Source organism: Microcaecilia unicolor, chromosome 1 (genome assembly GCF_901765095.1).
Source record: "Microcaecilia unicolor chromosome 1, aMicUni1.1, whole genome shotgun sequence".
NCBI lineage: Eukaryota > Metazoa > Chordata > Amphibia > Gymnophiona > Siphonopidae > Microcaecilia > Microcaecilia unicolor.
The window spans coordinates 746,365,302-746,509,480 of NC_044031.1; positions in this window are offsets into that span (position 1 = coordinate 746,365,302).

Here is a 144,179-nt window from a genome sequence, read left to right on the forward strand (position 1 = left end):
CTTAAAATGCATAAGTAGCAGCAAACTGACTCAGTTCTGTTCCAAAGCGGTGCAGGTAAGTGGAATAGGGGAAATCCTATAAAGGGCAGGCCTGAGATAAGTGCCCTTTATATTTCGCATCTTTTTTTATTTACATGAATCACACCAAACTATAGATAACAGATACAATGTTTCCATCGGAACCAGAATATTCTTACAAAGATCCCAATCATACATCATGGTTTTGTTTCATACACAATAATGGTATATCCCTCCCCACCCACCCCTTGGCCACCAACCCCTCCCCCCATATGGGAATTAGATCACATCAAATCTACGGGAAATTCAAGAGCCTGATTCTTGTTGTGGGGGCTAGTGTGTCCCAAAAGCCATTGATGCTCTTCTTAGAACAGCTTTTTCGGAAATTTTGGATAGCTTTGTTCTAATCTCAAGAAAAGAGGGAAAGAATTCCAAAGAGAAACGCTACTAATTAAAAATAAGGTCTTAGCCACAATGAGAAAACGTACATTTTAAAACTCTGTCTAAGAGATTGTTGCAAGAGCATATTTACTGCATATTTCTGCTTTAGGGAAAGCCCAGCTAGTACAAAAATATATTTGGCTACCTCTTATCACGGGAAAAACACAACATGGCAAAGTGAGATCAGAACATTTCTACTTTCCTTTAAAAGCCTGGATTCCTGTTGTAAAAAGGATTTTTTTTACATGTTTTTATGTTTCTGATTGACTCTAGAAACTACTACCTCCAGGGCCGGTCTTAGGTAGGGGCGAGAGGAGCGGTTGCACAGGGTCCCGTGTCTCCAGGGGCCCTGTGGCGCTCCCTCCTGCTCCCCACCACTGCCGCGATCTGACTCCTTGCCTCCCCTCCCCTGAGCCGCAGGGTGCTCTCCCGGCACATACCCGAAGCCGCCCTGGTGGTGTAGTGGAGTCTTTAGGGCAGGAAAGATCCCCAGTCTTTCCTGCCCGCTGCCGCCACTGATGCCTTGTTGCCGCATCGCTCTTTAAAAATGGCTGCCGAGACTGTTGGCTCAGGCAGCCATGTGAATATTCAATTAGTGTCTCATTACTGCTACCAAATATTACATATTAAGCGGATTTGTTTTAATTAATTTATCTAGTCCTTACATGCATTTGCTTTTTAAACCCAAAGGTTTCCTATGATAGCATTGTGCATATTTGAATTAGTTTTTCTGTACAAGTTTTGCTTGATTTGTCTTTATTTGAAATTTAAAAAAATGTTTAAAATGTAACTTGTCAACAAGGGGTTGGGGCAGGGGCGGGGGTCCCACCTAACTGGTCTGCACAGGGCCCTGCAATTGCTAAGACCGGCCCTGACTACCTCTGTGCAAAAAGTATAATTTCTATGGTATGGTCTTGTTATTCGGCACATCTTTGTGGAACATTCATTTGGGTCTCTGTCTTAGATCAACTGCTGCTACTTCTGTAGAGATTCTGTTATAACTTTGCTGAAACATCTTTTGTACTGATGCTTGTGCTGAGACCTGTGCAAGGTCTTGTGATTTTGGAGCAGGTGTCTGCGATCTGTCTTGCTCCACTGTCCCCCGGGAGCTAGACTGAGCTGAAGATTTGCTGTGCCTGTTTCCTCTGACCCCAGCTAAACTCTGATTCTTTGCTTCCTTATCTCCTAATTGCTTATCTGATTGTTTGCTGATGAATAATTGGCTGCATCTGCGTGATATCACTGACTGCTAACAAAAACCTAAGCATAATTATATAATTTTGGGGTGCCTGAGTGGATTTGTTTGCCCCTTGCAAAGAGTCATACAAAAAAAACTGTGAGCTGTGGCCCTGTCTAGATCATCTGTGGCTCCTGAGACATCCAGCAGTGGCCAGATGCCATTATAGAATAGGATGTCACCACATTGCATTGGGGCACCTAAAAGGAGTCCACCACTTAGGGGGCCCTTTTACTAAGCCACATAGACATCTACGCATGCCCAGTGTGCACCAATTTGGTTGTAAAAAGGATTTTTTTAACATGTTTTTATGTTTCTGATTGACTCTAGGAACTACTACCTCCAGGGCCGGTCTTAGGTAGGGGCGAGAGGAGCGGTTGCACAGGGCCCCGCGAATGCCCTCCCCAGACCAATCTGATCACTCAGTGACCATCTGCCCTTTTGGAAATCACTAAAAACCCATCTGTTCAGGCAAGCCTACCCAAACGATGCAGATTAATTCCCACAAACCCATCTATTCATCACATATCCAGGAGACAATGACAACGACCTAGACTACATCTCCCGCCACATTTTCCCCTGCTGATCCCTTGTTCTATCCCCTTTCGCCTCATCGACCCCTCCCCCAATGCTCACCTACCCTTACACCTCTCCTACTCCCTTCACTCTTGCCCATCCCCCTCCGCCTCATCTACCCCTCCCCCAATGCTCACCTACCCTTACACCTCTCCTACTCCCTTCACTCTTGCCCATCCCCCTCCGCCTCATCTACCCCTCCCCCAATGCTCACCTACCCTTACACCTCTCCTACTCCCTTCACTCTTGCTCATCCCCCTCCGCCTCATCTACCCCTCCCCCAATGCTCACCTACCCTTACACCTCTCCTACTCCCTTCACTCTTGCCCATCCCCCTCCGCCTCATCTACCCCTCCCCCAATGCTCACCTACCCTTACACCTCTCCTACTCCCTTCACTCTTGCTCATCCCCCTCCGCCTCATCTGCCCCTCCAGTTGCTCACTTAACCCTTGCTCATACTTCTCCTACTCCCCTCATCCCTGCATTTCTACATTCCTATTTCTTTTATTACTTCGATAATACTCAACTTATTTCTCTCCACCAATACTTTGTAATCCCAATTACTATGTAAGCCGCATTGAACCTGCTTTGAGTGGGAAAGCGCGGGGTACAAATGTAATAAATAAATAAATAAACTATCACCCGACTACAGCGTGGCCCGGGTAGTAATTTTATTTTGTACACGAATCCAGTAGGCGCACTGGAAAATTTACAGCACACAGCACTAACCGGGCAGTAATCGGCATGGTACGCGCACTGATGATTACCACTCGGTTAACACGTGAGACCTTACCACTACGTCAATGGGTAGCGGTAAGGTCTCAGGCCCAAAATGGATGTGCATCAATTTTCATTTTGCCGCACGTCCATTTTCAGACAAAAAAAAAGTGTGCTGAAAAATAAACCTGCACGAGTCCCAATACACATGTCTACACCAGTGCAGGCCACTTTTCAGCGCACCTTAGTAAAAGGACCCTTAATAGAATTAAGCCTTCACCCCTATTACATTATCAAGGAGGCCAACTTAGAAGCCTAATTCTCAAAGATAGGAGCATAAATCCTTTGAATAGTGCCCTCATAAACACTATGCTGCCAAAATGATCAAAATGTGCCCGGACTTGCTACCAATCCTCTAAATATGTGGGTCCAGCCCCAGCATCACAGCAGTGATCCCCAATTGGTCCTGCCTCAGCAGTACCATATTTATTTATTTTATTTATTTATTGCATTTGTATCCCACATTTTCCCACCTTTTTGCGGGTTCAGTGTGGCTTACAATATGAGTTAAATGTTGGAAATACAATTTGTTACAGATTGGTTATGGATTACATTTTGCAGAATTATGCGAAACAATTGAAGTGTCGTTAAGGAATGTAACACTGGAGCATAAACATTGAGACATTGGAAGGAAACAATGGGAGCTTAGAGGGCGATAAAAGGCATAAAGACATATGATATATATCTTTCTGTGATTGAAGGTATGAATGATGTGATGTTACAGGAATGAGAGTTCCGAGGTGAATGTGTGATGCATTCGTGAACAGTAGGTGTGGACTTTATGTGTTTTGGTTCTTTCCGTAAATCTTTTTGAAAAGATGGGTCTTCAGTGATCTGCGGAAGGAAGCTTGCTCGTTGATTGTTCTTAAGTTGCGCGGCAGTGTATTCCAATACTGCGTGCTCATTTGAGAAAAGGTAGATGCATGTAGCGCTTTGTATTTCACGCCTTTGCAGTTGGGGAAGTGGAGGTTTAGGAAGGTTTGGATGATCTTTTGGCGTTTCTGGGTGGTAGGTCTATTAACTCAGATGACCCTAGGCTGGCACCATTTTCAAAGCGATCAGGGCAGGTTTTATAACTAGCATCACTCAGGGAACTGGTGGAACAGGAGTGACTGGGGGCCATTCTTGGCCCCCATTGCAGGTATCAGATGGGGGTAAGAGGCTGGAGGGGTTAGGGGAAGGGGTTGTATTATTTTGCTTTTTTAGTGAGAACTGGGGCTGAACCTTTAAAATGAAATGATAAGAAATCTGAATTTCTTTATTATTTCGTTTAAAATGTGAAAGGAAATAAGGTGGAATTTTATTTCCAGCAAAAGCACATCCCTGAAAGTGATGGATAAAGTTCAGTTTATAATAATACACAAGCAAAGGGCTTTGTTTTCATCAATACCTACACTATTCAAAAAGCAGAAAGAGACGCCTTTGTGTTCTGGTTATACACCGGCTTGGATATTAATTTAAACAACTCATGATTCTTTATTGTGTTTAATGTTCATTTACAGCAGATGTTCCTCTAAATTCAATCCACTTCTGCCTCTTTAGGCAGTGGGAGTTCAATGGGCCTGAATACTCCAAATAGCCTTGCCACCTGTTCTGTATTTAATCAGGGCCTGGGATTTGTACATTGCTAATTATCTGATTGAACTGATATTCAGATCTATAGAGCAATATTCATGTTTGTCCAAAGAGGGGGCCCTTTTACTAAGCCATGTAGGTACCTACCCACGCACGCGTCAATTTGGAGTTACTGCAAGGCTACTGCGTGGCCCTTGCGGTAATTTCATTTTTGACATGCATCCGCTATGCATGCCGGAAAATAATTTTTATTTTCTGGCACGTGGCAGAAACCGGGCGCTAATCATCATTCTATGCACATAGATGATTTCTGCATGGTTAACGTGTGAGACCTTACCACTAAGTCAATGCTTATGGTAAGGTGTCAGACCCAAAATGGACGCACGCTAATTTTTGTTTTGCTGCACATCCATTTTTGGCAAAAATTTTTAAAAGGCCTTTTTTACAGGTGCACTGAAAAATGGATCTGCGCATGCCCAAAAAGACGCACCTACACTAGTGAAGCCCATTTTTCGGCTCACCTTAGTAAAAGGACCCTGTTCTTTCTGTGGAAAGGCAGGGAGTTGTGTTCCATTGGTCTGGCTGGGGGTTATATAGAATTATTGTACAGCTGTAGGATAGAGGGGGTTCTATAGAATAATGAAAACAGAGAGCATTCAAAGCATAAGAAGACAAATTAACCAAAAAAAGCACCAAGGGGCAATGGAGGGTTAAGTGAGTTACCCAGGGTCACAGGGAGCTGCAGTGGGAAATGAACCCAGTGCCCCAGGTTTTCAACCTACTGCACAAACCATTAGGCTGCAATTGGATTTGAACCCAGTTCCCCAAGTACGCAGCCCACTGCACTAACCATTAAGCTACTCCTCCATTCCTCCACATTTTTATGCTTGGGGAGTCTTTTGTCATATTTTATTACGCTTTTTAATAACTTTTATTCTTTACATCTACCGTACAATGAGAATTGTTCTTCTGAAACCTATTGAAAGTTTGAAAGGTTGATTTCAGAAACACCAAATGTTCTGTTTTCATGGAAAATGCAAGCTCTCCTTTTAGGAAAAGTGGCCCAGTGGTACCGAGCAGTCTTTCACTTGGCACACTAGTGGAAAGAATGGCCAAAAAGGATTTGGCACATATACTCAGATTTGTTTGTTGATTCAGCTTCATTTGCACATTTCATATTGGGTTACTGTGAGATTTTTGGACTTTGAACTATCCGATATTTGGCAACTAAGATTAATCCCAAAAAACGTGGGGTCATGCATTTGGGTCACAAGAATCCGAGGGAATGGTACAGTAAAGGGGGTGAAGTGCTTCATTGTACGAAGGAAGAGCGGGACTTGGGGGTGATTGTGTCTGATAACCTTAAAGCTTCCAAACAGGTAGAAAAAGTGACGGTCAAAGCCAGAAGGATGCTTGGGTGCATAAAAAGAGGGATGACCTGGAACAAGGAGGTGGTAGTGCTGTTGTATAAGTCTCTGGTGATGCCCCATTTAGAGTACTGTGTGCAGTTCTGGAGACCGCACCTACGGAAAGATATAAACAGGATGGAGTTGATCCAGAGGGCGGCTACGAAATTAGTAAGCGGTCTTGAACGCAAAAATTATAGGGACAGGTTTATGAACCTCAACATGTTTACGCTAGAAGACAGGAGGGAGAGGAGACATGTTAGAGACGTTTAAATATCTCAAGGGCATTTATGTACAAGAAGTGAGCCTTTTTCAACTGAAGGAGAGCTCTGGGACGAGGGGGCATATGACAAAGTTAAGAGGGAATAGGCTTAGGAGAAATCTAAGAAAGTATTATTTCACGGAAAGGGTGGTGGAGGCATGGAATGGCCTCCCGGTGAAGGTTGTGGAGTCGAGAACTATGTCAGAATTTAAGAAGGCATGTGATAAGCATGTGGGATCACTTAGGAAAAGGAAGAGTTAGAGGTTACAGAGGATGGGCAGACTAGATGGGCCATATGGTCTTTATCTGTTGTCATGTTTCTACGTTTCTATCCCGCGGTTGAAGACACCATTGGATACATACAGCTGCTAAGATAAGTGATGGCTATTTTATGTATATTGTGCATTTGACCAATACTCTGGCATGTTTGGTCCAATATAATTTGGGACACGGAAGAGATATGGTAGAGCGACAGTGTTATTTATTGGTATATAGACTCTGTATGCCACAACCATGACTGCTGTTAACTATCCCCCCTGTTTACTAAACCATGCTAGCAGCTGCAGTGCGCTAATGCCAACACAGCCCATTCATTTTCCTTTACAGTGAATTTGAGGGTAAGAAGAATCCCATGCAGCCCAAAAATTAAATGCATGTGAAGAACTTTCCTGATGTACATTCTTTTTTTTGGGGGGGGGGGGGGGGGGCTGTAGTTTTATCTTCTCAGTTAATTTCAGATTATCTGAAGGCTGGGATGAATCAAATGAATATTGAACACTTCTGTGTTCAGTCAAGGATAATTTCATTTTTCCCTCAGTCCATTTTACTTCATCTGTTATCGTTTGTAATTTAAACCTTGGGTTGATGCAAGTATTGTAGCAGCCATAAGAAATGCATCTTTGAATAGATGTGAAAATTGCTCTGTAACAGATTTTATTGTCTCTGAGAATGCTTTCATTATTCCATCATCAGACGTGTTATTGAGGTTGAGAAGTAAAGACATCACTGCAGGCAAAACAATGGAAAGAACTGACGAGGAATTACTTATTTCAGCAGTTAACTGTTCAAAAGGCTTTAACAGAGATGGTTTATTATTCTTAATATACCGCCTTTCACAATGAGTGGCAAGGCGGTGTGTGATAAAAATGATATAAGAAGTTGAAAGGAACTATATTAACAAATAGGACAGAGACAAGCAAGTCACATGGGGGGGGGGGGGGGGGCTCTTGGATACCCCTACTTTTTTTTGTTACATTTGTACCCCATGCTTTCTCACTCATGGCAGGCTCAATGCAGCTTACATATTGTATACAGGTACTTATTTGTATCTGGGGCAATGGAGGGTTAAGTGACTTGCCCAGAGTCACAAGGAGCTGCCTGTGCCTGAAGTGGGAATTGAACTCAGTTCCTCAGTTCCCCAGGACCAAAGTCCACCACCCTAACCACCAAAGTCCACCACCACCCTTGCAGATCACCAATGTGGCCGCGCAGGCTTCTGCTTCTGTGAGTCTGACGTCCTGCACGTACGTGCAGGACATCAGACTCACAGAAACTGAAGCCTGCGCAGCTTTCTACATGGAATGTTGCTAGTGGAATAGCAACATTCCACGTAGAATCTCCAATAGTAGCAACATTCCATGTAGAATCTCCAATAGTATCTATTTTATTTTTGTTACATTTGTACCCTGCGCTTTCCCACTCATGGCAGGCTCAATGCGGCTTACATGGGGCAATGGAGGGTTAAGTGACTTGCCCAGAGTCACAAGGAGCTGCCTGTGCCTGAAGTGGGAATCGAACTCAGTTCCTCAGTTCTCCAGGACCAAAGTCCACCACCCTAACCACTAGGCCACTCCTCCACTAGCAACATTCCATGTAGAAGTTGGCCCTTGCAGATCACCAATGTGGCCGCGCAGGCTTCTGCTTCTGTGAGTCTGACGTCCTGCACGTACGTGCAGGACGTCAGATTCACTGAAACAGAAGCCTGCGCAGCTTTCTACATGGAATGTTGCTAGTGGAATAGCAACATTCCACGTAGAATCTCCAATAGTAGCAACATTCCATATAGAATCTCCAATAGTATCTATTTTATTTTTGTTACATTTGTACCCTGCGCTTTCCCACTCATGGCAGGCTCAATGCGGCTTACATGAGGCAATGGAGGGTTAAGTGACTTGCCCAGAGTCACAAGGAGCTGTCTGTGCCTGAAGTGGGAATCCAACTCAGTTCCCCAGAACCAAGGTCCACCACCCTAACCACTAGGCCACTCCTCCACTCACACTTACACTACTTACACTAAATGTCAGAGCTCACAAACCACCTTTTTCCATGCTATGCGGAGCTGTCCCTAAATCAGGTCTTTTTGGCAGCGACTATTTAGCGTCCTCTCACGTATTCTGGGGCGAGCTTTACCTTGTACTCCTGTGGGGATCCTTCTGGATCAGAGTTGGGAATTTGGCTTATGTAATGCATGCAGTCTAATCTTGGTCCATAAGGTTTGCACTGTGGGGGGAAAATGTATTCTGCGAATATGGGTGGGATCTGAGCCACCTTCGTTCTGGTCTTGGAGGACTCATTTGCATACTTTGATGCTGCTGGAACGCCGAAGTGCTAATTTCTCTTTTAAGAGAAGGAAATCTTTTTTTGTCTGTCTGTCTGGCTGGACTATATTAACCTATTACTGCCTATAAGTTATGTTCAGTTTTGTGTTACACTGCTTACATCTTTAAGGGCTATTAGACTTTCCTTTGGTTTTCATAGGTTGTCGGGAGAAATAAGAATCCAATTCTCCTTACGGCACTTTGCAATATATCGGGGATGAGAGATGGGAGGGTCCTTTTTTTGTTGTTGTTCTCTAATCTTACATTTGCATACTTCTGGCATTTTGTTCTTCAGATACTTCTATCAGAATTTTAGTTATTTTTTTTTAATCTGTTCTTATATGTAAATGGAAATAGAGATGGGTTTTAGGTAGGAATTGGGGGGGGTTAACATTGTTAAACATTTGGGGCCTTTTTTTACAAAACTGTGCTTTCAATTCTCAAGGGTCATTTTACAAAGGTCCGCCAAAAAGTGGCCTGCGCTGGTGTAGACGCATGTATCTGGCCGAAATGACCAGATGACTACCGGAGAGAATTGGGGATGACCTCCCCTTACTCCCACAGCGGTCACTAACCCCCTCCCACCCTCAAAAAATATCTGTAAAAATATTTTGTGCCAGCCTCAGATGTCATACTCAGGTCCATCACAGCAGTATACAGGTACCTGGAGCAGTTTTAGTGGGTGCACTGCACTTCAGGCAGGCGGACCCAGGCCCTTCCCCCTCCCTACCTGTTACGTTTGTGGAGGAAACAGCGAGCCCTCCAAAACCCACCAGAAACTCACTGTACCCACATCTAGGTGCCCCCCTTCACCCATAAGGGCTATGGTAGTGGTGTACAGTTGAGGGTAGTGGGTTTTTGGGGGGGGGGGGGTTGGGGGCTCAGCAGACAAGGTAAGGGAGCTATGTTCCTGGGAGCATTTTATGAAGTCCACTGCAGTGCCCCCTAGGGTGCCCAATTGGTGTCCTGGCATGTCAGGGGGACCAGGGCACTACAAATGCTGGCTACTCCCATGACCAAAGGGCTTGCATTTGGTCGTTTCTGAGATGGACGTCCTTGGTTTCCATTATCGCTGAAAATCAGAAACAACCAAGTCTAGGGATGATCATCTCTAAGGACGACCTAAATTTGGTCAACCTTTTCCTACATGAGTACGCAGTTCTGGAATTCACTGCCGCGCAACCTGAAAACGATCTACGAGCAAGCCACCTTCCACAAACTATTGAAGACCCATCTTTTTGAGAAAATTTACGGAAAGAACCAAAACACATAAAGCCCACACTCACAGTTCAGTAATGCATCAATACAGCCACTCTGAATTCTCATCCCTCGTAATCTCACCACACTCATACCTCTACTCACAGAAAATGTATACCAAATGCTTTCCTGCTATTATATACTGCCCCTTTTAGTTTCCCGTTGTTTCTCCCAATGTTTCACTGCTCTTTTCCATTGTTATATTCCTTAATGATACTTTGACTTTGTCTCGCATAACTCCTCACAATGTAATCCATAACCGAGTTGTAACAAATTGTATTTCTATCACTCATAACTTATTGTAAGCCACACTGAGCCCGCAAAAAGGTGGGAAAATGTGGGATACAAATGCAAAAAATAATAAATAATAATATTATTGAAACGAAAGATGGATGTCCATCTTGTTTCGATAATACGGGTTTCCTCGCCCCTGGATCGGGACGTTTTGCGAGGACGTCCTCAACAAAACTTGGGCATCCCTTTCAATTATGCCCCTCAAAGTATCTCATAAAAGACTCCTGAGGAAATTAGAAAGTCATAGGATTGGAAGTAATGGCCTATTGTGAATTATAACTGGTCAAAAGATAGAAAACAGAGAGTAGGGTTAAATGGTTAGTAATCTCATTGGAGAACAGTAGATAGTGGGGTTCCTCAGGGGTCTATGCTGGGACCGCTGCATTTTAACATATTTATAAATAATCTAGAGATGGGAATAATGAGTGCGGTAATTAAATTTGCTGATGACATAAACTTTATTCAAAGTTGTTAAATCACAAGAAGATTGTGAAAAATTGCAAGAGGACCTTACGAAATGGCAGATGATGTTTAATGTGAGCAAGTGGGAATGAGGATGCCAAACTATAGCTATGTGATCCAAGGTTCCACATTAGGAATCAATGCCCAGGAAAAGGATCTAGATGTCATCACTGATGATATGTTGTAACCCTCTGCTTAGTGAATGACGGCAGCAAAGAGTGCAAATATAATGTTAGGATTTATTAGGAAAGGAACAGAAAACGAAAATGTTATAATGCCTTTGTGTTGTTCTATGGTGTTCTGTTCCCCGGCAACCTTACAGTACTTTTATAGTGCGGTCCTAAAATGTGTTTAATGCCTTTACTGTTGTTCTTCCTTCTAAGGATTTTTTACTGTTTCAGTCACTCACTGCAAAGATATATGAGCAACGCATTACGTGTAATGTAGTCTCACAAGTAATACTGTCGCCCCCTGTTTGTTTGTATAAAGTTTGTTACTAGTGGTCTATTCTCCTGCTACACTTCTTCCTCTTCTCAGCCAAGCTTGGCTCCTTTGTTTACTTACTGTTATTTCTTGGTAATTCCTACTATCTCTGTCCTGAGAGGTCAGCTAGGGCATGCCCTTTCCCTCCAATCGAGAACTGCATTCTAGGACCACCCCTGCTACCTGATGGCAGGTTCTGTCCGTACTGATCCCTTTACCTCCCCCTCCCTGGGCTTGTGTGGGCCCTTCTCCATTAGACATTCTCCATCTTGCTTCAGACAGCACATGTCCTGCTACCCCCCCCCCCCCCCCCCCCCCCCCCGCAGCAAGTGTATTTTTTTACCTCGTTCATTCTTTCTCATAAGATATTGCACAAATCTGCCACCCCATCTCTGAACTGCTTTCATCTATTTAATCACCTTCCCACCTCTGCAACAAGCTTCCTTCCTTTCTTCACTACTACTACTACTCATCATTTCTATAGCGCTACTAGACATGCACAGTGCTGTACATCTGAACACGAAGAGACAGTCCCTGCTCGACAGAGTTTACAATCTAATTAGGACAGACAAACAGGACAAACAAGAGATAAGGGAATATTAAAGTGAGGATGATGAAATAAGGGTTCTGAACAAGTGAGTAAGGGTTAGGAGTTAAAAGCAGCATCAAAAAGGTGGGCTTTTAGCTTAGATTTGAAGACGGCCAGAGATGGAGCTTGACGTACCGGCTCAGGAAGTCTATTCCAGGCATATGGTGCAGCAAGATAAAAGGAACGGAGTCTGGAGTTAGTGGTGGAGGAGAAGGGTGCAGATAAGAGAAATTTACCCAGTGAATGGAGATCCCAGGGATGAATGTAGGGAGAGATGAGAGTGGAGAGGTACTGAGGAGCTGCAGAGTGAGTGCACTTATAAGTCAATAAGAGGAGTTTGAACTGTATGCGGAAATGGACAGGAAGCCAGTGAAGTGACTTGAGGAGAGGGCTAATATGAGCATAACGACACTGGCGGAATATTAGTCATGCAGCAGAATTTTGAACAGATTGAAGAGGAGAGAGATGGCTAAGTGGAAGACCTGTGAGAAGCAAGTTGCAATAGTCTAAGCGAGAGGTGATAAGAGTGTGGATGAAGGTTCTGGTAGTGTGCTTAGAAAGGAAAGGGCGAATTTTGGTAATATTATAGAGAAAGAAACGACAGGTTTTAGCAGTCTGCTGAATATGTGCAGAGAAGGAGAGAGAGGAGTTGAAGATGACCCCAAGGTTACGAGCTGATGAGACAGGAAGGATGAGAGTGTTATCCACAGAAATAGAGAATGGGAGAGGAGGAGAGGTTGGTTTAGGGGGAAGATAACAAGCTCAGTCTTGGTCATGTTTAGTTTCAGATGGCGCTGAGACATCCAAGCAGCAATGTCAGACAGGCAGGCTGATACTTTGGCCTGGATTTCGGCTGAGATTTCTGGTGTGGAGAGGTAGATCTGGGAGTTGTCAGCGTAAAGATGATACTGAAAACCGTGGGATGAGATCAGAGTACCAAGGGAAGAAGTATAGATGGAGAAAAGAAGAGGTCCCAGGACAGATCCCTGAGGGTACACCAACTGACAGTGGGATAGAAGTAGAGGAGGATCCACTAGAGTATACACTAAAGGTAAGCTGGGAGAGATAAGAAGAAAACCAGGAAAGAACAGAGCCCTGAAATCCAAGTGAGGACAGCGTATCAAGGAGTAGGCTGTGATCAACAGTGTCAACAGCAGCAGATAGATCGAGAAGGATGAGGATAAAATAGAGCCCTTTGGATCTGGCCAGGAACAGGTCATTGGAGACTTTAGCAAGTGCTGTTTCAGTTGAATGAAGGGGGCAAAAGCCAGATTGAAGTGGATCAAGAATAGCTTGAAATGAAAGAAAGTCAAGGCAACGACGGTGAACAGCACGTTCAAGTATCTTGGATAGGAAAGAGAGGAGGGAGATGGGGAGATAGTTGGAAGGGCAGGTAGGGTCCAATGAAGGTTTTTTTAAGGAGTGGTGCGACTACGGCTTGTTTGAAGGCATCAGGAACAGTCGCAGTGGAAAGTGAAAGATTGAGGATATGACAGATAAAAGGGATGACAGTAGGAGAGATAGCGTTAAGTAGATGGGTGGGAATAGGATCAGAGGAACAGGTAGTTAGTTTTGAGGAGGAAAGAAGATATGTAGTTTCCTCTTCAGTGATTTCAGAAAAGGAAGAAAAGGAGGCAGGGGTTGGAGGGTTGAGAGAATGGACTAAGGGAAGGAGAGGTGGGGGTGATCTGGTTGAGAATTCAAGTTTAATCTTGTGAACCTTATCATGAAAGTACTCAGCCAGAGTCTGGGGGGAAAGTGAAGGGGGAGTTGGAGGTGAAGGCACTTTGAGGAGAGAGTTCAGTTCTATCTTCAACCACTGATACAGCTCTCAGAACTATGAAGTGTCTTGCCTCGGGGCAATATTTCTGAAGATTTGCTGTGAGTAAATTGCTACATTTATTCAACAAAGTAAATTTCAGAAGATAAAGAGGCTTCAGCCAAGGTTTTACTTCTTGGATATTACAGCTTTACATATATTATGCTTTACAAGGCCTTGACACATGGTGTGACTGCACTTCGAATACTGTGTGCAATTCTGGTCACTGCATGTCAACAAAGATATAGCGGAATTAGAAAAGGTACAGAGAAGGGTGATGAAAATGATGGCTTCCCTATGAGGAAAGGTTCAAGTGGCTAGGGCTCTTCAGCTTGAAAAAGAGACACCTGAGGGGAGATATGACAGAGGTCTATAAAATACTGAGTGGAGCAGAATTGGTAGATGTAACTCGCTTGTTTACCCTTTCCAAAAATACTAGTACTAGGGGCATGCAATGAAGCTACTATGTAGTAAATTTAAAACAAACCGAAGAACATATTTCTTCACTCAACATGTTAAGTAGAGGAGTGTGGTAGCCGTGTTAGTCCACTCTTAAGGTTATCAATAGAAATCAAACAAAATAAAACATGAAAATAAGATGATACCTTTTTTATTGGACATAACTTAATACGTTTCTTGATTAGCTTTCGAAGGTTGCCCTTCTTCGTCAGATCGGAAATAAGCAAATGTGCTAGCTGACAGTGTATATAAGTGAAAACATTCAAGCATTACTATGACAGTCTGACAGGGTGGGAGGATGGGGGTGGGTAGGAGGTATGCATGGGGACATCAAAGCATATCATTGATATTCTAACAGGATGGGTGTGGATAGGTGAGGGGAGGGTGATCAACAGAGACATACAGCTTTATGGTTTATAATGGGCTAGGAACCCCAGATCCTTGTTAAGTCCTTTCTGTTGGGTGTTAAAATATTCAATCATTCTGACTTCAAAGGTCTTACGTTCTTGTATGGTTTTAAAGTTACCTTTCAGGATTGTCACTGTGAAGTCACTGGTACAGTGTCCTGGTCCTGTAAAATGCTGACCAACAGGCGTGGGAGCCCTACTGGCACCAGTATTGTTCATGTGATGTCTATGTAAATTGAATCTTGTCTTAAGCATCTGGCCTGTTTCTCCAATATAGCATCCTTCGTTACATTTTTTACACTGAATGATATATACCACATTGGAAGATGAGCAAGTGAAAGATCCCTTTATGTTGAATATCTTTCCTTTGTGGATGACTTCTTATTCACTCAACATGTAATTAAACTCTGGAATTTGTTGCCAAAGAATGTGGTATAAAAGTATTTAGCTTAGGAGGGTTTAAAAAAGGTTTGGATAATTTCCGGAAACAAAAGCCCATGAAACAAGTTACTAGTCCACATTGAAAAAGATACAGTACATATCCCAGGAAGGCATCGAGACTGTGCTTCTGCTGGAGTGCTGAGAGTCAGTGTAGGAACATTTTAATATTTGATGTGTACTCCCCTGCTAGTATAACACATTCATATTCACTTATGGTACTTCTGTCACGAAATAACATTCTCAAGAGTGTCTCCTGCCTATGCAAGTAGCACTTCTCATCTAGTGGTTTAGGTGAAATTGAAAGCATATATTTTATTCTGACTGTTTTGTGCTCTTGGAAAGAGAATTATAGTTTGGAATAATGCAAGTCTTTGATGGAGTCATATTGAGATCAGCAAGTGGAAGAGTGGCTTCTAGTCCGAATGTCTTTACGGTAGTATAACTGAATAAACCGATAATTTCTTCTTAGTAGAAAAGTATGAAGAAAACCAGCTACTCCAAATGTACTCTCTCTCATTCTGTTTGTTATGAATGAAAGTGGGTGTCCCAGTGAGGAGAGAGGAATAAATTCCCTGTTTTCATATACTGTGTGACATTATTAACATAACATCAAGGCTCCTGGTTTGCCACAGAATCTACATGATGCTTGCTACAGAACTGTGCTAGACTGACAATCCTTTGTGGCTGGCCCAGGGGCGTAGCCAGACACCCAGTTTTGGGTGGGCCTGGGCCCAAGATAGGTGGGCAGAACTCCGTCTTGTCCTACAATTTGGTCTCTCCCTCTCTCACCTGCTACCATATGGTCTCTCAAACACCCCCCCCCCCCCCCCCACACACATACACACATACCTTTTAAATAGCAGATTTTCAACCACAGCAAGCAGCAACCAATACACACTGCTCATGTTGGCCCACAGTATGTATTTGCTGTTCGCTGCAGGCAAAGATCTTCTATTTACAAAGTATGGAGGAGGGACAGTTGTTGGGAGTTTTCGGCTGGTGGGGCTTGGGATTCCCTGCCAGCCACATCATAGGTGTGCTGCTACTGGGTGGGCCTGGGCCCACTCAGGCCCACCCTTGGCTACGCTACTGGGCTGGCCCCAGTTCTCTGCCTGTTACCTTGCTGTGCTTTCTGCTGCCCTCTGGCATTGCTTCCTCGCAGCTTAAGTGCTCCTACAACCTACATCACCAGCACAGCTCCTTCCTTCTTCCTGCCTGCCGCTGCTTGCATGAACCGTGCTGTTCATTAATTCTGAGAATCAAAAACAGAGGAATTGACAGGAAACATCGTAAACACAGTATCATCTACCGCATCAGCTACTTAAGGAAAGGAATATAGCCACAATCGATTTTGACGGGGAGGGGGCAAATTGGATAATTATGTAGGGCCAGGGTTTCAGCACCCCAGGTGCCTCCATTGTTTGAGTTGATGTTATAGAGGCAGAGTTTCAGGGTGCCTGACACTGACTCGATCCAGTCCTAATTTCTACCCTGGCTCCCAGGACAACACAGATGAGGAAAGGCCCAGGAACTGGAGGGAAGGAAGGAAAAGGGAAGAGGGAGGAAGGAGAGGACCCATGAAGGGATGTGGCTAAAAGACAAGAAGAAAGGAGATGAAATACATGAGGAGAGATGTTACTATTTATTTTTCTTACATTTGTACCCTGTGCTTTCCCACTCATAGCAGGTTCAATGTGGCTTACATATTATATACAGGTACTTATTTGTACTTGGGGCAATGGAGGGTTAAGTGACTTGCCAAGAGTCACAAGGAGCTGCCTGTGCCTGCAGTGGGAATTGAACCAAGTTCCTCAGGACCAAAGTCCACCACTCTAACCACTAGGCCACTCTTCCACTCCACTATAAGGGAGAAGATAATGAAACAGAAGGAGTGGACACATGGGGCGAGGGAAAGGGAGAAGAGAGAGAGCAAATACTTGAAAAGAGTACACCGGCGCATGGAGGAAAAGAGAGAAATGAAGTAGAAAGGCTCCTGAAAGAAAGGATAAGAACATAAGAATAGCCATACTGGATCAGACCAATGGACCATCTAACCCAGTCCCCTGCTTCCAACAGTGGCCAGAGTAGATCACAAGTACCTGGCAGAATCCCAAAGAGTAGCAAGATTCCGTACAGAATCCCAAAGAATAGTAACATTCTGGAATCCCAGAGTAGCATGATTCCATGCTAGTGATCCCAGGGCATGCAGTGGCTTCCCCCATGTCTATCTCAATAGCAGGCTATGGACTTTTTCTCCAGGAACTTGTCCAAACCTTTTTAAAACCCAGATATGCTAACTGCTGTAACCACATCCTCCGGCAACGAGTTCCAGAGCTTAACTATTCGTTGTGTGAAAAAATATTTCCTCCTATTTGTTTTAAAAGTAATGTCATGTAACTTCATCGAGTGTCCCCTAGTCTTTGTACTTTTGGAACGAGTAAAAATCGGTTCACTTCTACTTGTTCTATATCACTCAGGATTTTGTGGACCTCAGTCATATCTCCCCTCTTAGCCATCTCTTTTCCAAGCTGAAGAGCCCTAACCTCTTTACTCATATGAAAGGCCTACAAGAGATATAGGAAAGAAAAACAATTGAAATTTAATATTAAAAGGAACCAGAACAGAATTATAAAGAGCTACAGTGGGGAAAAGAAAGAAAGACTGAAAGTTGTGATAGGGCTAACATGCGTGTAGCACGCACCAAATCGACACTACCTGGTGATAATTTCAAAGTTTGTGCACACTGTTTCCCATGGTAGAAAATATTTTCTACCTCAGGCGGCGATCCCGGCGGTAATCAGCAGGTCGGTCACATTGGCGCATGCTGCCTGATTACCGTACGATTAGCATGTGAGCCCGCCAAGTAAATAGATGACATTATGGGCTCAGGCAGTAAATATCCATGAGCTACTATAGCGCACGGCCACAGTAAAAAAAGACCACATTACTACCACATTAAAAAAAGACCGCGGTAAAGAATGGCCCGGCGCGGGCCAATTTCATGCATCCAAACTAGCGCAGGCCACTTTTACTACAGCTTAGTAAAAAGACCCTTAAGGCGATTAATAAAACTTATGGTGGATTTCCTATGACTTCATTTGAATCCAGTCAAATTTCTGTGGATCTGCTCTTACAGTGCCCTCGATGGGCATTTTCTTTGCAAAAAAAGAAAAAAGTCATTGATTTGACAATCCGTCACAATTTTCCTAGCCTCGTCAACTTGTTTTCTGCAATCCTTCCAAGAAGCTGATAAATCATTGCCTGTCAATACCTAAGGTCCCAACCCCCTTTTATAGGATCCTAAGCTACTGAATCACCCCAGGTGCACCTTATTTCTTGGTAGGAATCTGTTTTGAATTATTTTTCAGCGCCAAATCTTAAAATACTTCTGTGTTTAGCAACCTAGCAGCTTGGATTTCACTGCACAGGCTATAATTAGCCTGGGTCCTCTTTCTGGAATTTGGTGGCCACATTCAGCTGCTCCTCAAGCTTGAGGTCTTAGCAGCTGGCATGGTACATAGGTCCCTCATGATCAGCAGTCTGGAAATTAAAGATCACTGGAAAAATACAGGCCACAGTAGATAATGGCTTTTTGTATTCTGCCAATTATTTAGTCATATACAACATATGATATTTCTGAGCAAATCAATGCACGATTACATTTCTAGGGCACAAAGTGGGATGAGAAGTATGGTGGTTTGTAAACAAATCACAAATCACCTTAGTTACAATGAAAATGTTTTGCCTTAATGTTATAATATGAATTCAATTCATAAATTTGTTTGCAAAAACAAAAGCCATGGATTCTACCAAAATAAATGTAAGGCACGACACTGGTTGCGCATATTATACACAATCCACTGTACGTACTCCTCTTATAATTCTTTCAAAAACTTTATTATGAATAACAATTTTGTCAATAAATATACATCCAACTCTCTATGCAGACACCCAAACTCACTCATCCTATATAATAAGACACACCTCCAACGTTCTGAAGCCGAGAAAGTGAAGCCTTCAAGCCTTGAAGCATTCCTGCAACGTTCCGGATCTACGACTTCAGAACTCCGTGCTTTTCTGTATCACATGGGGGGAATTTAATATATGCTGATTAAAGTGGCTGGAGGGGAGAAGGGGAGAGAGGAGAATTGCTGGATGGCTGGAGGGGGTGCAGGGGAGAGAGGAGAATCGCTGGGTGGCTGGAGGGGGGCAAGGGAAAAAGTAGAATCGTTGGGTGGCTGGAGGGGGAGCAGGGGAGAGAGGAGAATCGCTGGGTGGCTGGAGGGGGGGACAGAGAAGACACACTCGCACCCAACAGTCTCACTCTCTCTCTGTCACACACACACACACACTCGCACATTCACTCTTTCTGTCTCACGCAGTCAGTCTCACATACACTCAAACATACACACTCCGAGAAAAACCTTGCTAGCGCCCGTTTCATTTGTGTCAGAAACGGGCCTGTATTACATATTATAACCAGAAATGTTTATCCTACCCTGGCGAAGATCATATTAAAGCACCTTTCAGAGCTCATGTGCAACTTTCTTAAATTAGTCCCTTTGTCTTTCTCCTGTAACTCTACCTTATCTATCCATATTTTCCATATTTGCTTATACCCTAGGCTGCCTATTAAAATGTTTATTACACGTGGAGGGACATTTTCGATATGATGTCTAAGTCCAACTTTGGACGTTTTGCTAAAAATGTCCAAAATTCAAGTGGGGAATATAGCCATTTTCAAAACAGAAAAACATCTATCTTTTATTTATTTATTTTTAATTGCTATATGCTAGATGTTTTTATGTTCTGTGCGTTTATATTTTTGGTGCATTTTCGAAAAAAAATCCAAGTGAAAAACACACAAAATCAAGCCATTGGAATGTAGGAGGAGCCAGCATTCTTAGTAGATTGGCCACACAGACATCCCAGGAGAGCAATGGGGTCCCCTTGGAGGCACTGCAGTGGACTTCAAATAAATGCTTCCAGGTACACATCTCACTGTTGCTCCCTTGTCTGCTGAGCCTCTCAAAACCCACTACTCTCAACTGTACAGCAGTACAATAACTCTTATTTATTTTTATTTTAGTTACATTTGTACCCCGCACTTTCCCACTCATGACAGGTTCAATGCGGCTTACATGGGGCAATGGAGGGTTAAGTGACTTGCCCAGAGTCACAAGGAGCTGCCTGTGCCTGCAGTGGGAATCGAACCCAGTTCCCCAGGACCAAAGTCCACCACTCTAACCACTAGGCCACTTCTATATGTGGATTCAGTGGGCTTCTGGTGAGTTTTGGAGGACTCACAGTTTCCACCACAAGTGTAACAGGTAGGGGGAGGTATGGGCCTGGGTTCACCTGTCTGCAGTGCACTGCACCCACCACTAGACTATTCCGGGGACCTGCATGCTGCTCTAATGGACCTGAGTATTACATCTGAGGCTGGCAGGAAATGTATTTAATGACACTTTGGGGGAGGGGAGGGGTTAGTGACCACAGAGGGAGTAATGGGAGGTCATCCCTGATTCCCTCCAGTGGTCATTTAGGGCACTTTTTTATGGCTTATCTCTATATATTGTGATAAACACAGTGACTGCCCTTACATGAGGAGGCCGCCAGAGGGCGCTTTCCCATTGAAAACCTAAAAAAGCCCTGATCTGGCCACTAGAGGGAGCCAAAGAGTATAGTCCATGGTAGTGACCAGAAGGAACGGCTAGGGGGTGCTCGTGGCATAGGACCTGTACTTCCCTGGGGAGGCCACCAGGGGGACTCTCTGAGTGGAAGCTGGAAAGGTGGAGAGAGTTCTGGGTGCGGACCTTTCTGGAAGCAGGGGGAGAGGCCTAAAGAGAGGTGGGATGGATTATTGAGCACCCCATAAAAGCATCCTCTAAGCCAAGGGAGGAGAGAGAAGATGGGGGGACCTGCAACACCCAGAACTGGAGAATTATAAGCCAGGGACTGAAGAAAGAGGCTTGCTGAAGTAGAGCTCAAGAGAGAGATCAGGAGAAGGTTCCCTCCAAACTCAAAGAGGTACTTACCTGGTGGGGATCAGGCAATGGATATGATTGTTATGCACAACTGCTACTGAGACAGAACTAACAGCCGTGGGGTGGAGGATAGGACCGTAAGGTTAAGGTGAATAAAGTGTGTCCTATCCAGGGGAGGTGGCTGTTATACCCTGAGACCCAGATGTTCCCCAGTAAATGGTCTCAGGAGGGTGAATTGCAGTCAAAGAAGAGTTGGAAAGCCAGGTTCCCAAAAGACTGTAACCTAGCTCTAATAAACTGAATTTACATGCAACCAGCTAATTTGCATATTTTTGGCAAGCAGAGGAAGCTGTGCTATCTTCCAGAGAAGGGTGACCAGGGGCACCCCACCAGAAGAACTGGTAAGGGGGATTGGTTACCAGGAGATACAGCGGGGAGGCCGGGCCAGGACTGAAGGTTAATGAAGAGGTCACCCTGAGGGAAAGGGGAGGCCCAAACGTAGAGGCCCGAGTCAACGCAGTCACAGAGAAGTCTGGTTTCAAGGTGGTTCCCTGAAGCAAAGGGCTAGTGAGGCTTGGTAGGAGCCACTAGAGGGCCCCGGCACATCAGAGAGCACCCCTGTGGGTTTACAAATGGCACCCCAGATGGGACCTTGTTGAAATAACCACCTGAAAACAAGGACATCAGAGAATCCCTGCCACCCTTGGCAGTTGAGTAACACTGTCTGAAAGCGGAAGCCAAGGGAAGAGCAGAGGGTTGGTCAGACCCAGGCAGTAATTGTGTCCCCAGGGAAGTGGGCAAAAAGGCCAACAGACTACCCACTGGTTCTGGAGGACCAGGGAACTCAAAGTGAAGCGGAGTGGAAAAGGCATCAGTCTCCAGAGGAGGTCTCCTGTGTGGGGACAGTGGGAGCAGTCAAGTTCCAGAGGCGAGTCAGCAAAGTTCCACGAGGTCCAGTGTGGAGATAGGCAGAGCGGTTGAGCTCCAGAGACAAGTCTGCAGAGTTCCATGGGGTCGCCTGTGTGGGGATAAGAGGAGCTTCATCTTCACAATAGCCTCATCTTCACAATATAAAAGGCAACACCAACGTTCTATGAAGCCTCCAGCCGGAAGTGTGAAGGGGGAGAGATATCCGGTTTCCCCATGAGTGTCTGCCCCGCCCTCGCTCTCTCTCTAACACAAACAGTGAAGGAAAACAGCAAAGCAGGAAATCAAATCTATCTCTCTGTAACAATGAAGGACTCAGAGGGGGGAGGGGAGAGAGGGCAGAAACACACACACTCCCACATGCACACAGAAGAAAACCTTGCTAGCCCCCGTTTCATTTGCATCAGAAACGGGGCTTTTTTACTAGTTTGTTAATAAAGCATGTCTAAACCAAAACGTCCAACTTGCATGTTTTTGTTTCGTTCCATTATGGCAGAAAAACTGACCAAGTGTTAGGAACACCCAGATCCAGCCCTTAACACATCCCTGACATGCCCCTTTGTTATTTGAATGAACTTCTGACGGACTTCATAGGAAAACATCTAAAAATTTGTTTTGAAAATACCAATTTGGACATTTTTGTGAGAAAAACGTCCAAATGCAGATGTATGCCACTTTTTGAAAATGATCCCCATTGTGTTGACATTGTAAGTAGTATATTATTCTATACTTTGTATTGTTATTTGAATATTTTTACTGCTGTAATTGTCTATTGCTTATGTTTGACTTATTCTTGCTGTACACACCCTTGAGTGAATTCCTTCAAAAAGACAGTAAATAAATCCTAATCCTATATAATAAAACTCACCCTCAACGTTCTGAAGACACTGATGTCAGTGAAGCCAAGCCACTGACGTCACTTCCTTCAAAACGGGTTCGAAGGGTTCGTGGTGGTGAAGCCACCGAAATCGCCAAGTCTCGGGGCCACGCCCTCATGTCAAACGTGATGACATCGAGGGCGGAGCAATGGCGTCACACACCGAGGGCGGAGCAATGGCGTACGGTGTGTTCAGGAGGTGTGGAGCAATGGCGTCAGAACGACGAAGGGGTCGGCAGGTAGGTAGGGAGGGAGGGAGGGAGAGGGGGGTTGTTGGGAGGAAAACCTTGCTAGCGCCCATTTCATTTGCTCCAGAAACGGCCCTCTTTTACTAGTAATTAAATAAAGTTTTACTTTTTATTTTTGAAATGTTCTATAACGAGAACCATTTAATTCTGAACGTTGTTGCATTCATTAGGATCTAACTTTGGGGGTGCTCAACTCAGCATACATTCTGTAAGGAACCACCTAGATTTAAGCGGCAAGAACGTGTGTCAATCGACTCTTACAGAATATAAAACTAGCAGAAGAGTATACCCCATGTTCTGATCGCATGTACATTCCCAGTAGGCGTGCGCATGCGTGGAGACTGGGCAGAGCATGGGTGGAGTATGCAAATATGGATATAATTGATAGTATTCTATCATTTAAAATGTAAACATATTCCTCCGGATTCTATGAATGCTGCCCAAATTTGCGCACACAACTAAATTGGCTAATGAGCCAATTCATGCCAATAATTAGGTGCTGACAATTATTGGCGTTAATTGGAAACAATTTGGATTTGCGCACAAATTTTGCTTAGCGCTATCAGAAGATCTGCACACGAATCTTGTAGCACGTAACTCAAAAAGGGGCATGTCATGGGAGGGGCATGGGCAGATCAGGGCATTCACTAAAGATGCATGCAGTACTACTGAATACCAGGGATCTGTGCCTAACTTGTATTTCATTATGTGTGTTTTAAAGGGATCTGCTTAGGGTATAAGCAGGTTAGATATGTAAACATCCTTGAATACATACATTTCTAGTAATGATCTGAGATATATATTTATAGAATTAAAATTAATTTTATATATGTGGATGTATATATATATATATATATACATGTAAAGAATTTTAAAACAAAATTGTTTAGTTATATGCATTAAAAGCCCATCTGGATAACTCTCAATAGAAATTAATTGTATATCTTGAATTATAAAATGAAATTCATTTTTACCTATATGATGTCTAATTTTCTATGATTTATATTATGCATAATTTTCCTCTGGTTGTTGTTTTATTTTTATTTTTCATATGATATACCTTTGATAGTTTATTATCATCATTTTCACTTTTGACATATTTTCTATGTTTTAAATTTAAATGCGATGCATCCATCATGTTATATTATATCAATTATTAATGTCTTTTATATATGTATTAATAATTTTTTATATATGTATTTATATGTTTATTTAGACCCCTGAGGCAGGCGCCTTTGTTAGCGCCGAAACACGGCCCCGTGTCGGGTCATTGATTAATAAAATACTCCTGTTGTCCTAGTTCTGAAGGCCCAGTGTTGCTTTTTTCTTGGACTTGTTTACTTGTATACTGTGGTGCCCTCTCTGTCTGTATTCTACGCTGCTGTAGGCCTTTTCTGAAATCACTGAAGAGGAAACTACACATCTTCTTTCCTCCTCGAAACTACCTGTTCCTCTGATCCTATTCCCACCCATCTACTTAACGCTATATCTCCTACTGTCATCCCTTTTATCTGTCATATCCCCAATCTTTCACTTTCCACTGCGACTGTTCCTGATGCCTTCAAACATGCCGTAGTCGCACCACTCCTTAAAAAAAAACCTTCATTGGACCCTACCTGTCCTTCCAACTATCGCCCCATCTCCCTCCTCCCTTTCCTATCCAAGATACTTGAACGTGCTGTTCACTGTTGGTGCCTTGACTTTCTTTCATCTCAAGCTATTCTTGATCCACTTCAGTCTGGCTTTTGCCCCCTTCATTCAACTGAAACAGTGCTTGCTAAAGTCTCCAATGACCTTTTCCTGGCCAGATCCGAAGGGCTCTATTTTATCCTCATCCTTCTCGATCTATCTGCTGATTTTGACACTGTTGATCACAGCCTACTCCTTGGTACGCTGTCCTCACTTGGATTTCAGGACTCTGTTCTTTCCTGGTTTTCTTCTTGTCTCTCCCAGCGTACTTTTAGTGTATACTCTGGTAGATCCTCCTCTACTTCTATCCCACTGTCAGTTGGTGTACCTCAGGGATCTGTCCCGGGACCTCTTCTTTTCTCCATCTATACTTCTTCCTTGGTACTCTGATCTCATCCCATGGTTTTCAGTATCATCTTTACGCTGACAACTCCCAGATCTACCTCTCCATACCAGAAATCTCAGCAGGAATCCAGGCCAAAGTATCAGCCTGCCTGTCTGACATTGCTGCCTGGATGTCTCAGCGCCATCTGAAACTAAACATGACCAAGACTGAGCTTCTTATCTTTCCCCCTAAACCAAACTCTCCTCTTCCCCCATTCTTTATTTCTGTGGATAACACTTTCATCCTTCCTGTCTCATCAGCTCGTAACCTTGGGGTCATCTTCGACTCCTCCCTCTCCTTCTCTGCACATATTCAGCAGACTGCTAAAACCTGTCGTTTCTTTCTCTATAATATCACCAAAATTCGCCCTTTCCTTTCTGAGCACACTACCAGAACCCTCATCCACACTCTTATCACCTCTTGCTTAGACCATTGCAACTTGTTTCTCACAGGTCTCCCAGTTAGCCATCTCTCTCCTCTTCAATCTGTTCAAAATTCTGTGTACGACTAATATTCCACCAATGTTGCTATGCTCATATTAGCCCGCTGCTTTTTAATATATTTATAAATGATTTAGAGATGGGAGTAACTAGCGAGGTAATTAAATTTGCTGATGACACAAAGTTATTCAAAGTTGTTAAATCGCGACAGGATTGTGAAAACTTACAAGAGGACCTTACGAGACTGGGAGACTGGGCGGCTAAATGGCAGATGACGTTTAATGTGAGCAAGTGCAAGGTGATGCATGTGGGAAAAAAGAACCCGAATTATAGCTACGTCATGCAAGGTTCCACGTTAGGAGTTACGGACCAAGAAAGGGATCTGGGTGTCGTCATCGATAACACAGTGAAACCTTCTGCTCAGTGTGCTGCTGCGGCTAGGAAAGCGAATAGAATGTTGGGTATTATTAGGAAAGGTATGGAAAACAGGTGTGAGGATGTTATAATGCCGTTGTATCGCTCCATGGTGCGACCGCACCTTGAGTATTGTGTTCAATTCTGGTCTCCGCATCTCAAGAAAGATATAGTAGAATTGGAAAAGGTGCAGCGAAGGGCGACTAAAATGATAGCAGGGATGGGACGACTTCCCTATGAAGAAAGACTAAGGAGGCTAGGGCTATTCAGCTTGGAGAAGAGACGGCTGAGGGGAGACATGATAGAGGTATATAAAATAATGAGTGGACTGGAACAGGTGGATGTGAAGCGTCTGTTCACGCTTTCCAAAAATACTAGGACTAGGGGGCATGCGATTAAACTACACTGTAGTAAATTTAAAACAAATTGGAGAAAATGTTTCTTCACCCAACGTGTAAGTAAACTCTTGAATTCATTGCCGGAAAATGTGGTGAAGGCGGTTAGCTTAGCAGAGTTTAAAAAGGGGTTGGATGGTTTCCTAAAGGACAAGTCCATAAACCGCTACTAAACGGACTTGGAAAAATCCAAAATCCCAGGAATAACATGTATAGAATGTTTGTACATTTGGGAAGCTTGCCAGGTGCCTTTGGCCTGGATTGGCCACTGTCGTGGACAAGATGCTGGGCTCGATGGACCCTTGGTCTTTTCCCAGTATGGCATTACTTATGTACTCCTCAAGTCACTTCACTGGCTCCCTATCCGTTTTCATATACAGTTCAAACTCCTCTTATTGACTTATAAGTGCATTCACTCTGCAGCTCCTCAATACCTCTCCACTCTCATCTCTCCCTACACTCCTCCCCGGGAACTCCGTTCACTGGGTAAATCTCTCTTATCTGCACCCTTCTCCTCCACCGCTAACTCCAGACTCCGTTCCTTTTATCTTGCTGCACCATATGCCTGGAATAGACTTCCTGAGCCGGTACGTCAAGCTCCATCTCTGACCGTCTTCAAATCTAAGCTAAAAGCCCACCTTTTTGATGCTGCTTTTAAATCCTAACTCTTATTCACTTGTTCAGAACCCTTATTTTATCATCCTCACTTTAATATTCCCTTACCTCTTGTTTGTCCTGTTTGTCCTAATTAGATTGTAAGCTCTGTCAAGCAGGGACTGTCTCTTCATGTTCAAGTGTACAGCGCTGCGTACGTCTAGTAGCGCTAAAGAAATGCTAAGTAGTAGTAGTAGTCTCTGGGATTCTGGAATCTTGCTACTCTTTGTCCTTATCCCTTATTTGTCCTGTTTGTCCGTCCTGATTAGATTGTAAGCTCTATCGAGCAGGGACTGTCTCTTCATGTTCAAGTGTACAGCACTGCGTACGTCTAGTAGCGCTTTAGAAATGATAAGTAGTAGTAGGCACGTGTATTGGACACGCACAGGTCCATTTTTCAGCGTGCCTGCAAAAAAGGCCTCTTTTTTGGCCAAAAATGGATGTGTGTCCATTTTGGGCCTGAGACTTTACCGCCACCCATTGACTTAGCGGTAAGGTCTCATGCGTTAACCGGGTGGTAATCGTCAGCACGCGTACACTGCCGATTACCACCCGGTTAACATCATGCGGTAGAAAATAAAAAATATTTTCTGCCGCACGTATCGAATGCATGTAAAAATTAGAATTACGGCCCGGGGCATGCGGTAGCTGGGTGGTAGTTCTAATTTAACGTGTATTGTATGCATGAGACCTTACCGCTAAGTCAATGGTTAATGGCAGGGGACTAACAGGCAACCAAAGACCAGGGACCAAACTAAATGAACTCTCAAACAAACAAAACCCACAGCAACAAAAAAAACAAAAAACAAACAAACCCCTCAGGGCAAACTATCATCTTTATCTCCTCCCTCCTTGTCACTCTTCCTTTCAGTGCACTTTCTCTCTGCAATTTATCATAAAACTACTCCCCTTGGGCTGGGCTTCCTCCCACCCGGGGACCTCCCAGTCACTTCCTCCAGTGATTCTCCACAGGGACTTACTCTGCTAGTAATCCCAAACTGAACAGGGGATTACATAATGTTTGTTCGCCTAATACGTATGAAGTATCACATCATACCTGATGCTATGTTGGGCAGACTGGATGGACCATACAGGTCTTTATCTGCCATCATCTACTATGTTAACTAGCCTCAGGTGCTCCCATTTACACCTTGCCGTAGTGTAGGCATAAGAGGGAGGGGCATGCGGTAATACACATTTATGCTCACACTAATGCACACTTATGCTCGAACTAATGTACAATTATGCTAGTATTCTATAAAAGCACTTTGGAGAATTTACCCCTCCCCCCATGTGTACTGTGAATGCAACTTACACTGTGTACACTGAAGAAGGCTGTGAACAGGTAGACCAGAGTGTGTTGCTGCATACTGACACAACTACATATGTTACTGGTGGCCCAATAGACAGAGGTGGCTGAATTGAGATGCGGGTGGGAACATTTTGGGTAAGTCATGTTCCCAGGAACATCTTGGGTAAGCCAATGAGGAGCTTTGTGGCAGACTGGGAAAGCTGCAATATGTGGTGGAGACTAGAAGAAAGAAATACCGTGGGGGCTCACGGAGACACTGAGTCAGCAAACTAACGGTGAGACTTTTAAGTGTAGATCCCCTAGGACTGGAAACTGTAGGGTGTCTTTTCCTGCTGTCTCACCTTTGCTGGTTAGGCCTGAACCATCTTTTTCTGATTTAAAATGGATTCTGCAGCTCGAGGCCTGAATACATCAGAAACCAGCTTTCTACAAAGAAAAACTGCTACTTGGTGTAGCTGTGCTGGCTTCACCAAGGACACGTGTTCGTGCACTAGCCTCCATGTTATCTCCTGGGAAGGTGTGTAGGAGCATGCCTTACAGAGACAGAGTCTCCAGGAGCATCTGTGAATCATGGAGGGGAGTTTGCTACCATCAGGCTTGTAAGTGATAAGAAATTATTGCAGGAATCACAAGACCTCTCATTGTCATGACCGTGAATTCTGCTGGACAGAAGTACACAGTTTGTGATTGGTCCATATGCGTTACCTGGACTAAGAGGGATGCCAATGCTGGACAAGAGAGAAAGAAAGAAAGATGTGAAGAGAAAAAGATTGCCTGGTGTATAGATCACTTGGTGAGGAGCTAGAGACTATTTTCCCCTAAACACCTGTGAACTGTGATTCCTTTTGCTAAGAGCTGACAAGGTCAAGTTCAGAAGCAGCTTCCTGGCATTCCCCAAGACTGTGTAACCAGCTGCTCACAGAGCAGGGCCCCTGGAATATATTCCTAAACTGGAAATGGCTCACAGGCACTGTGCTAGAGCCGGAATAAATCTGATTCTGCACATCACTTGGACTCTGAACCTATGGGACCACAAGGGTGAGAGAAGCAGGAATTTTCTTCTTATAGCTCAGGTTTTAGTTAGTCTGGTTTGCCTGCAACTGATTATAACAGGACCTGTGGTCTTTAGCCTAATACTGCTGCTGGTAATTTTTTCTCAGGATATTATAGTTGTGCAATTACTCTTGTATTTTCGTATATCTTTTGGTAATAATCAGGATATATTGGTAGTGTACAGAGTTTTGTAACATTTATTTATTTATATTTTGCTCACACCTTTTTCAGTAGTAGCTCAAGGTGAGTTACATTCTGGATATTTCTCTGTCCCTGGAGGGCTCACAATCTAAGTTTGTACCTGAGGCAATGGAGGGTTAAGTGACTTGCCCAAGATCACAAGGAGCAGCAGCGGGATTTGAACCAGCCACCTCTGGATTGCAAGACCCGTGGTCTAACCACTAGGCCACTTGCTTTGCATTTTGCCATATTGTTATTTTTATATCTATAATAAATAATACATTTCCACTTTGGCATTATTCCTTTCATTGTTGTACAGCCTGACAAGAATCTAAGGGACACATTTAGGTACTCATCATCCCCTTGTACCAAACGAGTGCAGAATAATTGCTATTGTGATTATCTGATATAAAATACCTCATAAACCCTTTCTACTTGTTAGCATATGAGATAAAAGTACTGCGGTCTCCATATTCCAGATATTTGGTCATTTATATAGGTCAGCCATTTTTCATAGCAGAGACTTAATGACTTGAGGTGAGTGAAGTAAAAAAGAGATTATGTTTAGAATGTTAACAGCAGCCTTAAGAATGAACTGCAGTAATGAGATGTGTGCCCTTCTACTTCATTAAATCATTTTGTGGTCATCTATCATGAAATTCTCTTCCCACCCTAATCTTTCCTGCTTAAAAATATTCAAAGGGAAGATAAAGCTTGCAGAAGAAATGAATGTGCTTTTATTTGAGAATGCAGCGTGAGGGTTGAAGGAGAAGTTTGCATTGCAGTGCTTTTGCTCCTGTATCCATATTCAGGGGTAATTCTATGCCATTAATTCTCTGCCTCGAAGCAGCGTAGTGAGAGATAAAGGAAAAATGACAAACCAAAACAATTCCAGAAGTGGTAAATGATATCCCAGGGAATTTGAAAACTTGGAAATGTATGAAACTTCAACTCATCATGGCAGCTTCATAATGTAACCCCTCCCCCCCCCCCCCCCCCCCCCCCCCCCCCCCCCCCCCCCCCCCCCCCCCCCCCCCCCCCACACACACACACAAATATACCACATGACAATATCAAACAGCTCTTAAAATATGACTAACTAAACCTTTTCTTTTCTGGCTTTAGTACTCTCTGTCCCTTTTTTGTTTGGTTTGTTTTGCTCGTACTTTTCAATCTTTTAGGGGTCCCTTTACTAAGCCGCGTAGGCACCTACAAGCGCCAAATTGGAGTTACCGCCCGGCAGGGCTGCCGAGAGACTAGGCCGGGCTCAGGGCAAGGCCGCCCCGCTTCCGCCCCCCGCTGCTGCTGCCCCCTGTCGCTCCCCCCACCGCAGCAGTCCGCGGTCTCACCTGCCTGCCTCCACGGCTCCGGGCTCCCTGCATTCAAGGCGGCAGTCGCAGATCGCCTCTTTTCTGGCCTTCCCTACCTGTGTCCCGCCCTCGCCTGATGTAACTTCCGGTTTCCGCGAGGGAGGGACACAGGGATGGAAGGCCCGAAGGGAGGCGATCTGTGACTGCCGCTTCGAATGCAGGGGACCCGGAGCCGAGGATGCAGGCAGGTGAGACCGGGAACTGCAGCGCCGGCGGCCTGACTCCAGCGCCGGGCCCCCCTTGTAGGCCTGGGGAATTTTTCCCCCCGCCCCCCCTCTTGGCGGCCCTGCCACCTGGTTACCGTGAGGCCCTTGCGGTAATTTCAATTTTGGCATGTGTCCGTTATGCGGGTCTGAAAAATATTTTTTATTGTCTTGCGCACATAACGGACGCATGCCAAGTGGCATTTGATAAGAGTAGGTCATTACCGCCCAGATTCTTTACTGCTAGGTCAATGGCTGGCAGTAAGGTCTCAGACCCAAAATGGATGTACGGCAATTTTGATTTTGCTGCACGTCTATTTTCGGCAAAAAAGAGGCCTTTTTTACAGGCGTGCTAAAAATGGCTCGGCACATGCCCAAAACCCGCACCTACACTACCGCAAGCCATTTTTCAGTGCGCCTTTGTAAAAGGACCCCTTAATTCTTGCTAGACAGAAAGGGTCCTTACGGAGCTATTATGTGCTGTTTGGCAGACTGGGAACACACTTTCTGTGGGGGGGAACACTGATGTGCTGAATTATTCTCATTGGATACAGTACTTGGGTCCAAGTCAGAACCAGTATAACAGGGGGCTGCTGGCAAATGGAATCCACAATCACCACTCTTTACCAGCAGGGTTGTGAACCAAAGGTTTACCGACATATTAGTCTTAAAGAAAAAAGGACATATTTCACAACGATAACAATAGTAAAAGGCAGGGAGAAAAAAAATCAGTCTATAAATGGCACCGAAAAATTCAGCGTTCAACCTATTTTATAAAGGGCACTTCAAGATGAGCATTCTTTATAGAATAGCAATAAGCGCTGGATTCAGCGCTCAACTTTGAGTATGAGGATTTACGCCAGCTGGTGTAAATCCTGGCAGGCAAATTGGGTGCAGATCCCCACTTGTGCAGCGCTGTGTATGCCTTGTAGCGCTATAGAAATGCTAAATAGTAGTAGTAGTACTATTCTGTAACACTGCATGTGTCCTTTCTGAACACCCCTGATCCACCCATGCCCCTCCCATGGCTACACCCCTTTTGCATACAGGGAGGTAGCGCATGCCAATCTATCTCATACATATTCATTGTGGGTGTCCTGAAAACCTGACTGGCTTGGCTGAGGACTACTACTATTACTATTTGATATTTCTAAAGTGCTACTAGGGTTACGCAGCGCTGTACAATTTAACATAGAAGGACAGTCCCTGCTCAAAGAGCTTACAATCTAATGGACAAATGTACATACAGTCAAGTAGGGGTCGTCACATTGGGGCAGTCAGCTCAAGGACCTCGCCACGGGTGGAGAGCCAGAGGCAGCAGCAGCAGGTGATGCAATAGGGGCAAGCACCCCCAGCGTCGATGCAGATGTACGCAGCAGTCCCTCCAGAAGCTCTGGAAGCAAGGCCCGAATGTACTGAGTTGAGAACCCCTGGCCTAGAACAGAAGTTTACAGATCTCTACATCTGACATCTGAATAGCTCGGAGAAAGAGAAATCAGGCTTCAAAATAGTTTTTTTTTAATTTTTTACTAAAGTGCATTGACAACTAGATCCAAAATCAGCTGAGATGCAGAAGAATTGTATATTACAATCAAGAAGTCTCTTAGAATCACAAAGGGGCCCTTTTACTAAAGGGTTGGCGGGCAGCAATGGACTTGCCACGCCAATGCAGAACTACTGCCGGGCTACCGCAGGAGCCCAGTTGCACCGCCAGCGTGCGCCATTTCCGGCGCTATAAAAATATTTTCTATTTTTGTAGCGCCGGTGCTTACCTGGTGGAAATTGGACAACGCCGTCTACTGTCCAGTTACCGCCAGGTTAGTGAGGGAGCCCTCCTCCCCCAAAATGGCCGTGCGGTAAGTGCTTCACTTACCGCACAGCCATTTCTTTAAAAAAAGAAAAAGAGACAGCCTCAGCGCACATTAAAATACACGCTGACGCTAGCGCAGACCCCATTTTACTGCAGCTTAGTAAAAGGACCCCAAAGATTTCATTAAGAAGCCTGACGTGGCCATGTTTCACCCTGTTAGGGGCTGCATAAGGGGGCACAACAGCAGAGGGATGGCTAAAACAGAAACCCTCTCAAAAGGTCTGGCACTGGGGCTCGATTCCACCAGTGAAATCTGCAGCACAGAAAGACACACCCCTCTTCTAACCTAGCTAAAAATATGCATTGCTAATGGAAGACCACATGAGCGCCACCTTTCAACTTAAGGCACGTAAAATTTAACCAGTTTTGGTGATAGCATTCCAATCTGACTCTCCAGCACATCTGCCAAGCAGCCCTATTTCCATATAGATTGGGTACAGTAGTTACTGGAAGCACAACACCGTATCTATCTCAACACAAGAAAAGCAGAATAAATTCACTTTACAAGAAGAGTCAAGTGTCAGAATATAAGTGGAGAAAGCACTGTTTTCCAGCTAACTGTCCTGTCCAAGATTAGTTCCAATGAAAACCTATCCTGATGGTTAACTTGAATAGTTCGCAAGATTCTAGTGTTAAATAATGGAAAATAGAAGGTTTGCTGCAATTGCAGAATGAAAATAGTTAAGGCCACAAACAACCTAGAGTAAGATATACTAAAGAGTTTCTCCCATTGTGTTTGTGTGGGGAAAATGATTAGCAGCTATGCACTTACATGCTCTTTCTGTTTTTCTTCCGTTTTCTACTTCTGTTGATGGCTCTCTCATTCTCCCTGTCTCCTCAGCTCGAAACCTTGGGGTCATCTTTGACTCTTCTCTCTCCTTCTCTGCTCATATCCAGCAGACCGCCAAGACCTGTCGTTTCTTTCTTTACAACATCCGTAAAATCCGCCCCTTTCTTTCCGAGCACTCTACCAAAACCCTCATCCACACCCTTGTCACCTCTCGTTTAGACTACTGCAATCTGCTTCTTGCTGGCCTCCCACTTAGTCACCTCTCCCCTCTCCAGTCGGTTCAAAACTCTGCCGCCCGTCTCATCTTCCGCCAGGGTCGCTTTACTCATACTACCCCTCTCCTCAAGTCGCTTCACTGGCTCCCTATCCGTTTTCGCATCCTGTTCAAACTTCTTCTACTAACCTATAAATGTACTCACTCTGCTGCTCCCCAGTATCTCTCCACACTCGTCCTTCCCTACACCCCTTCCCTTGCACTCCGCTCCATGGATAAATCCTTCCTATCTGTTCCCTTCTCCACTACTGCCAACTCCAGACTTCGCGCCTTCTGTCTCGCTGCACCCTACGCCTGGAATAAACTTCCTGAGCCCCTACGTCTTGCCCCATCCTTGGCCACCTTTAAATCTAGACTGAAAGCCCACCTCTTTAACATTGCTTTTGACTCGTAACCACTCGCCTCCACCTACCCTCCTCTCTTCCTTCCCGTTCACATTAATTGATTTGATTTGCTTACTTTATTTTTTGTCTATTAGATTGTAAGCTCTTTGAGCAGGGACTGTCTTTCTTCTATGTTTGTGCAGCGCTGCGTATGCCTTGTAGCGCTATAGAAATGCTAAATAGTAGTAGTAGTAGTAGTAGTTCTCTTTGCCATTTATTTGGTTCTGCTTCATATATTTTAAACAACAGTAAGAAAAGCAAAAGTGCATAAGTACATAAATATTGCTGAAGGTCCATCAAGCCCAGCATCCTGTTTCCAAAAGTGGCCAATCCTGGTTACAAGTGCCTGGTAAGATCCTAAAACAGTACAATACATTTTATGCTGCTTATCCTAGAAGTAAGCAGTGGATTTTTCCCCAAGTCCATTTTAATAATGGCTTATGGACTTTTCTTTTAGGAAGTTATCCAAACCTTTTTTAAACCCCGCTAAGCTAACTGCTTTTACTACATTCTGTGGCAACGAATTCCAGAGTTTAATTACAAGTTGAGTGAAGAAATATTTTCTCTGATTCATTTTTTAAAATCATTTATTTATAATTTTTCATTTTACAAGGGTCACTTGCAAACAGTAATACAGAGATGACTGCACATTAATACAATATAAGAAGAAAACAATCTTTCTCTTTCTTAGACCACAAAGTGAAGAAAAATAGGGAGAGTGAAATAAGACAAGGAGATCAATTCAACAGTAAACAGAAAATTTACTACTTTGTAGCTTCATTGTGTGCCCCCCACTTCTAGTAATTTTGGAAAGAGTAAACAAGTGGTATGGAACGGGTAGACGTGAATAGTTTGTTTACTCTTTCCAAAAATACTGGGACTAAGGGCATGCGATGAAGCTACAAAGTAGTAAATTTAATATGAATCGGAGAAAATGTTTCTTCACTCAACGTGTAATTAAACTCTGGAATTTGTTGCCAGAGAACGTGGTAAAGGCGGTTAGCTTATCGGGGTTTTAAAAGGGTCGGGACGGCTTCCTAAAGGAAAAGTCCATAGACTATTATTAAATTGACTTGGGAAAATCCACTGCTTATTTCTGGAATAAGCATCATAAAATGTATTGAGCTTTTCTGGGATCTTGCCAGGTATTTGTGATCTGGATTGGCCACTGTTGGAAACAGGATACTGGGCTTGATGGACCTTTGGTCTGTCCCAGTGTGGCAGTATTTATGTACAAGTGATTCACGTCTACCTGTTCCATTCCACTCATTGTTTTATAGACCTCTATCATATCTCCCCTTAGCCGTCTTTTCTCCAAACTGAAGAGCCCTAGCTGTTTTAGCCTTTCCTCATAGGGAAGTTGTCCCATCCCCTTTATCATTTTCATCGCCCTTCTCTGTACCTTTTCTAATTCTACTGTATTTCCCTTTCCTCCTTCCCTGAAGTTACTATTGAGGAAACTATACTTCTCCTTTCTTCCTCAAAATGTACCACCTGTTCCTCTGATCCCATTCCCACCCGCCTTCTTAATGCCATCTCTCCTGCTCTTATTCCTTTTATCTGTCACATTCTCAACCTCTCACTTTCCACTGCGACTGTCCCTGCTGCCTTTAAACATGCTGTGGTCACACCGCTCCTTAAGAAGCCTTCACTCGACCCTACTTGTCCCTCTAATTACTGACCCATCTCCCTCCTTCCTTTTCTCTCCAAATTACTTGAGCGTGCTGTTCACCTCCGCTGCCTTGATTTTCTCTCCTCACATGCTATTCTTGACCCACTACAATCTGGTTTTCGCCCTCTCCACTCAACTGAAACTGCACTTACTAAAGTCTCCAATGACCTATTACTGGCTAAATCCAGAGGTCAATATTCCATCCTCATTCTTCTTGATCTTTCTGCTGCTTTTGACACTGTCGATCACAGCATACTTCTCGATACCCTGTCCTCACTTGGATTCCAGGGCTCTGTCCTTTCCTGGTTCTCTTCCTACCTCTCCCTCCGCACCTTTAGTGTTCACTCTGGTGGATCCTCTTCTACTTCTATCCCTCTGCCTGTCGGCGTACCTCAGGGTTCTGTTCTTGGTCCCCTCCTCTTTTCTATCTACACTTCTTCCCTTGGTTCATTAATCTCATCCCATGGCTTTTCCTACCATCTCTATGCTGAAGACTCCCAAATCTACCTCTCTACCCCTGATATCTCACCTTGCATCCAAACCAAAGTTTCAGCGTGCTTGTCTGACATTGCTGTCTGGATGTCTGAACGCCACCTGAAATTAAATATGACCAAAACCGAGCTTCTCATTTTCCCCCCCAAACTCACCTCCCCGCTCCCCCCGTTTTCTATTTCTGTTGATGGCTCTCTCATTCTCCCTGTCTCCTCAGCTCGAAACCTTGGGGTCATCTTTGACTCTTCTCTCTCCTTCTCTGCTCATATCCAGCAGACTGCCAAGACCTGTCGTTTCTTTCTTTACAACATCCGTAAAATCCGCCCCTTTCTTTCCGAGCACTCTACCAAAACCCTCATCCACACCCTTGTCACCTCTCGTTTAGACTACTGCAATCTGCTTCTTGCTGGCCTCCCACTTAGTCACCTCTCCCCTCTCCAGTCGGTTCAAAACTCTGCTGCCCGTCTCGTCTTCCGCCAGGGTCACTTTACTCATACTACCCCTCTCCTCAAGACCCTTCACTGGCTCCCTATCCGTTTTCGCATCCTGTTCAAACTTCTTCTACTAACCTATAAATGTACTCACTCTGCTGCTCCCCAGTATCTCTCCACACTCGTCCTTCCCTACACCCCTTCCCGTGCACTCCGCTCCATGGATAAATCCTTCTCCACTACTGCCAACTCCAGACTTCGCGCCTTCTGTCTCGCTGCACCCTACGCCTGGAATAAACTTCCTGAGCCCCTACGTCTTGCCCCATCCTTGGCCACCTTTAAATCTAGACTGAAAGCCCACCTCTTTAACATTGCTTTTGACTCGTAACCACTTGTAACCACTCGCCTCCACCTACCCTCCTCTCTTCCTTCCCGTTCACATTAATTGATTTGATTTGCTTACTTTATTTTTTTTTTTGTCTATTAGATTGTAAGCTCTTTGAGCAGGGACTGTCTTCTATGTTTGTGCAGTGCTGCGTACGCCTTGTAGCGCTATAGAAATCCTAAATAGTATTAGTAGTAGTAGTACTGTATCTTTTTTGAGATGCGGTGACCAGAATTGCACACAATATTCGAGGTGCAGTCACACCATGGAGTAATACATAGGAATTATACCATCTTCATTTTTGTTTCCATTCCTTTCCTAATAATACGTAACATACTATTTGCTTTCTTAGCCGCCGCCACACACTGAGCAGAAGGTTTCAATGTATCATCAACTATGACGCCTAGATCCTTTTCCTGGTCAGTGACTCCTAATGTGGAACCTTGCATTATGTAGCTATAGTTCGGGTTCCTCAAACATAAAACATTGGGATCAAGCCCTCCTTCAGTGCTTATCTGCCCATCCTCAGAATCCTTGCTCACACCTTATCCACTAGGGGGGAGATTCTATATATGGTGGCTGAAAAATCTGTGCGGTAAAAAAATATGCCTAGGTGTAGTATGCCTACATTTTATAGAATCAGCTTATATTTGTTTTAAATTTACTACTTTGTAGCTTCATTGCATGCCCCCTAGTCCTAGTATTTTTAGAAAGAGTAAACAAGCGATTCACGTCTACCCATTCCCCCCTCCCATTTTTTGCTAGCCTTTAATTCACATTCTAAGCGCACATGATGGCTTAACTCCCTTCAGTAAAAGGCCCCAAATTTTGGTGAACGCAGGCCCATCTGTGCATAGATATCCATTATTCTCTCGTAACACACCAACAGCCCCTTTAAGGAATATGGAAGTCTTTCTAGTTTTTATCAGTGGCAAACCACGAGCACCCCTTCACCTCCAGAGGTGTCCCTGTATGACACGTCTGGGTTTCAGGATATCTAACCAGTAGAGCAGAGAACAGTTTTCATTTGAAGGAAACAAGCTGATCACATTTAATTTTGACAATGGAGCTTGTTTGTCTCTCTGGGTACCAGATGTGAGTTTCCTATTCCTGGAAAATATCCAAGCAGAGAAGCTCAATAGTGTTAACAAGCTAGAAGCAGAGTGTACTTCATTACAAGGAAATCTAATGGTGAAAACACATATTGCAGACCACTGAAAGCTTAGGAGTAGGGCACCCATATGTAGTACAAGCAGGAAATAAATTAGTTTTCATTCAAATCAACAGGACGCTTAACAGTTTCCCCACTTCCATATTCAACAACCAGCACTGTATCATTAATTAGATAAAACAAACTCTGCCAAGGATCCTACTGACATCAACGCGCTTTTCACCTTTAACGCACTTTCTTTTACTGGGTCACCACTGGCAGTGAACGTTCCATGAATGATTGCCCATCATTATCACCTGTGAAAAGATTATGTGATGTATAGTATGTGTTTATATTATTGATATTCTTTATATATTTGTTTTAGATATCTCTGATAACAATTTATTCACTGAGAGTCATCTGATTCCCAAGGTATTATACATAAAGGATTAATAGGTATGTTTTTCAGCAATAGATGCACATTGGTCTTGATATATTCCTTTTTGTATCTCTATATTTTTCATTTTGATTTTACAATTTACATTTTTATAAGTTATATATACTCGTTTTTATATATACATATATACATTTCTATATACGTTTATGTTTTTTATGTGTTTTAAGCAATATATGTATATATTATTTTCATGTTTATTTTATAGACCCCTGACGCAGGCCTTTTTGGCCGAAACACGTCACGTGTTGGGTTGTTTGATTGGTTTGAATAAAGACCTTGTTTAGAAAGACGCCAACTGTGAGAGGACTTTCATTGGATCCACTGTTGTCCGTTTGCCATCATTATCACCTACATCACCATGCATCTTATTTATTTGTTACATTTGTACCCCACATTTTCCCACCTATTTGCAGGCTCAATGTGGCTTACATAGTACCGTAGAGGCGTTTGCCAATTCGGTTGATAACAGATACAGAGTTATATTGTGGATCGGGCATCATGGGTCTTATGAGACTTACCATCCTGTAGCTAGAGCTCTTAATAAAATTTAACCATATACAGTAGCCACATCTCTATAGATTATGGTTGGTAGATCTTGTTTTAATTTACTAGACCACTGGACTTGTTTTGACTGCATTGACATTGGTGGTTCATCAATAAATATCTGGACAGAATTTTAATTCTTAAGCAGATATTCTGCATCTTGTGTGTCTCCAGGGTCTACAAGGCCATTTTCAAAGAGACATTCAATGGCTTCCCTTAGAAACGTTGGGTTAACTGTAGAATGGAGCAGCCTTTTACTCTTGCACCTGCTTTCTCAATTAAAGAATGGTGTCTATCTTTCCATCCCATCTCCAGGCCCTTATCTTGGACATCGCAAATATGGAAGGTGCTGTGTATGTTGACATTGTTGGGAGACTTCAATTTTTATCCATCCAACAACACAGAAGAGATAGACTGTAACACAACATGTGTCATTTACATTATACAATGCCCTTGCCCATTCCTTTACATTGGCAAGACCAACAGAGCTATTAAGACAGCCTGCACCTACCGCTCATGCTCTACACTAGCACCCTCCTCCCACCGACTGGGTCACAACTGCCTCTGGGTGAGTCTTCTGCTCTCAAATTATCCCCAGAGATTTCTAGGTTACCGGAGCCACACTCCCAGTGGTCCCACAGTTCCCAGAAAGCACTTACAGACCCAACACACAAACTACCAAGATTCTTTATCAGTCCAGACAGGCAGAATAAACAACATGTGTTTATTCTCAGAACTTGGAACAGTGGACCAAAAAAATGTGCAAATAGCAAACAGTAACAAGTAACTGAAAAATGGATCAATTAGAAAACTGAATATTTGCATACTTCCTAGAACGTACCTGGGGAAATCAGGAAATATAGAGATGTTCACCAGTTATCAAATATAACTTAAAGAAGTTAGGGCTCTTCAGCTTGGAAATAGGCAGATGAGGGGAGATATAATTGAGGTCTACAAAACCCTGAGTGGTGTAGAACGAATAGAAATGAATCAATTTTTGTCAGACTTGTGAGTTCTTGTACCAAGTAGAGTGCTGCTGAGCCCGGTACTCGGACCAGGTTTTGCTTGGCAGCCGGACAACCACGGGTTTCACCTGCGCTGAGCCCCTAGGTGCGGGTGGCCTGCAGGACTTACGAGACGGAGCGGAAAGCGGGGTGGTGAACGTATCAGCCAGGCAGGCAACAGGTCAAGAGAGTAATCCAGGTACAGGCAAAGTCAGTAGGCAGGCAGCAGGCAAGAGAGTAATCCAGGCACAGGTAAAGTCAATAAGCAGGCAGCAGGCAAGAGAGTAATCCAGGTACAGGCAAAGTCAGCAATGAGGGCCAAAGTAGTGGAGGAGTGGCCTAGTGGTTAGGGTGGTGGACTTTGGTCCTGAGGAACTGAGTTCAATTCCCACTTCAGGCACAGGCAGCTCCTTGTGACTCCTTGTTTTTTTAAGAGGAATACTCAGCTTGCTTGTCCAGCTTGCTTGCTATGTACTTCCCAGTAACAAAATATAGCTGCCCAAACAGCTTCCCCTGGTGACGGCCAAACGGCTTCCCCTGGTGACGCCCGACTCCGCGGGCTTCAACACTTTCCTCAGGGACTTGGGTTAAAGCCATCTGATGCCTCCATTCAAGCCGGGTACTGTTGGCTGCATGTTTATAAATAAGTTCACGTTTTTTTTCTTCAACATTGTGCACTATATTATTTCTTAGCACTTTTTGATTCAGGCAATAGCACTTACACTTATGAATAAGAGTTAGCCCTATGAAAGATGTGCTATGCCACCTGGCAAAACCCATGATATTGCCTTAAAATAGGTGGATATTTCTGAGTGTACTCTTAAAAATATTGAGAGTTATAAACTTATAATATGAGTGTTGTTGTATAAGTATTAAAATGTTTTTCGCTTTTTAGTGCTGTTATAGCCTGTTTCATGTTTTTTCAACAGCATAGATCTTTGGTACTTAGTAACATTTCTTATGTTAAGAACATAAGAATAGCCATACTTAAGAATAGCCATACTGGGTTAGACCAACGGCCCATCTAGTCCAGTATCCTGCCTGCCAATTCAGGTCACAAGCACCCGGAAGAAACCCAATTAGTAGCAACATTCCATGCTACCTATCCTGGGGCAAGCAGTGGCTTTCCCCATGTCCATCTCAATAACAGACTATAGACTTTTCCTCCAGACACTTGTCCAAACCTTTTTTAAACTCAAATTTGCTAACTGCTGTTACAACATACTCCGGTAACGAGTTCCAGAGCTTAACTATTCATTGAGTGAAAAAACTATTTCCTCTCATTTGTTTTAAAAGTATTTCCACATAATTTCTTTGAGTGTCCCTTGGTCTTTGTACTTTTTGAAAGAGTGAAAATCGATTCACTTTTACCCATTCTACTCCACTCAGGATTTTATGGACCTCAATCATATCCCCCCTCGGCTATCTCTTTTCCAAGCTGAAGAGCCCTAACCTCTTTAGTCTTTCCTCATACGAGAGGAGTTCCATCCCCTTTATCATTTTGGTCACTCTTCTTTGATCCTTTCTAATTCCGCCAAATCTTTACGGCAACCAGAATTGAACACAGTACTCAAAGTGAGGTCGCACCATGGAGTGATAGTGAAGCATTATAATATTCTTGGCCTTATTTTGCATCCCTTTCCTAATAATTCTTAGCATCCTGTTTGCTTTTTTGGCCATCACCACTGTACACTGACCCCCTTCTCCCCATCGCTGGCCTGAAGAACAGAAACAATTTACTGTATTTTTTAGATGACTAAACTAAAAGGAATTATGAAACCTAGGGGATTTCTCTTTTTTGAAACATTTATAGTCAAAGTCAACACTGGAAGGAGAGAGATAATTAATTTTACCTTTAAGCGTCTTTTGGTGCAGGCTGAATGCAGACACTCATTGCAGAAGATTATGATAATTTGATTTTTATACTTATGTCTTCTGAAATCCTTTCTAATTACTAGACCTCATTCAGCAAATCCTCTATTCTTATGTTTGCTAATGTGAATTAGACTCTCACTGATTCAGATCTGAAACTAGAGTAAGGAAGACCCAAAAAAGCTTCCAAATAAGAAACACAGGTTTGCTCTGTATGAACAGACTGGTAATCCTCTTTCTTTTCTCCCTTTGTTGTATAGTTTTATGTTTTCCTGGGCCATGTCCTCTTTTTGTGATCCCGTTTACTAAGGTCCTGTTGAGGGCCAACCTTAAGAATTGTGGGGCCCTGTGTGGACCAGTTTGGTGCCCCCCACCCCCCAGGACTTAAGTTTTCAACTAAGATGTAAGGGCTGGCTTGCGGTGAAGTGGGAGGTGATGAGGAACATGATTACCAAGGGGGAGGAGGAGGGTGTGAGGAGACAGAGAGAGGAATGGAGATAGAAAGGAAAAAAGAAGCCTTCATTTTTGGTCAGCCGCTAGTTGCAAAGCTGACTCGATATCCAGATAATGCAGTGTCCGGAAAATGCTGCTGAAAAACACCACAGACCGCTCTGCCATTTTTTAGATGGCACCAAGGGGATGGAACCTAGGTGGAGCCAGGAGTTAGAGATGAGCAAACGTTCCACCAAATCCTACGTGGAAGATAAAAGCAAAAGGCAGACGTAAAAAGAAGATAAAAAGTCTTTATTTAAAATCCAAAGGTTCCCAGAGATCTACATATCTGTTGTGTCCAACATGGCCATGTTTCACCTTGAAATGGCCGTGTCAGAGGCTGTTACAGAAAAACACATAAATAAATAAATATAAAATCAAATACAAAACTGAGAGATTTGCATAAGAAATTGAAACTCATAAAATAAGGTTTGTGAAAATTGTCAAAACTCAATTCCCTTGGGGGTCCTGTGTAATATAACCCATTAAGTAAATGACACCTCAAAGCTCCCAATAGAGGGCAATAATCATCTATTAAACAACCTCTACCTTACAGGGAATCCCGTTATTATCACTGGTATCAGAGACAAGAAGGAAAAAAAGAATCTGTGTAAAAAACTCCAATGGAGAAAAACAACTGATTCAAAAAACTCTTCCGATTCTATGCGAAAACAGGAAACACCCCCGTGAATGAGCCATGGCTCAAAAATGAAGGGGTTCTACAGACAAAGATCAAACCATCATAAAAGTGATAACTATATGTCAAAAAAGCAAGCTTGCCAGAAAAAAAACGTATCTTGTGAGAGGATGTGTGTCTTTTGTCAACAGAGGAGTAGTGAGACAAGCAGGAAACCTTCAGGAACAACAGGACGACTGGGTAATTGCTCCTGCGGTTCCCTTACCCTGTCTTTTGTCAACACCATACAGAGACTCAGCTACAACTCCGCTGCAACTAGCATTATAGAAACTCTGTGGTATCTGCACAATCCCTCATTGTGAAAACACACAAATATTCCAAATCCCCAACAAGGACTCCTTGTTTCGGGAATGACTTGCTGCTTCAGGAGGAAATCATCTTGTAGAACTTTTCAACCTTCACTAACTTGAATCAAGATGGCCACGGGTTATAAAAATGCTGGTGTTGGTCCCCACCAAGCAGCTTCAAAATCTGGTTTAAAGGAACCATACACCCCCAACCTAATAAAATGCACTCCATTCAATGTTCTTGTTCAACCCCTTGGGTTCCAGCGTGTCCAAAAAGAAAATCCATTGTTTTTCATTTCTCCACAATAATGTTTTAAAATCCCTTCCCTTCTGACCCAAATCCAGCTGATAAATAAACATACATCTCATCTGCTAAAACTTATGACCATTGGTCAAGCAATATTTTACCATCGGGGCTTCCAATTTGTTGTTAGTAATACAAAGTCGATGTTCAGTGATACGCGTTTTGAACTTATGGATAGTGTGACCTATTGTGATAAGTATGAGGCTGTCCTACCCTGGTTAGGCCCCTAGAGGGCGCTGTTCCCCTAAAATGTCCAGGGAGAAGGGCTGGGTGAGTCACTAAAGGGAGCCAGTAAGGGGATGGATAGCAGGAGGTTGCTAGGACCGAGGAGAGTCCTGGAGGAGGAAACAGGTGCAGCAGGTTATGGGCTGGGTCCTGTTTAGCCATTAACCACTTGACCCCACCAGAGTGTGAGGGAGCGAGAAGAGCTAGCAGCTGAAGCAGAGAGCTGGGAGCTGATGCAGAAAGATCCCCATGGAAAGTACTGGTGGAGCCCTATGGACTGGTGGTGAACTGTGTGTATAAAGAAAGGAAACTGGCTGGGGTAAGAAGGCCCTTGAGCTTTAAGTATAAGAACTGTGTGTCCAAGTACAGAGAGAGGCAGGCTGCAAAGCCTGGGGTTGGAAGTCCCCAAAGTATTGCTGTACTGAGAGAAGCAGGCTGCAAAGCCTGGAGATAGAAGTCCCCAAAGTATTGTGGCGCGAAAGGAAGTGTGCCCTAGGGGCTGAAATAAAGTTTTGTATGAGTAATATTCTGTTGGTGAGACCTGACTGTGTTTGCCTTTTGAAAAGCAGGTCACCCCGAGCCGAAAGGGGTATGAGACTAATTTGCATATAATCTGCATACTAAAATCCAGCTCACCCTGAGTGAAAGAGGGACCGGGGATCTAGAGGTTGGAGACTCCCCTCACAAGAGGAGGTGGGGATGTCACACTATATACAGAAGATCATAGGGATGTTTCACCAAATAAATCACATTTACAGAATCACAAGTAGTTTGATGTTTCGACCGTATGACAGTGCCTCTAAGAGGCTCCGTAAAAGTTGAGCCCTCTATTGTAATATCACAAATGGAACATGTCCCACATTTCTGATGCATTCCTTGCAAAGTCTCCTGACCTGACCACACATATGATTTAATGTCTGTCCCTCAAATTCCATTTGCATGTATAAAATACCATTAATCTGTTTTCTTTAAACACCTCATGTGTCTGAAGAATTCTCCAATATTTTTTTCTTTAAATAGTTAACAAGAAAAACATTCTTGTACAGAAAGAGTAGTGTCACCATCTTAAAGCAAATAATTACACAAAATATATTTTTAAGTGACAAGTACACCTTAAGTCCACAAATTAAGGCAAGGCACAATTCAAAGATTTATCAACAAACTAGTAAAACAGGCCCATTTCTGACACAAATGAAACGGGCGCTAGCAAGGTTTTCCTCGGAGTGTGTATGTTTGAGAGAGAGAGAGTGTGTGTGTGTGAGAGAGAGAGAGACAGACAGACAGACAGAGTGTGTGTGTGTTTGTGTCCGAGAGAGAGAGAGAGTGTGTGAGAGAGAGTGTATGTGTGTGAGAGAGAGTGAGTGTGTGTGTGTGTGTGGGGGGGGGCTCCGAGTTCCATGACCCCCTCCTTCCCTCCCTCCCTCTCCTCCCCTCCGAGTTCCAGGCCCCCCTTCCATCCAAGGTGCAGGCCCCCTCCCTCTCTCCCTCCCTCCCTCTCTCTCCTCCCCTCCAAGTTCCATGCCCCCCTTTCCTCAGAGTGTGTATGTTTGAGAGAGAGTGTGTGGGTGAGAGATGGAGTGTGTATGTGAGAGAGAATGAGTGTGAGAGAGACAGAGTGTGTGTGTGTTTGTGTCAGAGAGAGAGTGTGTGAGTGACAGAGTGTGTGTGTGAGTCTGTGTGTGAGAGAGAGAGTGTATGTGAGAGAAAGAGAGGTGTGTGTGTGTATGTGAGAAAGTGAAGCCTTCAAGCCTTGAAGCATCCTTGAAGCATTCGTACACTCTGTAAGGCTCCATCTCCTCAATTGACGACACGTAGTTCCGGAACATTGCAGGAATGCTTCAAGGCTTGAAGGCTTCACTTTCTCGGCTTCAGAATGTTGGAGGTGCGTTTTATTATATAGGATAATAATTCAAGGAAAATGGTAGGAATATAACATCCGAGCTTATATCTCTTATGGAGAAGATACTACAGGAATTACTAACGATGGGGGTGTGACCGGGTCTTGTTTAGAGTCCAAGAAGGTCTGCAAATATTAACTTTCATAAAAAACATATTTAACAGAATGCAATTTTACTACACACTTAGAAGGAAATTTAAGCCAGAAGATTCCTCCTAATTGGAGGACTCGTGTGCGAAGTTTCAAAAAGGACTGACGCCTTTTCTGTGTTTGTCTAGAAATATCTGGAAACACCTTAACTTTACAATTTAGAAAAGTCTCCTCTCTGTGAGAAAAAAATGTCTTTAGAATCCAATCCCGATCTGACTGTAGAACAGAATCCACTATCAAGGTTGCTGCTTGTACACCCAATAAATCATTTTCTATTGTTTGGGAAAGATTTAAATTTAACTCCTCAAATGGTATCTCTGAGTTTGTTGTTAATACTTGATCTGTGGATTTCTTACTATTTCGAATATTTTTACTACTGTAATTGCCTATTGCTCATGTTTAATCTATTCTTACTGTACACCGCCTTGAGTGAACTCCTTCAAAACGGCAGTAAATAAATCCTAATAAATAAAAGTAGTAAGTAATAGATTCTTGAAACTGGCGGATATAATTGCTCTGAAATTTTCAGTACTTCTGAGAGATATCTCTTAAAAGTTAACAAAGGGGCCACAGCTGGTACTTTAGGAAAATTTATAAATCTTAAAGTTTTCATTCGTTGTTGATTCTCTAGATTTTCTATTTTTCTTTGTAGTAATACATTTTCTTTTGTTAGTGCCGCTTGGCCATTTCTAATCTTATCTGTTTCTACCTTAATAGTTTGTTCAAACATCTTAGTTTGTTGCATTTGTTTTTCCATTTCTACCACTTTACCTGGGAGTGTTTGAGTAACCATCAACATCGAGGACATATTCTGAGTAAAGGAATTTTCTAAACTCACCAAAGTGTCCCATATATGTCCCAAGGTAATTATTTCTGGCTTTTCCATTGATAATACTTTAAGCTGTAGCTGACTCACTTCTTGGGCCTCTCCACTGCCCATGGCCCTCATCTCCTCCGTTGCTTTTCCTACACCTCCTGTGGAACTCACAGCGGCGTGTCCCTGCGTCGCTGAACTTGACAATCCACTGCTCACGTCTGCCCCTGCTCCCGGGTTGGCCTTCCCCGTATCGGGTCTGAACAGTCCGAGACATCCACTTTGCAGTGTTGCCGGCATCACAGGAGGACTCTGCATTTCAGGGCTCAGAGTGGTGTCCCCTTCAGGCGGGGAGAGCGGTTCACCTCTCACCGCTTCTCCCGACAGCAAAGCATTTTGCCTTGTTATTCCTCCTCGGATGGCGAAACGATCCATCGGACCCAGCTCAGGTCGTATAGAGGGAGCTGGGGAAACCCTCTGTTTACCACTTCTTTTAGGCATAAAAAAATAATGTAGCAAGAAATCAAACAGTCAACGAAGTAGAGGTGAGTCAATGTAGCTGCTTCACCCACTTCCTATTCTCCAATATTTTTTAAGTAAGCTGTCATCTTGTAAGACATCTTGGAGTATTTCAAAATACAAGGAATGACATTTGAATTATTCGTCACTACCTATAAAATAATAAATCTCTTTTGTTATATAAAGCATGTTTGAACGCAGACTTGATAACCTTAGATGGATAACCCCATTCTGCAAACTTTTCCTTTAAACTCATAGTCGAATGTTTGTATTGCTGATCAGTGGCACTTATCCATCTATATCTAAGAAATTGAGATAAAGGCAAACCATTTTTTAGATGCTGAGGATGCATGCTATCGTACTTAAAGAGTTTCTGTCAGTGGCTTTAATGTATACATCAGTGAACAGACAGGTCCCTTCCTTGCACTCTATAGTTATATTTCAAAAAACCCAATCTTTTTTCAAATGTTGCTATATATAGATTAGACACGGAAGGTGCCATAGTAGCACCCATGGCAGTGCCTTTCACTTGTTAGTAAAGGAGTGTGGTAGCCGTGTTAGTCCACTCTTAAGGTTATCAATAGAAATCAAACAAAATAAAACATGGAAATGAAAATAAGATGATACCTTTTTTATTGGACATAACTTGTATTAAGTTATGTCCAATAAAAAAAGGTATCATCTTATTTTCTTTTCCATGTTTTATTTTGTTTGATTTCTATTGATAACTTGTTAGTAAAAAATACTTTAAAACCAAGAAATCCTTGATCAATGCAACACTAATGATGAACACTAATGATGGAGTGGAGGAGTGGCCTAGTGGTTAGGGTAGTGGACTTTGGGCCTGAGGAACTGAGTTCAATTACCACTTCAGACACAGGCAGCTCCTTGTGACACTGGGCAAGTCACTTAACCCTCCATTGCCCCATGTAAGCCGCATTGAGCCTGCCATGAGTGGGAAAGCGCAGGGTATAAATGTAACAAAAAAAACCACAGAGGTTTATCTATAAGTTCAATAAAATGACACCACATGGATTAAATCAAGACATAGATTTCTCTGTGTTTCTGTGATTTTTTTCTCTCTGTGGTTTTTGTAGCAGCTTCTTTTTATTTATTATTATTTATTTTTTTAGCACAGCTTCTGTTTGGGTTCATTTTAATGCACTGTTTTTAAAGGATATGTATGATTACCTTGCTGTTTTTAACTGATTCTTTTATTGTTTGCATTTGCCTTGATTTTCACTGAGAGATGATTGACACACATGTTCTTTTAAGGGCTGGCTTACCTAGCTTTTTACAATGAGATTTTCATGACCTCTTTTTATCTTTTTATGATCACAGAGATGCCATATTTTATGTTTCTTGTAAGACTTTGGATGTTCCAATGAGTTTTAGGATGTTTTAATAAGTCCCTAAAAGATTTTAAAGGGTTTTTGAGACTTTGAAATTTCTTCCATGGGTGGAAAGCATTGATGACATCATTGGAACGCACAGACGTAGTATCATTTTCAATACATTCCACCATGCTTTTAACCCTTTTAATATGTTTTGTGAACTTGAGAGATTTTTAAAGGTATATTTTTAGTAGTTATGGAATGGCAAACATCTCAAGATATTTTTTAATCACTTTGTATTTGAATTTTAAGATCATTTTTTCTTGCTGTCAGCACTGCCATTTTTTACTATATACAAGTCTTAAGAGACATTTTTTGGATGGTATTATATGTTTTTACTTGTGAATACCAGTTGGTTTTAGTTCTGTTTATGGAAAACAAGTTTTTTAAATTTGTTTTTAGGCTCCTTACATTAATTATGTATGCACGACATGCTGTATGTATAGGCTAGGTTGTCACAACAAGTTTGTTTTTTTCAATTACGCAAACACACCCAGAGGAAGGAGCATGTAGGTGATTTGGCTTAGAGGCTTCAAAGTTTTAAAAGTGCTTCACAGTCATTTTCAGTTCTAACTTTGTGAGGTGAACTTTCTTTTTTACACTTCAGTGCTTTTATCCTTGTTATCTGTTGGACCAGATATGGTGAAGTTTGTAATTTTCCACCAGCTGGGTAAGACTTTGCCCCTTTTTCATTTTAAACTGTTTTTTTAACTGTTACTTTTACTAGTTTTTAGTTATCCTATTTATTTTATGTGGTCAATTATTTATACAGTTAAGGAGTCATCTCCAAAAGAGATATAGTTTGAATTTCTTATGTAAATCTCTCAGTTTTGTATTTGATTTTATATTTATTTGTTTATGTGTTTTTGTTTGTTTTTATTGTTTTTTATCGGTAAGTCCAATATAAGCTTACCGCTTGCTATCCCGGAACTACTGCCAGCCCAACGTGGCCACCGGCAGTAGTTCCGGCTCCAGCATGCGCCATTTCTTGTGTACCAGAAAAACACATTTATAGCGAGGTGCTAACCTGGCAGTAATCGAGCATTGCCATGCACTGCCGAGTTACCGCAAGGTTACCGCAGGAGCCCTTACCCCCACCTCAGTGGGTGGCGGAAAGTTCTTCCCGCCGCATGGCCATGCAGTAAGACTTATCTTACTGTGTGGCCATTTTTGGGGGGCATTTTTCCTGCTGTGGTAAAAAGGGCACTGGCGCACTAGAAAAATGGCCCCCGCTGCTACCGCAGGGCCCTTATTCCCACAGCTTAGTAAAAGGACCCCCTTAGTAACTTAGCCCCTGACGCAGCTGTTTCAAGGCAAAACATGGCCATGTAGGGCACAGATGCGTAAACCTCTGGGAGCCTTTGGATTTTAAGGGAAGTTATCCAAGGACCGATGATATTCAGCACTGGTATCCTGATAATTAACTAGCTAAATTACAAAAAGACCGTCCTAAGTTATCCGATTAGTTATTCAGATACCGAAATTGATTCGCTGGTATCAGAGCTGAAGTCACCAGTACACCCAGCACTGCTATCTGGATCTCTCTAATTTCATTGCAGTTCTGTGCTGCTGTACTCTGTCAGCCATGTTCATTGAAGATAACATGCATAAGTTATCTTCTGTTTCGCTTTCATACTCCTTTAAGATGCATTGAAAATGCTAATACCAACAGAGTTAGAGCTTGCAGAAGTTAGGAGAAAATCCTATACCTAATACCTCACATATTGGAAATGAACAAAGTGAAATAAAAATAAACTGTATAAAATATCATAAGAAATGTTTTATTGCAAAGCATTGGGACATACAGAGCTAGATTCTATAATTAGTGCCTAAAATAATCAGCGCCACCTGCTCCTCCAGGGCCGCCGAGAGGGGAGGACAGGGGAGGGGGCCTGGCGCCACCGCAGTCACGCCCGCCCGCCGTCGCTCCCGAACTAACTAACCTTAAAACGCCTCCTTCCTTTCCTTTCACCACCTTCGCGGCAAGCAGCAGTAGGGCAGGCCACTCCTTCCTTCCGTGTCCCGCCCTCGCCTGACGTAACGTCCGCGAGGGCAAAGCAAGGAAAGAAGGAGAGGTCTGCCCTGCTGCTGCTTGCCGCGAAGGTGGTGAAAGGAAAGGAAGGATGCGTTTAAGGTTAGTTCAGGGCTCGGTAGTGGGTGGAGGGGGGGGGCCCGGCGACCTCGGGTGGGGGGGGGGGCCCTGTGGCGACGATGACCTCGGGTGGGGTGGGGTGGGGGGGGGGGCCGGGGGCGGCCTTGTCCCGGGCCCGGCTCTGGCTCTCGGCAGCCCTGTGCCCTTCCCCCTGCTTAAGTAGTATTCTATAAGCCATGCACATCCATTTTCAGCCAAAAAGGGGCCTTTTTTGCAGATGCGCTGGAAAATGGACCTGCGCGCATCCGATACACTCGTCAACACCAGCAGAGGCCATTTTTCAGCGCACTTTAGTAAAAGGACCCCTAAATTTTAAAAATGACTTTCTGACCCCTTGATCTGAAACAATGGAGAATTCTTCCCAGCCTGACAACCCCAGGTCCTCATTACCGAGTGCTGATCAGGGACCGGTGTATTCTTAACGTTGTTCTCACCCAAAAAGTCCATCTATTTCTTCCGACTCTTGCAATTTCTTTGGACCATAGAGCTAGAGCAACCTTATTCTTTTCTAAACCTATTTCATTTCCTGTCGTGGTCTACAACCGATTATCTGATTCTTTCTGCACGAGTGAAGCGGCTCTGAGGTCAGAGATCATTTCTCTGAAATATTGAGCCGAGTTGCATTAGTTTTTCACTGCAGTCTGGGCTTTGGATGCTGTGAAAGGTTTTACCACTCCTGCTCAGCATAATGATATCTATTCAGCATAATATCTTTTTTGCCTCGTTGATAGCTTTTTTGTACATTATAATTTTGCTTTTCCACTTGAGCCTTTATTCCTCCATTCTCAATTTTTTTCCACACTCTTTCAAACTTACCACAAGCCTGTTGTGCTCCTTAAACTGATTTCCAGGATTAATTTTGCTGCATAGATATTCTATACCATCTCAAGAGGGAAATTGTATATATGTCATAAGTAGCAGAAACATACTATCTGGACATCAAATCATCTGATGAAAATGAATTATTTTCTGTAATATCTAACTGTACCATTATATATGATTTCCCTTGTGCATTATTCATTAGTGGGAAAATTTTTAAATACTCGTAATCTGTTTTATTTGATTACCCAAGTCCTTGGGGCATTACTTCCAAAAAAACTTTATTTGCATATCAGGTTGCTAAATTTGGGGAATTTTTACCTAGTTATAGCTTGTTTAAAAAGAGCCTTAACCTCACGTATATCTCGTCTAATTCATTATTCCACATTGATCATCTGGTTGGCTTCTTCAAGGCCAATACGGTGTATAGCCAAATCATTTTATTGAAAACATACTTATTGTCCAATATTAGTTAGAAATAATACATCTGATTACATTGTCTCTCTTTTAAAAACCAGAAGTTATTTAACAATACATATACTTAAGTCTCTAATTCCAACCCCACTGATTAAAGTAATCCCAGTTTTCACAGGCTTCACTCCTTTTAAAGTAATAATTGAGGAAATATTTCTGAGGAAAACTTTAGGAGTCATACCCGGAACTCTGGGAAAAACAATAATCTCGATATTAACCATCTACTATAATAAAACGCACCCTCAACGTTCTGAGGACACTGACGTCACTGAAGTCACTCAGACTCCCAGAACGGTTCATGGATTCATGGTGGTGGAGCCACCCCAAAGACCTGTGCCCCGCCCTCGCGTCAAACGTCATGATGTCGAGGGCGGAAAAAATTATTTTACTAAACAAACGGATCGCACCCACTCATGGGGAGGAGGAGTAGGGAAACACGCTCCCTCCCCCTGCCGACCCACCCGCGGAAAGGGAAACCACCTCCAAAGCTCCGGAGTCCACATGACTCTGGAGACCACTGTTCTGACATCCAACACCCCCCCCCCCGCCCGTGCGCCAAACCTCAAAAACTAGAAGCCCCGCCCGCATAATGGTAGATCCGCCCCCCCCCCCCCAAAGCTGCAGGTCAAAAGAAGGAGGTCCAACACCCCCCGCAACAACCCCCTCCTAAGCCACCCACCTTCGCGTTGCTTTGCCGGCGGGGGACCCGAAACCCCGCCAGCACAAGTCCTGTCTGCTGACTACAACGTCATCTTCGGCGTTGCTAGCCTGTGCAGGCAGGGCTTCTGTGCATCTGACGTCCTGCACTGATCTGGTTATTTATTTATTTATTTATTTATTACATTTGTATCCCGTGCTTTCCCACTCAAAGCAGGTTCAATGCGGCTTACACAGTAAAAGGAATACAGAATATTGTTAGAGAGGGTAAAAGTTAAATATACCAGAATAATAGATGAGATGAGTAGGTAGAAATAGGCAATGGAAAGGGGAGTAAGGTGGGAGATGTGGTCTGGGTCAATGTCGTTATGCGCTATTTTGTAACAATGGGCACCTAAATTGGACCTTGTGCAACTTAAAAGGGGGCATGGCCATAGGAGGAGCTTGGGCAGGTCATGGGTGTTCACATTAAATGCACACAGTCTTACAGAATAGCAGTTTTCAGCTGCCATAAGTCTTCACGTCCAAAGATGAATGCCAAAGTGCCCATAGAATAGCATTGAGTGCACAATTTTTGGCATCATTTTATAGAATCTGGCTCATAAATGCTAGTATTCTCAACATTTATATATGCAAGGGGCACATGAATGCAGGCACCTAGATTATAGACTTACCCTTTTCATGACTGAGCTGTGCTGCCCTACATATGTTATTTGAGTCCTTTGCAGCAATGTGGAGGAGTGGCCTAGTGGTTAGAGCACTGGTCTTACAATCCAGAGGTGACCAGTTCAAATCCCACTGCTGCTCCTTGTGATCTTGGGCAAGTCACTTAACCCTCCATTGCCTCAGGTACAAATTTAGATTGTGAGCCCTCCTGGGACAGAGAAATATCCAGTGCACCTGAATGTAACACACCTTGAGCTACTACTGAAAAAGGTGTGAGCAAAATCTAAATAAATATATGGAATGTTGCTACTATTGAAGATTCTACATGGAATGTTGCCACTTTATGAGATTCTGGAATGTTGCTACTATTTGATATTCTAGATGGAATGTTGCTAGTGGAGGAGTGGCCTAGTGGTTAGAGCACCAGTCTTCTTGCAAACCAGACATGGTCGGTTCAAATCCCACTGCTGCTCCTTGTGATGTTGGGCAAGTCACTTGATCCTCCATTGCCTCAGGTACAAACTTAGATTGTGAGCCCTCCTGGGATGGAGAAATATCCAGTGTACCTGACTGTAACTCACCTTGAGCTACTACTGAAAAAGGTGTGAGCAAAATCTAAATAAAAAATATGTACATGTGGAAACATAGGAGCCAACTTTTCAAAATTATTGGTGGTGCTAAGCCCAATGGAAATAACCCCTCCCTGGACACATACAAGGAATTTTCTCAATATTGGGGGTGCTTAAGCACCCACAGCAACCACAGAGCTGGCTCCAATGTGTGAAAACATCATAACCTAAAAGGCTTACTATACTGTAACTAGGCAGAAGCGGAGCCAGGTTGACGGTGCGGGGGGAGCGAAAGTGGCACGAGAGTGGACTTCCGCCGACGCACATTTTCAATGCAACACGTTGAGAACTCCATTTGGGGGAGCGGACGCTCCCCTGGTGCCCCCCCCCCCCCCCCCCCCAGCTACATCACTGAACCTAGGGACAAATGATCTGGTCAAAATGAGATGTCTTGTAGTACAGAGAAATTTCCAGAAGTTGCAAGAGGGGTTAAAGTCCTTGGTAAGGTGTGTAACATTTTTGGACGTACCAGCTGCCTATTAAAGGGGTGAGGAAAGGCTATATCATACAGAGAAGTTCAATAAACAGCTCAAAACTGTTGTCAAGAAGAATATTCTAAATACACTGGAGACTGGGAAAATGTATAAGAATCAAAAGGCTGTACTGGATTGGTGGGCTGTATCTTTCCGTGGCAGGAAAGAGGAACTCCAAATGAGAAATTAAGACAATATATTGCTAGGCATTTAAAGCAGAGGATGGGGTGGCACATGGTACCAGGTGAGTTCAGGATGTTGCTCCCCAGTAAAACCATGACAGCAGTGGTTGGACAAGTAATGGGGACACTGGTGAAGAAAAGGATAGTGAACTGTCTAGAATCAAACAGGTTCCAAGATCCAGTGCAAAATGCTTTTACCAAAGGAAGATCATATCAAACAGATCTGATCAGGTGACCAGAGATCTAGATCGGGGGGGCATGTGGTGGATGTAGTCTATTTGGATTTCAGCAAAGTTTTTGATACAGTTCCTCATTGCCCCAGGTACAAATAAGTACCTGTATATGTAAGCCGCATTGAGCCTGCCATGAGTGGGAAAGCGCGGGCTACAAATGTAACAAAAATAAAAATAAAATAGGATGCTCATGAAGTCAGGACCCGAGGCACTGAATTGAATTAGAAACTAGTTGACTGACATCAGAGGGTAATGGTAAATGGAATTCACTTGGAGGAAAGGATGGTAAGTAATAGAGGGCCCTTTACTAAGCTGTGTAGGCGCCTACACATGCCCAACGTGCACCAAAACGGACTTACCGCCCGACTACCGTTTGGCTCTTGCGGTAATTTCATTTTTGGCACGCGTCCACAACGCACGTCTGAAAAATATTTGTTATTTTCTGGCACGTGTAGTGGATGCGCGCCAAGTGGCACCTGACACGCATAGGTCATTACGGCCCAAATTCTTTACCGCTAGGTCTATGGCTGGCAGTAAGGTCTGAGACCCAAAATGGACGCGCAGCAATTTTGATTTTGTCGCACGTCCATTTTCGTGAAAAAAAAATAAAAGAGGCCTTTTTTACAGGTGTGCTGAAAAATGATTCTGCGTGCACCCAAAACCCCTGCCTACACTACCGCAGGCCATTTTTCAGCGCACCTTAGTAAAAGGACCCCAGAGTTCCTTCAGGATTGGTCCTGGGGCCACTTCTTTTTTTTTTTTTTTTTTTTATTCATTTTATTTCGTTTAACAAGTATTCCACTTGACAAGAAATACAGAGAGAAATATCTAATTATACAAGGAGAAAAAAAACTTTCTATTAACAATGGTTACTCTTCTTTAGACCACAATTAAGGGGGAGAAGTCTTTAGAGAAAATTATAAGAAAGAATAATTAAAATATACAAGAAATGCATAACACGCTTTTCTATCCTATATCTACATAATAATCATCTTTAGGAAATGACTGCCAGCCAATTTTCTTCATATTTATGAATGTTTTTAACTGCTCAGGTTGATTAAAAAAATGTATTTTAAACCCACATATTTAATTACGCACTTACAGAGGTAATTTAAATAAAAAGAGGCCCCCAAAGCTAGTGTTTCTGTCTTCATTGAAAGAAACAGTTTCCTCCTTTCTTGAGTCTGTTTGGTAATGTCCGGGTACATCCACACTCCCCCCCCCCCCCCCCCCCCCCCCCCGGAACATTTTTTTGAAGTACATGCGTTTAACAGCCTCAAGATCTTGTTGAAATATAAATGAGACTTTGAACGTTGCTCTCTCTGAGTCCTCGTTTAAAGTTGTTTCTAATATTTCAGAGATGTTCAGTTCTTCTTCTCTTTCTTTTTCTTGAGGAATAGCTGCCAATAAATTTTCTTTAGGTTTTTTATTCTGTATATAATAAGTCTTATTTAACGGGGGAATAGTTTCAGGGGTAAAATTTAACACTTCCTGTAAGTATAGTTTGAAAGCTTCAAGGGGGCTAGTCCCCATAGCCTTAGGAAAGTTCAAAAAACGCAAGTTTAACCTTCGGTTATGATTTTCCAGCTGCTCAATTTTACGTTGTATACAAAAGTTTATCTTTTATAACTGCTATAGAAACAGCTTGCAATTGAGTAACATCTTGTTTAAGAGTGCTTATTTGCTCATTCATCTCATGCTTAGTTGTATTAAGTAATGTTGAAAGGTTGTCCACCGTACTCACTAGTTCGGAGATCTCTTTTGCTGATTTGGCGACTGTCGTATCCACCTTCTGGAGAGCATCCCAAATGCTCTCCAGGGTTACCGTCTCTGGTCTCTGTAATTGAGCGACCCGCTCAGCCTGAAGCTTAACTCATTCCAGGCCTCCTTCTGGACTCGTCTCGCTAGGTCCTCGTTCCGGGGCCGCACCTTCACCGACTTCCGAGTCGGGCGGGTCCCGCCTGGAGAGACGACCTTCTGGGAGAGGCAGCGGATGATTCTCCGGAGGGGAGAGTGATACTTCAAGCCCGAAGTGTACAAGGGCTTCTTCACCCGTCGAGACAGCAGGGCCCCTCACGGTAGGTAGAATAGATGGTCTCATAGCGAACCTCTCTATTGATTGTTGATGCGGGGAGGACGTTCTAGCTGTCGAGGAAACAGCTTTGACTACCCTCTTATGCTTTGTATGGGGCATTTTAGAAATAGAGGAAAAAAGGACAAAGCCGCAAATCTTCGAGAGAGCTCAGCCAGCCAACCTCAGCGTGCCGCTGTCACAACTGTGACTTTATTCCATGCCTACACTCACCTTGCCTCCGCGTGACCGGGTCCTGTGGTTGCTGTGCACTGTTTTTTTCTGTTTCCCAGATGTCTTCCAGGTTCCATTCCGGTCCTGATGTTCCAGCTTTCCAGACTGGCCCCGGTGGTTCTGCTGTCAAGCCTCACTGGTGACATCATCTGTAATTGCCTTATTAAGCACCTGGGAACTTTCAGGCTTTGCCTTTGCAACAGAGGTCTTCAGATGTGCTTTTATCTGAGAGTGTTTGTTGCTGCTCTAGCTCTGCTAGTATCTGCTTTGTGTGTCCTTAGCTTTAGTTTCTTCTGTTTGTTCTTGCCTTGGGTGTCTTTAACTTTAGTTCCTTGCTGCTGTATCTGCTCTGCCTAGCTTCATTTCCTGTTTGTTGCTGTTTTGCTCATTGTCAGTTCTAGTTTCCCTCCTGCTGTTTCAGCCCTATGTGTCTTTAACTTTAGATCCTTGCTGCTTTATCTGCTCTGCCTAGCTCCAGTTCCTTATTGTTTCCCCCTGATCTGTCTGTCTTCTGCTATAGTTCCCTGCCTGCTTGTTCCACCCTGGTTGTCCTTAGCTTTAGCCCTTCCCCGTTCATGCCTGCCTTGCCTGAGTACTTCATTCTGGTTCCAGTCCAGCCAAGCCAAGTCCGCTCCAGCTTGTGGTTCCAGTCCAGTCAAGCCAAGTCCGCTCCAGCTTTTGGTTCCAGTCTAGCCTGTTGGTGTTTGTCTGTGCTTCCTGTTGGGTGGTCTTCCTGCTGTTGCTGGTCTCTGGCAGCAGCCCAAGGGCTCACTACTCCAGATCGCTTGCAGCGACGTGACAGCCGCCATCTTGACATGCCCCCTGCGACAATACTCTTATTTTTATGTCTAACCCACAATACCGGTCCTAGGGCCACTTCTGTTCAATATCTTTGTAAGCATCATAGCTGAAGGGGTTAGAAGGAAAAGCTTGCCAGAGGGAGTAAACCACATGAAGTGATCAACAAAAATATGAAGAACAGGCCAATGTTTCTCAGTTAAGATTTAATGTGAAAAAGTGCAAAGTGATGCACTTGGGGTGTAGAAATCCTAAGCAGCTATATGTGATAGAAGAGAGGCTGATGTGCACGAGCAAGGAAAGACACCTCTGAGTGACAGTATCTCAGAATCTCAAGATGAGACCAGATAAAGGTTTGAATCAAATTGATGCGTGTGAACATGACCCGGGAGGAGTCCCCCTGGAAGAAATATCTTTGTGAAGAACTGATTCAAACAGCTGTATGAGATTGAGAATACTGTGAAGGGTTGGAGTACTAACTGATTCCCAATCGGATATACCGGATTGATTACTGGATAAGTGAACGCTGCGAGCAATATTTATGATTGGAGTATCAACCGATTTTCAAGTGGATATATTTGTGTGACTAGTGGAATATACAAGTCGTACATGCTGGAGTGTTCCCGTTGTTTGGACATCTATTAACGGACATATGGAGGTGGCTTGCCCCCCAGTTTAGATCTTCAAGATTACAGAGGGTTACACTTTGTGTGGGACATTATCACAATTCTTGTTCAGTTGATTTATAGAATAAGAGTGTTCAGTGGTGACTCCCTCTGAAAGTATGAATGGAAAGATTTGATAGTGAATAAATACAATAATAGAAGATACTGATGATATTATTGTATGTAAAATACAAATATAGGATAATAAGAAATCAATAGTCGAATGAGATAATATAAGAATCTCAAGATGGAGAATCAATGTGACAGGGCAGCTGCTGGAGCCAGAAGGATGCTGGGCTGTATAGACAGAGGAATAACCAGCAAAAGGAAGGAGGTATTATTCCTCTGTACAAGTCATTGGTGAGGCCTCACTTGGGGTCCCTTTTACTAAGGCGCATAGGCGCCTATGCGCATCAAATTGGTACTACCGCCCAGCTACCGCGTGCCCCAGGCGGTAATTCCATTTTTGACGTGCGTCCAAAACACACGGTAGAAAATATTTTCTATTTTCTACCATGTGGCACTTACCTGGCGCTAATTGGCAGTTTACGTGCACTGATGCTTACTGCCCGAATAGCGCATGAGACCTTACTGCCAAGTCAATGGGTGGCGGAAAGGTCTCAGGATGAAAACGGACATGTGCTGGTTTTCATTTTGCCACAAGTCCATTTTCAGCCACAGGAAAAAAAGGTCTTTTTTCCTCCAGGAGCGCCGAAAAATGAACCTGCGCGTGTCCAAAACACGAGCCTACACCAGCGCAGGCCATTTTTCAGCACACCTTAGTAAAAGGGCCCCTTGCAGTATTGCATTCACTTTTGGAGGCTGTATTTTTCTAAGGATCTAAAAATCGGTTATGAGGAAAGCAACCCAAATGATATGGGATTTGTGCCAAAAGAATAATTGCAAGAGGACCTTACGAGACTGGAATACTGGACATTCAAATGGCAGATGATGTTTAATGTGAGCAAGTGCAAAGTGATGCATGTGGGAAATAGGAACCCAAACTATAGCTACATGATGCAAGGTTCCGCATTATGAGTCACCGCCCAGGAAAAGGATCTAGGTATTATCATTGATGATAAGTTGCAACCCTTTGCTCAGTGTGCAGCAGTGGCTAAGAAAGCAAATAGAATGTTAGGAATTACTAGGAAAGGAATGGAAAACAAAAATTAGAATGTTATAATGCTTTTGTATTGCTGCATGGTACAACTGTACCTTGAATACTGTGTGCAATTCTGGTCACCGCATCTCAAAAAAGGTATAGCAGAATTAGAAAAGGTACAGAGAAGGGAGGTTTAAATGATAAAGGAGATGGGACAACTTCCCTATGAGGAAAGGCTAAAGCGGCTAAGGTTCTTCAGCTTGGAGAAGAGATGCTTGAGGGGAGATATGATAGAAATCTATAAAATACCGAGTGGAGTGGAACAGGTAGAGGTGAATTGCTTGTTTACGCTTTCCAAAAATACTAGGACTAGGAGGCACACAATGAAGCTACTAAGTAATACATTTTAAATAAACTGCAGAAAATATTTCTTCACTCATTGTGTAATTAATTTTGTGAATTCGTTGCCAGAGAATGTGGTAAAAGTAGTTAGCTTAGCAGGATTTTAAAAAAGGTTGGATAATTTCATGAAACAAAAGTCCATAAACCATTTCTAGAATAGAGAAAATCAAAAAATGTAGTAGAGAGTGTACTTAGAGTAACTCTATAATCTTCTCAAGTCATATGAGGTAGAGTCTCATATAGCAAAACACGGCTATATGAGACTCTACCTCATATGACTTGAGAAGATTATAGAGTTACTCTAAGTACACTCTCTACTATATTTTTTGTTTTTCTCTATCATGTGAAGAAACAGTAGGTGAGAGCCAGTATTTTTTGGTATTTCTAGGATAAGCAGCATAAAATCTGTTTTATTGTTCTGGGATCTTGCCAGGTACTTGTGACCTGGATTGGCCACTGTTGGAAACAGGATGCTGGGCTTGATGGACCTTCAGTCTATCCTAGTATAGCAACGCTTATGTTCTTATGACATATGAGATTTTAAGACCTAAGCATGTTTATGCTAGAGGAGAGGAGAAACAGGAGATATATGATGCAGAAGTTTAAATACTTGAAAATTATTAATGAGCAAACGAACCCTTTCCAACGACAGGAAAATTGTAGAACCAGATAACATGAAATAAACCTGAAAAGAGGAAAAAGTAAAAGCAACATCAGGAAATATTTTTTCACAGAAAGGGTAATGGATGGTGGAAGTGATTGGAACACAAACAGTTATGATATTCAAAATGGCGTAGGATAAACATTAAGGATCCCTATTACCTAGAGGACAGAATCAAAGGATGGAGCATTTCTGCTCAAAGCAAAACATACATAACTTTCATACTTCAAAAAAAGCATAAAGGGAGTAATCTATTTGGAGCAGCAGTAACAACCATAACCACGTTACTAGGGAATGGAGTGGCCTAGTGGTTAACATGGTGGACTTTGGTCCTGGGGAACTGGGTTGAATTCCCACTGCAGGCACAGGCAGCTCCTTGTGACTCTGGGCAAGTCACTTAACCCTCCATTGCCCCATGTAAGCCGCATTGAGCCTGCCATGAGTGGGAAAGCGCAGGGTACAAATGTAACAAAAATAAAATAGATACTATTGGAGATTCTACATGGAATGTTGCTACTATTGGAGATTCTACATGGAATGTTGCTATTCCACTAGCAACATTCCAACATTCCATGTAGAAGCCTGCGCGGCCACATTGGTGATCTGCAAGGGCCGACTTCTACATGGAATGTTGCTAGTGGAATAGCAACATTCCATGTAGAATCTCAAATAGTAGCAACAGTGGAGGAGTGGCCTAGTGGTTAGGGTGGTGGACTTTGGTCTTGGGGAACTGAGGAACTGAGTTTGATTTCCACTTCAGGCACAGGCAGCTCCTTGTGACTCTGGCCAAGTCACTTAACCCTCCATTGCCCCATGTAAGCCGCATTGAGCCTGCCATGAGTGAGAAAGCGCAGGGTACAAATGTAACAAAAATAAAATAGATACTATTGGAGATTCTACATGGAATGTTGCTATTCCACTAGCAACATTCCATGTAGAAGCCTGCGCGGCCACATTGGTGATCTGCAAGGGCCGACTTCTACATGGAATGTTGCTAGTGGAATAGCAACATTAGAATCTCAAATAGTAGCAACAGTGGAGGAGTGGCCTAGTGGTTAGGGTGGTGGACTTTGGTCCTGGGGAACTGAGTTTGATTCCCACTTCAGGCACAGGCAGCTCCTTGTGATTCTTGGCAAGTCACTTAACCCTCCATTGCCCCATGTAAGCTGCATGGAGCCTGCCATGAGTGGGAAAGCGTGGGGTACAAATGTAACGAAAATAAAATAGATACTATTGGAGATTGTACATGGAATTTGCAACATTCCATGTAGAAGGCTGCGCAGGCTTCTGATTCTGTGAGTACGTGCAGGACGTCAGACTCACAGAAGCCTGCGCGGCCATATAGATGATCTGCAAGGGCCGACTTCTACATGGAATGTTGCTAGTGGAGGAGTAGCCTAGTGGTTAGGGTGGTGGACTTTAGTCCTGAAGAACTGAGTTCAATTCCCACTTCAGGCACAGGGAGCTCCTTGTGACTCTGGGCAAGTCACTTAACCCTCCATTTCCCCAGGTACAAATAAGTACCTGTATATAATATGTAAGCCACATTGAACCTGCTATGAGTGGGAAAGCACAGGGTGCAAATGTAACAAAAAAAAAATATTACAATTGTTGTACTTATTCATTCATTCATTCTTATACCCCACTGTTGTCCAAAACTATGTTTCAGTTGAAACAGGCTTACAGTTTACATTCTGGTTGAAAATTACAATGATTGTTTACATTTGCTTTCTGGTAGAAATTACAGTAATGATTTACAAGTAGGAAGCGACTCACAATTAGGAATCTGCTATCAATGATGGTTTGCGATTAAGAAACAAAAAGGTCTTCGATGGCTTATTTACTGATTGTAGAATTTTTTTAAGAGTTAGGTTTTCAGTTCTTTCCTGAACTGGAGATAATTGGTGACGCTTCTTGTGACCTTTGGTATTGAGTTGGGTATGTTGTTGCCTCTGCTACTTGGATATATGTCACCGAGAAAGATATACAGCATCAGGATCCAGACAGTACCACTGAATATCTGTTCAGATTGTCATAGTACTGTCTGGATAGTAATGTAACCAACAAGACACTTCCAAAGACGCAGGGGAGGTGATGAATATCAAATCACAAGGTTTATTCATACAGTACAAAGACGCGACACTGCACCGTGTTTCGGCAAAGTGCCTGCTTCAGGAGTCTAAAAGCAAAAGGGTCCTTTTGCTAAGGTTTGCTGAAAAATGGCCTGCACTAGTGTAGGGCGTGTTTTGAACGTGTACAGATCCATTTTTCAGCGCTCCTGTAAAAAATGCCTTTTTTTGGCTGAAAATGGACATGCGGCAAAATGAAAATTTGCATGCAACCATTTTGGGTTTGAGACCTTACCGCCACCCATTCACTTAGCGGTAAGCTCTCACGTGTTAACCGAGAGGTAATTGTCAATGCGCATACAATGTCGATTACTGCATGGTTAGTGCTGCATGCCAGAAAATAAAATATATTTTCCGGTGCTCATAGTGGACACACAAAAAAAATGAAATTACTGCCCGGGCCACACGGTAGCTGGGTGGTAAATTCCAAATTTTCACGTGTTGGGCGCACATAGGCGCCTACGCGGCTTAGTAAAAGGGCCCCAAAGAAAATAAGCATATTATAGAATGTAAATTTAAAAAACAATGAATCACATACAAAAAGACCATCAAAGTTCTACCATAAATAAATTATTTTTGTGCTTTCCTTTTTTTTTTTTATCTTTCTTTACCTACTTTTGTTATCCTTTCTCACTTCCTTCTAGTTTTCTTCCTGGTCTTCTAATTTTTAAGAGCTGTACAATAATTATGTTTTATATATTTACTAGTAAAAGAGGCCCATTTCCAACAGAAAGGAAATGGGCATTAGCAAGGTTCCAGGGCCCCCTCCCTACCTCCCTCCCTCCCTCTGTCCTCCGAGTTCCCAGCCCCCTCCCCTCCGAGTTCCATGCCCCTACCTACTACTACTACTACTACTACTTAACATTTCTAGAGCGCTACTAGGGTTACGCAGCGCTGTACAATTTAACAAACCTGCCTCCCTCCCTCCGAGTTCCACACCCCCCTACCTGCCTCCCTCCCTCTCCTCCTAGTTCCAGGCACTCCTCCCCTTCGAGTTCCAGGACCAGCCCCTCCTCCTTCCCCTCCCCCTCCTCCTCCGCCGCCCCTCCCCCTCCTCCCCCCTCCTCAGAGGCTGTCAGTCCCCGAAGTGAAGAGTGGTTGGGGCAGTTTAAGTCCTTCTCTCCCGCACAGAGAGGGATCAGGACAGGACAAAGGGATCTGTCAGCCCGGGGAGGCAAGCGAGAGAAGGGCGGTAGTGTGCTGCAGACGCAGTCATTTGATCCCCCCCCCCCCCCCCCCAGCAGCTTCAGTCCTCTCATCTCCCCGAGGGAAAGTTGAGCAGGAGAATCTCTGGAGAGGCAGCGGGGGAGGAATCACCCGAGACCAGCAGCCGAGGCGGAGCCCGATGAACTGACAGGATCCAGCACTGTTCCCAGAGGCCCCGGCCCGGCGAGAGCCTGCCACGGAGCGCGCACGCGCCTGCAACTCCGCAGGCATGCGTCAGCTCTGTACCTGGTATTACCGGCGCCAGGCGCACAGTCTGATCCAGAACTATTACTACTTATAATTTCTATAGCGCTACTAGACGTACACAACACTGTACACTGGACATAAAGAGACAGTCCCTGCTTGACAGAGCTTACAATCTAATTAGGACAGACAAACAGGACAAATAAGAGATAAGGGAATTACTAATGTGGGAATGACAAAACATGGGTACTGAACAAGTGAGTAATTGTTAGGCGTTAAAAGCAGCATCAAAAAGGTGGGCTTTTAGCCTAGATTTGAAGACGGCCAGAGATGGAGCTTGACATACCGGCTCAGGAAGTCTATTCCAGGCATATGGTTTTGCAAGATAAAAAGAACGGAGTCTGGAGTTAGGGGTGGAGGAGAAGGGTGCAGATAAGAGAGATTTACCCAGTGAATGGAATTCCCGGGGGAAGAGTGTAGGGAGAGATGAGAGTGGAGAGGTACTGAGGAGCTCTTTCACTCTGCCTCTCTCTCCAACCCCTTCCCCAGACACTGTTTCTTCCCTCCCTCCCCTCCTCTCCTGCAGCATCAGCAATTTCTGCTCCTCAAGTCCCTACATGGTACTACTACTTATCACTTCTATAGCGCTACAAGGCATACGCAGCGCTGTACACCATACATGAAAAGACAGTCCCTGCTCAAAGAGCTCACAATCTAAATATGGAATGTTGCTAGTGGAATAGCAACATTCCATGTAGAATAGTAGCAACAGAATCTCCAATAGTAGCAACATTCCATGTAGAATCTCAAGTAACAGCAACATTCCAGAATCTCAAATAGTAACAACATTCCATGTTCCACTGCACTAACCACTAGGCTACTCCTCCACTAACAACATTCCATGCAGAAGCCTGCTCTTGCAGATCAGCAATGTGGCTGCGCAGGCTTCTGTTTCTGTGAGTCTGATGTCCTGCAGGACGTCAGACTCACAGAAACAGAAGCCTGCGCGGCCGTGTTGCTGGTCTGCAAGGGCAGGCTTCTACATTACTACTACTACTACTTATCACTTCCATAGTGCTACAAGGCATACGCAGCGCTGTACACCATACATGAAAAGACAGTCCCTGCTCAAAGAGCTTACAATCTAAATACATCCCACCCACTTCTATGGAGCTCCTCTTCCATACCAACTTGCTACATCCTGCCGTGCCTGTCCCTCACTGGCAAGGTGTACATATGTCCTAATATGTTTGCATGCTCTTTCATGCCCACAATGCTCTATTTCCTATAAAAGTTTATAAATGTGACTGCAAGCTTAACAGTTTTCTCTGCAGTATTAATAAGACTTTCATAATGCTCCTGTATACCTGGCCTCTGAGGAACTTAACAAACCAAATTATTTCATATGTAAATTTATCTTTCATGCAGGCAGTAAAAGCACGGCGAAGCAATTTGTGTTTCATGCTTGGATTTAATCATGACTCCATCTGCATGAAAAGAGGAAAAAAATTCTGATGCTTATTCTGTTTAACTCTGGATATTATTAATTTAGCATGCCGTAAGCCTGATTTATAAAAGGCTTACTCCAGTTCTGTACCTAGAGTAAAAGCTTTGTTAAATATGGCTTAATGAGACTCAGAGTATCCTAAGATTTCACAAACAATGCCCTCAATCAAGTAAAAAAAAATAAAAATATATATATATAGCTAAAAAGTGACATGAATGCAAATGAGATAGTTCTCTGCAGGACTCAGACTGGGATGGCATATGCTTACTCATTGCACTGACACTTTTCTTACCCCCCCCCCCCCCCCCCCCACAGGCTGAGGATCCGTAATTTCTGAAAATGACTGAAAACTAACCAATTCAATAAGGCATACCACAAAGATCCATCCTAAATACCAGTAACAAAATTTATACCAGAACTACACAAAACGTAACTCTTTATTCCTGATTGTTCAAGTCTAATCTACTACGATTGAAGTTTTATCCAATTACCTTTTATTTCTTATTACGAAAATGAACTTTATTTATTTGACTACCCAATTCCACTCTGTCACCTCCATATTTTAACTATGTATTTCTCTTTTCCGGAATTGGTGATCACCATTACAGAACAATTGTAAGCCACACTGAGCCTGCAAATAGGTGGGAAAATGTGGGATACAAATGCTATAAATAAATAAATATAAGAACCTGATCTTAACATGCAGTTAGGAAAGGAGAGGAGTCTTGGATTTAGCTCATGACATTTTCAGTTGTAGCTCAAGGTGCGTTACACTCAGATATAATAGGAATTTTCCTGTCCCCAGAGAACTCCCAATGTAAGAGACCATTTTACTAAAGCTTAGCTTACACTAAGGGCTCCCTTTACTAAGTGGCAGTAAGCCCAATGCGAGCTTACTGCTCGCTATACTGGAAGTACCCCCAGCGGTACTTCCCACCCCTAGCGTGCTGTAACTTCCGGCGCTACAAAAATGTATTTATTTTTGTAGCACTGCAGTGTACCTGGCGGTAATTGGGCAGTGCGGTGTGCTGCCCGGTTAATGCGGGAGCCCTTACCGCCACCTCAGTGGGTGGCAGTAAGGGCTGCCCCCCCAAAAGCCGTACGCCCGACCATTTCCTGTAGGAAAGCGAGACTTCCCTTTTACCAACTGCGGTAAAAGAGGGCCTCGATGCGCATGTAAAACATGCACCGATGCCAGCCCCCTTTTTCTGCAGCTTGGTAAAAGGGGCCCTAAATGCCGAGAAGCCCATTTTACCCTAAATTCTATATATGGCACTTAGCATTATGCGCTATTTCTGTGCTGATTTTTCAGTGTGCAACAGCATTATCACAGAAGGAAGGCACTCGCATGGCCCACGTGGAACTACAATTACACGCCCAGTTATAGAATAGCACCAAAGTGTTTCTTCACAGATCTGATGGGAGGAACATTAGCGAGTCAGGGGCATTCTCTTAAAATGCCTGTAGTGTTATAGAATTCGGGGGATCTGTACCCAACTTGCGTGCCAGGATTTACACCTGGTTTCAATTGGTGTAAATACTCATGCCCAAAACGCACTATTCTACAAAGGGCACCCATACCGTAGGGCCCTTTATAGAATGCTTTTCTGTGCCAACTTTTCAGCACAATTTATAGAATATGTGTAGTGCCCGTTCCTGTGACTAAAATTTAGGCGCAACCATTTACGCCAACTAAAACCTGGTGTAAATGCCTGTGTAAATTCGCGGATCGGGCATATTCTATAACAGTGTGCGTAATTTTTTGGAATGCCCATGACCTTCTCATGCCCCTCCCATGGCCACACCCCCATTTGAGGTTCGTGCGTTAGAATTTGCATGTACCATTTTCAGAATACGCTTTAAAGGCTGCGGGGTTTACTAAGGTGCGCTAGCGTTTTTAGCACGTGCTAATATTTAGGGGATGCTAAACATTAAGAGATGTCCATAGGTAGGGTTACCATATGGCTCCAGAAAAAGGAGGACAGATTGAGCCAGCCGGGTTTTACTTCCATTGCTTTCCATTGAATCCGTCCTCCTTTTTCTGGAGCCATATGGTAACCCTATCCATAGGAATATATGGACATCTCTAATGTTTAACGCGCCCTAAATATTAGTGCGTGCTAAAAACGCTAGTGCACTTTAGTAAAAGACTTCCTAAATTCTAATACTGCCAATTAGTGCCGATAATTATTTGTTAGTGGCCAGTTATTGGTGTTGATTGTCTTGTTAACTAATTCAATTGTATATTCTACTTTAGGTTATATCAACAGGCACTTGCAAGGAAAACTAAGAATGGTACGCCAAGAGTAACAAAGGCCAGCTTTACGATCTTGGTACTCATTGGCAGGACTGGGAAGTGGTATTGTGAAGTACCTTCCTGGAGATATGAGAGCAGGGGCAGGGGATGAAGGAAGAGCACTCAAAAGTGGAGGACTAGTCTGAAGGTTAGAGCAGCAGATGAGAACCAGGGAAGCCAGGGTTCCAATCCCACTGATAGCCCTTGTGATCTTGGGCTCCATCGCTTCAGACACAAACTCAGATTGTGAGCTCTCAGGATCAGTGGCATAGCCACGGGTGGACTTGGAATCTCCTAACTTTGGGCTCAGGCACCCTTCAAGATTGCAGCATTAGATGAGTGGATGGCGGGGATGCGCAGAAATGCCAGTATCTGTGGCTGATTCACCCCTCCATCTTCCTCAGTGCTGAGGCAGCACAGGCAAGGGCTCCGCCAGCAAATCTCTTCAGCTGGCAATACTTGGGCGTCCCGAGTATCCCCACCAGCAATAATATAAGTGGAGGGGGGCAAAATGGAGTAAACTGGGGGAGAGAAGAGCTGAGACAATATGCTTGGTCTCCACCAAGTCCACCCTTGGGTCTCCCCAAAATTGGACTTCTGGCTACACCCCCCTGCTCAGGGGACGGAGAAATACCTGTTGTACCTGAATATAACTCACATTGAGCTACTACTGAAAAGGTGCGAGCTAAATACCAATCCCCTTTCCTTTTAATAGTCGCTTGGGTTCATAGCCCTAGAGGAAGCAGAAGTGGGGCAGTATTTGGATCCTTCAATATCTGGGGTCTATGTTGTCTACGCCTAAATCTGAGTTTGAGTAGACATAGAGGAGGCACTTCTAAAATCGGAAGCCTCCAGTGTGTGATAGGAGCATATTCTTTACCGAATGCTAACGCAACTGGGTACTTGCACACCTAACATTTAGGTGCTCACACTTATGGCAGCCTTTGAACTGGCGTATCTGCATATCTAAGTGTGGCAGGTACCTAAGTGGAAGTTCTGCCTATGCTCCGCCCCTGTGTACACCCTCCCCCCCTGCAAAACGTGCTATCTAAGCTAAACGGGTATTTATAGAATAGCATTTAGGCACCATGTTAGTATTATAAACATTTGTGCATGGAATGAGCATGTAAATGTGAATGTCTAGGTTATAGAATTGCCCTGAAAATAAGGGGAAAACCTTAGGGGACAAGTCTATAACTTGATGCCAAAATGTAGAAGCCATAATGGGGCACGCTTAGTGCCAGTTTTATAACAGCTATTAGGCATGGGAGCGTGACTTTTCGGCCCTGCTGTTTGGATGCCGCCATTTTGGCATCCATGACTTTTGAGTACTGCCGTATTAGCACTGGAATTTTGGGCACCCAAATGGGCAGCGTCTAAAAGTCCTGTACCTTCCCTCTCCTGCATTGACCGTGGACTAAGCCAGGGGCCTTCTGGTCCAGCAGAGAAACAGTGCTGCGAGGCAGATCAGTCCTCGGAGCATAAGGGAGATCATAGCTGCCCCAGGTGGTGCCTGTGAGAGAGGACGGAAGTGGCAGCACTACCTCCCTCACAGGCACTGCCTGGGGCAGCTGTGATCTCCCTTATGCTCCGAGGACTGCTGCTGTAAGGGAGATCATAGCACACCCCAGGCAGTACCATCCTCTCTCACAGGCACCACCTGAGGAACCTAAGATATGCTCTGAGGACCACCCTGCCCACAGCGCTGGCCCAGACGTCCCTCGGTTCAGATCGTGGCCAGTGTAGGGGAGGGGGATAACTTTTAGACACCTCTAATTTTGATGCCCAAAAGCCCAGCCCTATACCGTGGCACCCAAATATCAGGGCCCAAAAATTCTACTTCACTTAGGTACATCTAAGTCATTATAGAATATAAATGCAAAGCTTTGTTGGTGTGCTAAAAGTTAGGGGCACCCACTTACAGCTGGTCAATGGCGGTTGTAAGTTGGCATGCCTACGTGTACCATGCAGTCCGTATAACTGATAGTATTCTATAACTTGTGCGTATCACTTGGTGACACGACAATGACCCACCCATTCTCCACCCACGTGTGCCCCCCCCCCCCCCCCCCCACTTGGAGTTATGTGCTAAGCAATTTTAGTGCATACTTTCAGAATAGTGTCTAGCACTTCTGGGTGTACTTGCCAATGGAATTGATAATAATGAACCTGTCCGGGGCTAACTGAACCAAAGTTTCTGAGGCAGTGGCGATCCTAGGGTGGCTGACACCCGGGGTGGAACGCCGATGAGCACCCCCTGGGTGCAGCGCGACCCCCCCCCCCCCCCCCACCTCCGGTGAAAGGACACTTCCCCCGTTGAAACGACGGACACCTCTCCCCGGCGAAATGACCCCCCCCCCCCCCCCCCCGGGTGCATCTTTACCTGCTGGGGGGTGCCGCGCGCCTGTCGGCTTCGCTCGTTCCCTGCTCCCTCTGCCCTGGAACAGGAAGTAACCCATTCCGGGGCAGAGGGAGCAGGGAACGAGCGTTGCCGACAGACGCACGGCAGCCCCCCCAGCGGCGTGCACCCAGGGCGGACCTCCCCCACTGCCCCCCCTTGGTACGCCACTGTCCTGAGGCCTAAAGCTGCCTGCTTTTAAAATCCTGTCAATTGTCTGGCCCACAAATAAGTTTCTGACAAGCTGGCTTTTGCAGCTTGCAGAAAGTGGAGGTGTTTCAGTTAGGGGCGTTGGACAGAATGTGGAAAGAGGGTTTTTGTAGCCATCTGCACCTGCAGCCATGTGATAAGAGATGGCTAATGAAATGGAACATGAAGCAAGGGAATAAACATTATTATCTTGGCCTATACCACCCAAACATCTTGATTAGTTTTAGAAGAAAAGGAGAACAAGAAAGAGGCGGGTTCAGTGACGTATCCCTCAGGGGCGTAGCCACGGGTAGGCCTGGACGGGCCCAGGCCCAGCCACTTTTGCTCCAGGCCCGCCCAACCTCTTCTGCCCGCTCTCCCCATCCGCATGGTCTGCTCACTTTTACTGCCCTGAAGCGCCATTCTCCCTCCAGCAGCACCGGCGATTCCCATAGCCAGCCTTCTGCCAGCGCGTGCGTCGTCGGGGCCTCTTCTCAGGCACGTCCCGCCTACTCTGCAACTTCCTGCGTCCCACCTTTGCGGAAAACAGGAAGTTGCAGAGTAGGCGGGACGCGCCTGAGAAGAGGCTCCGATGACGCGCGCTGGCAGAAGGCTGGCTATGGGAATCGCCGGAGCTGGAGGGAGAACGGCGCTTCAGGTCAGTAAAAATGACCAGAACTGACCGTGTGCAGGGGGGCTGTCGCGGGGGGGGGGGGGGGGGGGTAGTGGATGGAGAGGAAATGCGAGGCCTGTGCCCACACAGTCCACCTCCAGGCCCATCTAAAAATTAAACTCTGGCTACGCTACTGGTATCCCTCATAGACCCAATGTTAAGTTTTCCATATATAAGTTAATGTATATCCCATTTCTGTGGAGAAGTACTGTGATACTGCACATGTCTGCGTCCTCTACTCTCCCATGAGAAAAGCCTCATATACTCTGCTAATAGTGACTGTCTATTTTTATTATCTTGGTAAGTGAATAAAAGCTCAATATTTTCTCATCTTCTTGTGGCTTGCATTTTGTTTCTACTTAACTACTGGAGTGCGTGGAGTATTCCTCTGGGTTGGGAAGAAAGAAAGAAATAAAACAGAATGCATAATGGAATGGAGGAGTGACCTAGTGGTTAGAGCACCGGCCTTATAATCCAGAGGTGGCCGGTTCAAACCCCACTGCTGCTCCTTGTGATCTTGGGCAAGTCACTTAACCCTCCATTTCCTCAGGTACAAACTTAGATTGTGAGCCCTCCTGGGACAGAGAAATATCCAGAGTGACCGAATGTAACTCATCTTGAGCTACTACTGAAAAAGGTGTGAGCAAAGTCTAAATAAATGAATTATTGGCACCAATAACGCATGTAACTGCCAGTATTCTCTAACCTATGCGTATATACAGAGCCTAACTGATAAAGAAAAAAAAGACCTTGGAAGTTCATGAAACACTGAATTTATCGCTGTATTGTTCCATACTTAGGGCTCCTTTTACAAAGCCGCACTAGTGATTCTGGAGCAGCAAATGCGACAAAGCCCATTCAATTCCTATGGCTTTTGATGCATTTGCCACGGCGGAATCGCTAGCATGGCTTTGTTAAAGGAGCCCTTAAACTTCACTCTCACCCATCCCTTAATGAAGAGCAAATAGTGTACAATGTGATCAAATTTTGTGTCAATTTTGTAACAACAAGTTGCCAGAGGATGTGGTAATTAGTGCATCTGATTTTTAAAAAGGTGTGGACATGTTCCTGGAGGAAAAGTCCATGTCCTGTTATTGAGATGGACATGGGGGAAGCCACTGCTTGCCCTGGGATTGGTAGCGTGGAATGGTGGTATTATGTTTCTGCCAAGGTACTTGTGACCTGGATTGGCCGCTGCTGGAAGCAGGATACTGGGCTGGATGGACCATTGGTCTGACCCAGTATGGCTGTTCTTATGTACTGTTCTCAATGATTCCTATTCTCAATACTACTGCAAATTGTACAACCCCTAATCTTCTGGTAGAAACAAACCAAAAATCAAAAATGAGCACTTATCTTATCAACTTATTCAAAAAAGTCCCTACGGGGCCAGTGTTTCACCCATTGGGCTTCTTCAAGGGATATCTTTAAGTGCTCAACACCATGTCTTCCGTGACAAACTTCTCTGTATTGTTTACACTCAAACATTAGGCATCAACTTATCGAATTGCCTTCTTAGTAAATTGGCCTGTAGATTCTCTGAAATCATGAAAAACAGAAGAAATAGTACAAGTATAAGTACAGTGTCTCTACTTCTACTTGTTACACTCCAACCAGAGATTATGCCTTTACATGCTGAGGATTTTCTTCTCTTATTTACATAGTAACATAGTAGATGACGGCAGAAAAAGACCTGCACGGTCCATCCAGTCTGCCCAAGATAAACTCATGTGTATACCTTACCTTGATTTGTACATGTCTTTCTCAGGGCACAGACCGTATAAGTCTGCCCAGCAGTTTTTCCTGCCTCCCAACCACCTGTCCCGCCTTCCATCTCTGGCTCCGGCACAGACTGTATAAAAGTCTGCCCTCCCCTATCCTCGCCTCCCAACCACCACCCCTCTTCCCCCCACCTGCTCTGCCACCCAATTGTAGCTAAGCTTCTGAGGATCCATTCCTTCTGCACAGGATTCCTTTATGCACATCCCACGCATGTTTGAATTCCGTTACCGTTTTCATCGCCACCACCTCCCGCGGGAGGGCATTCCAAGCATCCACCACCCTTTCCGTGAAAAAATACTTCCTGACATCTTTCCTGAGTCTGCCCCCCTTCAATCTCATTTCATGTCCTCTCGTTCTACTGCCTTCCCATCTCCGGAAAAGATTCGTTTGCGGATTAATACCTTTCAAATATTTGAACGTCTGTATCATATCACCCCTGTTCCTCCTTTCCTCCAGGGTATACATGTTCAGGTCAGCAAGTCTCTCTTCATACGTTTTGGAACGCAAATCCCATACCATCCTCGTAGCTTTTCTTTGCACTGCTTCCATTTTTTTGACATCCTTCGCAAGGTACGGCCTCCAAAACTGAACACAGTACTCCAGGTGGGGCCTCACCAACGTCTTATACAGAGGCATTAAAACCTCCCTTCTTCTGCTGGTCACACCTCTCCCTATACAGCCTAGCAATCTTCTAGCTACGGCCACCGCCTTGTCACACTGTTTCGTCGCCTTCAGGTCCTCGGATACTATCACCCCAAGATCCCTCTCCCCGTCCATGCCAATCAGACTCTCCCCGCCTAACACATATGTCTCCCTTGGATTTCTACTCCCTAAGTGCATCACTTTGCATTTCTTCACATTGAATTTTAATTGCCAAACGTTAGACCATTCTTCTAGCTTCTTCAGATCTTTTTTCATGTTTTCCACTCCCTCCGGGGTGTCCACTCTGTTGCAAATCTTGGTGTCATCCGCAAAAAGGCAAACTTTACCTCGTAACCCTTCGGCAATGTCACTCACAAATATATTGAACAGAATCGGCCCCAGCACCGATCCCTGAGGCACTCCACTACTCACCTTTCCCTCCTCCGAGCAAACTCCATTCACCACCACCCTCTGGCGTCTGCCCGTCAACCAGTTCCTAATCCAGTTCACCACTTCGGGTCCTATCTTCAGCCCATCTAGTTTATTTAAGAGCCTCCTGTGGGGAACCGTGTCGAAAGCTTTGCTGAAATCTAAATAGATTACGTCCATAGCACGTCCTTGATTTAATTCTCCCGTCACCCAGTCAAAGAATTCAATGAGATTCGTTTGGCACGATTTCCCTTTGGTGAAACCATGTTGTCTCGGATCTTGCAACTTATTTGCTTCCAGGAAATTCACTATCCTTTCCTTCAGCATCGCTTCCATTACTTTACCAATAACCGAAGTGAGGCTTACCGGCCTGTAGTTTCCAGCCTCTTCCCTATCACCACTTTTGTGAAGAGGGACCACCTCCGCCGTTCTCCAGTCCCTCGGAACCTCTCCCGTCTCCAATGATTTATTAAACAAATCTTTAAGAGGACCTGCCAGAACCTCTCTGAGCTCCCTCAATATCCTGGGGTGGATCCCGTCCGGTCCCATGGCTTTGTCCACCTTTAGCTTTCCAAGTTGTTGATAAACACTCTCTTCTGTGAACGGTGCTCTATCCGCTCCATTCTCAGGTGTACTTTTGCCAGTCCCTAGCGGTCCTTCTCCAGGATTTTCTTCTGTGAAAACAGAGCAAAAGTATCTATTTAGCAAATTGGCTTTTTCTTCATCATTTTCTACATAGCGTTTTGTTGTATCTTTTAGTCTCACAATTCAGTTTTTAGTCTTTCTCCTTTCACTAATATACCTGAAGAAGTTTTTGTCTCCCCTTCTTACATTTCTAGCCATTTGTTCTTCCGCTTGCGCCTTCGCCAGACGTATCTCTCTCTTGGCTTCTTTCAGTTTCATCCGGTATTCCTCCCCGTGTTCCTGCTCTTGAGATTTTCTATATTTCTGGAACGCCAACTCTTTAGCCTTTATTTTCTCAGCCACTTGCTTGGAGAACCATATCGGTTTTCTTTTTCTTTTGCTATTTGCTATTTACTCTCTGTTGGATAATACCTTGCTGGTGTGATGTTCAAAATGGCTGTTGAATTGGTCATAATTAGCTAGGAGAATGTATAGCATCTGATGGGAAATCAGAGACACCTCTAGGTCTCTCAAGGTGAAGCTTTACAAAAGAATACAGCAGCACCGCGGGATGTGGCTATCAGGCAATGTTAACTCTGTGGGTGTGAGGAAGCAAAATGGGTTAGGAGGGACCTTCCATCTTCCAGGGCAGCAATTATCTTCCCATAAGTGTTTGGCCTGAAGTCGGTTTACTACTCCAATAAAAAGGAAAGGGGGTTTTTTTTAACGGAGGGGAAGGTACGTTTTGTGCTAGAAGAAGATGGATTTGCTAAGTTAGAGTATTGACAGCAGTTTTGTCTGAGCTATTGTACACGGTTTCTTGTATCGATCTTTGCACATTTATCCAAGGAATGAAAGAGCTGCTGTGTCAGAACACTGGATGTGCAAAAAGTTGCAAGACTACAGATAATCTCTGATAAGGTAAAGAGCTAATCGTGCACTCACTCTGCAAATTGAAGCTTCATGGTGTTAATGCTCCCATCGTGTTCTGATATGCATTTCCAGGATTTCTTCCCTGATGTGCTAGATCAGTGTTATACCTGTAACTCTGAAAAATCCAGTTTTAATTTTGTGGTCTTTGTATGATATAAAGCAGCTCTCACAGCTTCACAGTTACCAATCTGACATTTAGAATTTGGCTGTACAAGTATTAGTGAATTCTTATAGCTGATCACTGAGTCCCATTATAGATTTTCCTGAAATCCACAGCACTGTTCTATGGGATGCATGGGTGTAGTACTGATTCTCTAGAACACAGATCTTGTTTCCAATAGCAGTTCCACTCTGCAGTATCCCAGGCAACAAGGCCCTTTTCAATGTAATCCAGGCTTTTGGTTTGATAAATTCCAGACTGTATCTGCTAGGGAACAGTCTCTCAGTAATTACAGTCCCAGTGGCCCCATTGCTCAGCAACAAATATAACAAATGGTTAAGTCCTTTCCAGTTAGGCTTCAACCTGATTTGCTTCCAGACTTTTCCAATTGCCTTAAGCTTGTAACATAAGTACATAAGTATTGCCATACTGGGAAAGACCAAAGGTCCATTGAGCCCAGCATCCTGTTTCCAACAGTGGCCAATCCAGGTCACAAATACCCGGCAAGATCCCCAAAATGTACAAAACATTTTATACTGCTTATCCCAGAAATAGTGGATTTTCCCCAAGTCTATGGACTTTTTCTTTTCCAAAATGCCAGCAATTACTGTACTCTGGGGCAGTTTATTCAGCCCCTGTTTGATTACAGGGGCTGAACAAACCAATCTCAGGCCCTACCCCCAAACTTTCTAGTTGCGATGTTGTGTTGGGCAAAATATTGGTGTGCCCCACCCCATTCCGCTGCCTGTGGCTGTCCTCCTTTACCACAGTTAGGATGGTTTTGTGTCATCCAAGGTAACTCCTAAATGGTCCTAAATCCCCACCCTCTGCCTCCTCCCTCCAATGGCCTAGGCTCCCTTTCCATAATGTATTCACTTTCTCCACAAAGTAACAAAAGAGAGGGTAAAACAGCATGCAAGCATAAACAGAAACAGAGAAAAGCAACACTGAGCCTTCAGGATGGAGATAAATGTAGTCCTTTTTATTCTGAACATGACCCGACATGGGTCGTGTTTCGGTGTACAAACGCCTGCCTCAGGGGTCTAACACACAAAAAAATATTTTATTTATTTATTTAACACATTTATATCCCACATTTTCCCACTTAGTTGCAGGCTCAATGTGGCTTACACAATACTGTACAGGTAGGCTCCGGTTCAATAATACAAATACATAGTACACTAGTAAGCATGTAAGAAACATAAGTATAAAACAACAAAGAAATAAAGAGGGGGTGGTGACAGAAGTATAGTATGGTCTATATTTTGCTGTGTCGCAGGAAGTAGGAAGTTAATTTGGGTCAGGGGGGTAGGCCTTCTTAAACAAGTTGGTTTAAATACAATAATAAGTCATTGTCAATAAAAACAAACATTACATACATATATAAAATGTTTGTAAATATATTCAAAAATGTATTATATATATGTAATGTTTGTTTTTATTGACAGTGACTTATGGTTATTGTATTTATATGGTTTTTTTCCGTTAGACCCCTGAGACAGGCATTTGTACGCCGAAACATGGCCCGTGTTGGGTCATTTTCAGAATAAAAAGGACTACATTTATCTCCATCCTGAAGGCCCAGTATTGCTTTTTTCCTGTTTCACTTTCTCCACAGCATTTTCCTTATGGGAACACCCATCTGTAGGGGTAGGAGAGTTATTCAGTGTCTATGCAGCCTTTACCTCTTGGCTGAGACATCAAGCAGAATAAAATTGTGATGATGGGTCTTTGAACACCTTTCTCTTGAGAAATGAGCTGGAGCCACCATCCCAGTGCTAACCAATCCCTCTAGTTTCCCTTTCTCAAAATCTTTGAATGCAAAGTAAAACCTAAAATATTTAAGACCTGTTTAATGAAGAGTTTGTAATTAAGATCAGCAACAGTCAAATTCTGCACCTTTCAGGCTGCTAACTGCCTGGCTTTCATTAGCTGTAATGAAGAAATTCTGATTTATAAGGGGAGAGCCATTATAATCCAGAGAGATAAATAATTCAGAGCTTAGAGTTTATGCCTTTCCAAGAACATTGGCCGAACTCTCAAAATAAGTCCGCCACAGTTATTATGGACACCAAGAGATAAGTTTTAAAAAAAAACAGCGTTCTTAGAAAATTCAGTTGTAGACATCTCAGATTATCACTGAAAATGCTTCTAAACTTAGGGGCCCTTTTACTAAGCTGTGGTAAAAAGGGCCTCGTGCCAGCAGCGGGGGCTGTTTTTGCCATGCGCTGAGGCCTTTTTTACTGAAGCAGGTAAAAAGGCCCAAAAAACCCACATGACCATACGGTATTATTGCTCTTACCGCATGGCCATGCATGTGTGTGTGTGTGGGGGGGGGGGGGGGGGGAGCACTTACCACTGCCTGATTACCACTGGGTAGGGTTACCATACGGCTCCAGAAAAAGGAGGACACATTGATCCAGTCCAGGATTTGCTTCCATTGAAAGCAATGGAAGTAAAACCCGGACTGGCTCAATCTGTCCTCCTTTTTCTGGAGCCATATTTATTTATTTGTTACATTTGTATCCCACATTTTCCCCACATATTTGTAGGTTCAATGTGGCTTACATCGGACCGGAGGGCTCCGGCTCCGGTGAGAACAAATACAAAGTGATGTCAGGTCACATGTTATACAATGAAACTTACTAGCAAGGGAGCCCTTTTACAAAACTATGCTGGAATCTGAATCCACCCAAGTTTTGCCCCTGCCTTGGGATTGGTAGTATGGAATCTTGCAACTCTTTGAGATTCTGGAATCTTGCTACTCTTCAGGATTCTGGAATCTTGCTGCTCTTTGAGGTTCTGTGTGGAATCTTGCTACTCTTCGGGATTCCGGAATCTTGCTGCTCTTTGGGATTCTCCCAGGTACTTGTGACCTGCACTGGCCACTGCTGGAAGCAGGATACTATGCTAGATGGACCATTAGTCTGACCCAGTATGGCTATTCTTATGTTCGTATGGACTGTTCCAGTGGTATCTGCATAGTAATGTGACAGTCTGTAGTGATTTTCAGCGACATTGTCTGGATAGCAGGTGCTACTCCAAATAAACACTATTAAATATTGCATGCTATCTCTCCCCCACCTCAAATAATGAAAAAGGATAGTGTATGTCAGGCACTCTAAATTTGATTGACAACTGTACTCAGAGCTATAAGAAGACATTTAACCCTGCAGGGAGGAATGCTCATGAGATGCCATCTGATTGTAAAATGACTTCAAAATTGCCCTGTCTCAGAGAAGCATGCACAATAGGTATCACACTTGTCTCACTCTTGTAACAACACTGGCCAGACCAAAATATCTCCTCATGGATCAGTTGGAAATATAGAAATAAATCCAATTGATTTTGGTTTTATATGCATAGCACTGAGGAGAGAGAGAGAGAGAGCACATCCATTCATCTATGATTGGTATGATTGGTATCGTGCTTTCAGGATATACAGTTGGTCAATTTCAGTTTCATAAGACATTCTTGGTAGAGATTTGAACATGAGCTAGCAGGCTCTATAGACAGTTTAAGAGGACAGTCCTTGAAACAGCCCTATGGGTGAACATAGTAACATAGTAAATGACAGCAGATAAAGAACTGTACAGTCCATCCAGTCTGCCCAACAAGATAAACTCATTTTACAAGGTATGTGATACTTTATATGTGTACCCGAGTTTGATTTGTCCCTGCCTTTCTCAGGGCACAGACCGTAGAAGTCTGCCCAGCACTGTTCTTGTACTAAGTTCTGAAGCTACCATCGAAGCCCCTAAAAATTTACATTCCAGCCCATCCCTATCAATTCAGTCATGATCAGGGCATAGACTGTAGAAGTCTACCCAGCTTCCATTTTGTTTCCCAATTACCGACGTCACCACTCAATCTCCGCTAAGATGTCGCAGAACCATTCCTTCTGAACAGGATTCCATTGTGTTTATCCCACACATGTTTGAATTCCATTACTGTTTCCATCTGCACCACCTCCCGTGGGAGGGCATTCCACATATCCACTACCCTCTCCGTGAAAAAATACTTCCTGACATTAGTCCTGTGTGTGCCCCCTTCAACCTCAATTCATGTCCTCTAGTTCTACCGCCTTCCCATCTCCGGAAAAGGTTCATTTGCGGATTAATACTTTTCAGATATTTGAATGTCTGTATCATGTCACCCCTGTTTCTCCTTTCCTCCAAGGTATACATGTTCAGGTCAGCAAGTCTCTCCTCGTACAGTTTGCAACGCAAATCCCATACCATTTTTATAGCTTTTCTTTGCACCGCTTCCAGTCTTTTTACATCTTTAGCAAGATACGGCCTCCAGAACTGAACACAATATTCCAAGTGGGGCCTCACCAACAACTTGTAGAGGGGCATCAACACCTCCTTTCTTCTGCTGGTTATGCCCCTCTCTATGCAACCTAGCATCCTTCTGGCCACGGCTGTCGCCTTGTCGCATTTTTTCTTCACCTTCAGATCCTCAGACACCAACACCCCAAGGTCTCTCTCCTGAGTCGAGCTTACTAATCTCTCCCCTCCTATTCGGTATCTCTCTTTCGGGTTTCTGCACCCCAAGTGCATCACTCTATACTTCTTGGCATTCATTTTAATTGCCAGACCCTCGACCATTCTTCTAAGGTTCGGAGATCCCTTCTTATCATTTCTACTCCCTCCAGGGTATCCACTCTATTGGCTATTTTCGTGTCATCCGCAAAAAGGCACACCTTTCCTTCCAACCCTTCAGCAATATCTCCCACAAATATATTAAACAGAATAGGCCCCAGCACCGACCCCTGAGGAACTCCACTGCTCACCTTCCTTTCCTCTGAGCGGATTCCATTAACCACCACCCTCTGCCACCTGTCGGTCAACCAGTTTCCTATCCAGTTCACCACTTTCTGTCCTAAGTTCAACCCTTTCAGCTTATTCACGAGTCTTCTGTGGGGGACCATATCAAAGGCTTTGCTGAAGTCCAAGTAGATTACATCTAGTGCACGTCCCTCATCCAGTTCTTGGTCACCCAGTCAAAGAAGTCAATAAAATTCATTTGGCAGGATTTTCCTTTGGTAAAGCCATGTTGCCTTGGGTCCTGTAACACTTCGACTTCTAGAAAGTTAACTATTTTTGTTACATTTGTACCCTGCGCTTTCCCACTCATGGCAGGCTCAATGTGCCTTACATGGGGCAATGGAGGGTTAAGTGACTTGCCCAGAGTCACAAGGAGCTGCCTGTGCCTGCAGTGGGAATCGGTTCCTCTGTTCCCCAGGACCAAAGTCCACCACCCTAACCACTAGGCCACTCCTCCACTGTTGGTGCTATTTGAGATTCTACATGGAATGTTGCTACATTCCATGTAGAAGTCGGCCCTTGCAGATCACCAATGTGGCCACCAGGCTTCTGCTTCTGTGAGTCTGACATCTGCACGTACGTGCAGGACGTCAGACTCACAGAAACAGAAGCCTGCGCAGCCTTCTACATGGAATGTTGCTAGTGGAATAGCAACATTCCATGTAGAATCTCCAATAGTAGCAACATTCCATGTAGAATCTCCAATACTATTTATTTTATTTTTGTTACATTTGTACCCTGCACTTTCCCACTCATGGCAGGCTCAATGCAGCTTACATGGGGCAATGGAGGGTTAAGTGACTTGCCCAGAGTCACAAGGAGCTGCCTGTGCCTGAAGTGGGAATCAAACTCAGTTCCCCAGGACCAAACTCCACCACCCTAGCCACTAGGCCACTCCTTTCTTTCAGCAGCGACTCCATTATTTTTGAAACATGATCGTGTCGAACGCTGGGTCCCCCACCTGACTGACATGATTATACTATTGAGATGAGTATAAAAGATTATAAGGAGTAATATGAATGCTACATGAGAAATATGGGTAAAACACTGTTTAAATTACATTAATTGGAAGATAAGATATGCAAAACTTTTTTTCTGAAATACTGATGAGGAGGTGGGTGCCGTAAATTCTCGCAGCTTAACATTTGCTAGCGTGTTGCACCACTGAGGGTTTCAGATTAAATAATTGAAACTGACCAACTGAAATTAGTGGTGAGTGGGATAATAATTGTGAATTCGACTGGCATCATCTCACAGAGAGTACTTTTTTGCCTTATATATTATATACTGGATATACAAAGCATTTTATAGATAGATCGAGACAAAGAGAGAGAATATCTATCCATCTATGATTGTTATGATTTGTTTCATGCATACTGGATATACATAGCAGGGGCGTAGCCAGACTTCAGCGGGAGGGGGGGGGGTCCAGAGCCCGGGGTGAGGGGGCACATTTTAACCCCCCCCCCCCCCCGCCATTTTTGACCCCCTCCGCCGCCAACGCTTTTTTTTTTTTGTTACATTTCTACCCCGCGCTTTCCCACTCATGGCAGGCTCAATGCGGCTTACATGGGGCAATGGAGGATTAAGTGACTTGCCCAGAGTCACAAGGAGCTGCCTGTGCCTGCAGTGGGAATCGGTTCCTCTGTTCCCCAGGACCAAAGTCCACCACCCTAACCACTAGGCCACTCCTCCACTGTTGGTGCTATTTGAGATTCTACATGGAATGTTGCTACATTCCATGTAGAAGTCGGCCCTTGCAAATCACCAATGTGGCCGCGCAGGCTTCTACATGGAATGTTGCTAGTGGAATAGCAACATTCCATGTAGAATCTCCAATAGTAGCAACATTCCATGTAGAAGTCGGCCCTTGCAGATCACGTGCAGGACGTCAGACTCACAGAAACAGAAGCCCGTGCAGCCTTCTACATGGAATGTTGCTAGTGGAATAGCAACATTCCATGTAGAATCTCCAATAGTAGCAACATTCCATGTAGAATCTCCAATAGTATCTATTTTATTTTTGTTATATTTGTACCCTGCGCTTTCCCACTCATGGCAGGCTCAATGCAGCTTACATGGGGCAATGGAGGGTTAAGTGACTTGCCCAGAGTCACAAGGAGCTGCCTGGGGCCTGAAGAGGGAATCGAACTCAGTTCCTCAGTTCCCCAGGACCAAAGTCCACCACCCTAACCACTAGGCCACTCCTCCACTTTTGACCCCTTCTTCCCCCTGCCGCCAACCCTCCCCCCCTCAGCGCCAACCCTTTCGGCCCCCTCTTCCCTCCGCTGCCGTCAGGTACCTTTGCTGGCGGGGGTCCCCAACCCCCGCCAGCTGAAGTCCTCTTCTCCGGCGCGGCCGCGTTGCTGATCTGCAAGGGCAGTCTTCTGTTTCTGTGAGTCTGCAGAAACAGAAACAGAAGCCTGCCCTTGCAGATCAACAACGCGGCCGCGCCAGAGAAGAGGACTTCAGCTGGCGGGGGTTAGGGACCCCCGCCAGCAAAGGTATCCGACAGCGGCGGCGGGGGAGGGTTGGCGGCGGGAGGGGGGTCAAAGGGGTTGGCGGCGGGGGAGGGGGGCAGGGCCAAATCTACGGGGGCCCATGCCCCCCCCCCGTAGCTACGCCCCTGATACATAGCACTGTGTAGACATATATGAATGGAATTTTGCAGCTTGGGACTAGCACTCACAGAGCCCCTGTGTGCATAAATATACATATTACTAGCACTTACACGCTTAAGTACGTGCTTTGCTATAACGGAGCAGGTAAGTTGTATATCATGTAAATGCAACATGGGCAGAACTTCCACTTCTGTGCATAACTTACAGAATACTGCAAGTTGCATGCATGTCTGCCACTTTTACATGCCCAGATCCATAACTGGTATGACTGTGGGTGTGTAAGTGTAACCTGTGCTGATACTGGGTTATGTTAGTTAGGTCCAATGGAATCCGGATGCCCAGATCCGGATGCTATACAATAGACTCAGGGCACCTACATGGAATTGCCCACTTATAGAATTTATTGAATAATCCTGACTTCCTGGAGCTTACAATCAAGTCGCGACAGACAGGATGAACAACCAAAACGCTTATCGGAGGCCTTCGGAAGGAAAGCAGGCCACAAATTAGGTTTATGGGAGGTGGGTTTAACTTGAAGAGAGCGAATTAGAGATAACAGAGGAGCAGGTTGTCATAACCGAATTTCAAGTTGGACTGCTGTTATAAACATGTTTTTTCCTTGTATTCGCTAGTCTAATTTTTGTTGGATTATTTGTAGTAAATAATTAGCAGATTTTAGTACACACAGCTTCAGCTTTAGAAATGTTAATTTCTTTCTTCATCTCTCTCTCATTCACCCCTGAATAATTCACTGCTGAGTCACTTTAAAGTTGAAGTAACAAAACATCTGTTTACTCACAGTTTGTAGTTAGATTATAATCAGACAGGCTTATATATACATATTACTATACATTTGTATTATCAGCTCCTTCCATGTGCTTAGATGGTAATGGATGCTCACACCACCATAGATCCTCTCAGGTTAGGAGAGATCATGAGCTCCATGTGCTCCATGTGCTGCATCTGCTGCATCTAACCCCCACAGGAAGTTGCATAGCTGTGTGACCTCTCTAAGTAATTCACATCAGAGGTCACAGAGTAATCACAGAGAAATAATAGGTGACAGGCAATGCATGTAAAATACAATACATTCCAACAAACCCCTTCTCATGCATAACTGTCATGCAATTATTTATTCATACAAAGTCCAAGCTTTATACGCAGATTCACAAAATGTTCTCTGGGTAACGGTTTGGTCATGATGTCAGCTGTCATCTCACTGGTGTGACAATAGTGTAGACTGATGACCCCTTCTTTCGCCAACTCTCGCACGTTGTGGTATTTCGTTGCGATGTGCTTGGTGCGTGACTGAACCTTGTCATTCTGTGACAGTCGGATGCAGCTCTGATTATCTTCCATTATCTGGATTGGTCTTTTTTCAGCTATTCCGAAATCCAGCAAAAGTTTTTCAATCCACATCAGTTCTCTGCACGCTTCCGATACGGCCACGTATTCAGCTTCTATAGAAGACAAACTCACAATACTTTGTTTATGACTGGCCCATGAAATGTGTACATTTCCATACATAAACACATATCCACTTGTGGATTTATAATCAGAATGATCCCCTGCCCAATCTGAATCACAGTAACATATTAGTTTTGGATTACTATTGGCTGAAATCTTTAATTTACAATCAATGGTACCCTTTAAATACCTTACCATCCTTTTAACTGCAGTCCAATCTGATTTGGTAGGTGAGCTGACCCTTCTGCTCAAAATTCCTACTGCATTTGCTATATCAGCCCTGTATGTGGTAGCTAGATATAAAAGCTTACCTATGGCTGATCTATATTGGATGTTATCTGGTAAAGGTTCTCTTACTGTTTCATCCTTCAGAAAATCAGTGATCATGGGAGTGCTTACAACTTGGGCATCTTGCATACCTAAACTTTCAATAAGCTCATTTATTTTCTGCTTCTGGCTTAGAAGATAAGAACCATCATTTTGTTTCTCAATTTCTATACCAAGATAGTATGACACATTTCCAAGTTCTTTTATCTCAACATTCTGGTTTAAACACTTTACAATGTCCTTGTACTCTTGCTCATTTTTGCTTGCAATGAGCAGATCATCAACAAAAGCTAAAATGTATGCATATTGTCCATTTGTGCACCTAGTGTACAAGCATTTATCTGCTTCACCTTGCTTAAATCCTAAATTTGTCAATATTTCATGCAATTTTTCATTCCAACATTCTGCACTTTGCTTTAATCCATAAAGACCTTTGTTTAATTTACACACTAGCTGTCTTTGTTTTGTATTTATGAAACCTGTTGGCTGTTCCATGTACAAGTCTTCAGTTATATCTCCGTGAAGAAACGCTGTTTTCACATCAATGTGTTTGACTTGCATGCCTTTTGAGACTGCAATGCTCAGAAGTGTTCTGATTGTCGTGTGTTTCACTACAGGTGCAAACACTTCATCAAAATCTTCTCCATATTTTTGAAGATATCCCTTTGCCACTAATCTGGCTTTATACCTTTCCACTTTTCCTTGTGCATTCCTTTTTAACTTGAATACCCATTTGCATCCTATAGCTTTCTTGCCAGGAGGTAATTTTGTAAGAATCCAAGTATTATTTTTATCCAATGCATCAATTTCTTCTTGTGCAGCTTTATGCCATTCAGCAGCTTCTTCTGCTGGCATTTTCTCAATCTCATCCCATGTTAAGGGCTCTTGAGCTTCTGCTGACTTTGTTAGGTAAGACAGTCTTGGGGGTGGAACACCTTTGTTTTCCCTGGATGAGCGTCTGACAACAGGTTGGTCTGACCTTTCCGCATCCTCTAAATCTGAGAGTTCTTCTCCAATTGATTCCCCTTCTCCAACTGTACTGTCTTCTTCAATGATCCTTTCTGTGTCTGCTTCCTCTGCCTGTTCCTCGTTAGATACAGATGAGTTGCTTTCAGACATCTGCCTTGGTATGGCATTTATATACACTGGCATGTCTATTATGGTTCTAGTTTCATATTCTGGATGATAAGGCTCATCTGGGATAATCCAGCCTTTATCAACCCTTTTGTTTTCATCAAAACATGTAACATGTCTTATGCCAACAATGCCAGTTTTCAGATTCAAAATTCTATATCCTTTGTGTCCTGGAGCATAGCCAACTAAAATGCCCCTTTCTGTTGTGGAATCCAGCTTATGCCTTCTTTGCTTTGGTATATGAGCATATGCTGTACTTCCAAATGTTCTTATGTGTGACAGGTTTGGCTTCCTACCATGCCATGTCTCATGTGGTGTGCGCTCAGCGCCTTTAGTTGGCATTCTGTTTTGTAGGTACACTGCTGTGAGAATGGCTTCCCCCCATAGTCTTTTAGGGAGATTGCTATCTGACAGCATACATCTGGTCATTTCCACAAGTGACCTAAATTTTCTCTCTGCAACAGAATTTTGTTCTGGTGTATAAGCTACTGTTGTGATATGCTGAATGCCTTCTTGTTCTAGAAATGTGCGCATGCTTTGTGAAGTGAACTCACCACCATTGTCGGTCTGAAGAACCTTTGGTTTTCTTTCAAATTTATTGCTCACCATGGCTACGTATTTCTTCAGCATGTCTGTGACTTGACTTTTTTCTTTCAGCAAATAGGCCACACAATATCTAGAGAAATCATCCAAGAATATTAGCACAAATCTGTTATTTCCCAATGATGGGATATTAAACGGTCCACATAAGTCACTGTGTATTAAGTCCAGCACTTTATTACTCCTATTTCCTGTGTATGCAGGAAATGAGGGTCTTACACCTTTTTGAGTAACACAGTCTATGCATTTCTCCATTTTACCAGCATCTGCACTTATCTGAATGCCGGTGGCTAGTTGCCTACTGTAAAGATCCTGGATCACCTTACAATCACGATGTCCCAGGCGGCGATGCCAGATTTCCAGACTACATTTACCATCATTCTTCCTTACTTGCGCCATATGTGAGGCTTCACCTGAAATGTTCAGCTTATAAACATCATTATGCATAAAAGCTTCAGCATACACTTCATCATTTTTAGAGATTGTGCACTTACTGTTTTCAAAATGAATCACAAATCCCTTCTTATCTAATGTAGATACACTAAGCATATTGCAAACTGCTTGGGGAATATACAAGACATCACTTACAGGAATCTCTTTAACTTCATTAGACACTTTGCATTTTAAGAATCCAATACCTTTTGCTTGGATCTTAGCAGTCCCTGCGTTTGCAGTTTTAAGAATACCTTCCTCTGGACACATTTCCTGAAAAAAATTCTTACAATTGGTTAAATGGCATGTGCTCCCCGAATCCAAAATCCAAGTACTTTCATTTGAATTATTATTTACCATAGTCAAAGATTTTTCTGCCATTAGAAAGCCCTTGTGTTTATCTTTGTCCTTCATACATTTCCTGGTTTGAAAATTCTTTAGTTCCATTGGCTTAGGTGAGCTAGAGGGAGTGTTTTGTGTTTCCTTACACCATTTAGATACATGTCCCTCCTTTCCACATGAGTAGCAAATCAGCTTGCCCTTGGGTGGAGTTTTCCCATAGCTCCGCCTTCCTCTGTTCTTTGCCAAGAAATTTGTTTCATTTCTCTCTGACTGACTTTGAGAACACATCTCCTCAGAATCATTTATTATGCATTCCTGCCTTAGTTTTGATGTTGTCTGTTCAAAAGATTGCCCTTCAATGGCCTCATTTACAGACCTAAAAACATCAAACTTCTTTGATAGTGAGGTAAAAAGAAATGCTCTTTTCAATGCATCACACATGGGAATTCCAGAAAGTTCTAACTTTTGAAATGAAGACATAAGATGCATAATGTGATCATTACATTTACTTTTATCCCTTAATTTGGTTTCATTCAACTCTGCCAACCAAATTGGTTGCTGCTTTGCATATGTAGTTGCATACATAGTTCTCAGTTTATATAAAATGTCCTTTGGTGTATCTTTTCCCTCCACTAATATGGCTTGTTTCTCTGAGAGAGCTTCCAAAAGCATGCACTTCACATAATAGTTTGCATTGTCCCATTCAGCCATATTTTCAGCTGTTCTGTCTTGGTCTAAGCATATATCTAATCTTTTTGCTCGAAGGAGACATATGAATCTTAGTTCCCACTGCTGATAATTAAACTCAGTTAATCTAGGCACCTTGAGAGAGTAGAACAATGGTGAATTTCTTCCCTCAGCCATTTTCTTAGCCTTCTGTCTGCTGTGTGGGGGGAGAGAGAGACAGACTGAATCTTTCCTTTAAAACTTAAGAGAAAAATGTGGCCTTTTTTTCTGCCTGGTAATATTTCTCTTCTTTTTCAATTCCTGGACCCTGGGCCCATAACCCTTTTGTTGGATTATTTGTAGTAAATAATTAGCAGATTTTAGTACACACAGCTTCAGCTTTAGAAATGTTAATTTCTTTCTTCATCTCTCTCTCATTCACCCCTGAATAATTCACTGCTGAGTCACTTTAAAGTTGAAGTAACAAAACATCTGTTTACTCACAGTTTGTAGTTAGATTATAATCAGACAGGCTTATATATACATATTACTATACATTTGTATTATCAGCTCCTTCCATGTGCTTAGATGGTAATGGATGCTCACACCACCATAGATCCTCTCAGGTTAGGAGAGATCATGAGCTCCATGTGCTCCATGTGCTGCATCTGCTGCATCTAACCCCCACAGGAAGTTGCATAGCTGTGTGACCTCTCTAAGTAATTCACATCAGAGGTCACAGAGTAATCACAGAGAAATAATAGGTGACAGGCAATGCATGTAAAATACAATACATTCCAACAATTTTAACAATTTCCTGTTTTCTTTTTTCTAAATGGGTGTTGCTGTAATTCTACTTTCCCACTGTTTAATTCATTGAGCTGATTGTCTTTAACAAGAACAGCCAGTGCTGTCTGCTTTCAGTGTTACAACGTGATTCCAAAATTGCCCTTTTTTTAGCACAGCAAAGAAGTTCCCTGATTTGAACTCAGTTGTGCTTGAGTACGTTATTTATTAATTCTGTAGAGAAGGATCTCAGCACAGCCTTCAGGACACATCCAGCCAGTCAGGGTTTCAGGACACCCACAATGAATAAGCATGATATAGCTTGGCATGGATTGCTTCCAGTGGATATTTATTTATTTATTGCATTTGTGTCCCACCTTATCCCACCTATTTGCAGGCTCAAAGTGGCTTACATAGTTTTGTTATACACAGTTAATCCTGGATGTCAGGTACAATTATTGTTGTGCAGAGATTAATTAGGGGAAGAAGTAGAGAGAAGAAGGAAGGAATTTAGTAGGATTGTTAAACGATGGATTTTCTTAGACGATGGGTTTTCCGAGGTGGGTTAGTACAGTTCTGGGTTTTCATTGTAGGCTTTGTTGAAGAAATACGTCTTGAGGGATTTGCAAAAGATAGTTGTTTCGTTGATTGTCTTCAGGTCTCTAGGTAGTGCGTTCCATAGCTTCGTGCTCAAGTAGGAGAAGGTGGTATCATGCATCGTCTTGTATTTTAGTCCTTTGCAGTTGGGGAAGTGCAGGTCAAGAAATTTGCGGGATGATTTTGAGGCGTTTCTGGGAGGTAGGTCCACAAGGTTTAACATGTAGATTGGGGCGTCTGTGTGAATGATTTTGTGTACCATTGTGCAGATCTTGAATGCAATACGTTCCCTAAGTGGGAGCCAGTGAAGTTTCTCTCTTAAGGGTTTTGCACTTTCATATTTGGTTTTTCCAAATATGAGTCTGGCCGCAGTATTTTGGACAGTCTGGAGCTTGCATATTCATTGTTCTCCGAGGACAAGCAGGCTGCTTGTTCTCACGACTGGGTGACGTCCGCGGCAGCCCCCACCAACCGGAAGAAGCTTTGCGGGCGGTCCGCACACAGGGCACGCCCACCGCGCATGCGCGGCCATCTTCCCGCCCGTGCGCGACCGTTCCCGCCAGTCTTTTCTTTTCCGCGCCTGGAGAGAGTCGTGCGACTGCCGCTCTCTCTTAGTCAGCCCCGGAAAACCGTCGCGTTGTTCACGAATTCATTTATTTTTTGTTTCTGTTGCCGCGCGCTCCAGTTTTCTAGCGGGGGCATCGCGTTGCGGCCTTGTGGCCGCGCGGTCGATTATTTTTCGAGGTGTGATTTACTGCCACCATCGACGACTTTAACTTCGCCAACGCGATTTTTCCGTCGATGTCCTCGAAGGTCCCGAGTGGATTTAAGAAGTGTGGTCGGTGCGGCCGGCCTATCTCGCAGACCGACACCCACGCTTGGTGCCTCCAGTGCCTCGGGCCGGAGCACAATATCAAGTCGTGTTCTTTGTGTCTTGGTCTCCGGAAACGGACTCAGGTTGCGAGGCAAGTTCTTCGGGACCGTCTTTTTGGAACTTGCGCCGGCCCCTCGACGTCGACCTCGACGGCATCGGTATCGACGGCCGGTTCTTCGGTACCGGTATCGGTGTCCGCGAAATCGACACCGATGGCATCGACCCCAGGAGTATAGGTCCCGTCGGCCCGCCGGTCCTCCGGTGACGGTAGGGGTGAGAGGCCGCGTGGGCAATCAGCCCCGGTCACTCCCTCTGCTCATGGCCCTCGGGACCGAACCCTGTCTGACCCGGCCCCTCGAGACCGAGCGGGATCGACATCCTCCTCCTCTGTTCCACCGGGCGCCGATAACGGGCACCGCAAGAAACAGAAAAAGCACCGTCATCGGTCCCCATCGGTGCGCCCGGCCCTCGGTGCCGGAGAGGAGTCGACGCCGAAGCGTCCACGACGAGAGGAGAGGTCCCCCTCGGTAGTGGAGGTACCGACGTGTCAGGGTCCCAGCACTTCGGTGCAGTCTCCTGGACCCGAGCAGCGAGCAGCTTCCGGCACCGACGCCTCTACCGGCCCCCCCGTCTTTCCCGACAGCGGGCCTGGACGAGTGCCTCAGAGTCATCCTTCCGGGGATCCTGGAAGGGCTGATGCGCCAGGCTGTGCCGGCGCCGGGGGTGCTTGCGCCCCCGGCGCCGTTGACTGTGGCGCCGGCGAGCTCTAGCCCGGTGCCGAGGCCTTCGACACCGCCGCCACTTGCGGCGCCGGTCTCGACCGCCACGCAGGTGGAGTCCCCGTCGACGTCGATGGAGGGAGCTTCGTCCCCGCCGGCGCGGGAGTCCACCGCTCGACGACACCGAGGTCTCGGTGCCTCGACGTCGAGCTGGGCCCGGTTAAGGACTCAGCTACATGAGCTTATGTCCGATACCGAGGAAGAGGCCTCGTGGGGGGAAGAGGAGGACCCCAGATATTTCTCCTCAGAGGAGTCTGTGGGCCTTCCCTCTGACCCCACGCCTTCACCGGAGAGGAAGCTCTCACCTCCTGAGAGCCTCTCCTTTGCCTCCTTTGTTAGGGATATGTCTATATGCATTCCCTTCCCCGTGGTCTCTGTGAACGAGCCGAGGGCTGAGATGCTCGAGGTCCTCGACTATCCATCACCACCTAGAGAATCCTCCACGGTGCCGTTGCACAATGTCCTCAAGGAGACACTGCTTCGGAACTGGATGAGACCATTATCTAATCCCACCATTCCCAAGAAAGCAGAGTCCCAGTACAGAATCCACTCGGACCCAGAGTTAATGCGGCCCCAATTGCCCCATGACTCGGCGGTCGTGGATTCTGCTCTCAAGAGGGCACGGAGTTCGAGGGATACCGCCTCGGCGCCCCCGGGGTGGGAGTCTCGCACTCTGGACTCGTTTGGGAGGAAGGCCTACCAATCTTCCATGCTCATGACCCGCATCCAATCTTACCAGCTCTACACGAGCATCCACATGCGGAACACTGTGAAGCAACTGGCGGACCTGGTTGATAAGCTCCCGCCGGAGCAGTCCAGGCCTTATCAGGAGGTGGTCAGGCAGCTGAAGGCGTGCAGAAAGTTCCTGTCCAGGGGTATCTATGACACCTGTGACGTGGCATCTCGTGCTGCGGCCCAAGGTATAGTGATGCGCAGGCTCTCATGGCTGTGTGCCTCTGACCTGGACAACCGCACACAGCAGAGACTGGCCGACGTCCCTTGCTGGGGGGATAATATTTTTGGCGAGAAGGTCGAGCAGCTGGTGGACCAACTGCATCAGCGGGAAACCGCCCTCGACAAGCTCTCCCACCGGGCGCCTTCAGCATCCACCTCTGCAGGTGGATGTTTTTCCCGGGCCCGGCAGGCTGCGCCCTATGCTTTTGCCAAGCGTAGGTACACCCAGCCGGCCCGAAGGCCTCTACAGGCACAGGGACAGCCCCAGCGCGCTCGTTCTCGTCAACAGCGTGCGCCTAAGCAGCCCCCTGCGCCTCCACAGCAAAAGCCGGGGACGGGCTTTTGACTGGATCCACGGGAACATAGCCGCCCTCAAAGTGTCCGTGCCGGACGATCTGCCAGTCGGAGGGAGGTTAAAATTTTTTCACCAAAGGTGGCCTCTCATAACCTTCGACCAGTGGGTTCTCCAAATAGTGCGGTGCGGATACGCCCTAAATTTGGCCTCCCTTCCACCAAATTGTCCTCCGGGAGCTCAATCCTTCAGCTCCCATCACAAGCAGGTACTTGCAGAGGAACTCTCCGCCCTTCTCAGCGCCAATGCGGTCGAGCCCGTACCACCCGGACAGGAAGGGCAGGGATTCTATTCCAGGTACTTCCTTGTGGAAAAGAAAACAGGAGGGATGCGTCCCATCCTAGACCTGAGAGGCCTGAACAAATTCCTGGTCAAAGAAAAGTTCAGGATGCTTTCCTTGGGCACCCTTCTGCCAATGATTCAGAAAAACGATTGGCTATGTTCCCTGGATTTAAAGAACGCATACACTCACATCCCGATACTGCCAGCTCACAGACAGTATCTCAGATTCCGCCTGGGCGCACGGCACTTTCAGTATTGTGTGCTGCCCTTTGGGCTCGCCTCTGCCCCACGGGTGTTTACAAAGTGCCTCGTGGTGGTGGCGGCGTTTCTACGCAAGCTGGGAGTGCACGTGTTCCCATATCTCGACGATTGGCTGGTCAAGAACACCTCGGAGGCAGGAGCCCTCCGGTCCATGCAGTGCACTATTCAACTCCTGGAGCTGCTGGGGTTTGTGATAAATTACCCAAAGTCCCATCTCCAGGCAACCCAGTATCTGGAATTTATAGGAGCTCTGCTGAATACCCAGACGGCTCAGGCCTTCCTTCCCGAAGCGAGGACCAACAACCTCCTGTCCCTGGCTTCGCAGACCAGAGCGTCTCAGCAGGTCACAGCTCGGCAGATGTTGAGACTTCTGGGTCATATGGCCTCCACAGTCCATGTGACTCCCATGGCTCGTCTTCACATGAGATCTGCCCAATGGACCCTAGCTTCTCAGTGGTTCCAAGCCACCGGGAATCTAGAGGATGTCATCCGCCTCTCCACCATTTGCCGCACTTCACTGCTCTGGTGGACCATTCGGACAAATTTGACCCTGGGACGTCCATTCCAAATTCCACAGCCCACGAAGGTGCTGACGACGGATGCATCTCGCCTGGGGTGGGGAGCTCATGTCGATGGACTCCACACCCAGGGTCTGTGGTCCCTCCAGGAAAAGGATCTGCAGATCAACCTCCTGGAGCTCCGAGCGATCTGGAACGCACTGAAGGCTTTCAGAGATCGGCTGTCCTGCCAAATTATCCAAATTCGGACAGACAATCAGGTTGCAATGTATTACGTCAACAAGCAGGGGGGCACCGGATCTCGCCCCCTGTGTCAGGAGGCCGTCGGGATGTGGCGTTGGGCTTGCCAGTTCGGCATGCTCCTCCAAGCCACGTACCTGGCAGGCGTAAACAACAGTCTGGCCGACAGACTGAGCAGAGTCATGCAACCGCACGAGTGGTCGCTCCATTCCAGAGTGGTATGCAAGATCTTCCGAGAGTGGGACACCCCCTCGGTGGACCTTTTCGCCTCTCAGACCAACCACAAGCTGCCTCTGTTCTGTTCCAGACTTCAGACACACGGCAGGCTAGCGTCGGATGCCTTTCTCCTTCATTGGGGACCGGCCTCCTGTATGCTTATCCTCCCATACCTTTGGTGGGGAAGACCTTACTGAAGCTCAAGCAAGACCGCGGCACCATGATTCTGATAGCGCCCTTTTGGCCCCGTCAGATCTGGTTCCCTCTTCTTCTGGAGTTGTCCTCCGAAGAACCGTGGAGATTGGAGTGTTTTCCGACTCTCATTTCGCAGAACGACGGAGCGTTGCTGCACCCCAACCTTCAGTCCCTGGCTCTCACGGCCTGGATGTTGAGGGCGTAGACTTCGCTGCGTTGGGTCTGTCGGAGGGTGTCTCCCATGTCTTGCTTGCCTCTAGGAAGGATTCCACTAAAAAGAGTTACCTTTTCAAGTGGAGGAGGTTTGTCGTCTGGTGTGAGAGCAAGGCCCTAGAACCTCGTTCTTGCCCTGCACAGAACCTGCTTGAATACCTTCTGCACTTATCAGAGTCTGGCCTCAACACCAACTCAGTAAGGAATCACCTTAGTGCGATTAGTGCTTACCATTATCGTGTGGAAGGTAAAGCCATCTCTGGAGAGCCTTTAGTCGTCCGATTCATGAGAGGCTTGCTTTTGTCAAAGCCCCCTATCAAGCCTCCTACAGTGTCATGGGATCTCAACGTCGTCCTCACCCAGCTGATGAAACCTCCTTTTGAGCCACTGAATTCCTGCCATCTGAAGTACTTGACCTGGAAGGTCATTTTCTTGGTGGCAGTTACTTCAGCTCGTAGGGTCAGTGAGCTTCAAGCCCTGGTAGCTCATGCTCCATATACCAAATTTCATCACAACACAGTAGTGCTCCGCACCCACCCAAAGTTCCTGCCGAAGGTGATGTCGGAGTTCCATCTTAACCAGTCAATTGTCTTGCCAACATTCTTCCCCAGGCCGCATACCCGCCCTGCTGAACGTCAGTTGCACACATTGGACTGCAAGAGAGCATTGGCCTTCTACTTGGAGCGGACACAGCCCCACAGACAGTCCGCCCAATTGTTTGTTTCTTTCGACCCTAACAGGCTAGGGGTTGCTGTCGGGAAACGCACCATCTCCAATTGGCTAGCAGATTGCATTTCCTTCACTTACGCCCAGGCTGGGCTGGCTCTTGAGGGTCATGTCACGGCTCATAGTGTTAGAGCCATGGCAGCGTCAGTGGCCCACTTGAAGTCAGCCACTATTGAAGAGATCTGCAAGGCTGCGACGTGGTCATCTGTCCACACATTCACATCACATTACTGCCTCCAGCAGGATACCCGACGCGACAGTCGGTTCGGGCAGTCGGTGCTGCAGAATCTGTTTGGGGTTTAAATCCAACTCCACCCTCCAGGACCCGAATTTATTCTGGTCAGGCTGCACTCTCAGTTAGTTCTTCTTCGTAGGTCAATTTCTGTTATACCCTCGCCGTTGCGAGGTTCAATTGACCTGGGTTCTTGTTTTGAGTGAGCCTGAGAGCTAGGGATACCCCAGTCGTGAGAACAAGCAGCCTGCTTGTCCTCGGAGAAAGTGAATGATACATACCTGTAGCAGGTGTTCTCCGAGGACAGCAGGCTGATTGTTCTCACCTACCCTCCCTCCTCCCCTTTGGAGTTGCGTTTTCATCTTTTGCTTGTCATTCAACTGGCGGGAACGGTCGCGCACGGGCGGGAAGACGGCCGTGCATGCGCGGTGGGCGTGCCCTGCATGCGGACCGCCCGCGAAGCTTCTTCCGGTTGGTGGGGGCTGCCGCGGACGTCACCCAGTCGTGAGAACAATCAGCCTGCTGTCCTCGGAGAACACCTGCTACAGGTATGTATCATTCACTTTCCAGTGATATGCATATAACTTTTACACGCATAATTGTGTGCCCCTTCCATGCTCTGTCCAGACACTGCCCATATGAATGACCACCTGCACGCCATTGAAGATATGCACATTCAGGGGCAGACCAAGGCAAGAAGCCGCCTGATGCAGGGCTGAGATGTGCCCCCCCCCCCCCCCCCCCGGCCATGGTCTGTCATCTTCCTCCTTCTTTTCTCCACCCCTTTCTGCAAGTTTACCTTCTTTTCCCATTTTCAAAAAAGCGGCAGCAGCAGCAATTCCCATAGGCTGCCCTGCCGCCGATACCGGCCTCTTCTCTACTGTGGCCCGCCTCTGAGGAAACAGGAAGTTACATCAGAAAGGTGGGCCACAGTAAAGAGAAGAGGCTGGTGCCGGCGGCAGGGAAGCCTATGGGAATCGCTGCCGCCTTTTGGAAAATGGGAAAAGAAGGTAAACTTGAGGACGGTGGTGGAGGAAGGAAGGGGTAGGGTTACCATATGGCTCCAGAAAAAGGAGGACGGATTTAGCCAGCCGGGTTTTACTTCCATTGCTTTCAATGGAAGTAATTGAGCCAGCCAGGTTTTACTTCCATTGCTTTCAATGGAAAGCAATGGAAGTAAAACCCGGCTAGCTCAATCCGTCCTCCTTTTTCTGGAGCCATATGGTAATCCTAGGAAGGGGGAATGCCACTCCTGAAAGAGTGCCGCCTGAGGCCCCCGCCTCAAGTGGCCTAATGATAGGGCTGCCACTGCACGTAGTATGATAGTTTTCTAAACATTTACTCATATATCTGGCACATCAATGATAGAGCCTACTTTCTAGAATTATCCCCTAATCAATTAGGTTGAAGGCTTTTTAAGTCTCATCTGAAGTGGGAGTCAGAGGAACTATTGTCCAAAAAAAAATGAGACACCACCAACAACATAATGGCCTAGCAGAAAAGGCTTCTGCCATGTTCTGGTGCAAGATGGGACTTAACAAATCGATCAGGGCTTCGAACACTTTCATAGCTCCATTTTGACCGTGAAATACAGATACAGTGATGTTCCCTTTTGATTTTTCCTTCTAATGTCATTTAATCTTTGCATCATGTTCTGCTTGTTTATGACAATTATACTTGTTCACCTGAACCAATTATACCAGATGCTCCTTGAAATAGCCCTAACCAGGCAAAACACGCTCCATGTTGGAGTTGATCATTCTGGATCGTTAGTGATATTAACCTTGTGATCCTTTGTTGAGATAAATGTTTGCCTCTAATTATCTGTCTTGTTCCGTCCACGCAGGTCTCTAAGATGCCAGGCCCGCTATCCACTTTTCCCCCTACCCTGTGCCCGGTGTATTGCCCCAAACTCCCTATTTCCCTTCCCTTCTCTCTGCTCCCTGCAACCACCTCTAATGCTCTTTCCCTGTCTCCCTTCACAGGCCCAGAAAGCCTGTACCCACTGTACAGTGGGGGAAATAAGTATTTGATCCCTTGCTGATTTTGTAAGTTTGCCCACTGACAAAGACATGAGCAGCCCATAATTGAAGGGTAGGTTATTGGTAACAGTGAGAGATAGCACATCACAAATTAAATCCGGAAAATCACATTGTGGAAAGTATATGAATTTATTTGCATTCTGCAGAGGGAAATAAGTATTTGATCCCCCACCAACCAGTAAGAGATCTGGCCCCTACAGACCAGGTAGATGCTCCAAATCAACTCGTTACCTGCATGACAGACAGCTGTCGGCAATGGTCACCTGTATGAAAGACACCTGTCCACAGACTCAGTGAATCAGTCAGACTCTAACCTCTACAAAATGGCCAAGAGCAAGGAGCTGTCTAAGGATGTCAGGGACAAGATCATACACCTGCACAAGGCTGGAATGGGCTACAAAACCATCAGTAAGACGCTGGGCGAGAAGGAGACAACTGTTGGTGCCATAGTAAGAAAATGGAAGAAGTACAAAATGACTGTCAATCGACAAAGATCTGGGGCTCCACGCAAAATCTCACCTCGTGGGGTATCCTTGATCATGAGGAAGGTTAGAAATCAGCCTACAACTACAAGGGGGGAACTTGTCAATGATCTCAAGGCAGCTGGGACCACTGTCACCACGAAAACCATTGGTAACACATTACGACATAACGGATTGCAATCCTGCAGTGCCCGCAAGGTCCCCCTGCTCCGGAAGGCACATGTGACGGCCCGTCTGAAGTTTGCCAGTGAACACCTGGATGATGCCGAGAGTGATTGGGAGAAGGTGCTGTGGTCAGATGAGACAAAAATTGAGCTCTTTGGCATGAACTCAACTCGCCGTGTTTGGAGGAAGAGAAATGCTGCCTATGACCCAAAGAACACCGTCCCCACTGTCAAGCATGGAGGTGGAAATGTTATGTTTTGGGGGTGTTTCTCTGCTAAGGGCACAGGACTACTTCACCGCATCAATGGGAGAATGGATGGGGCCATGTACCGTACAATTCTGAGTGACAACCTCCTTCCCTCCGCCAGGGCCTTAAAAATGGGTCGTGGCTGGGTCTTCCAGCACGACAATGACCCAAAACATACAGCCAAGGCAACAAAGGAGTGGCTCAGGAAGAAGCACATTAGGGTCATGGAGTGGCCTAGCCAGTCACCAGACCTTAATCCCATTGAAAACTTATGGAGGGAGCTGAAGCTGCGAGTTGCCAAGCGACAGCCCAGAACTCTTAATGATTTAGAGATGATCTGCAAAGAGGAGTGGACCAAAATTCCTCCTGACATGTGTGCAAACCTCATCATCAACTACAGAAGACGTCTGACCGCTGTGCTTGCCAACAAGGGTTTTGCCACCAAGTATTAGGTCTTGTTTGCCAGAGGGATCAAATACTTATTTCCCTCTGCAGAATGCAAATAAATTCATATACTTTCCACAATGTGATTTTCCGGATTTAATTTGTGATGTGCTATCTCTCACTGTTACCAATAACCTACCCTTCAATTATGGGCTGCTCATGTCTTTGTCAGTGGGCAAACTTACAAAATCAGCAAGGGATCAAATACTTATTTCCCCCACTGTATATGAAAGTACGTGCGTTATCAGAAAGTATATTTATATATACACACATACTGCTGTACGATGTTAGAAAAGTCCCTTTTCCTCATGTAAAAGAGGCTTTACCTTTGGAAAACTTTCTAAAATGGCTTCCAATACCACTGAACTGACATATTAGAAAATCACACTTCAGTGGAACCTTCACTCCCATAATCGTTTAAAGCTCTCATTCCTATTGCATCAGTGATGGGAATGTGGTTGCCATCGCTAGATGTCAGTGCATTAATATTTGTGCTCAGTGAAATAGTCCTCCATCATTCTGCAGATAAATTCTTATCTTTGAAGACAGCAGATAATAAGCTGAGAAATTACTGATCCATTCGAATGGATCTCTGTGGGGATAATTTGGCAATATGGCTTAGTTGGTTACCGTAGCAACTCACACAATGGGACATCGCCGAAGCTAAATTTATTTAAAGTTGGAAATCTACAAACCTCTGATAATATTCCAGCAAAGAAAGCTTACCCCCAGAATCAACACAAATAAAGGACAGTAATGCCTCTTGAATTGTTTTGGTAAACCCCATGGAATCAAAAGTTTTAAAAGTAAGGCGGTGTATGGCAGTGTATGAATCCGCAGAAATAACAGCACCTTCACGATAAAATGAAATTTATAATGTAATAAGGTTCAATATAGATTTCAATAGTAAATGACAAAAAGTTGTTGCATGAAAAATATACCAGTTGGTACAAATGTCCATATAATATATAAGTGCATAAGTATTGCCATACTGGGAAAGACCAAAGGTCCATCAAGCCCAGCATCCTGTTTCCAACAGTGGCCAACCCAGGTCACAAATACTTGGCAAGATCCCAAAAAAGTACAAAACATTCTATACTGCTTATCCCAGAAATAGTGGATTTTCCCCAAGTTCATTCAATAACTGTCTATGGACTTTTCCTTTAAGAAGCCGTCCAAACCTTTTTTAAACTCCGAGAAGCTAACCACTTTTACCACATTCTCTGGCAATGAATTCCAGAGTTTAATTACACGTTGAGTTAAGAAACATTTTCTCCGATTCATTTTAAATTTACTACTTTGTAGCTTCATTGCATGCCCCCTAGTCCTAGTATTTTTGGAAAGCGTGAACAGACGCTTCACATCTACCCGTTCAACTCCACTCATTATTTTATAGACCTCTATCATATCTCCTCTCAGCCGCCTTTTCTCCAGATGAGCTGTCATTTGAATCGAAGGTCGTCTGCTAGCAATAGTGCTCCCTCTTCTTAAACAGTGGACACTAATCCCTAGATTCTATATATGGGGATAGATTCAGTAAATGACACCTAAAAAATCAACACCAAACCCCGCCCCCTGCGTAAGCATTATTCTATAAGCCATACTTAAAGTTTGGTATGTTTATAGAATATTATGGTCGCATGTAACTATAGGCATGACCATTTGCACTAGTGAAAATGTGGTGCAAATGCCTGCTTCCTACATTTACACATGGAGCACCGTTATTCTGTAATTATACTGTACATGTAATGCAAAGCCATGCTTCCGTTCCACCCGGAAATGCCCATGACGGTCCCTTTTCAGTGGCCCCTTTTTGGACTGCATGTAAAGTTTAGGCCTGGATCCTGTGCCAAACTTTCATACATAATGCCCAATTAAACCTAACTAGTGCCAATAATTGCTTGTTAAAAAGCCAGTTATGGGCATTAATTGGCTTTGTTATCACACTTTGTATATCCTTTTTTTTACTTGCTGAAAATGTTTTATTGTTAGTATTATAAACTGCCTAGATTTATTCATTAGTTAAGGCAGTATAGGAAATCCTATATAATAATTCTCACCTCCAACGTTCTATGCGTCTTGCTGCCTGTGTCCGTGGCCTCTTCAGAGTTGGTCTGCTAGTCTCCGAAGCCCAGGCTGACGTCACCGTTGCCATTGTGGCCACACCCCTGGGGGCGGGGCTGACCTGGGAGTGGGCGGTGTGCCGCCATTGCACACCGAGGGCGGATCAGGCCGCTTCGGCTCACCCATCTTCCCGCGCTGTGGCTCAGGGTCCGAGTCGGAGGCCAAACTCTCGCTGAGCCTGGCCCACACCAAAATGCGCTCATACGGCAGCATGGCCAGCGTAACGGTGCCTCTAACCGAGCACTACGTGGAGCACCGGGTGGGCGGAGGCGACACGCTGCAGGGCATCACGCTCAAGTACGGAATAACAGTAAGGAGGGAGGGGATGCTCGCTTGGTTAAATGCCTGTTCCCTGTCTTTCCCCAGCTTCCTTCACCCAACCCCGAGGCACTGCCCGCCCCTGTGGTCCTACAGAGGGCCTGGACTTCGGATGTTAGTGCAAGAAAGAAGGGAGGGAGGGAGGGGATGGGGACCCTGAAACTCGGAGGGAGGGATGGGGGACCCTGGAACTCAGAGGGAGGGGGACCCTGGAACAGGGAGGGAGGGGGGCCCCTGGCACACACTCTTATTCTCACACTCTCTCTCTCTCACAGACACACTCACACCCAGTCTCACTCTCTCTCTGTCACACACACACACTCGCACATTCACTCTCTCTCACACACACAGTCGCTCTCACACACACTCTCTCAAACACACTCCAAGGAAAACCTTGCTAGCGCCCATTTCATTTGTGTCAGAAACAGGCCTTTTTTTACTAGTAAATAAATAAATTGCATGTGCTAATCGGAAACGCACCTAAATTTGCGAGTGCAATTTTTGGCCTTTACACAATCAAGGGATTGGCGCCTAGATTTACACGCTAAAATTTGGGCACACTTGAGATGAGTTCGTAAATGAATTGGCTAATTAATGTGAATCACTGGGTGCTAACAATCAATTAGTGAAGTTAATTGGCACCCATTAAAATTTGTGGTTCAAATGGCTGTGTGCTATTCTATAAAGCAGACCTTCTAATCACAACTGCTAATTCTTCATCATAAATCTTTATTGATACTTAAACATACTCTTACAAATATAATTTTTCAAATGCTGTTATCTCTCTATATAAAACGCACCTCCAACGTTCTAATGAAGCCGGAAGTTGAAGCTCTGTAGATCGCTTTTGCCCATGAGTGCCTGCCCCGCCCTCGCGTCACAAAGTGATGACGTCAAGGGCAGAGCACTCACACTCACCAACTCACCGTGGGAGGGACAGAAGGAGGGAAGGTGGGGGATTACCTTGCTAGCACCCGATCGTCATGACGTCGCGAATCGCATTGCTCAAATAAATAACGGACTTATCCACCACCCGAACAACATCAATCGCTGGTGCAGAAAAGAAGATAAATGTGCCTGACGTCAGCACAGGTACGCGAAGGCGAAGGGGGGGTTTCTGCGGGAATGGGGGGGCGACAGGGTCGCGGCGCGGGGGTCAAGGGGTCAGTAACGCGGAGGGGGGTGTGGAAATCGAAGGGAGGGAGGAATCTGGAACTCGGTGGGAGGGGCGTGAGGGGGCCTTGAACTGCGAGGGAGGGGGGGTCTGGAACTCTGAAGAACAAGTCATAGCACAGATGGAAGTTACTGCAGCTAAACCCAGATAGCCTGCGCTATTATATTAAATGCAGCAAAGTGCGGCAGGGTCTTTAAGAGAACGCAACGAACCCCGACTTTGACAGCCCCGCCCACGATCTCAGCCAGCCGGCTAACATTGCTGAAACGGACGATGTCATTTTCACAAACTCAACCCCCCTCACACACACTCCCCCTAACCACAACATGCAGATTTCTGTATCCCACTAGCAGAGACTACCCCCCCTACCGCCCAAATTAAAACACAACATCTAATATGGTCAATGAGCATCTCACACAAACCAACATACACACGCTGCCATGGACAGACAGCATCTCACTTTCTCAATCACAGACACACACACTCCCTCCCCCAACCCCCTCAATACAGAAAGAGTAACAGTGAAATTAAACATCTCTCTCTCTCTTACACACCCACAGACCCCCCCCAAACCCCACCCCTAAAAACCAAAAAAAAAACATACACTCCTACAGAACAACCCAACCCTACCCCATAAACACACAACCCCAAAATGTCACCGGTGGAAGGGGAGAGGGGGAAGGGGAGAGGAGGGGGAGGAGAAGGGGGTTCTCCAAACTCTCGGCCTCATACACTCTCGGTTTCACAAACTCTCACATACCTCTCTCACAGACCCTCTCTCTCACACACACTGTATCGGTGTGAAACACACTCTCTCTCACACACACACTGTATCTGTGAAACACACTCTCTCACACTCACTGTGTCTCACATATTCACTCGCACACAGTCATTCTGACACACACACACACACACACTCTCTCTCTCTCTCACAGACACAAAAGCACCCAGTCTCACTCTCTCTCTGAGACACACACACACATACTTGCACAGTCACTCTCTCTCTCACACAGTCACTCTCACACACACTCTCTCTCAAACATACACACTACGAGGAAAACCTTGCTAGCGCCCGTTTCATTTGAGTCAGAAACGGGCCTTTTTTATTATTATAAAACATTCACCCAAATTCTCAACCATATCACATTCATCCTATCCCATATATTCCCAAAATTAAAATCTATAGTATTTTCTTAATTACAAAAAGAGACTGTGTTGCTGATGACTTTTTCCAATCCAGTTACTAATCGCTTAATACATTGAACAGGCTTGCACTATTATCTAGTTAACAGTTTTAATCCGCAAATCTTCAAGGCGCGCGCCTCATAAGACATATGTTTAAGTATTAATAAAGATTTATGATGAAGAATTAGTAGTTCAGGGGCGTAACTAGGTGGGGCCACGGGGCATGGGTCCCTGCAGATTTAGCCCTGGCCCCCCTGCTTTCACCCCCCCCGCCAACCCTCCCCCGCCACATTTGACCCCCCCCCTCCCACCGCCGCCAACCCTCCCCCGCTGCCGCTGTCAGGTACCTTTGCGGGCGGGGGTCCCCAACCCCCACCAGCCAAAGTCCTCTTCAGCACCAGTCTCCGGCGCATTGCTGATCTGGATTCTGTTTCTGTGAGTCCTGACGTCCTACACGTTGTACGTGCAGGACGTCAGACTCAGAAACCAAACAAAGGAAGAAGACTTCGGCTGGCGGGGGTTGGGGTCCCCTTCCAGCAAAGGTAGCAGGCGGCGACGGCGGGTTGACTGCAGGTTGGCGGTGGGAGGGGGGTTGAGAGGGTCATCGGCAGGGGGTCCAGGGCCAAATCTACGGGGGCCCAGGCCCCCGTGGCCCTATACTAGCTACGCCCCTGCTACTAGCACATAACTCAAAAGGGGGTATGGCCGTGGGCACATGAAGAATGTTCCAAAAAGTTGTATATATTTTGTTATCCTGGTATTTCTTTTTGTGTCTATGTATTGGCTCAGCAGAGAAGAGAGGGAGCCTACAGTACCAAAGACCTTCAAGACTGGGTAACCATCAAACCTTTAATGAAGGACCCGACACGGGCTGTGTTTCAGCATAATGCCTGTGTCAGGGGTCAGCCTCGGTTATACGCTTGGAGTTAGATGTTATAAATAAATAAATAAATAAAATAATGTGCGCCAAATAGAGCAGTCGCCGAACAGATTTTTGCCAATGATAAGGTGAAGCTCTATAGGATCTGGAGCTCTTTGAGGCTTTTCCTTCCTTTTCATAAATACTTTGAAATAGTCAACGTTTCCATATTGTGGATTAGCTTGTGTTGGTTTATTCTAGTAAATTTCTTCAGTTCCATTCTTTGTGGTGTGATTGTATCATTTGAAACATGGAAAATAAAAAGTGTAAAAAATAAATAGTAAAACATAGTAACATAGTAAATGACGGCAGAAAAAGACCTGCATGGTCCATCCAGTCTGCCCTACAAGATAAACTCATAAATAGAACTGAATAACGGGGGGTATGTATATATTAGCAGCTGGTGTAAGTGTTCGTCCCTAAGCACATACACTTATATATTTTGCTATGCTGCTATTTTCAGCCAGCAGCAGGCAGCGCAGTTAGCTGCCGCCACCAGCACTGACCCCGGATGCCAGACCACTTCCGGTGCCCGGCATTGAATATCCATAGGTTTCTTGGCCGGCTTTAATTTAACCGGCTATGGGGGGTCTTTTATGAAGGTGCGCTAATGTTTTTAGCCCGCGCTAAAAATAGGCACAGCTAAATGCTAGAGACGCCCAGCACGCCTTAGTACAAGACCCCCTATGTGAATATTCAGCTCAGGCCGGTTAAGTGAATAGCGGGCAAAGATAGGACTGTTATTTTGGCGATCCGATTTGCCCGCTAAACCTAGCCGGCCAGCACTTGAATATTCGCGGATAGCCAGCTACACTGCGTGATATAGCCGGTTAGCTGCTATGTGCCAAGCACTAATATTCAGCGGAAATAGCCGGCCACCTCATGCTGAATTTTAGCGCGTTTTGAAATTTGGACTGAAACTAACTATTTAAACTTTCATAAGCTGCTTAAGTTTTGGTTGTTCACTAAATTTTATTCTTACCTTTTTGTATTTTAATGTTTTCTGTATAAGTTTTTTTTTTAACTGTACAATGATTTATTTTTTGTCTTGTTCTTACCACTTGCATATTGTATTTTTAATTTAATAATCATTTTACTGTGTTGTAAACCGTTCTGAGCTTTTGGTTTGATACGGTATATAAGATTTGATAGGTTAGGTTAGGCTATGTGTAACATGGGTGTGTCACCAAGCAACACTTGCAACTTTTAGAATACTATCAGTTGTGCTCATTGCATGTCACACTTGTGCCATCCATTGATCTGTCATGAGTAGATGCACCTAACCTTTGGAACGTCAATGCAGCTTTGGTGCACCCTTAAGCCATTATAGAATTGGTGCTAAGATCACCCGTTTGTAGCACCTAACGAGCACCAGTTTATAAAATTGCTGCCAAAACATTCTCAAACTGGATCAAGGGTGGAGATACTTGGTTTTATGTAACCTTGATTGGGGGGGGGGGGGGGGGGGGAGGTTCTGGAAGTATAATACAGAAAACAGGGGGGTGAGACCGAAAAAGTTTAAGGAGATGCTAATGAAAGAAGAAAGAGAGACTGAGTCTTCCAGTCGACCCCTGGACAGCTTTGAGACTTTCAATTTCGCTACCATGTCAGTCAAATATCTTTTCTGCTAAATTGAAAATGTCTTAAATGAACAGCCATTTTACAAATTTTGATTTCTCATTTACTTCCTACACCAAAATGTTCCAGGATGTGTAGTTCTGTTGTTCTTATAAGAAAATGAACACTACAAATTCTAGTGCATTTGTGACGTCTGTGGCCGTGACCACCCTCAGACTTACCTTATTTCTGGGAGTCAGCATCCGTGCTGGCTTCTGTCTGTTTCTGTGTTAGTTTTGTCTCTGTCTCTGTGTGCTGATTACTTCACTAGACCTCACCTGTGTGGGCTATGCCTCTCTGGGGAGCCAGCATCTAAGATGGCTTCTGCCTGTTCTGTTCCAGCTTCCAAGATGGCTCCTGTCTGTCGTTCCTGTGTGCTCACTTCCTATGTGTTGCAAGCCTCTCTTTGGGATCAATGTGTTCCCTGCTTCTGTCCTGCTATAGGTGACATCACCAGTGAGAGCCTTCATAAGGAAGTGCTGTACTGGCATTTAGGGCCTTTGCATTGTGTTTTGCCTAAAGGTTGTCAGGTTAGTGAGTGCACTGTTGCGCTGCCACATAGCCTGTCTCTGGGGCTCTTGCCCATCTGCTTATTGTGTCTGTGGACTGCTAGTCCTTCTGTGTGGGCTCTTGCCCTTCTGCTTGTGTGTCTGTGGACTGCTAGTCCTTCTGGTGCTCCACTCTGTGTTTGGAGCCACTGAATCTTCAGCCTTTGTGTGTTCCCTGTCTGTGTTGGGAGCTGCTGAAGCTTCAGCCTGTGTTTGATCCCTGTCTGTGTTTGGAGCTCTTTAGCTTCCAACCTTTGTTTGTTCCCTGTCGGTGGTTGTTAGCTCCTGAAGCTTCAGCCATTGCCCTGACCTCTGCTAGTGCCTGGCTTATTCTCTGCCTGCTGCCTGTCTCTGACTATTGCCTGAACCTGGATATTCTCTGCCTGCTGCCTGTCTCTGACTATAGTCTGAACCCTGATACTCTCTGTGTGCTTTTGCCAAGCTTGTCTGCTTATCTTGAACCCCGCTTCAGCCAAGCTTGTTTGTATGTCCTGACCCCTGCTTCTGCCCAGCTTATGTGTATCTCCTGTGTCCTGCTTCTGCCTAGCTAGTGTATATCATGAATCCTGCTTCTGCCTAGCTAGTGTATATCCTGAATCCTGCTTCTGCCTAGCTAGGGTATATCCTGAACCCCGTTTCTGCCAAGCTTGTATGTGTTTCCTGACCCCTGCCTCTGTCAGGCCTGTATGTGCCTCCTAGCCTCTGCTTTGCCTAGCTTGTATGTATATCCTAGCCCCTGCTCCTGCCAAGTCTTTGTGCATATCCTGTCTGCTCAGTCTGTCTGGGGTTTCTTGCTTAGTGGCTGCGTAGCAGCTTTCAGTCCTAGTCTAGTTCTGTGCCAAGCCTCCCTCATGTATCCTAGACCCAGGGTGGGTCCTCTGGGTCTTCAGTTCCTGCCCTGTCCTGCAAGTCCTGCCGGCTACCCGCACTTGGGAGCTCAACTCCTGAGGAACGGTGGTCAAGCGCAGGTGAAGCTGTTCCTGTTCTGCCTGTTCTAGTTTCCTGCCTCAGTTCTACTCCAGTCCAGAGTTCCAGTCCTGCTCTTCCTTGTATCCAGTTCCAGGGTGGTCTTGCCTGCCTCTGCCGCTCCTCGGCAGTGGCCCAAGGGCTCACGAATTCTGGTTCTGCCTCGAGAACCCGACAGCATTCATATGATAGCTACAGAACTTGCCTTGTTCCAAATCATGGAGAAGACATGAGGCCAGTTTTCCTACAGAAATGAATATGTGCATTATGTATACTGTAGGCTTTTGAGAGTGTACATTGTTTTCTCCAAGGAAGTTTGACAGGAGACGGGAGCATACTTGGCCATTATCTGGCCTGTATCCAGTAGGCAGAGCTTGACATCATATTGGGTAATCCCAAACAATAGCAAATGCTTATTAGAAATAAGGACTGCCTATGTATGGCTTGGCATGGACCAATAGTTTGTTTGGTTGTGAGTGTATCAAGATGGCGGCTGTGGCTTCAGAGTTGTCATGTGATGCCATCTCTTGTCAATTAAACCTTCTTGGTTTTTCATATCTACAGTTTTTCAGTGATTCTTAGGTATGTCTTCTACAAGACTCATAACGACCATGTCATGCCATAAATATTAGACTGAGAGAAAGATGGTGTTTTGAGGTCACAGTTGAGTGGATTTGGAAAAGTCTACTTGAGCTGACATAAAAAAAACAAAAAAACAAAACCCTGGGATGTTTTCCATCTGAAGCCTCCACATGCCACTGACTGAGAAGCAAGGACTGAATCATGGAAAGGCTGAGGGACTGCCAAGTCTCTCAGCAGCTGTTTCTGGTGTACTGAGATGCTAAGAAAATTAGCTGATAATGGGCCAGACTGGGGAATCATATCTGGATAGATGATTATAACTCTAGTGTTGACATAAATCAGAATGTGACTGTTGTGCAAAATTAACAGGCTGCTTATGTTTAAAAAGAAATTCAGCTACCTTGTCAGTCAAATGTCTTTTCTGCTAAATTGAAAATGAAAATAAAGGTGCACTAATTTATTTAAGGCAGGAAGGGCTATTTTATAAGGGGGAACCTGGTTTAAGAGGGCAAGTAGGTACCTACTTAAGTGTTATTTTATAAAGACACATAGAGAGGCATTTTCAAAAGTATGTCCAAGTCAGAATTGGGATGTCCTGCTTATAACATCCAAAAAAAATGTCCATCCCACAGCCATTTCAAAACAAGAAAAATGTTGGATTTCCTATTCGAAAATACATGAGAAGGATGTTCTTGCGCTAAAAATGCCCAAAATGAACAGCCATTTTCCAAAATGAAACATCCCCCCAAAAAAACAGGCACAAAAACATCCCTCTGGCATCATTTGTACAAAAATGGCCACATAGACATCCCTGCAACACAGAGGGGCAGCCTAGTGGTCAGTGCAGTAGACTTTAAGCAATGGGACCCAGGTTCAAATCCCACCATAACAGCAAGGTCGCCGACGCCCTTACCGCCACTGCTGCAGTCCCCGGTCTCACCTGCCTGCCTCGGCTCCGTCTGCCACCGGGCCCCCTGCATTAAAAGCGGCAGCGCCTCAGCTGAGCTCCGTTTGGAAAGGCAGATCGCCTCCCTTCGGCCCTTCTCTCACTGTGTCCCACCCTCGTCTGATGTAACTTCCAGTTTTCATGAGGGCAGGACACAGGGAGGGCCCGAAGGGAGGTGATCTGCCTTCCCAAACGGAGCTGAGGCGCTGCCGATTTTAAGGCAGGGGGCTCGGTGGCAGACGGAGCCAAGGGCAGGCAGGTGAGACCGGGGACTGCAGTGCCAGCGGCCTGACCCCGGCGCCAGGCCCCCCTTGGAAGCCCAGGCTTGGGGAATTTTGTCCCCCCTGCCCCCCCCCCCCCCCGGTGGCCCTGCACCTTAATTCCTTTATATCAGGGGCGTAGCCAGCCTTCCGTGGGGGAGGGGTCCAGAGCCCGGGGGGAGGGGGCACATTTTAGCCCTCAGGCCCCACGTAGCTACGCCACTGCTTTATATGTTATTGTGAGTCCTCCAGAAACAGATAAAAACTTATTGTAACTAAAAGTACACTTGCAGGTGACTTATAAACTCAGGTACAGTAGTTATTTATATGGTCCATGAGGGCTCACACATTTGTACAGAAATAAGAGTTAAAGTGGGAGTAGGAGTGGCCTAGTGGTTAGCGTGGTGGACTTTGGTCCTGGGGAACTGAGTTCAATTCCCACTTCAGGCACAAGCAGCTCCTTGTGACTCTGGGCAAGTCACTTAACCCTCCATTGCCCAGAGGGTTAAGTACCTGTATATAATACGTAAGCTGCTTTGAACCTGCTATGAGTGGGAAAGCGTGGGGTACAAATGTAAGAAAAAAAAAGTTACACCTGGGTCCTGTTGTTCAAAGTTCACTGCATTGACCACTAGGTTACTCCTTACACTTGATTGCTGCTCTGTTAGGAATTGCCATAATACCTGAAGCTGCCATAGAGCCTGGTATCCACTGATACTTTCACTACTTAGGGGGATGGGACGGAGTTAGTAACCACTAGGAGATTAAGGAGGGGGTTATGCATTTATCCTTCCAGTGGTCAGATACTCAGTCAGGGCATATTTTTTGTACCCTGGATGTAATTTTACCTAGACTGTTTCAAAAGTCCTTTTTTGGTTTGGACGTTTCTTCCCATTGTATTATCGCTGCAGTGTACAACATCCAAATTCTGCCTTTTGAAAATCGCAATTTGGATGTTTTCAGAAGATGGATGTATTTTTTGGCCATTTTGAGGCATCCTTATGATTTGAAAAGGAGTGCCATAGGCACCTTTGTGTCTTTGTAAAATACAAGCATAAGTGACAGAAATCGTCCTACATTGCAGGCATGGAAATTTGCATCTGTACCAGGTATAAATGTCAGTGCATAAATCATTTAAGTACACACATAAATTAATGCATTTTATAATTTGTGCTTATATTTGTGAATTCTGTATGTCTTCCACCCACACTGCGTCCCCCACAACACCTACAGAAAGGGGTCCTTTTATTAAGGCGTACTGAAAAATGGCCTGTGCTAGTGTAGGCTCATGTTTTGGAAGTGCGCAGGTCCATTTTCCAGCGTGCCTGTGAAAAAAGGCCTTTTTGTACCTGAGGCAATGGAGGGTTAAGTGACCTGCCCAAGATCAGAAGGCGCAGCAGTGGGATTTGACCTGGCCACCTCTGGATTGCAAGACCAGTACTCTAACCACTTGGCCACTCCTCCACTCCAATGGAGTCCCACATATCATCATAAGCCATAAACACCTGTAAAAAGCACGAGAAGAAAAAAGTTCCCACCCAAAAAAACAGGTCTGAAATGGAAACAATACCAAAATGCACCAAAAAAAAATACTAAAATATGAAAAAATGTCTACGCCTCACAAAAATAGCACTTATCTGAAAAATGAGCAGTCCATAGTTCAAAAGACGTCCTCACTGAGATGAATCCTTCAGTCAGTGTTTGTAATCCAAAATACGAAACCAGGAGGTGTTCCACACATCAACTTGCACCTCAACGAGGGCTGCTCATTTCACAATTGTTGCTGTGCATCACTAATGGTAACAAGATGGCAACCACAAATTCAGCATACTATCACATCATATTTTCAACTAACTTTATTTGAAATATGCAGCCCATTCAATAGCATTGTTCAAACCCTTGGACTCTACTGTATTTGACTGAAATATCAGAGGTTGTTCATGCTGTCTTAACCCCTCTGATGCAAGTATATAACTGTTCCACTATGGAGCATTTCAAATCAGAAAATACATGATTGTTCTGAATGCAATGCTTTAAAGGTATGGAACTTGATATACTGCTTTTCTGTGGTCTTTGCAACTACATTCAAAGTGGTTTATATAGTATATACAGGTACTTATTTATACCTGGGGCAATGGAGAGTTATGTGACTTACCCAGAGTCACAAAGAGCTGCAGTAGTAATCGAACCCAGCTCCCCAGGATCACTCCTCCACTCTGTTGGTATGTAAATTACAAGGGCAACTTATTATCTATCTATCTATATCCTATATAATAATTTGCTCTATGAACGTTCCATGAGGCTGCCTGCGACCGTGCCTCGCTTCTGATTGGCTGTGCCAGGCAGCTTCATTGAACGTTCATGGAAAAGAAAAAGAAAGGACTACCGAGACTGCTGCCCTCCCAAACCGCCCTCCCGAAATCGCCAAACTCCCTACCCCCCTCCTCTTCCTCCTTCCTCCTCTTACCGGGGTCCCGGCGGCACCAGTGAAGGGCGAGCAGGCTCGCTGAGTCTGCTGCCTTCCCTTCTCTTCGCTGTCAGCTCTGACTCTGGTCCCGCCCTCATTTCCTGTTTCCGCAAGGGCGGGGATGGGAGGGGCGCAGGTGGAGGCATCGCAAGGACGTGTGTGAGACTGAAAGAGGGGGGGTCTGGAACTCGTGGAAGGAAGGAGGGAGGGGGGCCTGGAACTCAAAGGGGGAGGGGAATGCACCACCTGTTAAAAAAAAAAAAAAACAACCCACAATCAGGCCCGTACAGAACACCTGGAAACTTATGGACAAAGTGGTGAGTTGCAGGGGAGTGGGAGAGGGGAGGGAGGACGTCATGGAAATTGGAGGTGAGGAAAGGGGACCGTGCCACTTGGAGGGGACAGAGGGAGAGAGCGATGGGGGGGGATAACCTTGCTAGCGCCCGTTTCATTTCATACAGAAACGGGCCTTTTTTACTAGTATATACAGTATATATATAGTATATATATATATATTTATATATATAACATTCTTGAAGGTACATGTAGTAGAGCTTCTTACTACTACTACTTACCATTTCTATAGCGCTACTAGATGTACGCAGCGCTGTACACTTGAGCATGAAGAGACAGTCCCTGCTCGATAGAGCTTACAATCTAATTAGGACAGACAAACAGGACAAATAAGAGGATAAGGGAATTACTAAGGTGGAGATGATAAAATAAAGGTACTGAACAACTGAGTAAGGGTTAGGAGTTAAAAGCAGCATCAAAAAGGTGGGCTTTTAGCCTGGATTTGAAGATGGCCAGAGATGGAGCTTGACGGACCGGCTCAGGAAGTCTATTCCAGGCATATGGTGCAGCAAGATACAAGGAACGTAGTCTGGAGTTAACGGTGGAGGAGAAGGGTGCAGATAAGAGAGATTTACCCAGTGAATGGAGTTCCCGGAGAGGAATGTAGGGAGAGATGAGAGTGGAGAGGTACTGAGGAGCTGCAGAGTGAATGCACTTATAGGTCAATAAGAGGAGTTTGAACTGTATGCGGAAACGGATAGGGAGTCAGTGAAGTGACTTAATGTTACACTCCTCTTACTGTCACCCCAGGTGAATGAAGTTCCTTCTACCACCACATCGCTTATGGAGCATTTATCACACTTCTGGAAACGAGTGTATGTGCCTTGATTTGTCTCAGACCACACATTTGGTTTGATTTGTATAGAATAGAGGTAGGGCATGCAAATTTATCTCAAGCTTATTCATTATAAAACAATTAGTAACCACTATCAGCTCTCAAAATCTATTAAATATGCTTTATTAAACACTTCTTTATACTATTAATAACATATATAAAAAGATATAAAACGAATAGACTCTTCACTACTCACTATATTTCGTTCGTACCACACACACTCAACATATCTCTTTAAGGCTCCAGATCACGACAATTATATTCATACATATTCATTATGGATATCCTGAAAACCTGATTGGATAGGTGTGTTCCGAGGACTGGGTTGAGAATCCCTGGATTACACCATCAAAAAATGTCACAGAGGGTATCTGTAACTTTGTTGCTGACAAGCCCCATGCTCCCAATGTGCTTTTTCTTTTGTAATTTCTGAAAACCTGACTGGCTAGGTGTGTCCCTAGTGTAATCTAAATTGGGGAAGAATGGTAGGTAGTGCTTGATTTTTATTATTATTATTATTATTATTATGTTTAAAGGTTTAAAAAAACAATTGTGTTTTGTATAAGTTTTTTTTTTAAAGACAACCTTGTGACCTGGCTTGGCCACCGTTTGGAAAACAGGATACTGGGCTAGATAGACCATTGGTCTAACCCAATATGGCTACTCTTATGTTCTTATAACCCTCCTTCCCCCTATGTCAATAAGGGGGCAATTCAATAAGTCACTGCTTCTCGACCTATTCCTTGGGACACACCCATCCAGTCGGGTTTTCAGGATATCCACAATGAATATGCACAAGATAGATTTGCATGCACTGAATCCTTGGTATGCAAATCTATATTCAACGTGGATATCCTGAAAAGCCAACTGGATGGGTGTGTCCCGAGGACTGGGTTCAGAAGCCCTGCTATAAGTGGGCACCTCCATTTAGGTGCCCTGAGGCTACATGGTAGGAGCCTGCTCTATAATAGGACCTAGGTGCCTAGATGACGGCAGAAAAAGACCTTCACGGTCCATCCAGTCTGCCCAACAAGACAAACTCATATGAGCTACTTTTTGTGTATACCCTACCTTGATTTGTACCTGTCCTCTTCAGGTCACAGACCGTATAAGTCTGCCCAGCACTATCCCTGCCTCCCAACCACCAGCCCCGCCTCCCACCACCAGCTCTGGCACAGACCGTATAAGTCTGCCCAGCACTATCCCTGCCTCCCAACCACCAGTCCCACCTCACACCACTGGCTCTGCCACAGACCGTATAAGTCTGCCCAGCACTAGTCCCGCCTCCCAACCACCATCCCCGCCTCCCACCACCGGCTAGTATAACTCATTATCAGAGTACCTAACATTTAAGCACCCCCAGATACACCAACCATAGAGCTGGTGTAAGTACAGGCAACGTAATATGACAGGGAGATGCGTAACTTACAGTGTTTTGTATGTTATGTGCATGAGACCCCCACCTATGACCTGCCTATGCTTTACTCCTGTATAAGCCCCTGTGAGGGAGTGGGTGGTATATGGCCGAGTTCCCATATGAACACTCTCCCTCACTAAGGCTGAGAGTGAGCCATCTTAGGGTAGATGGACCTAGCCTGCTGAGTCAGGGGGCAGGGCTCAGGCAGAGAGGAGGGTAAATCAGTGGCGTAGCCACAGGTGGGCCTGGGTGGGCCGGGGCCCACCCACCTAGGGCTCAGGCCCATCCAACAGTAGCACATGGTAATGAAAATGCTGCTCTCCACAATACTGGCACCTTCGCATGCTCAGTTTTCAGTGCATGCCTGCTGCAGACTACCAAGGTGGAGACTGGAGAGAAGCATTTTCCCAGCAGCTGAGATATTTTTTTGATGTGGGGGATATAACTTTTGGTGCCCACCCACTTCTTGCCTAGGCCCACCCAAAACCTGCTGTCTGGCTATGCCCCTGGGGTAAATGTCCTGGAGCAGAATAGAACAGGGAGGCTCCAAGTGAAGGAATCCTCCCAGGGTGTTCCTGTTGGCTGTAATACCTGGTGAGAGCCCAGGGAGCAGGAGCTGCCTCTCAGTGGATGCTAGTACCCTGTGTTTGCCAGAAGCAGAAGCTTAATTGAAGTAGGACAAGTTTCCTTGGAACTGTAAAGTTAAGCAAGGGAGTGTTGATTGAACCTATGGAGCTGTGTCAGAGACAGGCTGCAGAAACCGTGAAGTCAAGGAGAAAGTGACTGTGTATGGAATCTGTGGAGCCATGTCAGGGACAGCCTGCAGGGATCTAGAAGCAGCGTATATTGAATTGTGCAGGCTGAAAGGAACTCTAGTAAAGTTTGAAGAGATTGGTTAAAATAGCAAGCCTGAGATTCAAGAGAATGTTTTGTTTAAAATTCTTCGGGAGCAGTTCTTTGGGGGTCGGCTAACTCCTAGTGAAGGGGCTCTTGTTAGTGCCATGGTCTCTTTGGAATTGAAGATGATCTTCACCCAGTGGAAGTCCTTACATCAGGCCACTTATCTGGAATGGTGGAACCTATTGCTCCAAATGTATAAATTCGAATTACATCTGGCGAAGAAATCTTCTCGCTTCGTTTTATATAGGGAAAAATGGTTACCCCTGGTATCTTATTTTGATTCGGTACAGAGATAAGCACTGAGTTTGATGTATTTTGTGGCCTATGCATGCTTTATACCTTGATTTGTATCCTCCAGCCCTCACCTCCCCCCTTTTTTCCCCTCTCCTTCTCCTCTTTCTTCCCTTTTTCTTAATGTGATTGTAGTTGTGGATAGCTGCTTCTTAAATGTGAGCTCCAGTTTTGCCATGATTTGTAAAATGTTGCTTGTTGTTCTGTGGTGAGCTCTTGCTTTTTTATTGTATTGAAATCCAATAAAAGAAATTAAACCATAAAATACCAAGCTGGTGGAGAGAACGAGATTGTTCACTGGAACATTCATAAAGCGGTTGTTTTACTTGCAACCCTTGTGTGTGGCTGAGTTTCTGAAGACTCCATACCTGGCCGCTGGTCCATGCAACCACGGCCCCCTTGCAAGTATCGAATATGTAAATTACGCAGTATTTGCAGAATAATGTGTTGTGTTATGTGTTGTGTTAAACATTAGTTATGTTTAAGCTCTGCTCCTTAACCCACAAAATCATCTATGGGCTTGCTCCCCTTGATTGACCTTCCGCCCAGGAATGCTGCGCCTGCATCACGATCTTACCTCCATCTACACTTTCCAAGCTGCAAGGGCGTCAAGTATAAGAAGATTTTCTCCTCCTCTTTCCGCTACTGGTGCCCTAAATGTTGGAATGCCCTCCCGCAGCACCTCAAAATGCAGGTGGACCACTTCTTCTTCAAGAAACTGCTGAAGACTTACTTATTTGCGAAAACTTACTCCCTCTACTACTCTGCTGATTGATATGCCCTTCATGATCCCCTCCCTGCTTAGTTCCTATTGTTAGTTGATGCTCCCCCTGTTTACTGTTTTTTTTTTTACTTACTGTAAGCCACATTGTGCCTGCATGACTGGGAAATTGTGGGATATAAATGTACCTTAAATAAATAAATAATACGTTGGCGCCCTCCTAGCGCTGACATGGGTTTGTGCGCTCATACACACATTAGTGCTACTTTTCTAAACCCTTACGAGTGCAGCGGGTGGGTAGCGCCTGATTCATAGAATTGCCCTTCACCTGTACATTCAGCCTGTGTTTTCCCTCCTGAATTAATTATAGTTAACACTTTTTATGTGAATACAGGCCAGTTTTTTGATTCGAATGATTTTCTGCGCAGATCACATTTCAATGAAGGATTACACAAATATACGTCTGCTTTGTGGTACCACTGTGTTCTGTCTAAGAATGTGCCTGGGAAAAACTTTATTTATTTATTTATTGCATTTGTACCTCACATTATCCCACCTTTTTGCAGGCTCAATGTAGCTTACAGAGTAAGGTTATGATAAAGTCAGTGCATGATTTAAATACAGTTGATCATAAGCTGAGGTAAAAGAGGTATTAGATGGGCGGATGTTGGGTAGGTTGTGTGCGAAGTGTTTTAGGTGTGTTCGGGTGATTTGGGGGATGAATTGTATCATTGAGGGTGGTTATTGTAGGCTTTGTTAAAGAGGTGTGTTTTCAGAGCTTTGCGGAAGCTGGTTAGATTGTTCATGGTTTTCAGGGCCTTGGGTAACGCATTCCAGAACTGTGTGCTTTTGTATGCAAAGGTCGTAGCATAAGCCTGTTTGTATTTCACTCCTTTGCAGCTGGGGAAATTCAGATTGAGGAATTTGCAGGCCGATCTTTTGGCGTTAGCTTGTTTTCAGGTCTTTTTTTTTTTTTTTAATCTTTTCTAATTTTTGGACATTTGTTTCCTTTCATACATTCATTTTAATAGCACTTAAAGTGCAAATTAGAGGGTTTTGCAGCATACAAGCATACAGAACATACAGAAAAAAGCAACACTGGGCCTTCAAGAAAGAGATAACAGCCGTCCTTTATTGTTACAAAGACCCGACACGGGCTGTGTTTCGGCGCACAAGTGCCTGCCTCAGGGGTCTAACATAAAAACACAAAGATAAAATTAAGAAAACACTCCATATAAATGTACATACATACAACATAATGTTAAATATTAAATCATAAAAGCATGCTGTGAAATATAATAAAATCAATGAAAAAATAAAAATACGGAACAGAAATGGTCAAATATTTGAATAATGAGAACATGGAATTACTATGGAATATAATGGAATCAGTGAAGAGTAAAGTATTTATCAGGGATAATCCAAAAATGAATCATCAAATGTACAAACGTGCATGTGTCATAAGTCAAAACACATCGACGATAATGAAGGTGCAGGCAGTATGGTAAGGAAGTATACATAACAAATTTTTATGCACTCTCAAAATCATAGTGTCATGAGTATTGGGATAAAAAAACTGATAAAAAACATAATAAAAATATATTAACACCCCTCCGAAGGGACACCACCTTGAAAGTGGTGGAGGGGCTTCCGTGTTTCAATGACTTAGAGGGCTATGCTGAAGGGTTACCCATAATCAGACAGGCCTCTGAGGAGAAACCAGACAAAGAGTGTCCCAAACTGGAGGATCCAAGATGGCATCGAGGGCGGACGTACGTTAGTTGAGTTCCCGTTTTACACCAGAATACCTGAAGAAGTAGGCGCGCTCCCCAGAGAATGGGGAAGAAAAAAGGCAAAGCCGTGGTGTTGTCCTCCTCGAACACGGCTGGGGTTTCCACCACTTCTCAGCAGGGGCGTATCTGCGTGGGTCCACAGGGGCCTGGGCCCCCGCAGATTTCGCCCTGGCCCCCCTCCCCGCCATCAACCCTCCCCCGCTGCTTACTTTTGCTGGCGGGGGGCCCCAACCCCCGCCAGCCGAGGTCCGACCCGCAATCTCCATATTTTGTCTTCCTCCGTGGCCATGTGCTTCAAGGAAGTAACGCTACAGTGCTGATTGGTTGAATCTGGCTCTGGCCCCCCCTACCGCCGGATTCCAGATACGCCCCTGCTTCTCAGTCTACTTTGGAGAGATTCATGGTCATAACGTCAGGGATATCGGTTCCTGCTTCGGGGGAACAGCAAGGCTTTATTGCCGAATCTCAGTGGAGAGGGAGTGACTTTGAGTCCCCCTGTTGGCATGACCTCTCCAAGACCTGGAAACAGTAACGCTTCGCTATGGAGGTCGACAGTGGAAACGCCCAAAGTGGTTTAGGATTCTCATGCGATCCGAGGAGGTCCTGGCGCAGCATTGACTCCGGATAATAAACCAACTGGGGGATTGGAGAGTGAGCTCTTCCCCCCCGAAGATATCTGGAGCGGTTTCTGTGGAGAAATTGGACCTGGTGAAGCCAAAAAATGTCATAATGGACGCACTATGGGAAGTGCTGCAGAGTGTGAATAACTCTCTTCTTCAGATGTCAAACATTGTAAGCTCTTTGAGCAGGGACTGTCTTTCTTCTATGTTTGTGCAGCGCTGCGTATGCCTTGTAGCGCTATAGAAATGCTAAATAGTAGTAGTAGTAGTAGCAGTGATTATATCAATACTTATCTAACAAAGTGGAAGTCCAAGATATAAAAATAGAGACTTTGATTATGGAAATGGTTTCTCTACGAAAATCAGTTAATCTGGTAATGAAGGACAGACATGTTTCTTGTAAAAAAAGTGGAACTTCTGGAGAACCAATTAAGGAAAAATAACTTGAGAATGATAAATCTTCCTAAAATACCCTATATAGAGAGTTATATTACTAGTGACTTTTGCCTTTGATTTAGATAGGAACAATGTTTTGAAATTGTATTTCCGATACATGGCTGATAGTTTTTTGGGTTCAAAGATAAATATATTTCCTGATATATCAAGGGAATCGCAGACTAGGAGGTGTGAACTCTTGGCTTTTAAGCCAAGAATCATTGCCCTAGGTGGGACCTTCCTAGAGCGATTCCCTTGTAAGTGTTTTATTTCCTTATTACTTATTTGTTGAACCCAAAAAATTACAAGAGTTTGTGGAGTTAAAAGAACAGATGAAGAACCCTCTGCAGCAACTTCCTTTAAGTTACCACTGTACCGGCTGCAATTACCGATTAACCTTCCTCCCTCAGAAAATATGAATTTGTAAGATTAACCATTTGGTGTTTTTTTTATTTTCTTTGAGATTGTTTTCCTGATCTTGGATCCCCCAATTGTGGACAATTATATATATTGTTGTGAGAAAATGTATTTTCTTTTTCCTTATATTAATTTCTGTTTTTCCTTACATTTACGTGATCATTGTGAATGTAATTAAGCAAAATGATAAATAAAAAAATTTAAAAAAAACATATATATTAACAATAAAGGACGGCTGTTATCTCTTTCTTGAAGGCCCAGTGTTGCTTTTTTCTGTATATAAAGTGCAAATTAGAACATTTTAACGGACCGTAACTGACTTAGCAGACATTAATTTGTAAGTTAACATGTGCTAAATTGATTTAGCATACATTAAATTTTTAAGGCACACTAATGGACTTTATTGAATGCAAATCCCTAGTTCTGTCTTCGGTGACTGAGCAAAGGTCAAAGTTTTCCAGTCTACAGTACCTGCCATTAGATAGACTCTCAGACAGTCTCCATTCCTCTTAAACTATCTTCCATTTGGAGTGGTCTGAGGAAGACTCTTTTGGGATTGTCCTTAAGCACAACCAGGGGCGTATCTGGAATCCGGCGGTGGGGGGCCACAGCCAGAGAGGGGGGGCACATTTTTGCCTCCCTCCCCCCCCCCCCCCGCCGCCGCCGCCTCTCTCCACCCCCTCCCCGCCGTCAACCCTCCCCCGCTGCTTACTTTTGCTGGCGCCGAGGTCCGACCCGCAATCTCCGTTTTTCGTCTTCCTCCGTGGCCATGCTTCCGGGAAGTAACGCTGCAGTGCTGATTCGTTGAATCCAGTTCGACGTCGAACTGGATTCAACGAATCAGCACTGCAGCGTTACTTCCCGGAAGCATGGCCACGGAGGAAGACGAAAAACGGAGATTGCGGGTCGGACCTCGGCGCCAGCAAAAGTAAGCAGCGGGGGAGGGTTGACGGCGGGGAGGGGGGCCAGGGCGAAATCTGCGGGGGCCCAGGCCCCTGTGGCCCCACGCAGATACGCCCCTGAGCACAACACGGCTTATTGTCTCAATGCCTTTCATAATGCAGGGTGGAGTACCTCAGTAACAGGAACTCACAGTAAATGGCCAACTTAGTCGGAAGTACACCTTCGTCAGTGTGGCACGAATCTTAATAATGATTTACAAAGGAGTCAGAAAGGAAGCCACTGAGACAACCGAATTTGTCAGCAGGAGGGATGGGCTTCATTGAAAGTGGAAGAAAACATGTAACGAAATTTCCAGTTTCATTTTCTTTCATTTTTTGTTTTTAAACCGTACCACAAAACAAAGAAACTCCTCCCAGGCTTTCTCAGGGAGGGAAGACTGAACAAGATCCCTACATAAAGGGAGCTGATTTTCGAAGCAGACGTCTCAAAATAGCAAAAACACATCCATCTGCTAAAAAAAGTCTAAATCATGATTTTCGAAAAGGCAGAATTTGGCTGTTTTTCACGGAGTTCATCCAAATAGCAAGGAGGAGTATTGTTTGGCCAGGACTAGGACAGGTCCAAAATTAGGCCATCTTTCATCAATAATGGAACAGGAAGATACGTCCAAGTCTAAAAGGGAAATGGGACTTGATATACCGCCTTTCTGAGATTTTTTGCAACTACATTCAAAGCGGTTTACATATATTCAGGTACTTATTTTGTACCAGGGGCAATAGAGGGTTAAGTGACTTGCCCAGAGTCACAAGGAGTTGCAGTGGGAATCAAACTCAGTTCCCCAGGATCAAAGTCCATTGCACTAATCATTAGGCTGCTCCTCCACTAGCAACAGTCCACGTAGAAGCCTGCCCTTGCAGATCAGCAATGCAGCCGCGCAGGCTTCTGTTTCTGTGAGTCTGACGTCCTGCACATAAGTGCAGGACGTCAGACTCACAGAAACAGAAGCCTGCGCAGCCGCGTTGCTGATCTGCAAGGGCAGGCTTCTACATGGAATGTTGCTAGTGAAATAGCAACATTCCATGAAGAATCTCAAATAGTAGCAACAGAATCTCAATAGTAGCAACATTCCATCTAGAATCTCCAATAGTAGCAACATTCCAAGTAGAATCTGAAATAGGGAAAGGGAAATAGGACTTGATATACCGCCTTTCTGAGGTTTTTTGCAACTACATTCAAAGCGGTTTACATATATTCAGGTACTTATTTTGTACCAGGGGCAATAGAGGGTTAAGTGACTTGCCCAGAGTCACAAGGAGTTGCAGTGGGAATCAAACTCAGTTCCCCAGGATCAAAGTCCATTGCACTAATCATTAGGCTGCTCCTCCACTAGCAACAGTCCACGTAGAAGCCTGCCCTTGCAGATCAGCAATGCAGCCGCGCAGGCTTCTGTTTCTGTGAGTCTGACGTCCTGCACATAAGTGCAGGACGTCAGATTCACAGAAACAGAAGCCTGCGCAGCCGCGTTGCTGATCTGCAAGGGCAGGCTTCTACATGGAATGTTGCTAGTGAAATAGCAACATTCCATGAAGAATCTCAAATAGTAGCAACAGAATCTCAATAGTAGCAACATTCCATCTAGAATCTCCAATAGTAGCAACATTCCAAGTAGAATCTGAAATAGGGAAAGGGAAATAGGACTTGATATACCGCCTTTCTGAGGTTTTTTGCAACTACATTCAAAGCGGTTTACATATATTCAGGTACTTATTTTGTACCAGGGGCAATAGAGGGTTAAGTGACTTGCCCAGAGTCACAAGGAGCTGCAGTGGAAATCAAACTCAGTTCCCCAGGATCAAAGTCCACTGCACTAATCATTAGGCTGCTCCTCCACTAGCAACAGTCCACGTAGAAGCCTGCCCTTGCAGATCAGCAATGCAGCCGCGCAGGCTTCTGTTTCTGTGAGTCTGACGTCCTGCACTTATGTGCAGGACGTCAGACTCACAGAAACAGAAGCCTGCGCGGCTGTATTGCTGATCTGCAAGGGCAGGCTTCTACATGGAATGTTGCTAGTGAAATAGCAACATTCCATGAAGAATCTCAAATAGTAGCAACAGAATCTCAATAGTAGCAACATTCCATCTAGAATCTCCAATAGTAGCAACATTCCAAGTAGAATCTGAAATAGGGAAAGGGAAATAGGACTTGATATACCGCCTTTCTGAGGTTTTTTGCAACTACATTCAAAGCGGTTTACATATATTCAGGTACTTATTTTGTACCAGGGGCAATAGAGGGTTAAGTGACTTGCCCAGAGTCACAAGGAGCTGCAGTGGAAATCAAACTCAGTTCCCCAGGATCAAAGTCCACTGCACTAATCATTAGGCTGCTCCTCCACTAGCAACAGTCCATGTAGAAGCCTGCCCTTGCAGATCAGCAACGCGGCTGTGCAGGCTTCTGTTTCTGTGAGTCTGACGTCCTGCACATAAGTGCAGGACGTCAGACTCACAGAAACAGAAGCCTGCACAGCCGCGTTGCTGATCTGCAAGGGCAGGCTTCTACATGGAATGTTGCTAGTGAAATAGCAACATTCCATGAAGAATCTCAAATAGTAGCAACAGAATCTCAATAGTAGCAACATTCCATCTAGAATCTCCAATAGTAGCAACATTCCAAGTAGAATCTGAAATAGGGAAAGGGAAATAGGACTTGATATACCGCCTTTCTGAGGTTTTTTGCAACTACATTCAAAGCGGTTTACATATATTCAGGTACTTATTTTGTACCAGGGGCAATAGAGGGTTAAGTGACTTACCCAGAGTCACAAGGAGCTGCAGCGGGAATCAAACTCAGTTCCCCAGGATCAAAGTCCACTGCACTAACCACTAGGTAAGTTTTTAACTAGACCTATTTTAATCACCTCCAAGTTAAAAAAGATGCTCTGAATGACAAGCTGACCCCTGGAGTGATTAAGGCTTGACCACTTCTTAATCCCCCAGTGGTTGCTGTCTCCCTCCCACCCTCCTAAGAAGTGAAACTGAAACGGGATACCAGGCACTATGACAGCAACAGGTATTATGAACATACCCAACAGAGCACAAGCATCTCCCAGGATTAATCTAGTGGCTGTGAACAAGGGCATCCAGGTCCATATCTCACTCTACTTAGTACATTTGAGATGGAAATTGTGAGCTCTTTCCAAAACCACCAAATTAATGAAGGTGTAGCCTAGTGGTTTAACACAGCAGGCTTTGATCCTGGTGAACTGGGTTCATTGCCACTGCAGCTCCTTCTAACTCTGGGCAAGTCACTTAACCCTGTATTGCCCCAGGTACAAAATACATACCTGTATATAAGACGTAAACTGCTTTGATTGTAACCACACAAAGGAGGTATATCGCGTCCCATCCCCTTTCCCTTACTGTACCTAAATATAGGAGACACCTTCAAGTGGAAGTTGATTGTAATGGTGTACAGTAGGTTTTATTCTGTTCCTTGGAAGACTCACAATACAAAATAAAGGAATTATGGTGAGAATTGTACCTGGGTACCATTTTTTTTATTGTCCACTGCACTGACACAAGGCTCCTCTACTCCTCTTCCAATGCTCACCTACCCTTACTTATACCTCTCCTACTTCCTTCACCCTTGTCCTTCTCTTCCTACCTATCTCTTTTGTTATTCTGCTATACTTAACTTTTGTTTTCTTTATCAATACTTTGTAATCCCTATTACTATGTAAGCCACATTGAACCTGCTTTGAGTGGGAAAGCGCGGAGTACAAATGTAATAATAAATAAATAAATAAACAGGATAAGGCCCAGTGCACCGATTCCTACACCTAACTTTGGGCGCAAAGGCTTATGCCTATTGAAACCTGGTGTAAATCCGTGGCGTGCAAGTTAGGAGAACATCACAATTATTCTATAACACTGTGCACAAAATTTTGGAACTCCCCAACCCACCCATGCCTCTCCCATGGTCATGCCCTCTTTCAGGTTGCATGATATGGGATTTGGGTGCCTAGTGTTATAGAATAGAACGCAGGTGGACTGGTGCCAATTAATGTCAATAATTGATTGTTCAACTTAACGTGACCTCACAGTTTTGGAGTGGGGACTGTTCATCAATGACTCAATATTATGTCCCAAACATCCAACTTTAGCTGGCACAGTTCAATCTCTCACATCAGTTATTCTTTTTAGATTTTGTGTCCCTGTGTGTTGATGTATATAGGGCGTTCGGGCCGCCCGATAAAGCAACGTTTGAATGAGCACAAATCAAGAATAAAAAATCAGGTAATGACTGCTCCACTAGTACAGCACTGGGTAGAGTGTCAACATACTCTTGAAGAGATTCAGTGGCGTATTATTGACCATGTCCAGCTGGGCTGGGAAGGAGGTGATGCTGGTCGTATATTAAATTACAAAGAACAGAGGTGGATCTTTCATCTGAAGACTTTAAATCCAGGTGGATTAAATTCTGAAATAGACTGGTGGTCATTACATAAGTACATAAGTACATAAGTAATGCCATACTGGGAAAAGACCAAGGGTCCATCGAGCCCAGCATCCTGTCCACGACAGCGGCCAATCCAGGCCAAGGGCACCTGGCAAGCTTCCCAAACGTACAAACATTCTATACATGTTATTCCTGGAATTTTGGAGTTTTCCAAGTCCGTTTAGTAGCGGTTTATGGACTTGTCCTTTAGAAAACCGTCCAACCCCTTTTTAAACTCTGCTAAGCTAACCGCCTTCACCACTTTCTCCGGCAACGAATTCCAGAGTTTAATTACACGTTGGGTGAAGAAACATTTTCTCCGATTTGTTTTAAATTTACTACACTGTAGTTTCATCGCATGCCCCCTAGTCCTAGTATTTTTGGAAAGCGTGAACAGACGCTTCACATCCACCTGTTCCACTCCACTCATTATTTTATAAACCTCTATCATGTCTCCCCTCAGCCGTCTCTTCTCCAAGCTGAATAGCCCTAGCCTCCTCAATCTTTCTTCATAGGGAAGTCGTCCCATCCCCGCTATCATTTTAGTCGCCCTTCGCTGCACCTTTTCCAATTCTACTATATCTTTCTTGAGATGCGGCGACCAGAAGTGAACACAATACTCAAAGTGCGGTCGCACCATGGAGCGATACAACGGCATTATAACATCCTCACACCTGTTTTCCATACCTTTCCTAATAATACCCAACATTCTATTCGCTTTCTTAGCCGCAGCAGCACACTGAGCAGAAGGTTTCAGTGTGTTAGCGAAAGGACCCTGTTAGAGGAGTGCTTTTTGATCAGCTGGGAGCTATTTAATTGAAGAACTCCGCGTCAGACGCCGCGGCCACCTTTTCTCTTCATTTTTGTAAGAACAGACTATGAGGTACAGCTTCTTAACGTTATATAGAAGAGTAAAATATTATGTAGGTTTGTGTATATGTATATCTATAGTATTATTATAGATTAAGAACTGGTTGAAAGATAGGAAGCAGAGAGTAGGATTGCGTGGCCAGTATTCTCAGTGGAGGAGGGTAGTTAGTGGGGTCCCGCAGGGGTCTGTGCTGGGTCCGTTGCTTTTTAATGTATTTATAAATGACCTAGAGATGGGAATAACTAGTGAGGTAATTAAATTCGCCGATGACACAAAATTATTCAGGGTCGTCAAGTCGCAGGAGGAATGTGAACGATTACAGGAGGACCTTGCGAGACTGGGAGAATGGGCGTGCAAGTGGCAGATGAAGTTCAATGTTGACAAGTGCAAAGTGATGCATGTGGGTAAGAGGAACCCGAATTATAGCTACGTCTTGCAAGGTTCCGCGTTAGGAGTTACGGATCAAGAAAGGGATCTGGGTGTCGTCGTCGATGATACGCTGAAACCTTCTGCTCAGTGTGCTGCTGCGGCTAGGAAAGCGAATAGAATGTTGGGTGTTATTAGGAAGGGTATGGAGTCCAGGTGTGCGGATGTTATAATGCCGTTGTATCGCTCCATGGTGCGACCGCACCTGGAGTATTGTGTTCAGTACTGGTCTCCGTATCTCAAAAAAGATATAGTAGAATTGGAAAAGGTACAGCGAAGGGCGACGAAAATGATAGTGGGGATGGGACGACTTTCCTATGAAGAGAGGCTGAGAAGGCTAGGGCTTTTCAGCTTGGAGAAGAGACGGCTGAGGGGAGATATGATAGAAGTGTATAAAATAATGAGTGGAATGGATCGGGTGGATGTGAAGCGACTGTTCACGCTATCCAAAAATACTAGGACTAGAGGGCATGAGTTGAAGCTACAGTGTGGTAAATTTAAAACGAATCGGAGAAAATTTTCTTCACCCAACGTGTAATTAGACTCTGGAATTCGTTGCCGGAGAACGTGGTACGGGCGGTTAGCTTGACGGAGTTTAAAAAGGGGTTAGATAGATTCCTAAAGGACAAGTCCATAGACCGCTATTAAATGGACTTGGAAAAATTCCGCATTTTTAGGTATAACTTGTCTGGAATGTTTTTACGTTTGGGGAGCGTGCCAGGTGCCCTTGACCTGGATTGGCCACTGTTGGTGACAGGATGCTGGGCTAGATGGACCTTTGGTCTTTCCCAGTATGGCACTACTTATGTACTTATAAAAATGAAGACTTCGGCAGCATATATTAATGAATGTAATTTATTTCAGCAAACCTCTACCCTGATGAAGAATTTCGAAACTCGGCCTGGTTGGCAGAGGTTTGATCGAGTTGCAAGGCTGCTGTTTTAAGTTAAGTACATAGTGTATGGTGTGGAAACAGTGAAATGTTTAAAAAAAGTCTATATAATTTAAAAAGTTTAGATATATATATAAAAAAAAATTATTGGGTGGATCTATGAAGATATACACAGCGCTATGGCTAGTGGGGCGCTGTGCCCAGATGGGAGCTGCTGATGAAATTATCTGATGATCCCCGAAAAAAATCTAGAGAATAACTGATGTGAATAATTGATTGTTAGCATGCCCTGAAAAAGACAGGTACAAATCAAGGTAAGGTGTACACAAAAAATGGCACATGTGAGTTTATCTTGTTGGGCAGACTGGGTGGACCGTGCAGGTCTTTTTCTCCCGTCATCTACTATGTTACTGTGTTACTATGTAATTCTGGCTTGTTAATGGCTCATTAACCAATTAAGCTGTGCACGCAACTCAGGATTATGCCTCTCGAGAGACCAGGTCCTTCCCTCTGGAACTCTCTTCCATCTCACCTCCATTTGGAGACCTCACACCCTAAGTTTAAGTCATTACTCGAAACCCTCCTTTTCTCTGAGTCCTTTGGTTCATCTTTCTAGCTCTGTACCAACTTCAGTCCCCTACCCACGATTGTTTTTATATTGTAAACTGTATAGTCACCTCCATGGATCACTTGCGGCACAAAAATAAATAAATAAATGGCCTAATATTCGGGTGACCTTTATGGAATCCAGGGGTTACCGAGCAAATGAATCCATTTTTGTAAAAGGCCTCACAGAGTCTCTCTCCTCTGATATATTGCCACATATTCAGATAGCTGCAGCAATCCAGCATGTACCAAATGCAAGAAACATTTGTTTTGGATCACTTTAACCCTTCTTCAAACAAAGAGAAAGATCATCATTCATTAAAAAAAGAAAAGGGTTGTTCTGTTTCCAGTTTATGCAGTGTCAGGGCACCTGAATGGAGGCATTCACTTGTAAAATTATACAAACAATGAAAATATTGAAGAGACAAATTGGTTTTGAAATGATTGCATGAAGCGCTAGTATGACTGAAAAAAGCAGACCACTTTTTGAATGACTTTGGTATGTTTATTTTACAAGATACCTGTCCTGTCTTCCTGCTCCCACTCCATCCACCTGCAAGAACATGGGGCGGGGACCGAAAATGACGTATAGCTTCCTCATATGAAAATAAGGCATTCCAGGCAGAGTTAATGGAGCCTCCTTTCTTAAACACACGTCTCCGTGTCTAGTCGGATCCTAAACAGATACCGATTAGAACCCTCTTGAATCCCTTGCCATATCCTGAAAATTCAGTCTGGATAGGACACCAGACACAAAAGTTATTAGGGAAAGACACACAAGCAAGGTGATCTCATAAGTCCTTTCACCTTTGGAAAGTAGACTAAAATTCCTTAGAGAGAAGATTTCTGCAAAGCTATTTTCCTGCACTTTCTACTACGGCATGTATTTTCCTTGTAAATTTTCCGCCTGCAGCAAATGGTATAATAATATTCACCCATTATCCACACTTACAGGACATCTTTTGTATCACTTTTCATCATTGTTCGCCGTTGTACTTCATTTTGACTATTTTCATCGTACAATCATTTTTCGTAATTTCAGACTTATCTACATTGATTTTCATTCTGGTTCGCACTCATAAAATGCATTTAATGTAAAATAGATTCTTTTGTATGTGAAAATGCATGATAAAACATTTTGACAGTTTCCTGAATCTGCTGCTCAGTTGTAGAGACCCTAGAGTCCAGTTCATTGTGATTCCTCTACTGGCTGTACTCAGGGCTGCCGAGAGATTCTGGGCCTGGGGCAAGGCTGCCGCCATCAGCGGGCCTGGGGCAGGGCCATAGCCCCTCCCAGAATCGCAGCCACCGCCCCCCCCAGGATTGCCGCCGCCCTCCCAGGATCGCCCCCCCCCCCCCCCCCCCCGCCGCAACTGCAAATACCTTGGATGGCGGGGATCCTACGGCCCTGCCAGTAGAAGAGGTCTTCCTCCAGTGCTGCTCTTCACTCTGCTGCATGACTGCCCCTATGGCTACTTTTTCTCTCACGTTGCACATTCTCGGTTTCAAAACCCGTGCGTGCGCGGCCTGAGGGGAAAAGCAGCCACTTGGCAGGCAATGTGGCAGAGTGAAGAGCAGCGCTGGAGGAAGACCTCTTCTGCTGGCGGAGCCTGGGAGGGACCCCCACCAGCCAAACCAGAGGCCCTGGCCTGAAGCCCTGCTGTGTCTGCTCCTCCACAGCCTCCAAGGGGGGCCCAATGCTGGAGTTTTTTCTCTCCTGCTCCTGTCGGGACGTGATCACCCAGGTCCCATCAGGAGCAAGAGAGATAGAGATCCTGGCGCCAGGCCCCACCTTGGAGTCTCGAGCCCGGGGAATTTTGCCCCCCTCCCATGCCTCCCCCCCTCGATGGCCCTGGCTCTACCACAGTATTGAGGGCTTCTTTTACAAAGACGCTAGCAATTGAATGGGCTTCCTCTCATTTGCCACACAGGAATTACTAGCACAGCTTTGTAAAAGAAGCCCTGAATGATTAACTATACTTTTACTTCTTAGGGCCATAGTTATCAATGTGAGCTACCATTACGACGTGTTATTCTATCACTAAATCATGCCATTTCAGCACAGGTCCCATTTTATGCAGTGAGGCCTAGTTAACAATAGGTGGGGTTAACAATAAAATAACACATCTTAACAGTAGCCCCCATTGATAAGTATGCCCCTTAATTAAAGAAAAAAAGAAATGTCTCTAGAATTCAAAATCACTGCTATGTTTAATAAAAATGAGCCAAGTATAGGGCAGTCAAGCCATTGTGACATCACTGATGAGGTTGGCTCTTAGGCACTGGTGGACTGAGGCATTATGACATCACAATATCAGCTCTGGTTACCAGAGATTGAAATTCTTCACACTAAGGGGGGGAGGGGGGGGGAGTTATCAGCATGGGCTACTGTTAAGAAATGTTACTTTATCAGCAACTCATGCTATTTTAGCACAGGTCCCATTTTAAGCCTAGATACTAATAACCAGGTTATCAATATGAGCTACTGTTAAGACAACTTCCACCCCACACACATACGCACACTTAGACCTTTGTTTACAAAGGTGCTTTATAGGCATTTTTAACATGCATTAATGCACATCAACACTAATGCACCTATAGGAACGTATTGGCACCAGGGGCGTAGCCAGAGGTCTGGCCAGAACCCGAGGTGGGGGGGCACTGTTTAGCCGCCTCCCCGGCCGCCGACCCCTCCGCCACTTTGGACCCCCCGCCGTCGCAACTGCAACCCCCCCCCCCCCCCCGCCGCCGCATCAGGTACCTTGTTTGCTGGCGGGAGTCCCCAATCCCCGCCAGCCGAAGAGGAGTCTTCAGTGCTGGTTGAGTCCGGCGTCTTCGTTGTGTGATCATCTGTTTCTGACACCTTACGTCCTGCACCATGTATGTAGCCCCGTGCAGGACGTAAGGCGTCAGAAACAAATGATCCAACAACGAAGGCGCTGGAGTCGACCGGCGCTGAAGAAGACTCTTCGGCTGGCGGGGATTGGGGACCCCGCCAGCAAACAAGGTACCTGATGCGGGGGCGGGGCGGGTGCGGGTGGCAGCGGCGGGGGGGGTGTCAAATGTAGAGGGGGCCAGGGCATAATCTGTGGGGTCCCACGCCCCCGTGGCCCCACGTAGCTACGTCCCCGATTGGCGCATTAGCATTAACATACCTTAACTTTAAAGGCACGTTAAGAGCGCTAACATGCCTTAGTAAACATACCCCTTAGCTTCTAGAAAGGAAGAGTTTCCCTTGACTGGTATTATAATCGGAAGAGGAGATTAATTTTGCATGGAACTGGTCATAGAGGGAACTGGTGAGGAGTTTAAAACCCTGAGCAGAGTTCAAATTATTATCTGTAGCTCCTGCCTCCCCAGCCAATGTCCTGCTGTTGAGGGGAGAGCGACAGAGCCCTAAAAACCTAGCTATCTATGCCACAGCAGTTAGGCTGCCCTAGCTAAGACAATTTATTGATAGCAATCCAGGAGAAAAAAGTAAGTCAGCAGCAGCTTTGGCTGTGCCTCACCTAGATGATAGTTGGAAAGGATGTGGGAGTAAAGGAGAAGCTGGGCACAGTTGAATACTTTGAGCAGAGTGTTCAGGACTCTTATCATCTGTGCTAGATCCTGGGGCAGTCCCAGAGGCTGCAGAACCATCAAAAGCTTATACCCACAGGTTTCCTAGGAATCTTCTTGCATCCAACCAGGACCAAGCCACCCTAGATGTTGCTTTGAAGCCTGAGAACATAGTAACGTGGAGGGGAATAATCGAACGTCGCCGGCGAAATAGGTCGCCGGCAATCTATTTTGGCGGCGGCGCAACAGCTGGCTGGAACTGTATTTTCAAAAAAGATGGCCGGCCATCTTTTTTTTCGATAATACGGTGTGGGCCGGCCAAATGCCTTGGATTTCGCTGGGTTTGAGATCACCAGTTTTTTTCCGCGATAATGGAAAAAACTGCCGGCGATCTCAAACCCGGCGAAATCCAAGGCATTTGGCCGTGGGAGGAGCCAGCATTTGTAGTGCAATGGTCCCCCTCACATGCCAGGACACCAACCGGGCACCCTAGGGGACACTTTAAACATCTTTTATAAACAACGAAATTAGCTTCCAGGTGCATAGCACCCTTCCCTTGTGTGCTGAGTCCCCCAAATCGCCGGCCATATCCCAATTTGTGTCGGGAAATAGCCGGCGATTACTTTCGATTATAAGCTGGATAGTAACATAGTAGATGATGGCAGGAAAAAGACCTGCACGGCCCATCCAGTCTGCCCAACAAGATAAACTCATATGTGCTACTTTTTGTGTATACCTTATCTTGATTTGTATCTGCCATTTTCAGGGCACAGACCGTAGAAGTCTGCCCAGCACTAGTCCCGCCTCCCACCACCGGATTTTAAATGAAGTTTAACGGGGCGGTAATGTCACTTTTTGAGAAACCTAATGTTTCTCAGCACTTGTATCAAAGATTGTAAACGATAACCTTTATGAAATTGAGTATTTCCTGCCGCTACAAGCTTTGCTGGGGACAGTCAAGGAGAAAAATGAGCAATAAAACCTGGAAAAAAGATGGAGCAGGAGATAAGGAGACTTTGAATTAAATAGTCCACATATTGCCTCTGTTTAAATTACTGCTTCTGTGGTTATTGACCCAGATTACCAAAGTTGGGGGATGGCAGTGTTTTATTGATTGAACGGCGCATGCAGCGTTTGTTCCTACTGTGTACGGCCTCCTGGCTTTTGTTGGTTCTGACCTAATATATGAGTGGTCTCCCTATTAGTATCTGGGCATACCCAGGGAACCCACTTTATCTTTCATTATATACCAAGCCTGTACAAAATGTTTACAGAAACTAATTGAATTTAGTTTATTCTTTATTTGAAATATAAATGTGTGTAAGCATATTCCCAGAAGTGAAGTCTGAAATCAACCAATTTTTTAAGAGGACAAGGCTGCAATACAGATTTGTTAATGCTCACTTCTGAGGTAGGACTTTGAAAAGCATTATAAGCCAAGAAATAATCTTTAAGAAATTCCCAGTTCTAAAACTGTGGTTATTCGTTGTAAGGTTCTTTACTGTTATGCATTTTATTATGAAACTAGTAAAAGTGACCCGTTTGTGGACCGTACGCCATTGCTCCGCCCTCGGTGTGTGACGCCATTGCTCTGCCCTCAACGTCATCACGTTTGACGCGAGGGCGGGGCCCCAAGACTTGGCGATTTCGGTGGCTTCACCACCACGAACCCTTCGAACCCGTCTTGAAGGAAGTGACGTCAGTGTCTTCAGAACGTTGAGGGTGAGCTTTATTATATAAGATGTTGATTGTGTTTATTTTGTATTTTTGTGTTGTATAATGCAAACAAATTATTTTAATGTTATTGTTGCAGCTGTTCACTGCTCAGATCCCTTTATGCAGGGAATGATGCAGTATATAAATGGTACATTTAATTTAATAAGCCTCTTGCAGAACACTTTGAGAATTAGGTCTCTGTTCCTAGCGGTGTGAAGGAACAAACAATTGTTAAGCTCAAGTAATCAATGTCATCCGTGTTACAAGGCCAAAGTTAGACAAAGAAAAGATGACTGCGCAAAAATTTGCATTTATATTACAAAAAAAATTGTTTGCAGTGATAAATTATCTGCTTCGGAAAAGATCAGAGGTGCCCATGTGGAAGAGGAAGCAGACAAGAGCATAGATTTGCATCAAGGCTGAGAAGAGATATTAGATGAACCCTAAAAGATTGGAGATAAAGCAAGAATATTAAAAGCTGTGAGCGTACATCACATTATGAATGTGACTCAAGATGAGACCAAACATCGAAGAAATCTGGGACTCTCAACTGATTAAGATAAAACTGAGATGCAGCACAGCCGAAGAGGTAGAAAGTTGTTGCTAGAACACTCAATTAGATCAGCTATGATGACCACATTTTTATGCATGTAGGACTAGATTCTGTATATCAAAAAAATAAGCACTAACCCCGGGATTCTATATAGCACACCTAAAGATCGGCACCAAAATCGGTGTGGATTCTATAACAATGTGCGTGATTTAACAAGCGAATGAGCGCTACTTGGCACCAATTAGAATTTAGGTGCACAACTCGCTAAGCGTATTCTGTAATGGTGCACACCGAACTTCTAATGCACGCATGGGCATGGTTATGGGTGGGGAAATGGGTGTTTCATGGGTGTTCCGTAGAAATCAAACAAAATAAAACATGGAAAAGAAAATAAGATGATACCTTTTTTATTGGACATAACTTAATACATTTCTTGATTAGCTTTCGAAGGTTGCCCTTCTTCGTCAGATCGGAAATAAGCAAATGTGCTAGCTGACAGTATATAAGTGAAAACATTCAAGCATTACTATGACAGTCTGACAGGGTGGGAGGATGGGGGTGGGTAGGAGGTATGCATGGGGACATCAAAGCATATCATTGATATTCTAACAGGATGGGTGTGGATAGGTGAGGGGAGGGTGATCAACAGAGACATACAGCTTTATGGTTTATAATGGGCTAGGAACCCCAGATCCTTGTTAAGTCCTTTCTGTTGGGTGTTAAAATATTCAATCATTCTGACTTCAAAGGTCTTACGTTCTTGTATGGTTTTAAAGTTACCTTTCAGCATAGGCGTAGTTTGACTGTTTCATTTGGGGGGGGCAAAAAATGGGTGGAGCATATTAGCATATCATTTGCATATATACATATGCAAATGAATATGCTAATATGGAGGAAGGAAATGAAATTTACAGGCAAAATATCACAGATGCACATTTCAAAAAGCTGACACATTTCAATTAATAAATTATGAATAAAATAAACTTTTATTTACCTTTGTTGTCTGATCATGTAGTTTTTCTATTCGCTTTGATCCCAGTGTCTTCTGTTTTATGCAGTGTCTTCTTTCCAGTAGGCTTCCCTCTGCTCCCCACCCTCCCAGTCCCATCCATCTCTTGCTCCTTCCCTCTGCTCCCCACCCCTCCCAGTCCCATCCATCTTCTGTTCCTTCCCTCTGCTCACCATCCCTCCGTCCCATCCATCTTCTGCACCTTCCCTCTGCTGTGCCTGACCTCTCCCAATCCCATCCATCTCCTGGTCCATCCCTCTGCTCCCCACCCCTCGCAGTCACATCCATCTCTTGCTCCTTCCCTCTGCTCCCCACCCCTCCCAGTCCCAACCATCTCTTGCTCCTTCCCGCTGCTCCCCACCCCTCCCAGTCCCATCCATCTCCTGCTCCTTCCCTCTGCTCACCTCCTTTCCCAGTCCAATCCAATTCCTGGTCCTTCCCTCTGCTCCCCACCCACCCCTCCCAGTCCCATCCATCTCTTGCTCCTTCCCTCTGCTCCCCACCCCTCCCAGTCCCATCCATCTTCTGTTCCTTCCCTCTGCTCACCATCCCTCCGTCCCATCCATCTCTTGCTCCTTCCCTCTGCTGTGCATGACCTCTCCAAATCCCATCCATCTCCTGGTCCATCCCTCTGCTCCCCACCCCTCGCAGTCCCATCCATCTTCTGTTCCTTCCCTCTGCTCACCTCCTTTCCCAGTCCAATCCAATTCCTGGTCCTTCCCTCTGCTCCCCACCCACCCCTCCCAGTCCCATCCATCTCTTGCTCCTTCCCTCTGCTTCCCACCCCTCCCAGTCCCATCCATCTCTTGCTCCTTCCCTCTGCTGTGCCTGACCTCTCCCAATCCCATCCATCTCCTGGTCCATCCCTCTGCTCCCCACCCCTCGCAGTCCCATCCATCTCTTGCTCCTTCCCTCTGCTCCCCACCCCTCCCAGTCCCAACCATCTCTTGCTCCTTCCCGCTGCTCCCCACCCCTCCCAGTCCCATCCATCTCCTGCTCCTTCCCTCTGCTCACCTCCTTTCCCAGTCCCATCCATCTCCTGCTCCTTCACTCTGCTTCCCACCCTCCCAGTCCCATCCATCTCTTGCTCCTTCCCTCTGCTTCCCACCCTCCCAGTCCCATCCATCTCTTGCTCCTTCCCTCTGCTTCCCACCCTCCCAGTCCCATCCATCTCCTGCTCCTTCACTCTGCTTCCCACCCTCCCAGTCCCATCCATCTCTTACTCCTTCCCTCTGCTCTCCACCCTCCCAGTCCCATTCATCTTCCCTCTGCTCCCCCCCCCCCCGCGAGGTCCAGGATCGTGACTCCGTTTACCCCCTCTCTTCCTCCCTCCCTCCGGTGCAGGCAGCAGTCTTCTTCAGCCTTTCTGTGTTCCTGGCAGCGGTAGCGACGTACACGCTGCCTTCGGTCTGCCCCGGAAGCCTTCTCTTCAAGTTCCTGTTCCCACCTATGCGGGAACAGGAACTTGAAGAGAAGGCTTCGGGGCAGAGCTGAAGGCAGCGTGTACGTCGCTACCGCTGCCAGGAACAAGAAAGGCTTAGAGTAGATTGCTGCTGCATGCGCCGGAGGGAGGTAGGAAGGGAGGGGGTAGATAGACACGCTCGTCTCCGACCGTCCGCTTCGCTGCTTCCCTGCCCTCTCTGTCTGCGTCCCGCCTTCCTCTGATGTCATTTCCTTTCGGGCGGGACGCAGACAGAGAAGGCAGGGAAGCAGCGAAGCGGACGGAGACGAGCGCGTGCCTGCTTGTTTTTTTTTTTTTTTTTCCATTCTAGCGCCAGTCCACGTCCTCGTCGTTTGGGGGGGCATTGCCCCCCCTCGCCCCCCCCAGTCTACGCCTATGCCTTTCAGTATTCTCACTGTGAAATCACTGGTACAGTGTCCTGGTTCTGTGAAGTGCTGTCCCACCGGGGTGGGGGCCCTACTGGCTGTATTGTTCATGTGATGTCTATGTAAATTGAATCTTGTCTTAAGCATCTGGCCTGTTTCTCCAATATAGCATCCTTCGTTACATTTTTTACACTGAATGATATATACCACATTGGAAGATGAGCAAGTGAAAGATCCCTTTATGTTGAATATCTTTCCTTTGTGGGTAACTGTGGGGTCCTGTGAAATATTTTGGCATAGTTTGCAACTGGATAAATTACAGGGAAGTGTGCCCTTCTGTTCCTTTTCAGTCTGTGATGGAAGTTTACTTCTGATTAGCTTGTGTTTTAAGTTGGGTGGTTGTCGGAAGGCCAGTACTGGTGGGGATGGGAATATCTCTTTCAGTAATTCATCCTCCTGGAGTATAGGTTGTAGATCTCTTATGATTTTCCTCAGTTTTTCCAGCTCTGGATTGTATGTCACTACAAGGGGAATTCTGTCTGTGGATTTTTTCTCCTTGTACTGAAGCAGATTCTCCCTGGGTGTTTTGAGGGAGGAGGCAATATTCTTGGAGATTATTTTGGGGTTGTAGCCTTTCTGTTTGAAGGATGCACTCAGGCTTTTAAGGTGTTCCGAAATTTACATGCCTGGTTATAGAATATGGCCCAGTGCACCTAAATCTATGCGCTGGGATTTACGCCACGCTTTTGCTGGTGTACATGGATTCGTGTAGATTTAGGCGCTAAAATATCAACTGATTTCAGCACCAATTTTTTAGGCGCCGTTTACAGAATCTCCCCCTAACTGCTATTCTATAAATGGCGGTCCCAGTTGGGCTCCGTTTATAGAATAGCACCTAGCACCAGGAGCCAAGCCTAACTTTTAGACACAAGAATTTACACAAACTGGAACCTGGTGTAAATCCCCTTGCCTAAATAAGGCACAGATCAGGTATATTCTGTAACAGTACCCGCAAACTCTTGGAATGCCCATGCCCTGCCCATGGCCATGCCACCTTTTCAGATCCATGCGCTAGATTTACACACACATATCTATACAATATGCCTACCAAGTTGCGCACGTAAATTTATTTATTTATTTGTTACATTTGTATCCCACATTTTCCCACCTATTTGCAGGCTCAATGTGGCTTACATGGGACCGTGAAGGCGTACGCCAACACCGGTAGAGAAACAACTACAAAGTGGAGTTATAGTCTAATAAGGTTCATAGTTACAGAGACATTGGGAATAGAAGAGGAGAAGAGATATATAGTGTTGATTACGAGCTTAGGTTATGTTGTGTTGCAGGATTTAGGTGCTTAAGTTGGGTTGGTAGGGTATGCCTTTTCAAACAGGTGGGTCTTTAGTGATTTCCGGAAGCTGAGACGGTCGTACGTTGTTTTCACAGCTTTTGGTAATGCATTCCACAATTGAGTACTTATGTAAGAGAAGCTGGATGCATATATTGTTTTATATATTTATTTATTTATGGGTTACTTATATCCCACATTTTCCCACTCATGCAGGCGCAATGTGGCTTACAGAGAATTAAATAAGAGTACAAAGTTAAAAGCTTAGGCAAGCATAAAAGAAGCAAATAGGGGAGGAGAAACTAACAGCGTGAACTAGGCAGGGGACGGGACAAGGGATGCATCAATCAACATGGTAAGTTGGGGGGTAAGTCTTAGCAAAGAGGAATGTCTTTAACAACTTCTTAAAAAGGGCTTGGTCTACTTGAGTTTTAAGCTTGGGTAGTGGAGGTTTAAGTATGTTCGTGTTGATCTGGTTGCGTTTCTGGTTGGGAGGTCTATGAGGTTGGCCATGTAACCCTGGGCTTCACCATAGATAATTTTGTGGACTAGGGTGCAGATTTTGAAAGCTATGCGTTCATTGATTGGAAAACTAGTGTAGTTTTTCTTGGAGGGGTTTGGCGCTTTCGAATTGTGTTTTTCCAAATATACGTCTGGCTGCTGTGTTTTTGGTGGTCTGAAGTTTCTTTAAGAGTTGCTCTTTGCATCCCGCATAGATTCCATTGCAGTAGCCAACGTGGCTTAGTACCATTGATTGTATCAGGTTGCGAAAAGTTTCCCTCGGGAAGAATCGTTTCACGCGTTTAAGTTTCCACATTGAGTGGAACATTTTCTTGGTTGTAGAGTTCACTTGGCTCTTGAGTATGAGGTTACGGTCGATTGTGACCCCGAGAATTTTCAAGCTGTCTGAGATAGGGAGGGTGTAGTTTGGGGTGTTTAAGTTTGTGGGTTTATACGTTTTGTGTTGTGTTGTGTTGTGTTGTGTTGGGATGAGAGGATGAGGCAGTGTGTTTTTTCTGTGTTGAGTTTTAACTGAAATGCATTTGCCCATGTAAGTTCATAGTATTTAAGGTGAGCATGATTTTGTTGGTGATTTCTGCCAAGTCATGTTTGAATTCTAATTTTTTCCAATTATATCAGCATTAATTGGTTCATTATTTAATCAAATTGCATGTCAAAGACTCACCAATGTGTAAAACTATAAACTTGCCACCGAACAATATCACAACCCAACAACAGTGCAAGATACTTCAGGAAAAGACTTCAGAAGCTCAGTTAGGATGCCAACTGTATAATACTGAATACTCAATACTGAACAGCCTTCTCATGAGTCAGAAAAAAACTTCCTATTTATTTTTAATATTTTTATTATTTTTTCATTTCATGTACAACAAAATTGAAATATTTAATTGAAAAGGCAACTTAACGGGCACTTGGTTCAAAATCAAACTCTGAACTCATCTCATTTCTCCAGCTTCCTTCAAAATACAATAGCTCGACTGTTTGAGTATACTACTCTGTTACTACATGATCCACATTGTCTTCCTACTTTTTAGTTTTCAAAGCACTGTGTTTAGATATTTCTGCTGAGTTTATTTATTTATTTATTTGTTGCATTTGTATCCCACATTTTCCCACCTATTTGCAGGCTCAATGTGGCTTACATTGTTCCGTCATGGTGATCGCCATTTCCGGAGTGAGAGATACAAGTGGTATTACATTAAAGATCATGATTGATGTGGTAGATTAAGCAGTCAAGTATAAAGAGTTCATATTCAGAAGAAGAGATAAAGTGGTATTGCGGTAAAGTTCATTCGTGGTAGAGTAGATCTTGGTAGTCGAGTATAGGGAGTTGCAACCATTAATCCATAGACATATGTCTCTGTAGATTGTTTGCATAGATCATCCATTTACTGAGTTGGTAGCTGTGGGAGCTAGAATTTTCTCACTGGAAAGTACCAATTTATGGAACAAACTTCCTCTAGACCTTTTCCAAGAACAAGTAGCATGACTATGCCAGTGTTTCAATGTTGATTTTATATATTTTGTCTTGTTGTTTGTTGTTATTTTTTAATTGTTAATAATGATTGCTGTTTATCTTATTTATGCCTGACTAAGACCTTATGGGCCTTATTTCTACAGCCCAATGCAGGCTTACTGCTCGCAAAAAGAGAAGTACCACCAGGCTACCGCAGCAGCCTGGCAGTAGTTCCCTCCCCCAGCACACACCATTTCCGGCGCTGCAAACATATTTCCATTTTTGTTGCACTGGTTTGTACCCGGCGGTAATCCGGTAGTGTCGCATGCTGCCCGGTTACTGCCTGGTCAGTGCAGGAGCCCTTACTGCCACCTCAAAATGGCTGCGTGGTTCACTTGCCACACGGTCATTTGTTTAAGAAAAGGGAAACCTGCCTTTTGCCCGCTGTGGGGGCTTTGGCGCACGTCAAAAACATGCACCGATGCCAGCGTAGGCCCCCTTTTGCCACAGCTTCATAAAAGGACCCCGTAATGATTTAGTGGGATATAAATTAAGTAAATAAACAAATAGAATTTTTCTCTCTCTCAGGACTATACCAGCCTAAGGTAAACGTGAAAGATATTGATGTTTGAAGGTTGCTGAAGGTGAAGAAAGGCGCTCGTGTATTGAGGAAATTTGAGCTTATCTGTGAGCAGAATGGAAGGTGCACATGGAGCTTCACTCCCTTCTTACTCTGGATATCTTGTTTCATCACACCATTCTCTTTTTTTTTCTGTTCCAGATAATTCATAAATGACTCCTTTCGCAGCAGGTGTTCTTCCAGACCTGTTTCTTTACTCCAGAGAAAGAAAGGAGCCCTCTTACTAAGCCGCACAGGTGCCTACACGCACCCAACATGCGCCAAATTGGAGTTACCACCAGGTAACTGCTTGGCCCTTGCGATAATTTCAATTTTGGTGTGCATCAACTACGCACGTCCGAAAAATATATTTTATTTTCTGATGAGCAGCAGCAGCTACGCGCATCAAGTGGAATTTCATGTGCGTAGGCCATTACCGCCCAGTTACCACGTGAGACCTTACCGCTAGGTCAATGGCTTGCGGTAAGGTCTCAGAGCCAAAATGGACACGCGGCAATTTTCATTTTGCCGCACATCTATTTTTGGCAAAAATGTTTTAAAGGCATTTCTGTAGGTGCACTAAAAAATAATTCTGCCCGCCCAAACCATGCATCTACACACTGCAGGCCATTTATCAGCACACCTTAGTAAAAGGACCCCAAAGCATCTAGAGAATGCAGGGCTATGGAGTTGACCAACTCCGCTTCTCTTTCCCACATGAGCTGAAAGGTAAGAAGAGATTTTGGGGGCTTTTTTTTTTTAATTTAGTTCAGATCTTTTTTCAGTAATAGCTGAAGGACAGTTACATTCAGGAACAAGAGGGATTTCCCTGTCCCCAAAGGCAATGAAGGGGAAAGTGACTTGTTGAAGATTAAGTGAGCATTAGTGGGGTGTGAACCCTGGTTTCTCTGTACCTCAGTTTGCTGCTCTGACTATTATTCTTCTCCTTATTTTCTAGATTAAAACTTTTTAAAGAGGTACGGGAAAGGTTCTCGCAGCTGCTGGCTAGCTTGAGATCACTGATTGTTAATGGGAACATATCATTCCATCCTATTCAGTCTTACTACTACTAGTACTTATCATTTCTATAGCACTACTAGAGGTATGCTATAGGGATTACAGGGGAAAGTGGATGGCACTTGATATACTACCTTTCTATGGTTTTTACCTAGGGTCACAAGGAGCTGCTGTGGGAACTGAACTCAGTTCCCCAGGATCAAGGTCTGCTGCACTAGCCACTAGGCTACTCCTCCACTCCAGCTAGATTACTCCTCCACTAGGTAGTAGTAATAGTAAGACTATACAGGGTGGAGTGATCAGTCTTTACTAATTGCCATTGTTTGGAGGGTAAAATTTAAAATAATGATGTTGGTTTTCAAGGCATAGAGGGAGGTTGTCTCATATTTTCTTAAATCTGCACAATCAAGTTTACACATCTCAGGTTCTTTTCCTTCAGGAAAAGTGGTGTTATTCATTCTGTTCATAAAATCACTACTCATGACAGAGATGCAAATACTCTGAAATTTATTTATTTTTTAAAAACGTACAACCTACTTAACAGAAACATCCACAATAAAAATCACAATTGCTATTGAACATTCATGATGAGAATTGACTTGTCTTTTAGAAACAAAGCTATGGCTTATATTTAATTTTACTTATTTTGTTTTATTTTATTTTATAGTTATTTTACACTTTTATTCTACTTCTATTTTTTTTGAGATGCTGTTTTATTTTGTTTTAGCTGTTGTAACCCACTTGGAACAAGTCATTCAGGAGTTATTTTACTAAGTCACACTAAAAAGTCGCCAGCGACAATTTTAGCGTGTGTGGGTTTCCCGTTTGCTCCGGCCACTTTTTAGCATGGCCGTAAAAACCCTTGTTTTCAATGGAGGCAGTAAATAACCGTGTGCTAATAAAAACATTGGCGCATGGCCATTTTCTGCCTGAGTCCTTACCATCTCCTATTTAGCGGGCGGTAAGAGCTCACACGCTACTCATGCGGTAATCAGGTGGCGCACGGCAATGGTCGTGCCCTGTACATTACCACTGGGCATGTTCCCCACCACCACCACACTAGAAAATAAAATATGTTTTCTGAGCATGGGAAATGGTGCACACTGAACACAGTACTACCGCGGGCACCTGGGCATTCCTGGTGGCAGTGCTGTTTTCCCATGTGCTACTCATGCAGTAGCCCTACTGCTCTTTAGTAAAAGGGTCCCTTAGGGCCCTGTTTACTAAGGTGCACTAGCATTTTTAGCACACACTAAAAATTAGCATGTGCTAACGTTAGAGACACACATATATTCCTATGGGTGTCCCTAGTGTTAGCGCGTGCTTAAAATGTTAGCGCACCTATAGTGCAACTTAGGGGGTCTTTTACTAAGGTGCACTAGCATTTTTAGCACTCACTAAAAATTAGCATGTGCTAACGTTAGAGACACATATATTCCTATGGGTGTCCCTAGCTTTAGTGCGCACTAAAAATGTTAGCGCACCTATAGTGCAACTTAGGGGGTCTTTTACTAAGGTGCACTAGCATTTTTAGCACACACTAAAAATTAGCATGTGCTAACGTTAGAGACACACATATATTCCTATGGGTGTCCCTAGTGTTAGCACGTGCTTAAAATGTTAGCGCACCTATAGTGCAACTTAGGGGGTCTTTTACTAAGGTGCACTAGCATTTTTAGCACACACTAAAAATTAGCATGTGCTAACGTTAGAGACA